General features: G+C 34.1%; 2 protein-coding genes across 4 annotated transcripts; one reads left to right on the forward strand and one right to left on the reverse strand.

Annotated features, from left to right (window-relative positions):
* Positions 1–27,680: 27,680 nt before the first annotated feature.
* LOC139482711 (uncharacterized) lies at positions 27,681–109,989 on the reverse strand. 3 transcript variants are annotated; one of them, XM_071266779.1, is made up of 18 exons: positions 109,846–109,989; positions 103,711–103,859; positions 102,138–102,161; positions 101,428–101,511; positions 94,319–94,417; positions 93,323–93,424; positions 82,965–83,054; positions 76,766–76,826; positions 68,280–68,378; positions 66,927–67,016; positions 48,719–48,976; positions 46,534–46,998; positions 34,003–34,160; positions 32,376–33,608; positions 31,427–31,504; positions 30,114–30,194; positions 28,605–29,085; positions 27,681–28,052 (listed from the first exon to the last, which is right to left on the reverse strand). In XM_071266779.1, exons 3-18 carry the CDS (start codon positions 102,153–102,155, stop codon positions 28,021–28,023), a joined length of 3,429 nt encoding a protein of 1,142 aa, XP_071122880.1. In that variant the 5' UTR covers positions 102,156–102,161; positions 103,711–103,859; positions 109,846–109,989; the 3' UTR covers positions 27,681–28,020. The 3 variants fall into 3 exon arrangements, with proteins under 3 accessions (XP_071122880.1, XP_071122879.1, XP_071122881.1); XM_071266778.1 differs by having other exon boundaries at positions 103,694–103,859; XM_071266780.1 differs by lacking the exons at positions 66,927–67,016; positions 68,280–68,378; positions 102,138–102,161; positions 103,711–103,859; positions 109,846–109,989 and adding an exon at positions 96,022–96,116 and having other exon boundaries at positions 101,419–101,511.
* A 6,290-nt stretch (positions 109,990–116,279) lies between these two features.
* LOC139529660 (uncharacterized) lies at positions 116,280–117,872 on the forward strand. Its single transcript, XM_071325513.1, has 2 exons — positions 116,280–116,555; positions 117,197–117,872. Exons 1-2 carry the CDS (start codon positions 116,292–116,294, stop codon positions 117,791–117,793), a joined length of 861 nt encoding a protein of 286 aa, XP_071181614.1. The 5' UTR covers positions 116,280–116,291; the 3' UTR covers positions 117,794–117,872.
* Positions 117,873–144,179: the final 26,307 nt, after the last annotated feature.

The raw sequence follows: 144,179 nt of genomic DNA on the forward strand, positions 1-144,179 counted from the left end.
GGTCCCAAGACTAGTATATTTCGAAAATACTCCTCCATAACATGATATATCTGTTCAATTACACCGAATAGATGTTGATTGAAACTCTGTACAGGGGAAGGGAATTTTCCATTTTTACTAGTAATGTGTCATCCATAAACAAGTTTATGCATAATTTTGAAGGATAAGTAGAGACTATCAAAGTACCGCGGGAATTATACATGTACTAACACGCGTTTGCACTGTCTTTATTTTTAACACATCATATCCGAATAATGTTGGCGGGAAGAGGCACGCGAGGGACAAAAGAATATTCATAATGACAAATTCACGGCATAGAGGGGAATTTGGGGCATATGCACTGGCAGTGGTAAAACACAGGCACATTCGTTTTAAATGAGGAAAAAGATTTGAATATGCGAAAAATGCACTGGCTGACAGCCAATCAGAATTCAGCATTCTTACATAAGGTGTAATTATATACAGTTCAAACTTACAGCTGTCATATAGGAATCTACTTTTTTCATATTATAAATTCATTTAAAATAATGGAACTTTTTGGAAAGTGTGTGTCCTCCAGATTTTACTGCAAACACAATTATGATGGGGGATTGTCTTTATGAATAATTATCTCAGCATGAAATATATGTGCTTGTATTATCATCATTATGTAATTATATCGAATTATTTTATTCAACTGCATTGCATTGCATTTGCAACAGAATGCATCAGTCACAAGCAATCTGAAACATCTCACTAAGAAAAAAAGAAAAATAATTGAAACACAAACGAATACAAGAAATTGTTACCAAATACAGCACGGCCAATCTACAAAAAAAGAGACTACAATCAGACCGCATAATTTCTGTTATTGTTGTACATTTAGTTAGACCTTGATAACATGTTTTATATACAAGATAAGTATTACGTGACAAAATTATAAGTTGAATGTTGACTCATCATAAGAGAAAGATGAAGGGTGTAAATATAAACGATTTGAACTTGACATCATCTGTAGGTTACACGTGGAAACATTATTTCCTCTTCATTAGCTTGGTTTGAACTTATTCGTTGTATTAATCAATGCTTTCAATTTTGAGTGAAGTATACATTAACTATGTAACGGGTGTAACGGGTGGGGGCAAATATGTACAAGTTTTTATTTTGTTAATTAAATGTAATAATAGAACTCACTCAATGAGATAGACACACCATGTTTCGAAATCTTAAAAAAGCAAGGGTTACATATCATTTTCATTAGTAAGTCGTGTTTGGATATCTTTATTTAGGGGTATTGAATTACTTCTACATTTTGGAGTCAGAGGGATTAAACGTCTGTTCATTTGTTCGACTTGATTTTTATCTCCTTGCATAGCGGCATTAAATTGTTGTTGTTTTTTTTTTTTATTAATTTCGCGAGTTTGCAGGTATTTTTCTTGACATTGATATGTTATATTGATAAATTAACAGTTTACCAAATTTAGAATTTTTGGAGTTCTAAGGCTTTTCTACCTCAGGCATAGATTACCTTAGCTGTATTTGGCAAATCGATATCCAGAAATAAACCATTTTTTAATTTATAAAAAAGAAGTTGTGGTATGATTGCCAATGAGGCAATTGTCAACAAGATACCAAAATGACACAGACATTAACAACTATAGATAACCGTTCGGCCTTCAACAATGAGCAAAGCCCATACCGCATAATAAGCTATAAAAGGCCCTAATAAGACAATGTAAAACAATTCAAACGAGAAAACTTACGGCCTTATTTATACCAAATAAAATGAACGAAATACAATTATGTAACACAAACAAACGACAACCACTTAATTACAGGCTCCTGGCTTGGGACAGACACATACATAAATAATGTTGCGAGGTTAAACATGCTAGCCGGATCCCAACCATCCCTTAACCTGGGACAGTGGTATAACAGAACAACATAAGAAACGAACTATGAAAATCAGTTGAAAGGGCTTAACTCATCAGATGAACAAAAATACAAGTGGACGTGGTCGGGTACTTATAATCCCGACATAAAAAGACACAATGAACAGATCGGAGAGTACTTGCAGTTATCTGACAGCTAGTTCAAAGCCACTAACAACTAATTAAAAAATCAGGCATCTAAGACTAAACTATCAATCCGTACACATCCAACATCCAATGGATTAAGTGAAAAGACGTCAGAAACAGCCAGAGAAAAACATTACCTTGTGCGTTGTCTTCGATTCCAATGTATCGTACATTCATGTAAGCTATTTAATGGGACGCAATATGAGGCAGTAAGTATGTATCATTTCCCCATGACATAATAGATATTGACCATTTATGTTAGTGAAAAGTAAGGTTGACAGTGCTTTTTGTTACTGAAAGACATTTGCCCGCCTAGTCTTTAAGCTAAAATAACTTTTGGCTAAATCTGTGAATTCTGACCGTTAAATATTTAACATATTCTGGATGCATATTTAAATATACTTATTCATTGCGGGTGTTAGAAGGGTTAATTTTACCTAAGACTTTGCATTTAACGTGTATATGCCAAATCAAAGCTAGGAATCGCATAAGGTGTAACATCATTAATTCGGACCCTGCCAGAAAGCACTCACCAGAAAGTAGGACATGTTTAACACAAAATAGTTCCTACGCATGAGTGTAACATTCAAAATATGTAGAATATTTAGGTATTATTGGTAACAAATAAAAGCTGAATGACTGGTGATAATTGGAAAACTCTTTTTGACTTATAACTTTGAATATTAAGAAAAACTACACCAAATTTTAAAAAGAGGATACATTTTGCTTGTTTGTTAGATCTGAAGTACCTGTTGTGGTACATCCGAAGTTCCGGGAACCAGTTCTTTCTTATATGCCATATAATGTTTGTTGATTTTTTCAGTACAAGACACCATAAAGTGTTGCTTTGACATGCAATGATTACCACTTTATTTGAACTTAAAACGAAAAAGCTGCGCCTGCTTGAAGTTGAGGAATATAACAGAGAAAGCAATGGGGCCATGAATTAGTGGTGTACTTCCATACAGGTTGTATAAATGTATCAAAACGTTGTCGAAATAATTTCTGTAGAAAGTAAAATATCGAAAATACCGAACTCGGAGAAAACGTCAAATCTGAAAGTCCTTAATCAAATTGAAAAATTCAAAGCTAAACCACATTAAATGAATGGAAAACAACTGTCATATTGCTGACTTGGAACAGACATTTCCAAATGTGGAAAATGGTGTATTAAACCTAAGTTAATAATTAGTTAAACCTGTCACTTGTATGACATTAATGTTCTCCCTTTGAAAACATAACATTTAAGCATATACATGTAAAAGTCTTGAGTTCAAAAACAAATGAAAACAACACATTATAAATGTCATGCGCACGAAGCACTTCTCTGGATTTACCTTCACCAACAACGATCAAAGCCGAATATATGAAAGGCAAGGATCAGGATCAAAAACTTTGAAGAGCAATAAACATTGTAAAAAAAAGTTCAATGAAATGTTTTAGTGAAATGCTTTTTGAATATCTAATAACATATTTCACAATTATCTGTATGCATCTTAATAAAGCTGCGTGTTTAATGTTAGGAAAACATATTTAAACATGAGTCTGTTGCTTATGTACGGAGCCATGTTGGTCTCACACAGATTATACAGTTTCTTTTAAAGTCCTGCGCTGAAGATGTGTAAATTCTAGCGATGGAGATGTAAAGTCGAGCGCTAGAGATGTAAAGTCTAGCGATGGAGATGTAAAGTCCAGCGCTGAAGATGTAAAGTCTAGCGCTGAAGATGTAAAGTCCAGCGCTGGAGATCTAAAGTCTAGCGCTGGAGATGTAAAGCCAAGCGCTAAAGATGTAAAGTCTAGCACTTGGGATGTAAAGTCTAGCGCTGGAGATGTTGCTCAAGTTAAAACTTGCAAATGTCCTCCATAGGAACTTCCCAAACCAAAAATGATATTTGATCTTCGTGAACACAACAACAATAAAACAAATCCTCTTTTAATTCAGCAACACTATGCTGAAATTAAAGCTGATTATCTAGATTTTTCAACTGTCTATACTGATGGATCATAAGATGGTGACATAGTTGCATCTGCTGCTGTCTTCAGGGACAGAGCCGCAACTCTTCGTTTGCCATCTGATGCATCCATCCTTACTGCAGAAGCAGAAGCAATAATTCTGGCGTTGAAATTTATTGCTTCTTCAGATAAATCAAAATTTATTATATGTTCTGATTCACTTTCAGGCATACAAGCTATACAAAATACTAAAAATAAAAACCCAACAATTCTCAAAATTTTATATGTAATGAGGAATTTAAAAATTCTTCTGAAAGAAATAATATTTCTATGGGTTCCGAGCCATGTTGGAATCCTTGGAAACACAGCTGTAGACATTGAGGCAAAGAATGCCCTGGGTGACCCTTTATCTAACTGTGATATACCATATTATACTGATTTTAAATCTAATATTAGAGAATGTTTTTAATATATTGAAAAATAATGGAGTATAATAATTGTATGTGCAGAGAAGATCAGTGTGTTATTTCTAGATGTCGTATTGGTCATACTAGAATAACACACGAGTATCTTTTAAAAAATGAAGATGAACCACAATGTGTACCTTGCAACTGCAAGTATACTATTAAACATGTTTTAATTAATTGTATTGACTTTGCTGGTATTCGTAAGAAGCATTTCAATGTCAATAATACTTGAAACAACAGAGAGAGGAACACAAGATTATTTACTATTTTACGCACTACAGATCCGAAAAAAAATGAACTTAACGAATAAGCCAAAGTGGAGAATTGAAATTAATATAAAGTGCGTCAAAAGATCACCTATGTCGTTAAATATGTTAAAGTGAGCTGACATAGAATATACAATATATAGTACCTCTTTTTGAGTAATTTTAGTATTCAAAAAATAAAGCTTACTTACCTTCTATGGCTATCACATCTACATGGTGCTGGTTTAGAATTATATATTTGGCGTTTTAGTTTATAACCGCATAGTAAATAGAAGAGCAGGAAGCAAACAGTTATTCAGAACGAGGTAATGGTCAAGTGCTCTTCTATCAATATAACATACTATTCAAGTCATTTAAGTGTAATAAATAACCTCATTGACCAAACATGATATAGTACATACAGGATTACAAAAAGATTTTTCAACAAACATTACAGCTCAAAAAATATGAGAAATAAAAACTTGTTAAATGTCTAGTGTCCGATATATTAGTATTTGTTAGGTTTAACTGTTGTAATATCACTATATTATCTTGGTGTCATTGTCAGCATATGTTATGTCTAACGGTCTCAATATCGGTGTTGTCGTCGGCATATGTTATGTCTAGTTGTAACAATGTCGGTGTCATCATCAGAATATTGTAGCAGCTCAAGGGGAAAATGGCAGAAACATATACACCGAAACCTCTGATACAGATCTGCTTAAAATCTATAGCGAATTTGAAGTGTATTCCAATTACTGTCTTCCAACAACTCATATGCATCAGTTTCAAAAATTGTACTTAATTTTAGACATATGTATATATACTTTATAACAACAACCTAACAGTGGCATATATTTGAGATCAAAATTTAGTTAAGCTCAAGTCCAATAAAAAGAACTTGCAAATTTATTAATAATAACTACACCTTTAGTGATTTTCAAGACTGTTGCCTATGGTATCTTTTAAAAGGTTGATTCAATACTATATAAATACTCATAAAGAGTTAAACAATAACTACTATTATGTTATCACGTTTGTTGAGAATATGAGCAGATATGGACAACAAATAATGAAATACAATTGACCTCACAGAACAAAATATTGGATATTCATATATTAAAAGTACATGTGACCTCATACTTATTATAGTGGATGTAATTCAAATGAATATATACGATAGGTAGAACTAAAAGAGTTATTTTTTGTTTAAACAGTGTAATAGCTAACACTGAAATAACACCATAACTTGATTATTACAAGGTTTATAGTTGATTCCCTCGGTTTTATTTTTTAACCTGATTTTTTTTTCTCTCAATCGATTTATGACTTTCGAACCTCGGTATACTTCTATGCCTTTATTTACTAATTGGTAGTTCAATGATTTAGTGAAAGTTTTAATAATATGAGTTTTAGAAGAGACTTTGTATAAGTTTCGTCTCACTTAAAACGTATATCTCATCTTTGGTCAAACTGACCTTGACAATTAAAGTGAACAATACTACTGGGTTTTTATATTAGATAACACTCCGCTAATCTACAAAAAATACCACTCAGGTAATATAAAAAAATAACGTTAAGCCAATCTACAAAATGACCCATCGAGTATTATGTGACATAACTTTTGGCCAAACTATCGGCCAATCTTAAATATAACGTTAAGCCAATCTACAAAATGACCCATCGAGTATTATATAAATTACCTCTAGGCCACTCTCTCGGTCCATCATGAAATGATTTCACGGTTCATTGAATATAAAACTGTGATAGTTTGAAATAAGTACTCTTAGATTAAACTTCAAACTTAGTACAAATTGCAATTTAGAGCTGATTTCACGGTTCACTGAACATGAACATAGGATAGAGTTACTGTCGCAAGTAATGTAGGAAGGAAAAATGGTACGGAAGTACATTTATACGGTTTTTCATAAATAAATATTTTTTTAGATGTACAAAACTTTTATGATAGGATGTTTAACTTTCATGGTGCATATCATCTATCATTGTAAAATTTCTTTATCTTAATTTAACCCAAATACAAATATATCTGACACTCTGCAAGTAAATCGAAACATTTTTACCCTTGGTTAATTTGAATAGAATAGTATTTTCCCTGGCACATAATTTGTCGAAATACATCCCTTTATATTACTAGACCTTTGCTTGAGAATTATTTCCCAAGTCATCTAAAATTGCTTGCTTAAATGTTTAACTTATGATATACATTTTAAAATATAGTAATCTACTCCTGGATTGTCCGTAAAAACGGCTAATATAATCCCGGGTTTTATTAATTCAATGAAACGGGTATCGTCGCTGCTTGGGATTAGTCTTTTAATTACCTCCATGTCATGCACATGTTTATATGGACGAAAAGTTCCGGCTTCACTAATTACTTTCATCACGACAGTTATAACATGGATAGCAGGACAAATCGCGTAGAAATTAGCGTTTTCCGGATTTTTCGACGTTTTCAGACGTTTGGACAAATTGGCTACCGTTTTGTAATGTGTGGAAGCATTTTATTCCTTTAAGACCCAAATATGTAGTTAATACGAACAGAATTTTGGCATTTTGTACTCTTCGTGCATCTAACTTTTGTTTTGATCAATTATAAATAACTTATTGTAATATCAGTTAAAAAATACGCGTTAACTGCTTTGAAAAATGAAATATCAACTTGGACAAAATGGCTACCGCTTGAAAAATGACTCTGTAGAGAAGATTTTATAGAATCTGCAATATTTTTACTCACGAAAAATGAGGCAAATATTTGTACTTTAGGTAATTGTTATCATTGTCCTATTCTCTTTATTCATTTTCTGCTATATAAACTTATAAAATTCACTTTCAGTCGTTGAGTTAACGAAAAACGTCGTAGGACATTTTTCTTATTCCAGCTTAATATGCAGCCATTGAGTCAAATGAAATTTGGCAAAATAACGGTTTAACACCACAAAGAACCGACACATGTCGTTGCTCCTGTCAAGTTTCAGGAAGATCAGAGAATAAGAAATAGGTTCACTATACATAAGAGTTCAAACAGTTTTTCATAAATGTAACGTTGGATATCCGTTTTTTTTCACAAAGCTTTGTTATTTTAATCCTTAAATATACTAGATATTACTCAGTATATGATCAAGATCTATAAAAACATAACTTAAACATATATTTAATTTGTTTTAATAGTCACTGTGGTTCGTGTTTGCTAATTTTTTTATTTTATTTTGCGAAGATTCTGTTTTAAATCCTAGGGGTTGTATGAACAGCGTGCGTGACGATTTTGCTATTTAGTTCAATACAACATTTTTCATTGAATATAAAACTGTGATTTATAACATGTTCTTGGATTAATTTGCATTTCTCATAAGTGCAGATTGAAACCACACTTTTTTATTCGTAGAATCATCAAATTTGGCAATAATGTACCTCTGGGTATATAATTCAAAAACAATTTTGATGTGGCTCGCCTGGTTCGGCAACTGGATTGAAAACAGTGACAAAATCCTGTAGGATGTTTTTTTCTCCCATAGGATATTTAAAAATCCTACAGGATTTTTGGAAATCCTATAGGATAAAGTCACAATCCCGTAGGATATTTTTAATATCGTATGGGGTATATAAATCATATCGGATTTATTTATCCTATAGGAAAATTTATATGGGATAAAATCAATATCCTACGGGATTTACAATCCTGTAGGATTTTCAAAAAAAGCGTTAAATCCGATAGGATTTTTTTTTATCCTATAGGATTATCATGAACGACATTTTGTCAGAAACAAATGTCTCTTAGGATAATTTTTTCTCCTATAGGGAAATTAAATTTGTCCTGTGGGATGTTTTTTCTCCATTGGGATATTTTTTTCTCCTCCCGAATTTTTTTCTCTCCCTTAGGAGAAATTTTGTCCGGTAGGATATTTTGTTCGCCCTTTGGATAAACTTTGTCCTATAGGATTATGTTTTCTCCCATAGGATTAAATTTGGATACGTTTTGTCATCTAAGACGGATTTGTCAGTTTTGTTGGTATTTTACAAATGTTAACAATACGATTTTTAATGCAAATAATGTGTGTGGTCCAGACTTAGGAGCATCACAAATCGAAAGGAAAGATATTAAGACATTAAAAGCTGTTTAGCTTGTATTGTTGCATAGCCGTCTCATATATATCATAGCGATTCCAACATGATTTCCTCGTATCAAATTATTATTTGTTCATTCTGATGGTGAATCGTACTAAACAAAATGAATGACAGTTCAATATCATATAAAATTTTCGTTAATCCAAGGGCTTTTTTGGTGATTTCCGTTTCAATCATGTATGAATATTTTTGGTTGATATTTACTAGACGTTCAGTGGCAAATATTTCATGCTTCTTATTGACGATTTTGAAAAAATACCATACCAAAACAGGTTAAACTTTTCATCCACACAAAATATATATAAGTGCCTGCTTGGATATTTTTAATGATGGGTAATATTAAATTAGCTCCTTACTTTTTTTTTATACATGGGATGGTTTTTTGGCTTGATAGGGTGTATAGGAATCTCTCTATAATAAAAAAAAATGAATGTTAATTGTCTGCGTTGTTGGGTTGTTGTCTCATCAATATTTACTCTTATATCCTTTTTTCGAACCCAAAGGGTAGACTTGATTACAGAAATATTGTCCACTCTTGACCTGTCATAATCGACTGTTAGTCTTGATGAAAACGTTAAGCTTAATATTTATTCTGATAATATGTTTGGCTTAAAAAGTATCATATGACAGGAGATATTTCAACCTGAAGATGAGCATCTGGAGAGATATGACTTAAAATGCAGTAGACAGTCCATGCACGCAGGGAGAAGAAAACGTATTGCTTTGCTGAATATTTAATACAAGATATGCCAAAAGAGAAGAAAATATAAGCTTTTGCTTATTATGACTGTTTTAGCCACATACGTTGATGACACAGTGCTTTGCTCCCACCATCCGTATGGTCTGAAACCGTCTATCTACCGCAAGACGTACAAGTAATAGAGCAGAAGCATTCCACGGGGAATTATTATGAACTGTTTTATATAAAAAAGAAGATGTGGTATGATTGCCAATGAGACAACTATCCACAAAAGACCAAAATGACACAGACATTAACAACTATAGGTCACCGTTATGCATTTCATCCTTCAATGTTTGTCTTTTTTGACAATAAAGTGAAGTAACGAGCTACTTTATACATCAGATTAGGAAGTACTCATGCTGCAGCAGTAAGAAGAACGTATGTTTTAGAAAAGGAAACATTTGCCGTGTAAACTGCCGGTGTCCTATAGCCATTCTTCCCCCATGCCAAATTTTCCGGTGGGTAAGACTGGATCGATCCAATATTCCCCCCCCCCCCCATGATCCCGCTTTTCCCCCTCGCGTTATGGGGGGAAAACCAGGACCAGGCCAATTTTTCCCCCGTAGGAGCGTGAGAAGCTAAATTTTCCGCCTTGTAAAATAACGTCGGCGACGTCATGGTAAGACTTTTTCATGAAACAAAAGAATAGTAACTTTTCTTATATCAGTTTATAGTTACCAAAGCTTCATCGTATGATTATACATTTGATAGGTATTAATAGAGATATATATGTTATATTTATACACACGAAACACATTCTGATGTGATGATCACATCATTCTCTTTCGTGGACCCTTGTTACCATTGAGTAAATGAAAACAATTACTTTCACGACTTATGGTCAATTAGTAGATTTTTCCCAGGACAGACGTCTATGTATGGTGAAATGACTTCACATGATATATCATGCAAAGTATAAAGTATTAATAAGTATAAAAGAACTAAAAAAAAAAAAAACACGGATAGAGAGGAATACTCGTCGACTTAAAGCTTTCATTCAGGAGAAGAAGTCCAATACGGATGAAACTTCATTAAACTTAGAGGAGATATGAACACCCGCTTTGGCCAGCACTGAAGACGTGGAAGTACAGGGACTAACCACATTATACAAGATCTACAAAAAAAAACACCTGCCCTACAGGTGCATATATAGGGTCGAACACTTTCCAGCACTAATGATACAAACTCGACGTGGTATTAAGTAATTAAAGGCCACTGGGACCGTACGGCATTTCACAACGAGAAACCCTCATATAGTCGGCCTTAAAATGCCCCTACCATAAAAATGTGAAAAAAAAATCCAAAAAAAATAACGGACTTATTTATAACAAAATAATTTACGAAAAACATATGACCGACATGAAACGTCAACAACCACTGTACTACAAGTTCCAGGCTTTGGAATGGCACATAACAAACGTGGCGTCATTAAACTCAACCCTCCTCCAACACAATACGGGACAGCACAACGCAAAAAAATACTGTAAAATATCATCTGCAATAGACTTCACTAAATTGTTAGTACGGTGCACAATAATCACTTACATAAAAAAAAAAACAATAGACACAAAGCACCGAAATGAAAGTAAAATTGATGCGCTGTTTACACTGAAAGTTATTTCAAAGCCAGTGTAAATGTTCTCTAGTCGGACTAGTGGACATAGACAGAATGGTAAACATGTAAACAGACTGGTGAATATGTAGACAGACTTGTGGACATATAGACAGACAGTTAAATATGTAAAAAGACTAGGAGACACATAGAAAGACAGACTAGTTGACACATAGACAGACTTGTGGACATATAGACAGACAGTTGAAAACGTAAAAAGACTAGGGGACACATAGAAAACTGTTGAATAGAAAGACAGACTAGTTGACACATAGACAGACTGATAAACCTGCAGAAAGACTTGTGTAAATTTGAATGAACAACACATTTGTATACAAATAATATAATTCTATCACTGTTCGGTTTAATTTCCAGACATGCATATAAATATAGTGAACTCTATATTATGGGGGGAAAGATTGGCATGGGGGAAAAGTTACTATATGTATACGTATTGTCAACTTTCCGCAGGGGAAGAATGACAATGATCCAAAATTTCCCCGGGGGAAACATTAGCTCATGCCAGTCTTTCCCCCGGGGAAAAAACTAGCATGGGGGAAAAATGTCTATAACACCGGTTCCAAGTCCGAATAAAAGTGTAGGGAAGTCATTTCCTTCTAATTTGCGCAATCCTATGTTTTATTTTTGGCGCAAATGATACCATGTAATTTTAAAACAGGTGGCGCAAACGTAGCATTGGAGAAAAAAAGTTATGGCGCAAAAGGACGCATTTTTGGCGCAAACGGATCTCTCCCCAGGAAATGTTATATGGGACAAGAATGAGTTTTAATGGCGCAATATATTTTTTAAACAAAACTTGCATGACTTTTTTGTGTAAGCTGTTTTATAATGCTCAATTCTATCATGAGTTTCAGAAAAAGGGGGAAGAAAAACAATTATGCAAAAAAAAAACCAGTCTAACTTGCGAAGTTTTCTTTGGTATTCAATATTACAAAAATAGTAATTCTTTTGTAGATTTAGAACTTATAGAACACAATAAAAAAAAAGTGTTTTGAAATTGGTAGATGGAAAAATAATCAGAGAGAATGTTTTAATTATTATACTTTATGTAAAACTAGGTAAAATTGAGGACGAGTTTCATTATAAAGTTGAAACAAAACGAAAAGTTTATTTAACGTTTTTGTAAATAGCTTCTCAAATATTGAATTGATTTTATCAAAACAAAAAGTATATAAAGATTAAATTTTCGAATGCATACATGTACCTTTAACATGTCTTAGGTATACTATGTATGTCCCCATTGTACCCAGGAAGTCCTGTGTTTTTTTGGTTTTTTTTTGACGTACCGATCCTCAATATCTGACACACATTGACAAGAAAGATCATTTATGATATAAGCTGGAAAAAGTTCATAATTTTAGAATAAAGCGGAGCATCGCAATTGCGTTAAGATAAATTAATATTTAATTTTCTCGGGCCACTCAAATAAAACGTTTAAATTTACTATAAGATATTGTTTTTCAATTCTATCTCAAATGTAGATATAGAGTTGACACTGACATTGTTTGTATCAGGTTTATTCCATTCATGAACTATAGAAGGAATAAACGATTCAGGGAAAGCCTGCAAAATGAAGCCACAATTCATGACTATATATATTTATCATATGTTTAGTAGTAAATACAGTAGTTTTGCATATATGTGAAAAATAGCCTGCTGTTTAATCCATATCACGCAACTTTGATGCGCACCCTTTATCGCATACCCTTTATCACACCCCTCGTTTTTTTTTGTTTTTTTTTTCTTTAACATGAAGTCAGTTTTTATTTATGTAAGCTTGAGAAAAATTTTCCTCAAAATAGGTCCAATAGAACGGTCATTCGGGAGTGACGTAATTTATTGAATGACGTCATTGTTTGGTATGTGACGTAACGAACGTCAAGTTTTCATATTTTTTGGCACACTACTGCTAAGTTCACACGTAATTCGAATTCGATTCGCATTAACTAATTCGAATTAGTTTAATTCGCATTAGAAACGTTTTACGTCCTAACGTCAATTCTAATTCGAATTGGAATGCGCGTCAAATTCGCTTTACTGTCCTTGAATCAGCTAATTCGAATCAATTCGAATTAAAAAAGAAGAGTGTGTGAACGCGATTAGCGAATTCGATTCGCATTCGATTCGAATTCAATTCGAATTAAAGGTACGTGTGAACGAGGCATAAATGCAACTATAAAAAATACAAAACACACAACAAAATACAATAATAAACAAAATATTTTCAAAACAACAGCACGCAATTGTAAGGTAACCCAGGTGCTTCGGATAAGTAATTGAGAAGATCTTTTTAGGCTTTTGAAGCAAGACAAACATAGAACTAAAGATAACCCAGTGCTATGGATCAGAAAACAGTTCATATAACATAATACTCTCCTGTTGAAATATATGATAAAGCGTTTAACATGACAAAATCCGTATCACATGCCGTATCACCCTCGACCAATATCATCCCTCGGGCCTAAAAGCCCTTGGGCTGAAATTGGTGTCTCGGGATGATACGACATATGATACTGATTTTGCCAACTAAATTTTCAACGAAACCCCGTCAGTGCCAATGCTTTTTTTATTGTCTTTACGATTACGCAAAAACAGCGACGTCATAGTACAAGTATAATAGCGCCAAAAAGTTTTTAACTGAAAATGGCGGGAATAATAAACCTTTTTTAATAAAAGTCTATTTTCTTTCATCTATTACCGATTTTTGATTCCGCAGTTAAAATATTTCGACAAGTTACGTTTTATAAAATATTCTGTTTCCAGTTCTAGCAAGGACTAGCAGTGGAAAATGTTAGTAAAGATTTGCAAATTTTATGAAAATTGTTAAAAAATGACTATAAAGGGCAATAACTCCTTAGGGGGTCAATTGACCATTTTGGTCATGTTGAAATATTTTTAGGTCTTACTTTGCTGTACATTATTGCAGTTTACAGTTTATCTCTATCTATAATAATATTCAAGATAATAACGAAAAACGGCAAAATTTCCTTCAAATTACCAATTCAGGGGCAGCAACCTAACAATGGGTTGTCCGATTCATCTATAAATTTCAGGGCGGATAGATCTTGACCTGATCAAAAAATTTACCCATTGTCCGATTTGCTCTAAATGCTTTGGTTTTTGAGATATAAGCCAAAAACTGCATTTTACCCCTATGTTCTATTTTTAACCATGGCGGTCATCTTGGTTGGTTGGCCAGATCACCGGACATATTTTTAAACTAGATACCCCAATGATGATTGTGGCCAAGTTTGGTTTAATTTAGCCCAGTAGTTTCAGAGGAGAAGATTTTTGTAAAAGTTAATGACGACGGACGACGACGATGACGGACGCCGGGCGCCAAGTGATGAGAAATCTCTCTTGGCCCTTCGGGCCAGGTGAGCTTAAACGGCATGTAGTACTAAATTGAAGTCAAATATACTTTCGTGATATATGTATCTGACTTGCTAAAAGAACAAATTACAAAAAGGAAAATTTGGGTTAAAAATGGATAATAAATAAAAGTTTTGGTTGGATAGTACATTTAAGTTTTATATTTTCACCGCAAACTGGATGCATTTTGTTTTAACATTAAAGTTCTTTATTGTCAATACAGTTCTTTCATGGTTTTACAGACAAAAACACATCAGTATGAATAAGAATGCAATGATAGTTGTTGTTATTTAGTCACGTTGATGGGATATCGATACAATGTCTTGGTTTTCCCATCCTATCGGACTATATTTTTTAATAAGTGGTACCATTGGTTTGTAACTTTACTGGCGATGAACTCCGTCGATCGAATATCATTACTAGCTATTGTTTGGTGTCATTGATTAAATCTTTGTGTCAATAATGAAACGTGACTCTGGTCTTTGATGTTAAAATGTTAACATCTTCTCGTCCCTTTTCACACATAAAAATGTCGTTTTCAGAGGGCAAAAAATATAGCGAGTTCAACATTTCGTGACTGGACTAGACGGATTAAGAAAAAATAATACCGCTCAACTGTATCAAGGATTTGATATTTATAAATATGTGCAACTTAACTTTTTTGTCAAGATGTATTTCCCGCCAAGATTTCATTTGGCATCCAACTTAACGTTGAAGTTAGTTTTTCAGACTATTATTAAAAAAAATAACTTCCGTAAGTTTCAGTTTGTGATCAATTTCCAGTAAAATGTTAAAAAAAACTCATCATAGATACCAGCAGCCAGATTAGTTAAGCAAGAATAGAGACAAGTGCATTTAAAAACACAAAATCAGGAATAGATAAATACATTTAGATATATTAATTTTATTTCATATAGAGGACCCTTCATAGGCTTAGTCAGTATATTAATTTTTATATCAAACAATTACAATAGACAATACACAAGAATAGAAAAAAAAACAAAAAAAACATGAACTATGAATTGAGTGAATAAGATATGGAGTCACGTAAACCATTATGTTTTGTGTTTATTGACCATGCACCAGAAGCAGCGTCATATCCATTATAAAAATAGTTTTTGAGTCAAGTACTTTCTTGTGGCTGATGCATCTGAACAAATAGTATTGGTGTTCATATGCAGGAGTTACCAAGGGCAGATGCTTAAAGGATCAAATGATAAAGATGATTTCCAATTGATCTCGAGAACACGATCACCAGGTATTAATTGATACAGGAGATTGACGATTGATCTAGAGGACAAAAAGTCAAGCTAACAATAAATTGTCTGAAAATGGTGATTTCCGATTGATCCCTAAAACATGATAACCAAGCATTGTCTGATAATAGTGATTTCTGATTGATCTCGAGAACATAATAATCAGATATTGTCTGATAACTGTTATTTTCAATTGATCCCAAGCACATGATGACCAGACATTGCCTTATACTGGTTAATTCTAATTGCATACTTTGGCAATTGTTATATTATAGTTCGTTTCAGCGTGTGTTACATTTTAGTGTTGTTTTTGTTGTGTCGTAGTTCTCCTGTTATAATTGATGTGTTTCCTTCAGTTTAAGTTTGTAACCCCGGATTGGTTTATTATCTCAATTAATTTATGACTTTCGAACAGCGGTATACTACTGTTGCCTTTATTTAACTCAATATTCGGACAATGTCTGAAAAAGTCGATTGCTTTTTCTTCTGCAAACAACAACGAACATCCTTTGAAAAACTAACACAGTTCACTATATCCATGGTAATGTAAAAAGAGGTCCAACCGATTAAAAGTATCTGTGTAATATCATATGTGTTATCATAAACTTACACTCTTTCAAAAGGTTAACACGCACACATTGCAATAGATTTGTCTCTTTATGGTTTATTGCTTGTTTTCATTTTGGTAAAACCAAAAAAAAAAAAAAAAAATGCCAAATATTTCAAGCAATACATTGAATTATTAAGACTATCTAACAACTACCTATATTTATTAAATTTTCCTTTTATTATGAATGAAATAAGACGGTGGATATATGTAAAACAAATCTGAGATAAACACATAACAAAACAATATTCCAGCCATAAAGGGGTGCCTAGATAATAAAGCTGTGAATATATATATAGCATCAACACCTGATGCCCTTATGGACAAATATTTCTTATATCTTTCTCATGAAAAACAAAGAGAAAATGCTTTCCTGTTCTGTCTTATGTTTCTCACGGCTCTATACAAGTTTTCTTGATTTCACTGTAAGATTACAGTGGAGATCACTTCTAACCTCTCATTAGAACTGTCAGAATATTCTGTCCTAGAACTGTCAGAATAGTCTGTCCTAGAACTGTCAGAATAGTCTGTCCTTGAACTGTCAGTCTGTCCTAGAACTGTCAGAATAGTCTGTCCTAGAACTGTCAGAATAGTCTGTCCTAGAACTGTCAGAATAGTCTGTCATAGAACTGTCAGAATAGTCTGTCATAGAACTGTCAGAATATTCTGTCATAGAACTGTTCTAATCTGTCCTAGAACAGTTCTAAGTAGAACTGTCAGGTAGAACTGACTAAATCAGTTCTAGGTAGAACTGACTAAATCAGTTCTAGGTAGAACTGTCAGGATCAGTTCTAGGGTAGAACTGTCTAAATCAGTTCTAGGGTAGAACTGTCCAAATCACTTCTTACCGTAGAACTGTCAGCAGAACTGACTAAATCAGTCAGGACTGTAGAACAGTTCTAAATGACGTCACTGCAGTAATAGCACATTTTCTATATTTTTTACTGATCAAACGATTTTTATTACGTTACATATAAAAATATCGAAGTGAATAGAAGGTTATCCAACTCATCAGAGAAATATTTTTATAAGATTGCATACGGAAACATCATTGTTTACGTTTCTTCGTTCCCCGTTTTTAACAGTCTCTTCCTAAATAAAACTCTGCATTTAATTCATGAAATTTTAATCGTAATTTACCTTGTTTGCCTTGGACTTTACAACGTTCTTACTAACTTGGCTATCTGTCAACCTAACCTGTAGCCCTGAGAACCCATGGAACGAAGAACTAACACATCTATGAGCTAACAGGTACTGTGTAAATTGTCCTTGCGCTTGAATTCTAAATACCTGCACCCTTTATCTGTTTGTAACTTTAAGGAACCATATCTGACATTCGAAAGTTGTAGTCATGGCCTATGTATTAACACTTCACATAGTCATACTATCAATACTATTCCATAAATTGTACAACAAACCTGTACAAATGAACACACCAGCTGACTTATAGATTCTTTTGGTAATATGCATAGCATATCATCAGTGTACTGTACAAACCACAGAACTATCACAGATAAATCATATCAAAGGTACATCAAACAATCAAACACATATCTTTGTTTTCTAGTACTTGCACTACCAGGAGACACTGAAATAAACCCAGGCCCCAGAACACCTAGGTGGCCCTGCGGAACATATGGAAAAGCGGTCACATGGAAACAAAAAGCACTCTGTTGCGATTCATGTGATGTTTGGTATCATGCAAACTGTCAAGGCATGACATCTAATGTATATCAATGTATGGATTCATCAAATATATCTTGGGCAAAAAGTACAAGCATCTCAAAATATCAATTCAAACAGATATGAGAAGATCCTACTGGAAACTACATCGAGAACATGATATTTGATCTCCCAGTAAACGAACCAGATAATCCCATATTTAAAAGACAACCTAAAAACTTGTACAGCTATATCAAAAACATGAACAAGAGTGCACACGCTGAAATGTCTCGCCTTCTATATTAATCATTGATATTATGTTGATAGTCCTAAGTATAAAGTTAATAACAACTGTCACATAAACTTAACATGAACCAAGATAACTAAACAAAGACCAATGAACCTTGAAAATGAGGTCAAGGTCAGATGAACCATGCCAGGCAGACATGTACAGCTAACAATGCTTCTATACAACATATATAGTTGACCTTTTACTTATAGTTTAAGAAAAATAGACCAAAGCACAAAAGCTTAACACAGTGCAATGAACCGTGTAAATGAGGTCACGGTCAAATAAAACCTGCGCGACTGACATAAAGATCATAAAATATTTCCATACACCAAATATAGTTGACCTATATCATATAGTATTAGATAAAAAGACCAAAACTCAAAAACTTAACATTGACCACTGAACCATGAAAATGAGGTCGAGGTCACATGAGATCTGCCCGCTAGACATGTAAACCTTACAATCATTCCATACAACAAATATAGTAGACCTATTGCATATAATATGAGAAAAACAGACCAAAACACAAAAATTTAACTATAACCACTGAACCATGAAAATGAGGTCAAGGTCAGATGACACCTGCCAGTTTGACATGTACACCTTACAGTCCTTCCATACACCGAATAAACTAGCCCTATTGCTTATAGTATCTGAGATATGGACTTGACCACCAAAACTTAACCTTGTTCACTGATCCCTGAAATGAGGTCGAGGTCAAGTGAAAACTGTCTGACAGACATTAGGACCTTGCAAGGTACGCACTTATGAAATATAGTTATCCTTTTACTTATAATAAGAGAGAATTCAAAATTACAAAAAAATTGAACTTTTTTTTCAAGTGGTCATTGAACCATGAAAATGAGGTCAAGGACATTGGACATGTGACTGACGGAAACTTCGTAACATGAGGCATCTATATACAAAGTATGAAGCATCCAGGTCTTCCACCTTCTAAAATATAAAGCTTTTAAGAAGTTGGCTAACTCCGCCGCCGCCGCCGCCGCCGGATCACTATCCCTATGTCGAGCTTTCTGCAACAAAAGTTGCAGGCTCGACAAAAATGACAGTTCAGGTCTTGCAGCATTAAGAAAAGATGGCATACTAACTGATAACACCGAAGAAAAGGCCAATTTGCTAAACAATCAATTTCAGGAGGCATTCTCAACAGAAACATCCAGTGAAACAATACCTGACATGGGAATTTCTAACCATCCAAAAATGAACACCATACAAATTTCAGAGAAAGGCATACAAAAACTGCTAGGAAAGATTAACCCACACAAGGCCACAGGGCAAGATTGCATATATGGGCGTGTGCTTAAAGAACTAAGTACTGACATCGCGCCCATAATAACATTAATATTTGAAAAAAACGGAAAAAATCCTACTGACTGGAAGCATGCCAACGTCTGCCCAGTATTCAAAAAGGGAGATAAACACATCCCTATTAACTACAGGCCTATATCCCTAACATGCATCCTATGTAAGATCATGGAGCAGGTATTAGCAATTAACATCATGGCACATCTAGAAAATAACAACATTCTATACGATCTACAACATGGGTTTCGCTTCTAAAGATCTTGCGAAACCCAGTTAGTGTCATTTATACAAGAACTGGCAAAATACAGCAATGACAACATCCAAATTGACGTAATTGTGATGGACTTTGCCAAAGCATTTGACAAAGTCCCTCACAAAAGACTACTTCATAAACTCAAACACTATGGTGTAGACAACCAAACATTGAACTGGATAGAAGACTTTCTTTCACTTCGCACACAAACGGTATTACTGGAAGGCACCAAATCTGAACAAATACATGTCACTTCAGGGGTACCTCACGGAACAGTACTTGGTCCTATCTTATTCATGGTGTACATAAACGATCTGAATGATTATATAAAACATGGCACTCTTAGACTTTTTGCAGATGATAGCATCATATAAAAAACCATTAAAAATAAAGATGACTCAAAAAAAATACAAGAAGACCTAACAGCAGCAGCAAAGTGGGAAGAGGACTGGCTCATGTCTTTCCATCCGGACAAGTGTTCAGTCCTCCAAGTAACAACAAAGAAAACACCTCTCCCATATGACTACATCTTACATGGGCACACTTTGCAACAAGAGACATCTACTAAATATCTTGGCTTAACAAGACAAACTGATTTAAAATTTAACAAACACATAAATAACACCACAGCAAATGCAACAAAAACAACTGAATTTTATCAAAAGAAACCTTAAAGTCAGCTAGCAGTCAGTTAAAGAAAGGCCTATATCTCACTTGTGAGACCAAAGCTAGAGTATAGTAGCTGCATCTTGGACCCACATACAAAATCTAAAAAAATTACATATAGAAATGGTCCAAAGACGTGCAGCCAGGCATATATGTAATCGATATCATAACACCAGCTCTGTGACAAACATGCTTAACCATCTTAACTGGCAAATTCTTGAACTTAGAAGAATAAGAACAAGGCTTATATGTTTCTTTAAAATTATACACCACCAGGTAGCAATATACCCCATGAACCTGTTAATACCATCAGACAGTGGAACAAGACAATACACTCACAGTCACTCATTCAGGCACATACAGACAAAAAAAGACTCATATACATTTTCATTCTATCCTAGGACAATCGTCCATTGGAACCTTTTACCATTTACTGCTGTCCAATGCACCACAGTTGAAGCATTCAGAGAACAGATTCCTATATCTGTTCTCAACCAATACTACACCATTTAATGTAACACCTTGTAAATAGTTTTATCTTATATGTACAGTGAAAATCAAAAACAAGTTATTATTTCCTTATTAATTTTTTTTAATGTAAATATAAAATTGTAAATTTTACCCACGCATGCACGACACATAGTCATCAATATTATGATGGAGTGCGGAAACTAAAAGAAGAAGAAGAAGATTTACATTCATTTAAGATTCTGTTTTGACAAATGTTCAAACGAAAATTGTACAGTGGATGAATTATGGGATATTAATGAAAAAAGTGTTGTACAACGTAAAAAAACTACATTTGCACCATCTCGTCAATTTAGCCAGACTTATCCATAACGATTATAAATGATATTTGGGAGTCTACAACTCAGAAAAATATACTGGATCTGAACATGAATGAAACATTTGACCCTGGACGTTCGGCTACAAACAAAATCATGCTTTTTTCTTTGCCTTCTTCAAATTATATTAACAGTATACTATTCCAAGAAGAGAACTTCCCATACATGTACTTTTCATTTTATTTTTAAAATAAAGTATATGAATCAGTCATGTGAGTGTTGGATGATGCCATTAAATAGTTTTGTTTAAAAAAAAAACCATCACAAACTACTGACTTAGACATGTTAAAAAGTCACTTTAGCATGTTTAATGACGGTTCATTATTATTACACCTTGTCGCTATTTGTCTGCCATTACTGGATATCACACAGGTTCCCGTAAAATTTTGACGTCATAAAACAAAATATCTAACGCCACAATGGAAAAGTCATTGTTGTATGCTTCAAAAGTTCAAGAGGCCGGGTCAGCGATAAGGTGTATTGTGTTTCAAAGTTGGTGTCATTTTATCATACGATCCGTCCTCACATAGAAATAATACTGGTTTACCATGTTTACGATGAGGCCATATACATGTATATTTACATGATAAAGTGTAAATAAGTTCAGTTTTGGTTGATGCGGTCAAATAATTTTGTTAAAACAACTTTCACTCAGTCTGATATATCGAAACCACTGAAATTTGTTTACAATTCAATATTTTGAATAAACTAGAGGCTCTAAAGAGCCTGTGTCGCTCACCTTGTTATATGTGAATATTAAACAAAGGACACAGATGAATCCATGACAAAATTGTGTTTTGGTGATGGCGACGTGTTTGTAGATCTTACTTTACTGAACATTCTTGCTGCTGACAATTATCTCTATCTATAATGATTGGCCCAGTAGTTTCAGTGGAAAATGTTAGTAGAATTTACAAAGTTTATGAAAATTGTTAAAAATTGACTATAAAGGACAATAACTCCTTAGGGGGTAAATTGACCATTTCAATCATGTTGACTTATTTGTAAATCTTACTTTGCTGAACATTATTGCTGTTTACAGTTTATCTCTATCTATAATAATATTCAAGATAATAACCAAAAACAGCAAAATGTCCTTAAAATTACAAATTCAGGGGCAGCAACCCAACAACAGGTTATCCAATTCATCTGAAAATTTCAGGGCAAATAGATTTTTGACCTGATTAACAAATTTTCCCCATGTCAGATTTTTGAGTTATAAGCCAAAAACTGCATTTTACCCCTATGTTCTATTTTTAGCCGTGGCAGCCATATTGGTTGGATGGCCAGGTCACCGGACAACACATTTTTAAAACTAGATACCCCACAAATGATTGTGGCCAAGTTTGGATTAATTTGGCCCAGTAGTTTCAGAGGAGAAGATTTTTGTAAAATATTACTAAGATTTACGAAAAATTGTTAAAAATTGACTATAAAGGGAAATAACTCTTAAAGGGGTCAACTGACCATTTTGGTTATGTTAACTTATTTGTAAATCTTACTTTGCTGAACATTATTGCTGTTTACAGTTTATCTCTATCTATAATAATATTCAAGATAATAACCAAAAACTGTAAAATTTCCTTAAAATTACCCATTCAGGGGCAGCAACCCAACAACAGGTTATCCGATTCATCTGAAAATTTAAGGGCAGATAGATCTTGACCTGATCAACAATTTTACCCCCATGTTAGATTTGCTCTAAATGCTTTGGTTTTTTAGTTATAAGCCAAAAACCACATTTTACCCCTTTGTTGTATTTTTAGCCATGGTGGCCATCTTGGTTGGTTGACCTGGTCACCGGACACATTTTTAAAACAAGATACCCCAATGATGATTGTGGCCAAGTTTGGTTTAATTTGGCCCAGCAGTTTCAGAGGAGAAGATTTTTGTAAAAGATTACTAAGATTTACGTAAAATGGTTAAAAAATTGACTATATTATAAAGGGCAATAACTCCTAAAGGGGTCAACTGACCATTTCAGTCATTTGACTTATTTGTAAATCTTACTTTGCTGAACATTATCGCTGTTTACAGTTTATCTCTATCTATAATAATATTCAAGATAATAACCAAAAACTGTAAAATTTCCTTAAAATTATCAATTCAGGGGCAGCAACCGCACAACGGGTTGTCCGATTCATCTGAAAATTTCAGGGCAGATAGATCTTGACCTCTTGAACAATTTAACCCCTGTCAGATTTGCTTTAAATGCTTTGGTTTTTGAGTTAAAGGCCAAAAACCACATTTTACCCCTATGTTCTATTTTTAGCCATGGCGGCCATCTTGGTTGGTCGACCGGGTCACCGGACACATTTTTTAAACTACATACCCCAATGATGATTGTAGCATTTTGGTTAAATTTGGCCCAGTAGTTTCAGAGGAGAAGATTTTTGTAAAAGTTAACGACGACGGACGCCGGACGCCGGACGCCAAGTGATAGGAAAAGCTCACTTGGCCCTTCGGGCCAGGTGAGCTAAAAAAGGACTTGAATGACTTGCTGATATTCTAAGTTGATGTGGAAATTTTTTTGTAACCAATGTGTTCCAATATTCATTGATATTGCTGTCATTTGAATTATACAATCCATCGTAATATGTATTACTATAAGTGATTTAGTATGCAGCTATATACATGTATATGTTGTGTACAAGTTATCATTTTGTACAAATTATAATTTGTACACATTTTGTACAAATTATAATTTGTATTTTGACTTTGTACAAATTGTAATTTGTACAAAAAGTGCTTGTACAAATTACAATTTGTACAAAAACGGGCACAAAATCACTTATAACTTGTACAATAATTTATCATATGGATTTTTGTGAAAAAAGCATTGATACACATTATTGAATTGCTATTAAATGACCTCACAGTACATCTAAGTTACAAAATTCAAAAGCAGTTCTTTATCATTCGTTTAAGCAGGTGATGTAGTGATATATGGAATCGGGTATTGCACAACATTTTTTGACTCTCAAATCGATGACAACCTGTTTTACAGGCAAATTTAAACTGCTTAGACAAATAAATATCCCAGAAAGAAAGCGAGATTAAACCCACGATTTGGTTAGGAATATGACTTGGCTAAAGTCAGGAATATGTCAGTTGTTTTGTGTCGTATTTTATCTTTTTTTTTCAACAAGGTTCTTTGTTTTATTGATATCTATGACTGTGCATAAAACTTAACGGAAATCAGTTGAGGCAATACAAACTTTAAAAACACAATACAACGTATGCAGAACAGACAGACGGACTTTTATTTTTATAAGAAAACTAGTTGGTGTAGTATTATAAAATCATCAGACCCAATGGCATTGAACCATTTATCTTTTCACAAACAAAATTGAAGTGAAATAAGTCATGTAATTCCAATCTTTTTATGTTCCAATTACAAATCATCTCTTGTTTAAAGAAATCTTTGATTGTTTCCTTGGACTTTTTGAAATAACGAATAAGTGACAACAAATCTTTCGAGATCATTTTCACGATCTTTCACGATCCATAATATCAAATTTTACAAATATACTCGTTTTTGCAAAGTTTCTGAATTTAAAAAAAAAATCTAAATAGCGACAAGAACTAATTATAAAGTACTATTGAATGATACTTTTTTTCTAAAGGAATAGTGGTTTATGTTTTAAAAATTTGAAAAAATCGTATTTGTATACCTTTTTCTCTCAAAAATTTCGAAAATCTATCTGCCTTTTGTAGTTGTTTGAAAACGGTATATTTTGTTAATAAGGTTTAATGTGTGGTCAGTAAATTACAATTCTATCCTGTGAATCAATGCATTTTTCACCAAAATTCATATTTAAAAATGTTGTACAAGTTATAAGTGAATTTTTGTCAAATTTTGTACAAATTGTAATTTGTACAGGCACTTTTTGTACAAATTATAATTTGTACAAAGGCAAAATACAAATTATAATTTGTACAATATTTTTGTACAAATTATAATTTGTACAAAATGATAACTTGTACACAACATATATATTAAGATTTACATAACAAAGTGTAATTATGGTCAGTTTTAGTTGATGCTGTCACATATGGTCAGTTTTGGTTGATGCTGTCAAATAGGGTCAGTTTTGGTTGATGCGGACAAATAATTTTGTTATATTCATGAGTCTGAGATATCAAAACTACTGAAATTAGTTTACGATTCAAAATGTTTATGAAAAAGAAGACATGCTGGTACTATAAACTGATGTGAGCATGATTTTATTTTCCAATATTGCTTTCATTTATCATGTTTATATTAAACAATCCATCCTGATATAAGAATATAGGTGATTTACTTTGCGGCTATTAAGATTGACATCATGTACATAATAAAGTGCAAATATGGTCAGTTTTGGTTGATGCGGACAAATTATTTTGTTATACCAGTCAGTCTGAGGTATGAAAACTACTGATATTTGTCTATGATGCAATATTTTTAATAAAAAGAGGACATATGCTGGCATTCTAAATTGATGCAAATGAAATTAGGTAGCATTGTGTTCCAATATTTCTATCATTTGTATTTTCATGATTTTACAATCCATCCTTACATAAAAATATGACAGATTTACTATGCGACTATAAGAGTTACATAAAAAAGAGCAAACATGGTCAGTTTTGGTTGATGCGGTCAAATATGGTCAGTTTTGGTTGATGCTGTCAAATATGGTCAGTTTTGATTGATGCAGACAATTTTGTTACATGATACTGTCAGTCTGAGGTATGAAAACTACTGATATTTGTTTCTGATGCGATATTTTGAATAAAAATAGGAAATGCTGGCACTCTCAATTGATGCGACAAAAACAAAATGTGGTCATTGATTTCCAATATTGTAGTTATTTATTTACTACAGTCCCTCTTTACCTAAAATTATAACTGAATTACTATGCAGCTATTAGATTTACATAAAAAAGCAAATATGGTAAGTTTTGGTTGATGTGGTCAAAAGATTTTATTATAGACTCAGTCTGAAGTATGAAAACTACTGATATTTGTTTATGATTCAATATTTTGAATAAAAGTAGGACATGCTCATTGGCAGATCAAGGGGGGGGGGGGGGGGTGGGTCAGTAGTTGGAACCCCCTTTTTTGACGATCAATGCATTTGAATGGGAACATATAGTTGGACCCCCCTTTTTAAAATGGCTGGATCTGCCCCTGCATGCTGGCACTATAAATTGATGCGAACAAAATTGTTTTCCAATATTGCTGTAACTTGTATAGTACAGTCCCTCTTGACCTAAAATTAAAACTGAAGTACCGTGTGCAGCTATATAGATTTGCAGAAAGAAAGAGCAAATAATGTCAGTTTAGATTTATGTGGTCAAAGGATTTTTGTTAAACAGGTCCGTCCGAGGTATGAAAACTATGTAAACAGATATTACATTTGGTTAATGAGGTCAGATATTTTTGTTATGTGATAACGAGCCATCCTGACTCCCAGAATCACAAATGCAAAACAATTCAAATAATAACCCTCCCCCCCCCATAATAACGGCCTAATTTATGTACGAAAAATGAAAGAAAAACAAATATTTTATGTTACACATCAATAAAAGAAAATCACTGAATTACGGGCTCCTGACTTGGAACAGGCATATACATGCAGAATATGGCGGGGTTAAACATGTTCTCTTGCCGATTATAAATCTGAAATAAAACCGGCAAAATAGTAAAACTCTATATGATATTAATCGCTATTTTGCCGAAGCCTTTATATCAAGAAAAATATTTCTTAAAACTTATAAATCAATTCTAGCCGTAGAATTTATAAATCAATTTTAGCCGTAGAATTTATAAATTAATTCTGGCCGTAGAATTTATAAATCAATTCTAGCCGTAGAATTTGAAATCAATCAGTCTTACCGTAGAACTGTTCTAGAAGTAGAGCTGACCAAAGATTTGGACAGTTCTAGCTAGAACTGTCTAAAACTGTTCTAGGGTAGAACTGTCAGGATCAGTTCTAGCTAAAACTGTCCAAATCAGTTCTAGGTAGAACTGACCAAATCAGTTCTAGCTAGAAACCTAGAATTGACTAAAAGGTGTCAGGCTGACAGTTCTACATACTGTTCTAGAACAGTTCTCCTGACAGATTCTGACAGAATTTATGAGAGGTTAGAACTGATATCCACTGTACTTATAGATACAAGTTTATAAAGTTTCACACATATTTATTAAAGTATTAAATAGCGATTATATGAGTAGTTTGTTATAAGCAATATTAATATTACAGTATTTACTGCATGTGAATATTTTTGAAAAAAAACAGTAATTATACAGTCACATATTGGTCAAATCTTTAACATAAGTCCAATATTTTCCACTTGGTTCACATTCTTCATCTTGCTGTCTATAGTTTTATGAATAGATAGTTTCAACCTGAATTTGACAGATTTATGTTTCTATTATAGATGATCGACTTCAAATATGTTACTTTGGTAGACTGTGTTCTTCTTATGATATGTTTCTCTATTGTGGTTGAACTTTGATTTAGTGCTCAATTTCAACTTCAATCGTCATCCCTAAAATAAAATTATAAGCTACCAATTGAACGATTGTTGTTATTTAATGTCCAGTGTCATTTGTATAATGCACATTTAATGATTAGGACAAGAATAATTTACCAAAGTGCAATTGGTATGTCATTTAATAGGTGCTCCATTTTTTACTGTCGGTTTAAAGAAGACTAAACATGATAATATTTATATTCCTGAGTTACCCTTGTTATAACTGTTTCAAATTATACTTCAAATATTTATCAATGGCAAAATCAGTAGGCGAAGTTAGAATGACTACTCATATCAGGTAAGTGAACGCATAAAATATATCGCAACAGGGTCTTAGCAAATCTCAACTTTAATAAATTGTTAAGTCTGCATACACTTATATTTTAATACAAACAAGTCTTCATTTACCCTTATTCTTTTACAAACAAGTCTAGTAATGGTCATTGTCATTTCTAGGAAATCACGAAAATAGCCCAGATTATATTAATGAATATTAAACATTACATTACAGGAAAAACGAAAAAGGCTAAGAAATACAAAAAAAAAACCGGTTAAAAACATATGTACCTGATATTTCATTTTCAATTGATTTCACTTCCTCTTTAGAAATAGATTTAGCCAGAATGTCCTTCAGACGATCTGTATACAGCTTTGTTGGTGTGTTATGTCGATCAAATCTTTTTAAAAGGTCACTTGATATATTACTTAATTCATTGAAACGCATTTCGTCAAGTTTAAATAGCGGACAATGTTGTAATTCGTTTCTCGTAAGTCTTATGCGCTCAATATCATCTCCAATAGCTATGTCCGTATTCTTAAAATCTTGCCAATACCCTCCCCATGGCCCATGAGGATATTGTCGGTGGTTTGAATTACTTGGAACATGTTTATTAAGTTTCCTGTGTTCACTGTATAAGTATGTTATATCGCAATCACACCTTGGACGTAGATGTGGTTTATCTGGTTTTAATAGATCATATAAAACATCAGCAAAAATATTCAATGCTATCATTCCCATCTTTGTAAAATTAATTTCCTCTTCTGTGAACTGGAAAGAATATAAGAGTTAAGAATTGTGATGTAAAACACGAACAAGATAATCTACAATAAAACTTCACATAACTTTTGGTTGAATCAATTGACAGTTAACTTGGTCAAGTACTCACAGAAGTTTTAGCAAGAAAACAAAAACATAAACAGTTTATATAAATCAGTAAAACTAAGGAGCTGGCACCAAAGCCGAAACTAACTTTTACTCAATTGGAGAAATCTGTGATTGCAGTTTCAAAATAATTATTGACAAAATCTTGCCGATAATATTTCAGAAATAGTTTGTTTTGGTATCAATGATAAGGAAACAGTGTCAAATTTATGTTTTTTTTTCTTACATAGGAAAACCATAATAATTAAACACATGTATCATTTATTGATATTTTTTAGCATCTGGTCTAACAATTCAAAACATTCATGATAATATAATTGCTTCAACTTAACTAACAGCAGTATGATGACTATCAAAGGTTCCACAAAGGCAAATGTTGAAGAGAAAATAATGCCATTATTTAATGAGAAAAAGGATTTGTGTTGATGAAAAAAAAAGTAAAATCACAAAAATACTTAACTCCGAGGAAAATTCAATCGTAAAGTCCATAATCAAATGGCAAAATCAAATGACAAAACATATCAAAAACGAATGGACAACAACTGTAATATTCCTGATTTGGTACAGGCATTTTCAAATGTAGAAAATGGTGGATTGAACCTGGTTTTATAGACATGTAAGAATTCAACAATTCTATTTCAAGCGTTTGAATTTACATTCTTAAATTAATTCACATTAATTTTTGTGGAAGTCAACATTTGTTCAACTTTAACCATCGATAAAAGAACACTTACATTTTATTTTTTAACAATGTTTTTCTTCTTTTATATATCATGTATATATCTAGTCATCATGGTCATTGTTCAATCTTTAATTTACTATGATATTGAATGGAAAAATGAACTTCTCCTGTTTTATCATTTCGATTTTTAGGAAATGAATATAGCACGAAAATACAAGGTGGTGTTACATACCTCTGCCGAAATGGCTGTTCCCGTTGCCCTTTCATTGACATTCGAAAACACTCTCTCACCAGCTTGGACACGGACACGTACCTCAAAATAAAAACAAGTATGTCATTCATTTTCAATAGAAAACAGTTGGTAATATTCATGAAAAGTTTACACAGACAATTTGTCCATGTAGGTGGCACCTATTCTTTTATTTTATTTTGATAAAGATAGGTTGAATAATCGACATAGCCAAGATTGCAAGTATGTCTTAAGATAAAGATAGGTTGAATAATCGACATAGCCAATCATGCAAGTATGTCTTAAGATAAAGATAGGTTGAATAATCGACATAGCCAAGCATGCAAGTATGTCTTAAGATAAAGATAGGTTGAATAATCGACATAGCCAAGCATGCAAGTATGTCTTAAGATAAAGATAGGTTGAATAATCGACATAGCCAAGCATGCAAGTATGTCTTAAGATAAAGATAGGTTGAATAATCGACATAGCCAAGCATGCAAGTATGTCTTAAGATAAAGATAGGTTGAATAATCGACATAGCCAAGCATGCAAGTATGTCTTAAGATAAAGATAGGTTGAATAATCAACATAGCCAAGCATGCAAGTATGTCTTAAGATAAAGATAGGTAGAATAATCGACATAGCCAAGCATGCAAGTATGTCTTAACTCATTGGCTATGTATGCATATTAGTAAAACAAGTTAGATTTCTCTTCAGAGATGAGTTACCTCATAAAACTGGAAATTAGTGTACAATTTGGAGTTTAGTATGGGGTTCATTATCACTGAACCAGTATATATTTGTTTAGGGGCCAGTTGAAGGACGTCTCCGGGTGCGAGAATTTCTCGTTGCATTGAAGACCTGTTGGTGACCTTCTGCTGTTGTCTGCTCTATGGTCGGGTTGTTGTCTCTTTGGCACATTCCCCATTTCCATCCCAATTTTATTCCTATAAGTTTCATACAACTCAAGGAAATGTTTGGTTTTTTTTTACATTCAGGGACGAAGGTAAAAGGCGCAAAATCATAGAAATAGCCTACTCGGTCAGTAATTTTAAAATGCTAAAATGTGTAAAATGCTCAGTTAAGAGTATCATGATTTTATAACATGAATTGTCTCAATAGTTTGCATTTTGATGGAATGAACTATTACAAAGCATATAGTGTCAATCCAAAGACAATTGCTCGATTTGATGAATGCATGATATTTTCTCAAGAATTTGTTTCAAGTAAAATAAGTAATTGACATTGCACTTTATGTAATACTTACTACTAGTTATACAAATATGCTCTACAATAAAATAATAGATTGTTACCTTGGTGGATTGAACTGTAGTTTGGGTTTGACTTGAGCTTTCGATTTGAAGATTAGATCTAGGAACATTTTCAGAACTCTGTGACAATACAAAATAATTTTTAAACAAAAGTTAATAACCACTATCGGTTGACCACTACTACCTTATATTCAATTAAACATCACTCTACTTAAATCTATGAATTATTAATGAAAATACTCATAAATTTTATGTGGTGAGAGCAAAGCTTTAACCCAATATAGAATTTACTTAACCCATATATATATCGAAATCTAACATGACGTCCATTATACGCTTTGAGTACACACCCCTGGTAAAATATGAATATATTGTTCGGGCGGTTCCGATTGTACTCCCACGTCATATGTTTTTTTGTGTGACATGCAAGTAATTAAGCTATCATTTAAAATCACAATAACCTATCTAAATACGTTATTGTAATAGTTAAAGCATGCCACTAGTTCCATTTGCTCTGTTGTTTAACGTCTTAATTGTGCGTTATGGGAATGGCATTTTTTCCTTCACCGAGAGCGCCTCCATCAAAATGAATGGCCATATTCCTCTTATTAGAATAGAAATAATTCATGGGGGCTTGCTTTTATACTGACTTTACCACGGGTTTGCCCTTTATGCTGATATTTCACTCTCACTGTAAAATATTCAGCATAAAGAGCCAATTAACCCGTGGTAAAATTAGTATAAATTCAAGCCCCAAGAATTATTTCTTCAATAACAAACAGTAACACACTGACCTGTTAAAGTGCAAATAATATTTTTATCACTCAATAACTATAACTTAAGTACCGAGGAGAAAAGCAAGGAAAACTTTCATAGGATATAGGTAGATTGAAGGACTGAAAGATGGTAACCAGTGTACAATATAATTACACATTTTCTATATAGAATACATATATATAACATGTAAAATATGAATAAATCTTTAACTTACATCAGATGTTTTATGTTGTAGATCTAACCATTCACCAGTGAAGGTGTGTATAGTAGTACATGTCTTACAATAATATATGTTTTCCTGATCTTCACTTAAATCAAATGATCCTGTCACACACTCTGGTTTTGTTTGGCCACATTCCCACTTCAACTCAAATCTTACATTGGACATCTTGAATCTTGTACTTATTAACTTGCTTATTTCCTCTGTCACAAAGTCTGCAATGTATTTGAACAAACCTCTTTCAACAGTGACTTGCTTCCCAAACTGCCAAATCTGAATTTGAATAATATTTGGACCTTTCATAATAAGTAATTTTCTCAATTTTGTCGTTTTCTGTAACTCAAAGACAGCTGAGCTTCTGAAAAGAGTAATTTGTCTTTTCTGTTCCTTAGTGACAACTTCTGCAACGTTATATTTCCTGCACAGTGACGCAATTAAATGATTCATTAAATGAGGTGGTAGAAACCTAAACATATAACATAACCAGGTAGACTTAGTACATATGTTTTCCGTCACATTAAACATTTTATATATATCACATTCGGGTTCTGATTTAATCATACAAGGTAGATAATAGAGAGGTTTGTCATCACCAGAATCTCTTTGAGTTTCAGATGTGTTAGGACGTATAATGATATCAAATTTCTCCATTACATTCAGGATATGATCCTTGTGTTTGGAAAAAATGCTTTCACTTTTTCTAAATATGTCGTCTAAAACCTCGCTATGCAATTTGCCTCTACTATACAATTCTTTCCATTTGTTTTCATTTCTTATACTAATAGCACTAAATTTTTTGGCTGTGACAATACATCTAAAAACATCAGACAACCACTGTGTGTCTAAAATAATATAAGAAGGAAGATCATTGAAATAAACTAAGGCTCTGATCTCATGGTGAAATTCCAGGAACAATTTTAGTTCTTCATCATTAAGTGGCTGAGGTGTATCAATAGCAATATTCTGAATTTCTTGAAAGGAAATAATAGGTAACACCTTCTTCTTTTCTTGAAGTCGTTTTTCAAGCTGAATAAATTTTAAAGGATAATCTGTATTCCATGTTCTCATTGTTCTTGCTAAACGTAGGATGTTTTCTCGTATTTGCTGGAATACACTGGGATCATCTTCTGTATTGGAAATGAAGTATGTTTGCCTGATATGTCCTAGTTCATCGTCTGAGATATTTTCTGCATACTTTGAAATATTTTCGCTGCATGCATCATCAATCTAAAAAAAATAAAGATAATCCTCTTATCTTTGTACATGCATGATGGGTTTATTGTACTATATCATATTTCAGAAATTGTTGAAAGATCTTTTGTAAACTATTAAAATGGATTGCTTTTCCTATAAACACTTTTAACCTTACAATGTGATAAAGCTTGCATTTATATATTGTCAAAATATGTCATATGTGTTGGTCTGGTGAAACAGTAAAACAGGTATCTGTACAAATAAACACTTAGCTGTATGGGCTTTTCTCATTGTTGAAGGCCGTGCAGTGATCTATAGTTGTTAATTTCTGTGTCATTTGGTCTCTTTTGGAGAGTTGTCTCATTGGCAAACATACCACATCTTTTTTTTTATAAAAACATCTGACAACATTTGTAATTTCCAATACCTCTTCTACATCACAGATCAAGGCATCTTTCCAAGTGCCAACAATAACTATCGGTGGATCAAGATCATCTGATTTTCTCTTGTTGACATCAGATTTATTTCTGTCCTCTTCCAATCTACTGTAACAGTGTATTGAATCCATCCATAATTGGAATAAATCTACAAAGAAATGTGTATAACATGTATAGAGAATGCATATCATCATTCATTTAAGAAATGACTGTAATATTTTTTTCTGTTTGTGAAGAAATAACATAAAAAATTTGGTGCACACTGAATAATGTGCGTAGCGGGTTATTTAACAGTGTGCACCACATTTTTTATGTTATTTTGAATAGACAGAAAAAATATTACAGTCATTTCTAATAATTTAATTCTAAATTCCATTTTAAACCGTAGAAAACCTTGAAAAAACGTTGATGACGTCACGGTCACATGACTAAATTAAGTCTATGGTCTGATAACAAAATAACGTCAGCCAATCAGAAGACGAGTTACCAGCAGATACAGTTTGTACCAGCAATGGAGGAACGAATTCACAAAAAAATAGTTATTACAAGATAACAAGTTGTCTGGCTCAAAAAAAACATTTTATTTTCGGATTTTATAATGGACTGTGTCAATCATTTTCTTCTATTAATTGATTATTCACCTTTTTATTTACTGTTTCTATTTACAAATGTAACTGTATCATCAAAATCATTGCCAAAGAAATTGTTTCAGATGTAATTTAAATGCATTGTTATATCATGGGAAGGAGGATTTCTTATCGTCGAGTTGCAAGTTGCGAGTTAAGATAGTCGAGTTGCGAGTTACAAAAGTCGAGTTGCGAGTTACAAAAGTCGAGTTGCGAGTTACGAAAGTCGAGTTGCGAGTTAAGAAAGCCGAGTTGCGAGTTAAGAAAGTCGAGTTGCAAGTTACAAAAGTCGAGTTACGAGTTAAGAAAGTCGAGTTGCGAGTTACAAAAGTCGAGCTGCGAGTTAAGAAAGTCGAGATGCGAGTTAAGAAAGTCGAGTTGCGAGTTACGAAAGTCGAGTTGCGAGTTAAAAAAGTTGAGTTGCGAGTTACAAAAGTCGAGTTGCGAGTTACAAACGTTGAGTTGCGAGTTACAAAAGTCTAGTTGCGAGTTACGAAAGTCGAGTTGCGAGTTACAAAAATATTTTTGAGGATTATAATAATAATAATAATATCTTTATTTAAAGAGAGTGACTCATTTGGATTAAACCAATTTTCAATAAGGCTCTCTACATGCATACAATGTTAACAATATGAATAAAAAATAATTAATCTACTGTTACACACATGTAAACAATAGGCGTATATAAAGTAATATAACAACAACAACAAAAACAACTATGGTATACATTGTGGCAATTAAGGATTGATTCACATTTGATAAAAAAGCATGCGTGTGTTAGTAATAAATTTGTCCTGGTAAAATATGTCTGGGTGGACAAATATTGCTAGTATAAAGAGTCCATGGTTACAGAATTTACTAGTATATTTAGTCTGATGTTAGTAATTATATATATGTCCCCAGACTAATTTTCCTAGGTAATCATGTCCTATAAAATCCTATAATAAATTTAATTACATTTAAACCATGGAAATATAGATGTTATGTTTTAGTAATGTTTAAGAGTTGCAAAGTTATATTTTTGATAAGATGTATGTCCCCAGACTAATTTTCCTATGGAATCAGGTCCATGTCATTAATAGTCTTAGGTTAAAATGTCAAGGCCCTTAATTTTAAAAGGTGAATATGAATGTAATATGTTTTGATATTGTTAAAGACAAAACGAAAGAGTTGTGTATCAATCTGTTTAAGAAAATTTGTTTCCACACTAATTTTCCTAGGAAATCATGTCCATGTCATAAACAATTCTAGGTTTAAATAGCCAAGCCCTTAGTTTTAAAGGTAACTATAAGTGTAATATGTTTTAATATTGTTAAATAGTTGTGTATCAATTTTTTAAATAAATTTTATGTCCCCAGACTAATTTTCCTAGGAAATCACACCCCCCCCCCGCCACATTATGTATTTATGTGCCTGTCCTAAGTCAGGAGCCTGTAATTCAGTGGTGGTCGTCTGTTCATGTGTTACATATTTGTTTTTCGTTCCATTTTTTTTTATGTAAATAAGACCGTTAGTTTTCTCGTTTGATTTGTTTTACATTGCCTTTCGGGGTCTTTTATAGCTGACTATGGGGTATGGTCTTTGCTCAATTATGAAGGCCGTACGGTGACCTATAGTTGTTAATTTCTGTGTCATTTTGGTTTCTTGTGGACAGTTGTCTCATTGACAATCATACCACATCTTCTTTTTCATATAATACGAATAACGTCGTTTATTTAGACCAAACTTATGATGACACTGAACAATATTGAAAGCAAATGGCAAATGGCACGCAATAAATCGGGCCTTCTTTATATACTAGCAGTTCGGATTCAAACATATGAGTAACACACGACTGTTGTGCGACAGTCGTTCGACAGTGGCACAACAGTGACACAACCGTAACACGCATATTTCCATGACATGAAAATCTGAAAAATAGACCCAACAACTCACGATTGTCGTACGACAGTCACACGACTTTCACAAGACTCACTTGCGACAAACCCACGACAGTATAATTACAATTCTTTGTTCCTGTACTGTACCCATCGTGGAACCATCGTAGACATGTCGTAGCTGATGTGACCTCTCGAAATATTTTTTTGACATTTGATTTTGCACGACAACTTTTTTATTGATCTTCCACGACAAAAAATCGCACGATCTGTTGTGATCGGGGCTTTACATTTCGAACATCTCTATGGACGTCATGGCAGTATGGCTGTTACGTCCTGCATCGGGTGTTATTACCATAGTATCATTCTTAGTTTCCCGAATATGGAACAAATCCAAGTTGAATTCTTAGAAAACTAACGGAAACCGTTTTACTAATTTATTCATAATTGACAATCAAACGTGTGAACACTATATAATTTTAAACCTAAGTGACTCAGTTACCCAATACCCAGGAGGAATACTTTAAAAAAAATCTTATTCACGATGTAGCACTAAACATTTTAAATTTTCCAATTAAACCTTACCTGTAAAATGGCGCAAATGTAGTTTTTACAATAGTATCTTTGATGGCTACATGTATAGACCAAAGAATAAAATCGGGGAATGAGTCAAAGAGACAGCAACCCAACCAAAATATGCAATTCAACCGAAGGCCATTTGGTCCTCAACACAGCGAGAAATCACACACCTAGAGGGAGCCCCAAGCAGGCCCCGAAACACATTGTTATATATCGTTAGATCAAGAATATTTACGCCATTCTATGCTCCTAAATATAAAGATGAACCAAAATAAAAAAAATATACAAGAGCAACAAAGGCTAAAGGTTCATGACTTAGGTCAGACACAAAAATGCAGCGGGTTTAAACTTGTTTTATGCACACACATCATTTCCCCTGTATCTCTAGCCAATGTAGACATATATAATTTTAACGTCCACAATTTTTAGTGTCACTGCCAAAAAATAAATTTTGCGGTCCCTAACAATTATTGCCAGGCTCGGCAACTCGACTTTCGTAACTTGCAACTCGACTTTCGTAACTCGCAGTTCGACTTTCTTAACTTGCAACTCGACTTTCGTAACTCGCAACTCAACTTTCTTAACTCGCAACTCGACTTTCGTAACTCGCAACTCGACTTTCTTAACTCGCAACTCGACTTTCTTAACTCGCAACTCGACTCTTTTTAACTCGCAACTCGACTTTTTTTAACTCGCAACTCGACTTTCGTTAACTTGCAACTCGACTTTCGTAACTTGCAACTCGACTTTCTTAACTCGCAACTCGACTTTCGTAACTCGCAACTCGACTTCCTTAACTCGAAACTCGACTTTCGTACCTCGCAACTCGACTTTTGTAACTTGCAACTCGATACTCGCAACTCGATACTCGACAACAAGTGAATCTCCATGGGAAGCAAGTTATGTATACTGTCTCTATTTGAAAATGTCTTAATTCTGTTTGAGCTTGTCTTACTAATTTTGTGCGTATGAGGTGCTTTTCTAGATAAACATGATTAACCTTCATAAGGAATGCTCAAATTCAAAGATTCGAAAGCCAAATGTATAAGACCTCAACACGTTCAGAGCTGTATAACCAAAAGGCATATACTAATTAGAAAATTTCATCTAAAGTCAACTTAGACTGATGGAATTGGAACCTTAATTATCTCTTAATTTATCAAAATAGAGGAAATTCTCAGTCAGCCCTTCAATTCACACACAAAAAACAAATCCCAGTTTTATGGTTTTTCAGCACTCGAAATTATTTAATTCGTAAATAAGTCATGAATTGGAGGTTTAATACCTTACTCTGAGAAAACCTAATAAGCAATGGCATTTGTTGGTAAAAGGTTTTATTTTACCTTGACCTAATTTTCAAGTTTGTTTCTAAGAAACTATAAGCAACAAATCAACTATATTTTGTGTATCCAATGATTGTAAGGTGCATATGTATTTTGGTTTAGTTTATCTGACTTTGGCTTCATGTTCTTTAATTATGTTGAGTTATTGTGATAGTAAAACTATATATTCAGATATTTAGGACTATCAACATAAAATCAATAAACATGCGAGACATTTCAGCGTGTTCACTCTTGTTATATCTGTTGTGTATCCCCTTCCTGTTTGCTAACAGTTTATCATTTTACAACACTCATTGTACAATGAAATTTGTAAAAGTTTTCTTGGCTTTTTTTAAGGGAATGATAATTTATATTTGGTGTGCAGCTTCAGTATGTTGAGTTTTAAAATATTTCCATACAACAAATACAGTTGACATATTGCATATAGTATTAGACATTTGCGGAAACTCTCATACACCTACGATTGGGATTACAATTACACTTACAGGTAGCATTTAAATCATGAGTCATCTCAAAGTGAAAACATATAATGCTGTTCCAAAACTACATCCAACTCGTACGACTTTTTTTCAATTTTTGAACATTTGGGTTTTACAAATTGTATCTAGGATATGTTGTTATCAAGGTTGTGCTTAATTTAAAGGTACGGACAGAGACCGGAGTATGATAGAATGGTAAAATATAAAAAAAAACAATTGTCATTGCCTAGGTTGGGACAACTAGAAATTTATTTCAGCAAGACTTAGTGTTAGGAAAGGGCGATCAACTAAGAAGCACAACGACATTATTAAATGTGTATAAAATTGAGAAAGGAAATGGTAAATGTGTCAAAGCGACAATAACCCGACCACAGAGCAGACAACAGCCGAAGGCCACCAACGGGTCTTCAATGTAGCGAGAATTCCCGCACCCATAGGTGTCCTTCAGCTGGCCCCTAAAAAACGTATACTAGTACAGTGATAATGGACGTCATACTAAACTCCGAATTATACACAAGAAAAGAAAATTAAAAACGCTACAAGACTAACAAAGGCCAGAGGCTCCTGACTTAGGACAGGCGCAAAATTGCGGCGGGGTTAAACATGTTTATGGGATCTCAACCCTCCCCCTGTACCTCTAGCTAATGTAGAAAATAAACGAATAACAATAGGCACATTAAAATGCATATATAGTTACATTTTCTTTTTTTTAAGAACATGATGGTTAGTTTATGTACATTGTAGGTGTGAAGAAGATATTAATGATTCTTTATTTTATCATTGTACGTGCTCTTTATTTTTATTTTATGAATTAGACCCACTCTTTAATTTTTCTACCGTTTTGGAACTAAAAAAAAAATACCACGAAAAAATAACACCCAGTGGTGGACCCAGGGTGAGGGTTCCGGTGGTTGGAACCCATCCTTTTTTTGGACGACAAATGCATTTAAATGGGGGTATAAGGTTAATACTCCTCTGAACACTAGGTTCTTGAAAATGGCTGGATCCGCCCTTGACACCGTTATCAATGAATATTTTTAAGTAGAATATATAATTCAAAATGTTCAGAGCTATGTTCAAATGTAAACCAGGTGCTCCGCAGGGCGCAGCTTTATACGACTGCAGAGGTCGAACCCTGAACAGTTGGCAAGTATGGACAAAACATTCAAGCGTGATACAGCTCTGAATTTGGATTGTGATCAAATTTTTGACATTACATGTTTTTTTTTACACAAAACAAATGTCAAGATTTTACAAATCAATTAAAGATTTCTTCTTCAAACTTATTTAAATCTAAAATTAAATAGTTGACACAGCATAGGTTTCTGACACAGAATGAATGTGGTCTAATGAACTTAAAAAATTTTTTTTGCCTTTGAGCAATTCACTATGCTGTTGAATATCAATCCTCTCAAAAAAATGTTTGAAGAAATTTTCTTTTTGTTTATGAAATCTGAAATGAGAAAAATTTAACCCCCCCCCCCATTTTTTTTCTCACATCCCCCTTTCCCTTTGTTATCACTGAATAGTAAAGATTGTTTTAATTTATCAGTTGGTAGTAAAAGTGAATATACATTAATTGTGTATTGTATAAAACAATGATTTAAGTTGATTCAACTACTATTCTGGACAAAGAAAGATAACTCCAATCAATTGAAAATTTCTTGCTATTGCACAATATTGTGCAATTAGATATTTCTTGCTATTGCGCAATACTGTGCAATTGAAAATATTTGCTATTGCTAAATACTGTGCAATTGAAGATTTCTTGCTATTGCGTAATACTGTGCAATTGAAAATTTCTTGCTATTGCACAATACTGTGCAATTGAAGATTTCTTGCTATTGCTGAATACTGTGCAATTGAAAATTTCTTGCTATTGCACAATACTTAATATGATAATTTTGGATCCTGATTTGAACCAACTTGAAAACTGGGCCCATAATCAAAAATCTAAGTACATGATTAAATTCAGCATATCAAAAAAGCCAAAGAATTCAATTTTTATTAAAATCAAACTTAGTTTATTTTTGGACCCTTTGGTATTTAATGTAGACCAATTTGAAAACAGGACTAAAAATTAAGAATCTACATACACAGTTAGATTTGGCATATCAAAGAACCCCAATTATTCAATTTTTGATGAAATCAAACAAAGTTTAATTTTGGACCCCGATTTGGACCAACTTAAAAACTGGGCTAATAATCAAAAATCTAAGTACATTTTTAGATTCAGCATATCAAAGAACCCCAAGGATTCAATTTTTGTTAAAATCAAACTATGTTTAATTTTGGACCCTTTGGACCTTAATGTAGACCAATTGGAAAACGGGACCAAAAATTAAGAATCTACATATACAGTTAGATCCGGCATATCAAAGAACCCCAATTACTCAATTTTTGATGAAATCATACAAAGTTCAATTTTGGACCCTTTGGGCCCTTTATTCCTAAAAACCTGTTGGGACCAACACTCCCAAAATCAAACCCAACCTTCTTTTTATGGTCATAAACCTTGTGTTTAAATTTCAAAGATTTCTATTTACTTATACTAAAGTTATGGTGCTAAAACCAAGAATAATGCTTACTTGGGCCCCTAATTCCTAAACTGTTCAGACCTTAACTCATAAAATCAATCCCAACCTTCCTTTTGAAGTCATAAACCTTGTGTCAAAATTTCATAGATTTCTATTCACTTAAACTAAAGTTATAGTGCGAAAACCAAGAAAATGCTTTTTTGGGCCCTTTTTGGCCCCTAATTCCTAAAGTTTTGGGACCAAAACTCCCAAAATCAATCCCAACCTTCCGTTTGTGGTTATAAACCTTGTGTTTAAATTTCATAGATTTCTATTCACTTTTACTAGTTAGAGTGCGAAAACTAAAAGTATTCGGACGACGACGACGACGCCAACGTGATAGCAATATACGACGAAAAATTTTAATTTTTTGCGGTCGTATAAAAACATATATCATTGCCTTCCATCAAGCTAAGAGAATATTGACGATTTTTTTTTCTAGAGTGAGTCTTGAAAATGAAAAATAACCAAACAGCAAGTTGTTCCACGGTAGATGTAGAAATCACCTTCACGCTTCGACGCTATTAATTATAACGATTTGTAAATGAGTCCCCTCAATGGAGCAAAAAAAAACTTTTATAAAATTTACCCAAGGTAGTTTTGAGGGATGAACGGACAGACGGGCCAATAGAGACGAGTGGTTACTAAACCTGTCATAGCTTTTAAACGACACAGGAAAAAAGACTGCAAGGTCTTGCGTTGTTTGTTTTTTTGGAGTACAATTTTTTATAGATATCTTGTGATCATTTTAGTATACGATGTAGATAATTCTTTTCCATATTAACAAGCGTGGCTCTAGATTTTTGACACATTATAAAGTAAAGGTTGATCACGCCAATTAAAAAAAATACACAAATTTATTGGAATTTCTTGCGACATCTAATACAGCGATTCGAATGCATTGTAGGTTGTAACCATATGCGTATGTCGTCGAAAAGACCAATTTACAATAAAAAAAAATCATTTGGTTTTACTATATATCTCTATTATTTATATATTTACTTTGAGATGACCCTTTGTTTTCGTCAAATGTAATCGTAAGTCTAAAGTGTAATCCTAGGTATAGACGTAGTTTCTGCAAATGTCTAATATAAAACTAGAGGCCCTCAAGAGCCTGTATCGCTCACCTGATTCTATTTGGGTTTTTAAAATTATATAAACAAATTTGGCTAAAAGTAACAATACTTGGACAGCACCTCATAAGGAAAGGAACATTCATGCTATGTTTGATTTCATTCAATTCAGTGGATCTTTAGAAGAAGACATTTGTATGTATTTCCCATAGGGTCCTATGTTAAACTAAGTCCCCCACTGGCAGCCACCTTGAATGATGGATCGGCTACAAAGTAACAACACTTGGTCGACATCTCATAAGGAACATTTATGCTATGTTTGGTTTCATTCCATTCAGTGGTTCTCTATATGAAGAAACTTGTATGTATTTCCCATAGGGTCTTATGTTAAGTCCTTAAATGGTGGCCATCTTGGACGTTGGATCGGCTACAAAGTAACAACACTTGGTCAGCACCTCATAAGAAACATTCATGCTATGTTTTGTTTTATTCCATTCAGTGGTTCTCTAAAAGAAGTCATTTGTGCAATTGAAAATATTTGCTATTTCACAATACTGTGCAACTGAAGATTTCTTGCTATTGCACAATACTGTGCAATTGAAATTTCTTGCTATTGCACAAAACTGTGCAATTGCAGATTTCTTGCTATTGCTGAATACTGTGCAATTGAAATTTTCTTGCTATTGCACAATACTTAATATAATAATTTTGGATCCTGATTTGAACCAACTTGAAAATTGGGCCCATAATCAAAAATCTAAGTACATGTTTAGATTCAGCATATCAAAAAAGCCCAAGAATTCAATTTTTGTTAAAATCAAACTTAGTTTAATTTTGGACCCTTCGGACTTGAAGGTAGACCAATTTGAAAACGGGACCAAAAATTAAGAATCTACATACACAGCTAGATTTGGCATATCAAAGAACCCCAATTATTCAATTTTTGATGAAATCAAACAAAGTTTAATTTTTTACCCCGATTTGGACCAACTTGAAAACTGGGCCAATAATCAAAAATATAAGTAAATTTTTAGATTCAGCATATTGGAGAACCCCAAGGATTCAATTTTTGTTAAAATCAAACTAAGTTTAATTCTGGACCTTAATGTAGACCAATTTGAAAGCGGGACCAAAAATTAAGATTCTACATACACAGTTAGATTTGGCATATATATCAAAGAACCCCAATTATTCAATTTTTGATGAAATCAAACACAGTTCAATTTTGGACCCTTTGGGCCCCTTATTCCTAAACTGTTGGGACCCAAACTCCCAAAATCAAACCCAACCTTCCTTTTATGGTCATAAACCTTGTGTTTAAATTTCATAGATTTCTATTTACTTATACTAAAGTTAAGGTATGAAAACCAAGAATAATGCTTATTTGGGCCCCTTTTTTGGCCCCTAATTCCTAAACTGTTGGAACCAAAACTCCCAAAATCAATCCCAACCTTCCTTTTGTGGTCATTAACCTTGTGTTAAAATTTCATAGATTTCTATTTACTTAAACTAAAGTTAGTATAGTGCGAAAACTTAGAAAATGCTTATTTGGGCCCTTTTTGGCCCCTAATTCCTAAAATGTTGGAACCAAACCTCCCAAAATCAATCCCAACCTTACTTTTGTGGTCATAAACCTTGTATTAAAATTTCATAGATTTCTATTCACTTTTATTAAAGTTAGAGTGCAAAAACTAAAAGTATTCGGACAACGACGACGCAGACGCCAACGTGATACCAATATACGACCAAAAAATGTTTAATTTTTGCGGTCGTATAAAAATGCAACACAAGGGACATTGAAAAGTTCAGTTCTTTGATTAGCTTCTTTTTTATTTACTCAGGTCACAAGAGAACTGGAGACCTTGAGAGGCAGGAAAAGAACAGACCAGGGAATCACAGATCCATATCAGATAATAAAATTAAGTCGAAAATTTAAAGTTTGAATTTTATGTTATTGAAACTATTAATTTAATTACAAACTTCCTGAGAATTTGGATTTTGTTTATTATTGAATAGAGGCTAAGGGTATTTGACCATAATCAATGTGCTTACACATTGATTTTTATTCAACTTTAAGAACTTCTTTTTAGGTTTTTAGGGGATTATCTGTTGTATAAGTTACAAAGTTTTGTATGGATATCCACATTTTGAATCATTCTGAATGTTTTCCGAATATATATCTGAATCCTTCTGAATGTTGTTTGAATCCATCTGAATGTTATCTGGATATTTCTGAATGTGTCTGCTTATTTCTTAATCCTTCTGATTAAAATCAGATTTTTCTGAATTCATTCTGAATATTGCCTTAATTTATTCTTACATAATTCTGATTTTTGTCTGAATGTTCATATGAAAATTCTGAATTGTTCTTTAAAAGTCCGAAATCCAGTAAAAATTCAGACATTTGTGTAAATGTACATTATTTTAGCCATTCAGACATTATTCAGAAAAAATTCAGAAAAATTAAGAATACTTGTCAGACAGAATTCAGACACGTTTTTTTCATGAGGGCAGATGGACGGACGGAAAGCGTTGCATTTGGGACAATAAACACTAAACCTAATTCAGATTAGGTACCCGATAAACCTAGTATGTTGTCATTGGAGTAAATATGAAGACAAAACTGAAAACCATAAGTCATTTGTGTAGAAGATTTAGATTTTCCAGTTTTTCTACCTTATGGAAAATATAGTTTAGTTTAAACATATTTATTTATAGTGGATTGCGAAACAAGTTTTGCAACTTATATTAATCCCTTTCCACTTTGCGGGTGCGAGTGCTGCCTTGTAGCGGCATTAGCCTATTCTTTTTCGAAATCTACAAGGGTGTCTTTAACGTGCAAGATATATGGCTCTCTCTTAACACGGGTCAGCCATTTATCGTCCCCTTCCGACGGACTATCATCGTTTCCTCAAGACCATACTTGCAAATGGTGTCAAGGGAGACCTGAAAATTGAGTTCCTAAAATTTTCATCCCGAACGGGAATCGAACTAGGAACCTTTGTGTTAGTAGTCCGATGCACTAACCACTACACCACGGCTCTCACGGAAGATAAAGAACCGCAGACCAATAGCATACACATAAGACAGATGTTTGACTACTAAATCTGTCCTTTTAACAAAAGCTTTAATTAGATCTTAGATATAAAAATTGGTATGACTGCCAATGAGACAACTCTCCATCCAAGTCACATTTTATAAAAGGAAACCATTAAAGGTCAAAGTACGGTCTTCAACACGGAGCCTTGGCTCACACCGCACAGCAAGCTATAAAGGGCTCCAAATATTACAAGTGTAAAACCAACGTTCTAATCTATGTAAAAAACGAGAAATAAGAAATGCTTATGAACCACATCAACAAACGACAACTACTGAATATCAGATACCTGAATTAGGACAGGTGCAAACAAGCGCAGCGGTTTTACACGTTTTAATTGTACCAAAACTTCACTCTGATCTGATCTGAAACAATAGTGTAACATCACAACATAGAAAAACACACTATAAATTATCAATAGAAATGACTTAACTCAATCAAAAGACATGTTAACACAAGTGAACATACACTGGACAAACAAATTTAATCTATGAAACAATGCAACTACAAAATCAAAAAAACAAACTAATGGATGAATAATTAAATTAACAGTTATGAAATGTTAAACAATTTCAGAAAAAAAACAAAATCTGTTTGTATTAGGTTTTGGATTTTCAAAATTTTGGCATCAAGTATCACTGAAGAGACATTCGTTGTTGAAGAAATGCATATCTGGAATTGCAATGGTACAATGAATTTATTAATTGACTAATTGCTTCACATATTTTTCTCTGTATTCATGGTACTCTGTACTCATGGTACTTGAAGAAATAATGGGCATATATAGTTCTTGACAACAACTTGCATCTTAAGCTTAGTAAAAATAAAATGAAATGTTAAATATTTCTATTCTCACTATATAAAATGTTACCTTTTGCATTTTTGTCGTCAGCCTCATTGAGTTTTGTAACAACAAGATAAATTGCATCTGGTGACAAAAAGGTTTGATGTGTGTGATAAAATTCTTCATCTCCTGCAAAATCCCATAACAACAATGTGGCATACTCTTCTTTGTCATGTAAATCAACATTAGATTTAAGCATGGTTTCAATATCCTTTTTAGCTTCTTCTATTGATTGATTTGGCTGCTGATTGGTTACTGGAGGTTTAATTGTAGATTCAGTGGATACTTGAGGTTTCACTGTAGATTCACTGTATACTGGAGATATTTCAGACTGCCCCGATACTGTCTCTGATACCTCACTACGTTTGTACAGAATGGTTTTGGGGGTGTTGTCCGTCACAGCGTCATGTGTTTCGTCTTCTACTGACTTTTCAATTGTTCCTTTGTATTGTTTCAATAGTCTTGCGTGAATTTCAGCTTCTTCATTGGTTCCTATCATTTGAAAATTACAATCATATGGAAGAAATGTAGATAAATGTTGAGTAAGATCATGTTATAAAATCAGCAATAAAAATACAACATCAATTTTTTTTTCCAATCATTAATTCTAAAAATATACACATGAAGAGTTATCAAAATTGAAAAATGGAGTTTCTTTGGTTGGTTGGAATATTGAAATAGCAGTTTTTGGGGTTCAATGAAAACCCACAAAACTTGATGCATAAATTTCATATATAGATTCTGGGAGTTCCGAATTAATACAGTTGACGTGGATTTCGTAGCTTATCCTGCTCTCACATGTGAAGACATTGATTTAAAAAAGTGATATGAATGCCAGGCTATACACAAAAGGATGACGTTGTAAACAATTACAACTCACTGTTTGCCTTCAAAATTATATAAAAACCACATCGTCTCATTATGATTCAAGTTTAAATTTTTAATGCAATATTATCATTCTTAATGGAGGCTTATTGTTGGGGAATATCAATTAAATATTATCATCAATAGTAGTTTGAAACTTTATTAAGCAAACTATTGACAATAAGATTTTTTTTTTTAATTTAAATTCATATATACAGAGATACATGTAGATATTAAAAATGGTTTCAACTGAAATACTGGATATTTGAGGATGCTGAGTGTATGGAAAGTATGTATGTAAATTTTCCATCGTGTATTGCATTTATTTATTAAGTCTAAAATGGTTTTAATTTTATATATATATATATTACGATTTTTCACGTTTTTATTTTTTAGACGTACATATCATGAACATTGCTGCTGGAAAAAAAGTGGCTGCTATCTTGATTGGCAGCTAAAAGTGGCTGCACCTGAGTCTGGTTCAAAATAATTGTATAATAATACATAGAATAGTTATCAAAGGTACCAGGATTATAGTTTAGTACGCCAGACGCGCGTTTCGTCTACATAAGACTCATCAGTGACGCTCAAATCAAAATATTTATAAAGCCAAACAAGTACAAAGTTGAAGAGCATTGAGTTCCAAAATTCAAAAAAGTTGTGCCAAATACGGCTAAGATAATCTATACCTGGGATAAGAACATTCTTAGTTTTTTGAAAATTAAAAGTTTTGTAAACAGGAAATTTATAAAAATGACCACATTATTGATATTCATGTCAACACAGAAGTGTTGACTACTGGGCTGGTGATACCCTCGGGGACGAAACAAATAGTGTTATAACTATTCCTTATTTCTGTGCGTCATATCCTAGATCAAAAAAATGTATGTACATCATCTTTTAATTTCAACTTGTATAAGAATGACATTCTTTCCAATAACTAAACATGCTGATCGCATGAACAATCAAACTCTGTTCGATGTCAAATTATTCGTTTCATGCATATGGATCCAAATGAGGTGGACTTATTGTCTGGACAACAAAGTTACAACAAAGGCATATGTTTTTTGTGTTCACAATTTCTAATACTGTGTAAAAGCTAATAACATTAATGGTAGAACTTTACTGTACGAGATATGCATTCCTACCATAAATGTCTCTTCATCTAATTTACTATTTAAAAAAATTCTTGACCTGGATTCATCATATTCATTGAAATCTAGCCTTTAATCAGATCTTTACCAATAATATTGCTGAAAAATAAGTGATTTAAAATAAAAAAACCAAAATTATTATAAACATTTTCCTATGAACAGGAAACAAAATATGTTAAGCATACACATCATACCATCTAATTTATTCCACACGCCATCATCAGACATTGCCTTGCATTTTATTGTGCGGATTTCTATTCCATTTGTACTGGTAACATCTGTAATATCTTCACCAAACAATTTTTTAATCAATGAAGTCTTTCCAGCACCCTTTTTTCCAACAATTACTAAACGTATGTCTCTCTTTTTCTCAGATCCTGACTGAAGTAATTTAAGGTACAATTCAACAGATCTTTTGTCTGTCATTAATTTTATTTCAGTTGGAACTTCATCTACAAAGTCAAAGATATGTTTGTGAAAAAGAACATTATCTTTCCCAATTGTATTATGATATAAGTGTTATAGTATGCATATCTGTCATTATTTGCAAATATAAAATATTTAGATGTTTTCAAATTAAGATGGTTAAACCAATAGTTAAGTGCTGTTTTAAACAGGTAATCATTTTTTGTATCTTTATGTGCCTCTTAAATGCCAAAATTTTAAAACGGTTTTCCATTTTACAGTGAAAATTTCAGGCAATTCATAATAATATATATAAAAAACTGCATTCCCAAATATACTTCATAATTTATAATCTTAAGCATGTTAAGGTGAGATACCACTTTTCATTTCACCCAATTAGTCTTTGTTAAATTTGCACTTTTAAAAAACAAATGTGCAAAATTTATCTTTTTTTCAAATAAACATGATAAAGAAATACTTGACATGCGTTAAGTTTTATCCTCTCCAGTACTATAGACGAAATTTCAAATAACATTTCATTGCATATAAGAAAATAACCATCACTGGAAATTAACCAATAAAATGTTCACCTCTGTTTTACCCGTGTACAACATGTACAAGCTTTAGTAACCAATTGTGTTACTTCAAGTTTCTAAAATATTCTATAGAAACACCCAAAAAAAAATGGTGCTTTGAAACACCCAAGATATATGTGTATGACCCAGAATTCTTTTAATGCAATGACATGTTGTATAAAGCATCTACAACTGTTAAATCCGTATGCAACCGGATGTGACGTACTATGGATTGGTGGTATTACGCCAAAAATACACTAATGAAGCATCATCGACATGTGTTAAAAGAGATTTTGCTTTTTAACTAGTGATTATATCCATCTTAAATTTTCGGTGATTGATTCATTGGTTAATCATTGTTAATTGGTGTTTAACGCCAATTTCAACACTATTGTCATAGGGTGAAACTTGCACATTTATTTCTTATCTAGGATCAGTACTTAATTGCCCACATTCATTTTCTATGCTCAAGCGTGTTAAGTATTTGTAGATTTATTGTTTTCATGAACTTTAGGAGACTGTCTGATTGGCCGTTAAAATTATTGTATGATGCAGCTGTGTTTTAACTGTAATCGTTTCTAATTAGACGCCGTATAATTCATGTCTCTGTTTGTTTATATTCTGTCCTTATACTTGTGTGATCTAGAGATAAATGACGATTTACTGTGTGAGAAAGTCATGAAAGTAGCCAGGGCCTTGGCAATAATAAAACTTAGTGAATGTTGAGATTCGACAGGATTGAAGATAGTTAGTGATTATAGATAGAGAATGGGCGTGTCTTTATATTACATGTAACAATGTAATGTAATGAAAGTGTATATATATATGAACTTGTACATAATAAATATGTATGTATGAACCTGAGTTTTTAAAGCCAGTGCCTTAGAAGAGCTCTGTGACATTATGGTGGCCAGCAACCGGATTTATTTTGGATTTTAATTGAACATTTTGGACTTTAACTGTTAACTCTGCAATATGCTACCAAAAGGACGACTAAGAAGAAATATATCGGAAGATAGGAATGCAACAATAACTTTTTGGAAGAAAACATCAAAGATCTGAAAAAAAATGAAAATGTTGGCAATGCAGAGAGGAAGAGGTCGTTTTGGAAAATTTTGAGAATAGTTTTCAACAATTGAGAAGACAAAGAAGAGGACGTGATTTTGAAAGTAAAAAAAATCTACGCGAATCAGACAGTAGGCCGATTTGGAACTTCTATATGAAAGTTGGACACATGGAGAGAATATTTGATGAAGAATTCTTCATATATGTCGAGAAACTAGAAGTTGCTTCCTTAAAAGGAGGGAAGGCAGAATAAAACGAAATGAATCCTTAAGTTTTTGAATGTGGAAATTTCGGAAATTTGTCTATCGTGACGTCTTTTCTGAATGATGTCGAATTTACTACTGAATATATTTTTTTGGAAATTCGTCTGTCGCAGCGTCTGTTCTGAATGAAGCTTATGTCAGATGTTGTAAAGGAAAAGGAAATGAATCCTTCTAAAGTATGTGGAAATATAAATTTGGAAATTCGTCTGTCGCGACGTCTGTTCTGAATGAAGGTTATTTCAGATGATGAAAATGAAAATGAGGTAATAGAATGTTTGTCGTCATGGGGCTCCAAGACAGTTAAACACTTTCGATCAAGCCGTATGAAATAAATTTGTAAAATTATAGAACAGCATACCATCCTGAAACAGATGGTTTATTGGAATGTTTAACGGAACATTAACCGCAATGTTATCAAATGGATGTTAGTGGACACTAGCTTGATTGGGACACATTTATTACTTTTGGATTGATCACTTACTTCGTTGTACGAAAGTATACAAGAGAATCTGTTGTTCCGAACATTTATCAAATTGAAAATAGTGACAATACAATGGTGAAATTTTAAGATACAATGCGATCACGAAATGAGTCTAAGAGGTTAGAAAAACATTATTTTATTCCGTTTGAGAATGGTGAGACCCAGTGGGTAAAAGAGGATGCTATGAAAGATTTTGCAATTATAAAAGACTTTCATATTTCAAATGAGAACAATGCATAGACTGTGAATTTGTTTAAATGTGTTAAAAAAAAAAATATAATATTGTGTATGTATATATATACCATGTATGAGTAAGAGTGTGTTTGTGTGTCGGGACGCCACAGTTAATAGGGGAGGTATGTCATAGGGTGAAACTTGCACATTTATTTCTTATCTAAGATCAGTATTTAATTGCCCACATTAATTTGCTATGCTGAAGCATGTTAAGTATTTGTAGATTTATTGTTTTCATGAACTTAATTCTCCTTAATAATGAATTACATTCAACAAAAAATGTTACAGGCAAATTATAAGAGCTAGCCAAGGACATGTAGCAAGTCCTTAAATCTCAGATATAGCCATATACCAACAAATAAATAAAATTCTAAATATCTTTCCACACAAAAACAAAATATTATTTCATAAGCGTACGCAAGATGATGGATATATTTTATTTCAAGGTACTAAGGGAGAAGTTAAACTTCTTTTCGAAATAGCAAACACAAACCACAACCTACTGCAATTTACTTATGAAATTGACAAAGTTTGAAATTTCTAGACTTAGAAACGTATAAAGGACAGAGATTTCAAACAGAAAAATATCTTAGATATTAAATGTTTCACAAAACCAACTGAAAAATTCCAATATCTACACCAAAATTCTAACCACGCTAAAAGCTGTTTTAAATCCTTTATTAAAGGTGAAGGAATAAGAATTCTTAGAAATACCTCTGATCCTGACAATTTTAATGAAAGAATACACAAATTTACAGAAAAATTAATACAAAGAGGTTACAAAATCGCTTTTGTAAATAAAATATAAAGAAATATTTCCCATACAGATCGAAGGAATAAACAAATTAACAAACAAAGAAACAAGCATAAACAAAAACACAGATAACTATAATATATCTTTCATAACACAATACATGCAATGCTAATGCGGAAAATTTACAAACCATTATAAGAAAACATTGGCATTTAATTCAAGACAACCCACAGTTCAAAAATCTCTTTGATAAAAAACCTACAATAGCATTCAAAAGAAACAGGAACATTGGGGAAATTGTTAAGAAACACTTGAAATAAATCAATGTCTCCCAATATAAATTAATTAGACAGTTACAATAAAACCAAAGGAAGGTGGGCTGACAATGACAAATGCATATTGAAACGTATCTTAAACTAAATCTAAAAACCAAAACCAGCGATCCATATATACGATGATAAAACGAACAATAATAAATAAAAGGTACAATATTAAATAAAATGTACAAAATAATAAACAAATAAAGATTTAGAGAATAAACTAGAGGCTCTAAAGAGCCTGTGTCGCTCACCTTGGTCTATGTGCATATTAAACAAAGGACACAGATGGATTCATGACAAAATTGTGTTTTGCTGATAGTGATGTGTTTGTAGATCTTACTTTACTGAACATTCTTGGTACTTAGAATTTTCTCTATCTATAATAAACTTGGACCTTTAGATACAGTGAAAAATATTTTGTAAAAATTTACAAAAATTTACCAAATTAGTGAAAATTGTTAAAAATTGAATAAAATGGGCAACAACTCCTTAAGGGGTCAACTGACGATTTTGGTCATGTTGACTTATTTCTAGATCTTACTTAGCTGAACATTATTGCTGTTTACAAGTTATCTCTATCTATAACAATATTCAAGATAATAACCAAAAACAGCAAAATTTCCTTAAAATTACTAATTCAGGGGCAGCAACCCAACAACAGGTTATCCGATTTATCTGAAAATGTCAGGGCAGATAGATCGTGACCTGTTACATAATTTTACCCCTTGTCAGATTTGCTCTAAATGCTTTGGTTTTTGAGTTATAAGCCCAAAACTGCATTTTACCCCTATGTTCTATTTTTAGCCATGGCGGCCATCTTGGATAGTTGGCCGGGTCACCGGACACATTTTTAAACAAGATACCCCAATGATGATTTTGGCCAAGTTTGGTGTAATTTGGCCAAGTAGTTTCAGAGGAGAAGATGTAAAAGATTACTAAGATTTACGAAAAATGGTTAAAAATTTACTATTAAGGGCAATAACTCCTAAAGGGGTCAACTGACCATTTCGGTCATGTTGACTTATTTGTAAATCTTTTTTTGCTGAACATTATTGCTGTTTACAGTTTATCTCTATCTATAATAATATTCAAGATAATAACCAAAAACAGCAAAATTTCATTAAAATTACTTATTCTGGGGCAGCAACCCAAAACCGGGTTGTCCAATTCATCTGAAAATTTCAGGGCAGGTAGATCTTGACCTGATAAACTAATTTATCTCTGTCAGATTTACTCTAAATGCTTTGGTTTTTTAGTTATAAGCCAAAAACTGCATTTTACCCAAGGTTCTATTTTTAGCCATGGCGGCCATCTTGATTGGATGGCTGGGTCGCTGGACACATTTTTCAAACTACATACCCCAAAGATGGTTGTGGCCAAGTTTGGATTGATTTCGCCAAGTAGTTTCAGAGGAGAAGATTTTTGTAAAAGATCACTAAGATTAACGAAAAATGGTTAAAAATTGACTATAAAGGGCAATAACTCCTAAAGGGGTCAACTGACCATTTCGGTCATTTTGACTTATTTGTAAATATTACTTTGCTGAACATTATTGCTGTTTACAGTTTATCTCTATCTATAATAATATTCAAGATAATAACCAAAAACAGCAAAATTTCCTTAAAATTACTAATTCAGGGGCAGCAACCCAACAACAGGTTATCCGATTTATCTGAAAATTTCAGGGCAGATAGATCTTGACCTGATAAACAATATTACCCCATGTCAGATTTGCTCTAAATGCTTTGGTTTTTGAGTTATAAGCCAAAAACTGCATTTTACCCCTATGTTCTATTTTTAGCCATGGCGGCCATCTTGGATGGTTGGCCGGGTCACCGGACACATTTTTTAAACTAGATACCCCAATGATGATTTTGGCCAAGTTTGGTGTAATTTGGCCCAGTAGTTTCAGAGGAGAAGATTTTTGTAAAAGTTAACGACGCCGGACGACGACGGACGACAGACGACGGACGACAGACGACGGACGACGGACGACGGACGCCAAGTGATGGGAAAAGCTCACTTGGCCCTTTGGGCCAGGTGAGCTAAAAAACAAAACGGACGACCTCTGAAGAGAGTTACCTGGAATATAATTCAGAAAGAACTCGAAACATTGTACACGTAGCACGTAATCAATGTAAGGTCGGAAATGTGATCCATATTATAAAAGGGTGGATATTGGATCAATATACCTATAATGTATACTAGTGTTATGAAAAGCTTGTTATTTTGAAACTGAGTAGCAAACGTCCTTAATCAAACCAAGAGTATTTTAAACTAGAGGCTCTAAAGAGCCTGTGTCGCTCACCTTGGTCTATGTGAATATTAAACAAAGGACGCAGATGGATTCATCACAACATTGTGTTTTGATGATGGTGATGTGTTTGTACATCTTACTTTACTGAACAATCTTGCTGCTTACAATTATCTCTATCTATAATTAACTTGGCCCAGTAGTTTCAGAAGAGAAGATTTTTGTAAAACATTACTAAGATTTACGAAAAATGGTAAAAAATTGACTATAAAGGGCAATAACTCCTAAACGGGTCAACTGATCATTTCGATCCTGTTGACTTATTAGTAAATCATACTTTGCTGAACATTGTTGCTGTTTACAGTTTATCTCTATCTATAATAATATTGAAGATAATAACCAAAAACAGTAAAATTTCCTTAAAATTACCAATTGAGGGGCAGCAACCCAACAATGGGTTGTCTGATTCATTTGAAAATTTCTGGGCAGATAGATCTTTACCTGATGAACAATTTAACACCTGTCAGATTTGCTTTAAATGCTTTGGTTTTTGAGTTATAAGCCAAAAACTGTATTTTACCCCTTTGTTCTAATTTCAGCCATGGCGGCCATCTTGGTTGGTTGGGCGGGTCACCGGACACAGTTTTTAAACTAAATACCCCAATGATGATTGTGGCCAAGTTTAGTTTAATTTGGCCCAGCAGTTTCAGAGGAGAAGATTTTTGTAAAACATAACTAAGATTTACGAAAAATGGTTAAAAATTGACTATAAAGGGCAATAACTCCTAAAGGGGTCAACTGACCATTTCAATCCTTTTGACTTATTTGTAAATCTGACTTTGCTGAACATTATTGATGTTTACAGTTTATCTCTATCTATAATAATATTCAAGATAATAACCAAAAACAGTAAAATTTCCTTAAAATTACCAATTCAGGGGCAGCAACCCAACAACAGATTGTCCGATTCATCTGAAAATTCCAGGGCAGATAGATCTTTACCTGATTAACAATTTTACCCCCATGTCAGATTTGCTCCAAATGCTTTGGTTTTTGAGTTATAAGCCAAAAACTGCATTTTACCCCTATGTTCTATTTTTAGCCATGGCGCCCATCTTGGTTGGTTGGCCGGGTCACCGGACACATTTTTTAAACTAGATACCCCAATGATGATTGTGGCCATGTTTGGTTTGATTTGGCCCAGTAGTTTCAGAGGAGAAAATTTTTGTAAAAGTTAACAACGACAGACGACGACGGACGCAAAGTGATGGGAAAAGCTCACTTGGCCCTTCGGACCAGGTAAGCTAAAAAATGAGTTTATAGTGTTGCAGTATCATTAATATCTTTGTTATATTGACAACTGGACATTGCAATCTTGCATTTTTATCATTAATCAGAGGAATAAATCTTGAGTCATATAATTTAAATAGAACAATTAAATCTGGCAGATTCCATGTAAGAAATGGAAATGTCTCTCAAAATGAATAAATAAATAAAAATAATAATTATTGTTATTTTAAAGATAATCTGTGAATGTTTTGATGAATAATGATGTTAGATGAAATTATAAAAATAATTTTTTGATATGATTGTTTCTGTTTAAAGTAGAAATGATTAAAACAAGTTGAAAAAATGCAAAAATTTTGACAGAATTAACTCCCATTTTTTTTACACAATGTTTATGTATCGCAATGCTTTATGTTGACACTTGTATACATGTATTTACTGGTGTAGTCTGGTTATTCAAACATCCCTGTTCCCAAATCTGTTACTTTTTTTAGTCAAAAACATCTGTGATATATATTTTTTTTCACTTTCAAATATCTTGCTTTATAGCTCAGTGTCTGTTAATAAATCTTATGTCAGGAGCATTGCTATAAAAACTTTCAAAATCATTGTTGGTTCCAATATATGCCAGTTAAAACTGTAAATCATGCTGTGCATAAGAAAAACACATGTTGATTCTTTCATTTAACTTTAATCAAGCAATAGTTTAAACGTATATGTTTCCTACATAAGATCTGTCAAACTTGTTTTCTTATGTCTGAAACATTTGAATGTGCTTACAGTTAAAGTTATTTGACCTGAGGTGAAATCTTGTTAGATGTTAAGCTGCAGTATTTTCCAGGAGTTTTAAAAATGACTTTCAACTAGGATTTGATTTCCAATGTCAGTCAAAAAAATCAAATATATATTGTCTGTCAAAATATCTTATGTATAAAAAATCTTATGTCAGAATCAAGTCTGTCAAAATCTTATGTCAAAAACTCAATTTGTCTGTCAAATCTTCTGTCAGAAATAATAAAGTCTGTCAAATCTTATGTCAGAAATAATAAAGTCTGTATAATCTTATGTCAGAAAAAATAAAGTCTGTCAGATCTTATATCAGAAATCATAAAGTCTGTCAAATCTTATGTCAGAAACAATAAAGTCTGTCAAATCTTATGTCAGAAACATAACATTTAAGGATTTGTTTATTTAAAAAGGATGATGCTCATAATTTTTTTTTGGGTCAAATTGTCTTTATCTTTATTAGTAAAGCATGTATTCATAAACAGAAGTTCATTGCTTATGATTTTTGCCTAACATGCTTATGGGAGTTGTTTCCCTTTCTTATATGGAATCTGCCATCTGCTTGTATGGTTGAAACTGTGAGACAAGCTAGTCAGGTTTTAAATCACCATCTTTTCATCAGCAGAACAACTGCAGGCCTAATGAAGCTAGTTTGTCGTCTCATTGTAAATATTTTATATATTTATACACCAAATAGTGTTCAAATTACATAGTTAGGCAAACTTTAATCGTATGTGTCATTGTATTAATCTATGTCCTAACTAATCATTGATCAACTTTGAGGTTGTAAGTTAGAATCCTGCACATGGAAGGTGCTCTCAACACTGATCTCAATTGACTAGGACTGTCAGTTTTCCTATCAAAGGTCGGCGGTTCTCTCTGGGTACTATTGCTTCCTACAACAATAAACATTGACCACCAGGTGAATGGCACATAAGTGCTAAAAGTGGTGTTAAACACCAATCAATCAATACTTGTCACTACACGAAAAGGCAGATTTACAACAATTTGGACAGTCATGTAAATGTTTGACAAATGTTACTACTTTTCTGCAAGATATATTTGCGGACCTGCTAATGTATATGTAAATGTATTATTCCTTTGACATTATTTAGGAGGTAGTCAAAGATATGCTAAAGATAATTATTTTATTTCCATAGCTTTAGTCATTCTCCAAAGATATGTAAAGATAGGCCATATATTTACATGCACTTTCCAAGATAGGATATATATGCAAAGTTTAAAATTTGCATAACTGATTTACAGTGGTGTGGGCAGTTTTGAGAGACCGCGGTTTATAAAACATTTACAACCAATGTAAATGCTGACACATGTTTGTGTTATATTTGCAAACGCTTGTCGATATCATTAATGTATGTAAAAAATGTATTTTATTTACTAATACTTTCCAGTATTATAGTTATTTTGATAAATATTGATATTTGCAACACATCTTTACAGACGTATGCAAAGCTTTGAGAGACCGCGGTTTATAAAACATTTACAACCAATGTAAATGCTGTCAAATGTTTGTGTAATATTTGCAGATGTTTGTCGATATCGTTCATGTATGTAAAGAAATGTATTTTATTTACTAATACTTTCCAGTAATATAGTTATTTTGATAAATTTTGATATTTGCAACACATCTTTACAGACGTATGCAAAGTTTTCAGAGACCGCGGTTTATAAAACATTTACAACCAATGTAAATGCTGTCAAATGTTTGTGTAATATTTGCCAACGTTTGTTGATATCGTGCATGAATGTAAAGAAATGAATTTTATTTACTAATACTTTCCAGTATTATACATTTGTAGTTATTTTGATAAATATTGATATTTGAAACACATCTTTACAGACGTATGCAAAGTTTTGAGAGACCGCCGTTTATATAACATTTACAACCAATATAAATGCTGTCAAGTGTTTATGTAATATTTGCAAACGTTTGTCGATATCGTTGCTATATGTAAAGAAATGTTTTTTATCAACTCCCAAAAAAATAGAAAGGGTCTTATATATTATAAGACTTTTTGGAGCAAATTTTACGTATTGATGGTTTCAGAGACCGTGAAAATATTTGTATTGATTAAGCAGATAATGTTTTTCCCGAATTCAAACCAGAACTTTTTGAAGTTATGATATTAAAAGTGGCAGGGTGCTTTTTCAATGTCGGACCGATGATATTTTTTTTCTATTTGAATGGTTAAGAAAATCTTCAACGCTGTTCTCCAGAACCAAGGAAACTATTTATAACTCTAAAGAGGATTTTTTAAGATCTTGCTGGTATAAAAAAAACACAAATGCTTTAAAAAAAAGTACTTATTTTTTCTTACAGCAGGGTTTACAATTCGATATGCTTGTTTGTATCAGAACGGAAACTTTAACTTATACGACGTTTGTAACAGTAAATTGATACTTTTTTTTAAAGCTTAAAGAGACATAATGAATGGGTTGATGGATTGATTTGTGGAAACGACCAGCTGCAAATGCTACATCAATCTCAGTTGTGGGGAGAAATGCACTAGTATAATAACACTGTACTAAATTGTAAGCAGCATTACTTTTTGTACTTCAAAATACGAAAAAAAACTCGATGTAATTCAATGGCATCATAATTATTAGAATGAACTCTAAACCAGAATAAATAATCTAATGATCATATCGATCAAAGCGGTACTTTTTCTCAACCCAAGCTTAAGTACCAATATTGGTGTGGACTTGGAAAAAGTTAGTTTAGTTTATGCTTATTTGTGATCTTTTCTCATTTAAATCAAGAGAATAATTGAATAACTATTTTGTTAAATAAAACTTAAGCCAAGGCGTGTGTTTCCAATGTTATACATTCGTATGATTTGAAAATACACGAGTATGCACGTACATGTACATGTATTTTAATAGAATGGTTATGATTACAATGGAAAATGACTAATAATAAAAATAAAGAAATAGTATCAAGTATCCCTCAATAGGTTGTAAATATGTCACTTGTGTGTAAATGAATGAATTTTCCCGACTGTGATATGGTCCATCTTTTAGCACTACAGGGTTCCTTAAAAGGAAAACCGTATATGTTAATTTCAAAATTGATCTAATAACGCTAATTGGGTATAATAAAATCCAGACGTTCTAAAGAGATTTTAAAATAATATAAACATGTACAAAGCATGTCAATTATACGCTAGCCAAGAATATGGCAGATAAAGACATCGGGATTATTTCTATAAATAAACATGCAGTTTGTATTCATGAAAATAAGTTAAACTTTGAAAAAGGAAAACAATTTAAAAGTTTACATGCTAGAAAATTAAAGAAGAAATTAAAACAGTAGCATTGTATCTTAATTCTGTTGAGGATAAACACCATTTCATATTTAAAAGTAGAATTCACACGTTTACAAGCTTATTAACTAGAAATATGTTGAAATTATATACAGTATAAGTATTTGTAAAAAAAAAACATGCATTCTCGTTTCCCCGCTTCTGATATACAGCAGAATTCATAAATTTGATGCAAAGCAAATGATTTAACCTTTAAATTGGATATATAATCTCTGTATTTCGTGTTTCAACAAGAATAAAAATGACCAACATTAATGGGAAAAAAATACATCAATTTCCATAATCTTCCTTCTACTATATTAATCTGATTATGTATATATGAAAATATGAAAATATTTATTCAATTCAGAATAGTAATAGAAAATCGTTGTCCTTTTTGTTTTCCAATCTTGACTTTATCCTATTTAAAGATATAATGGTCTCAAGAAATATTTCCATGCAGTACATGTATTTGTTCCAATCGAGGCTTCAAATTTTTAAAACATTTTCTTATCAAGATTTATAACATTTAATTATTTCAAATTTATAAAATTTTGTTGCTGAATGGTGTAAATTTTAATCGCCGATATCGAAATCTACCTCTAATTTTACTCATCTGCATTAAGTACAAGTAGGGACTTCCCTTTAAGCACCGACGCTTGGTGCTTTCCGCAGATAAGTTATATTAAATATCCTTTGTGAGATAATATTTGTTATTTGCAGTATACCTCATAGTCAAATGTGCAAGTGCTTAACTTGGTTTTTTTTGGCATTTTCTTTATATTTTCTCCCCACAAACTACTCATGTCTCTTGTTTGTCTTTTCAAAGTGAAAATACACTTACCGGGTGCACTTGAGTCACTGATGTCAACAATAATCATAATAATACATTGCTACTTTTATTTTATTATTTTTATAACACTTCTTACATATATTTTATTGTCAGTGTTCTGCATATGTTATTGTTTATAATATTATTGTCTGTATGCTATATGCCCTCTTGGGGCCCTAATTTGGTAAATAAAAATATTATATTCTATTCTATTCTATATTATAAGTATATAATTGACCAATGTGGACCTTATTTTCGCAATTCCATAGATTGCTTTATGTACATGTAGTTTACAACACTAGACTTTGTTAGTCTTGTATTATTTTAATTTTAGTTTCTTGTGTACAATTTAGAAATTAGTATGGCGTTCATTATCACTGAACTAGTATATACATGTATTTGTTTAGGGGCCAGCTGAAGGACGCCTCCGAGTGCGGAAATTTCTCGCAACATTGAAGACCTGTTGGTGACATTCTGCTGTTGGTTTTTTTATGGTCAGGTTGTTGTCTCTTTGACACATTTCCCATTTCCATTTTCCATTTTAAATATCTTTTTCATTCCGATGTAACTCGATTAAAAGTAAAAGTGTGTTAAAAAATTTAGAAATCGGGAGAAATGCCATTCGGTATCGTGTTTCTTGATATTAGTACACAGTTGTGCAAAGCTCTGATTCCTTTCAAGGATTTGGCTATACTTTTTGGACCTTTTGGATTATAGCTCTTCATCTTTTATATAAGCTTTGGTTTCAAATATTTTGGCCACGAGCAACACTCAATACATGTGTTGTCGAAATGCGCATCTGGTGCAAGAAAATTGGTACCGTTAATTTTATTTGGAATACGAAGAAAAATTGCCCACTTGCAGGGGAACACGAAACTGCAATGAAAATGAAAAAAAAATAAAGAATAGAAAGAGAAAAAGATAGGCTAACAGTTTTTAAAAGAAATAAAGAATAGTGGGCCTCTAGAATATGAAGAATAGAGAATAGCATGCAAAATTTGTATAGAATACAGAAAACTATGGCGTAAATAATATTAAGAATTAAAGAACACCCACCGATCCCTCCTCGAGACCCTCTTTTATCATATATATTTTACTTTTGATCCTTCTCGGAACGCTCGGTTATTTTTTTAATTTGATCTACTTGAATCGTTTTTGAATTATCATAGCAAACGATGAGTGTCAACATTTTTTTTTACTGAAAAATTGTAATAGTGGTCAGGGGCATCCCAATATTTATCTTAGTTGATGAAAATAGCAACTTCAGTTTTTTTCGAGCGCATAACTTGTCCTAACAAACTAGACCCTAATAAGTTGATGCATCACAGGAAAGCAGTATTTTACAGACCCCCCCCCCCATAAAAAAAAACGAACAAAAAACAACATCCCCCACACACACAAAATTACAATAAAAAAAACGCTATTGCTAGTACAAATGTATCTGGACAATGACATGCGATCCCCAATGCTAGTAAATACGGGTCTAGTACTAGTCCATAACTTGTGTGCATTGTTTAGTTGATACACTCGTGAAATGAGTGTGCGTCTCTTGCCAAAAGCAATTCACGTCAACATTTCTTTTTACATTTGAGTCCCATTATATTTTTGTAGCATTCTTTACAATGATTATTAATTTATGAATTAACACTTTGAATAGTTATTTGAATATATAGGCATTTGCATTAATAGATTCTGCCAGATATGCAACTTCCATAATTAACTAATTAAAAATTATAGTAATTAAATTCTACAGGTCACGCTTGGTACCGAAAGGACTAAAACTTCAATGGATAAGCCTACCCGGCCACGTCCACTTGTATTTTTTCTATCTGATGAGTTAAGCCTTTTTCAACTGATTTTTATAGTTCGTTCTTATGTTATACTGTTATACCACTGTCCCAGGTCAGGGGAGGGTTGAGATCTCGCTAACATGTTTAACCGCGCCACATTATGTATGTATGTGCCTGTAATTCAGTGATTGTCGTTTGCTTATGTGTTACATATTTGTTTTTCGTTCATTTTTTTTTTTACATAAATAGGGCCGTTAGTTTTCTCTTTTAAATTGTTTTATATTGTCTTATCGGGGCCCTTTTATAGCTGACTATGCGGTATGGGCTTTGCTCATTGTTGAAGGTCGTACGGTGACCTATAGTTGTTAGTGTTTGTGTCATTTTGGTCTTTTGTGGATAGTTGTCTCATTGGCAATCATACCACATCTTCTTTTTTTATATTTAAATTGAAGTTCAACCTGAATAGGTATTACAACATCGTTAACGGAGAAGTTGTATGTAAAAAAAAAGATGTTGTATGATAGCCAATGGGACGAATACTTTTTATCCACCAGGTACCGAAGCATGATGCGAGTTAAAGATTGTAAAATCAGAAATGTGCCTTGATATATTCACAGAGGCTTGTCACTTGTTTGTTTATCTTTTTATTGGAAAATATTCTTTAATATTTCAACTTATTTAGAGTTTTAAACATTTATCAATGCGATTTGAATATAACGATAGTTCATGTATTTTGCCCCTCTGTCCCTTTTCCCGCCTGAATGGAAAGCAAGTACAATTCAATTCAATTCAATTCAATTCAATTCAAAGTTTTATTGCCATATAAACTTTACAGTTTGTGACATAATGTAACAACAACAAAAACAAATAAATACAATAACTAAGTAACTCAATATATATACACAAATTCAGGTAAATATTAAAGGGTCCCCTGTCCTCAGTTCCATTGACTTTTTTATAAAGGATCCTAGTTTATTCACTTGTGTTGGTGTTGATGGGTTAAGTATATATATAACTGTGTCATTGTCAGTGAGATTAGCAAATGAATTACTTTGTCTGTTAATGCAATGATACATGTGTCCGACTCCACTGTTAAAGTACAAATGATACATGTAGTTATTTTACGACTTTGCGTAAAATATTTCTAAGAACGAAAAGAAGTGCAAGATATTCCATTGTTCAAACACGAATCATATAACTGTAATTTCCGCTAAAACTATAAGTCTAGACTTCGCCTTGCTGTACAGGGTACAATTGCCTTTTACTTTTAAAGATATGTTTTCCATGTTTTTTTTATAAGATAGGTCTTTGTACCTTCTGTTTGAGTAAGTTACATGTACTTGTTTTGTGACTGTCATTTGTTTTTTGTGTTGTGTGTATAGTATATTTTGTGTAGACCCATAAGTTTATGAGATGCTGATCCAAGCCTAAAAAATGTTTTTATAACATTTCTTTTGTTTGAAATTTGCCAGAGAGAGTCAAAAGATTGAAGAGTAATTATAATATGTATTTGTCGTTTACACATCTTCTTGAATTATGTTAAAACAAAATGACTTTGTCACATCAATTCTTGTTATTTCAATTAAAAAAGTGTGCAAAGTATATGTTAAATGTAATTATTGACCAAAAAATCAAAAAAATTAAAAATTAAAACTTATTTGATCATGACAGACAAAATACGATTCCTGTCAAAGTACATATGAAAGCTGTAAAATTTTAGGATAGAATAGGCGATAAATGAGATATCGAATGACTGATAGTTAAATAACTTATTTTAGTTTTGCGTATTTAAAAACAACACAATCAAATTACAACGGGAGCATTGTTTTAGGACAATGTATAATGTAATTAATCATACAGATATGATAATTGTTTGTGCCTTATATTGATGGATATTGATACTAGCAGTGGTCTTCTATTGATCTTTTCGGACCAGATCTTTCTGTAAAAGGTGATAATTGTCACATTTCACTACTGATAAACCCTGTTGATCGGAGGAAGGGCGACATCTCGTCGATGGAATGATATTATCTATCGACTTTGTTTGATTTCATTGGTAAATTGTGTGTCATTTATGACACGTGACTCGCTGGTTCTTTGTTTGTAATGTTTAACGTTCATCCTCACACACAATACAGTTTTTGCAGACAGAGCTTCATGTAGCACACGGAGTTCAACATCTCGTGACTGGACTAAACGGATAAGGAAAACAAATATTACAAAAGTTAAATATTCGTCAATAGATTTAACGTTTTTAAGTAGTTGTGCAAACTAGCCGATTCTTAAAAAAACATTCTCTCAAGATGTGTTTTGTGTTAAATATTATGAAGGAATATTTCTATTTCAGAAACTTGGACTTTTTATAAAAACTTGATAAATCGATCGATAACCTTTCGAATGGTACCGATTTAAATTTGATACTGAGGCCGTATATCTAGTATTGTTATAACCCGAATAATGTCAGTCGTTATATTCCGCTGATCTCTGTCTTATCTCCGATTGCTACGATAGGCTATAGGCCGCTAGAGGGCGCATAATTATTCGAGTTACATGTAGTATTGTTAAGGCTTAATATGTATATAGTTTATATACTCTGCAGTAACATATATAATACATATTGTAGTATTATATGTCTCTTTAAAAATATATATATATGTTTTATAAACAGAGTGAATTATGACTCGTGCAATTCCAGAAGTTTCAAAGCGATACTCGAGGAAACGATCGTTCTATGCGAATGAACCATCCTAACTTACGCGAGTTACAAGATTTTGATGGATAAAGAAATTTACGCAGTACATCAAACAGAGCTCGAGAAGAGATCAAGAACCGATCATGTAGATCCGACTTTTTTTTTTTTTTATTAAAACGAAATTATTAAAATACATGTATAATAAATGATATTACCAATATGCCAACACCAATCCCAAATCAGCTATATTTGTCAATATAATCTGCATCTTTCAAATATATCAGCAAATTAAAAGCAAATATATCTATTTACCATACATTTCTAGCTGTCTGAAATATCTTTCTTTATCATTTCTTTGCATATGTATTCAAATTTACATATGCCCAATATATTTACACATACATTTCTAGCTGTCTGAAATATCTTTCTTTATCATTTATTTGCATATGTATTCAAAGTTTCATATGCCCAATATATTTACACATGTCATTGATATTATCATTTGACCACATTTCTCAGTTAAACAAATTGTCTACAAATCTATGTATTTACCATACATTTCGGAATATGTTCAAAGGCTTTTGATATGTTTTGATTTGACATACATTTCAGCCGACAATAAAGACTAACAAAATTATTTCTTTACAATACATTTGACAGGTCTCTGCAGATTAAAGGAAATGATGCTTTACGCCCCTCTATAAAGTTCTCGTTTTGAATTGGTTTACATACCAGGAAAATGTAGATGCACCTTACACTTTATAACCCCTATAAAATCATTTGAATGATGATACTTTGATACCTGGACAAAGAAACACATTTGCGAATAGATTTACGTCATAGAAAAATACATGACAAAGATTTCCATTTGCAGAGGTATACAAATACATAAGTTTGAAAAAGTTTTGCGACGGTCATAAATATAAATAAATTCTAAACTTCAAAATGGTTTGATTAGGTGTTTATATATTTTATAAACCGTGGTCTCTCATAACCGCCCATAGGAGGTATAGTACAAGAAATATTGATATTTACAGCATGTAAAGACAAGATAAACTAAATGCAGCGGTTTATAAATATATGTAAATGTCGGTCTCTGAAAACATTTACATAACATTTGCATACCTCTTCAAATCCGGGATTTCGTGTAGTGTGTTTGTATAGTTTTTTTAAAACTTGATTTAAGGGTGCCTCCTTGAGAATAGTTATGCCAAAGTGGAGACTATACAGTCAACTTCAGTTACAATTGTCTTAGGATATTAATTAATTATTATAGTCTCATATCTTTCAAATGTATGTTAATGTTACATTAATACAATATATATATCATAAGTTAGTAACCTGAACTTCTATCAATCTGTTTAACAGCTTCTCTTGTTGTCAATCCTATTAATGCATCCAGTATATCATTTATACTAAAGTGAAGATGGTCTGAAATTATCAATAAATTCTTTATTAGATTCCTCACTTAAGTTCTATCTTCTAACATCTTGTACCTGCAAGATACCCTATAGCTAGCTCTAACTTTTGAACGAAAATTGCCATGTATTCATCAATTAATCATAAGCTAAGTCTTCAAAACTTATTAAAGAGTTTGTTCTGGAGTTGAGCTGTGACACCACCTTCCAAGGTAAGGGGATAGCTGAGTGCTCATAAACATGTTTTACCCACCATATTTTAATTATACCAAAGTAGTGAAATTGTAATCCAGAACTTTGTAGTTTTGTTGTTTTTGGTCTGTCATTTATGTTTTTTATTGTTTTGTTCTTAATCTGGTCCTTAAAACTGTTTCACATTTTTTCATGGTGGGGCTTTAAATATCTGAATATCAGGTGCAAGTTTTGCTCATGTGGAAGGCCATATGATGACCTACAGTTGCTTGGTTTTTCGCCTGTGGTGAATGGTTGTCTCATTGGCAATCATAACACATTTCTTTATTTTATTCAAATGGTGGAGCAAACAAGTCATTATAAAGCTTGGTATCAACACAAAAGGAGCTTGGGTTAATGGCTGTTAAGAAAAATGAAACAACAAATGTGATATAAAGATGGATTCAAACATGAAAAGATAGCAATATATAAAAATAAGGAGATGCGGCATGATTGCTGAAGATACAGCTACATGTATCCATCAAAGTCCAAATTTAGTATATGATGTTCTTTCTACCAATTGACATATCTGAACAATTTGCTCTATTAATTGATTGGTCTTTAATATTCTGAGGCCAACATGACTGATACAAGCATTATTTGAGATACAGTAAAAAGTTTTTATATATCATTCTTCCCTTGGTTGACAAATATTCATTGATTTAGAGGGTAAAAATAGAGTTCAAACAGAGATAAAATGTTTCTCTGAAAATTTATCAATATCTATTTACTGTGGATTGATTTATATTCGTTGGATACCAATTTTCGTGGATTTTGTGGGAACAGAAGAACCACAGATATAAATGCTAAATGAATAACAAATTTTTGAAAGGAATGTATGCAGTCTTTACCAAAACCACGAAATTAAATATCCAAGGAATATGCATGTTTTCCTCAATCCACGAAAAATTGGTACCCACAAAAATAAATGAATCCAAAGTATCTCTTATCTTTCATGTCTTTGTCTTAATATTGGTGCTTTTTTCAACATGTTCAATAGATTTATAATTTACTATAGTGTCTTAAAAGTAGCATGTATACAAACCTGGTCTTCTTTGTCTCAGCAGCGTCAGGGCATCTCTTACTTGATTCTGTGTATATCCCATATCAAGAGATTGTTGTACAGCTGTTATTAATAAATCATCTGTCCAAGTATAAAAGACAGATTCAATACAACATACAGTGAGGGCCTGGGGTTAAATTATATAATAGAAGACTTTCTAATTCGATGCATTTCTGTCTATCTTTGGTTTTAGTGAACATCATTTGTTTGTTTAGGGGCATCACGTCTGTTGAGTGATTGGTTTGAAAAATATGATGCTATAATGCACAAATAATTCTGCAAATTGAATTCTCATAATTGAAAATCAGCAGCACTGTTATAAGGAAATTGCGATTAAGTACTTATGAAACAAACATTATTTCTAGTTTATCCTGCAAAATGACAACCACTATTATAAAACACTTGATGAACATTAAAAGATCAGGGATACAGGCCATCCCCTCTATCTGGTGAATTATTTCTTAAAGCACTCATGATTGATAAAAAATTTTCGGTGAAGGACATCACTCAAAAGTGGTATATTGTCACTTATTTACTGACATATTGTACAGGTCAAATATTTTGAAGGTAGAGTTATCTCCCTTTGTCATTCATATTTTTTTAAAACTTATATTAGTATATAATGAACATCATATTTTCTTCAATTTCTCTTGACAGAGTGATTGATTGTCTGTCTTAAAAAGATGTATTTAATATCCACAAAAGTATTTTCATTCACAATGAAAATCTTCATTGTCTGTTACTTTTCAAATTATTGACTTCAGTTATCTCTGTGCACAGAAAATTCTTCTTTTTTTTTCATGAGATTTTTTATCAGATTAAAAAATATGTTACCATAACAGAACTAGAGGCTCTCAAGAGCCTGTGTCGCTCACCTGTTAATGTGTTTACTGATGTCGGCCATCTTCGTTGGTAGGCGGGGTCATTAGACACTTTAAAAAAAAAAGATACCCTAGTATTATGATTGTGGCAAAGTTTGGTTAAATTTGGCCAAGTAGTTTTAGAAATGATTTTTATACAAGTTACAAAAATGACGAAAAGTTGTTCAATATTGACTATAAAGGGCAATAACTCCTTAAGGGGTCCTCTAACAATTTTGATCATGCTGACTTATTTGTAGATCTTACTTTGCTGAACATTATTGCTGTTTACAGTTTATCTCTATCTATAATAGTATTCAAGATAATAACCAAAAACTGCAAAATTTCCTTAAAATCACAAATTTTAAGGCAGCAACCCGACAACAGGTTGTCCGATTCAATTGAAAATTTGTGAGGGGATATATCTTATTCTGATGGACATTAAAATCTTGAAAGATTTGCCCTAAATGTATTAGTTTCAAAGATATAAAGCAAAAACTGCATTTCACCACTATGTTCTAATTTTAGCCATGTCGGCCATTTTGTTTGGTAGGCTGGGTCATCGGACACATTTTATAAACTATAAACCACAATGATAATTGTGGCCAAGTTTGGTTAAATTTGGTAAAGTAGTTTCAGAGAAGAAGATTTTTAGAAAAGTAACAAAAAATGACGAAATGTTGTTAATAATTGACTATAAAGGGCAATAACTTCTTATGGGGTTGACTGACTATTTTGGTCATTTGACTTATTTGTAGGTCTTACTTTGCTGAACATTATTGCAGTTTACAGTTTATCTCTATCTATAATAGTATTCAAGATAATAACCAAATAGAGGCTCTAAAGAGCCTGTGTCGCTCACCTTGGTATATGTGAATTAAACAAAGGAAGCAGACAGTTCATGACAAAATTGTGTTAAGTTGATTGTGATGTGTTTGTACATCTTACTTTACTGAAAATTCTTGCTGCTTACAATTAACTCTATCTATAATGAACTTGTCCGTGTAGTTTCAGTGGAAAATGTTAGTAAAAATTTACAAATTTTATGAAAATTGTTAAAAATTGATTATAAAGGACAATAACTTCTTATGGGGGCAATTGAACATTTTGGTCATTCTGACTTATTTTTGAGTCTTAAATTGCTGTACATTATTGCTGTTTACAGTTTATCTCTATCTTTAATAATATTCAAGATAATAACCCAAAACAGCAAAATTTCCTTAAAATTACCAATTTAGGGGCAGCACTCTAACAACTAGTTGTCCCATTCATCTTAAAATTTCAGGGCAGATAGATCTTGACCATATAAACAATTTTACCACTTGTCAGATTTGCTCTAAATGCTTTGGTTTTTGAGTAATAACCAAATACTGCATTTAACCTCCATGTTCTATTTTAAGCCGTGGCAGCCATCTTGGTTGATTGGCCGGGTCAAAAAACACAACTTTTAAACAAGATACATCAATGATGATTGTGGCCAAGTTTGGATTAATTTGGCCCGGTAGTTTCAGAGGAGAAGATTTTTGTAAAAGATCATGGATATTTACGAAAAATTGTTAAAAATTGACTATAAAGGGCAATAACTCCTAAAGGGGTCAACTGACCATTTTGGTCATGTTGACTTATTTGTAAATCTTACTTTGCTGAACATTATTGCTGTTTACAGTTTATCTCCATCTATAATAATATTCAAGATAATAACCAAAAACAGTAAAATTTCCTTAAAATTACCAATTTAGGGACAGCAACCCAACAATGGGTTGTCTGATTGATCTAAAAAGTTCAGGGCAGATAGATCTTCACCTGATAAACAATTTTACCCCATGTCAGATTTGCTCTAAATGCTTTGGTTTTTGAGTTATAAGCCAAAAACTGCATTTTACCCCTATGTTCTATTTTTAGCCATGGCGGCCATCTTGGTAGGTTTGACGGGTCACGCCACACGTTTCTTAAACTACATACCCCAAGGATGATTGTGGCCAAGTTTGGTAGAATTTGGCCAAGTAGTTTCAGAGGAAAAGATTTTTGTAAAAGTTTACGGACGACGGACGACGGACGCCAAGTGATGAGAAAAGCTCACTTGACCTTTCAGGTCAGGTGAGCTAAAAAGTAAAAGCACGATATGAGAATAAAAAAACTGACATTCATCTGACGTACAGTAACTATGCAACGACAGTTACACACAATTTTGAAAACCAAAGTGAAGATTTGTTCAATCAATTCGAATATTGCATAAATGTTTTGTTGCATTTAATTAATGCATTGTCATTCTCTAAACAGACAGATCTAGAGAGGCATACAAGTGAACAGAAAGACGGACAAGGATGTATCATAACACATCTCGACTATGCAGGGCAAATAAAAAAAAACAACAAAAACAAGCATTCTGAGAAAACTGAATGTCAATGCATAGACCACTATTGGTTAAAAAATCATTTAACTGGGAAATAATGCTAACTGAATTGGTAATGTTTGATGTTTTCCAAATTAAATAAATGCTCCACAGGACTGCATAGGTCTAACTCTGAAATTGGGGCAAGTATATACACAACATTCAATTTTGGCAGGGCTCTAAATTCAAATGTTGATTACACATTTGACACAGCATACAGTCTACAGTCGTGGTGGACATTTCGACGTGCTCACAGTGAGCATTGGAATTGGGTGGACATATTTTGTCTATGCCCACCAATGGGTCCATTTGTTCGCTTTGGAGATTCCATATATCGTCAAGTTATTGGAATTCCAATGGGGACTTACGGTGCACCACTTGTTGCGGACCTGTTTTGTACTGTTATGAGTTACAATTTATGACTAAAATGAGCAAATACCCATCTGATGCAAAAATTTAACAATACTTTTAGATATTTGGATGATATATTGGCCCTCAATCATGTCAATAATGCCGACTTCAGTATGTATACTAAAGAAATTTATCCTGTTGAACTTACTTTGAATAAAGCTAAAAATAACAATGACCACTGCCCTTTCCTCGATCTTGATATCTATATCAATAACGGGAAGCTTAATATTGATTCACTTATAGGGTCTTTGCATCAGAATTAAACACATTTATTATAAAACCAGTTGTTGGCATGACACGGGTTATGTTCTTCTCATATATTTTATGATGGTATAATACTAAACCCCTAACGGGAGGGAATTTTCTTGATATTCAAATGATGAAGACATAATCTTTCAATAAGTTTAATTGAGGTCTGGAGCTGGCATGTCAGTAACTGCTAGTAGTCTTTTGTTATTTTTGTATTATTGTCATTTTGTTTATTTTCTTTTGTTACATCTTCTAACATCGGACTCGGACTTCTCTAAAACTGAATTTTACTGTGCGTACTATTGTGCGTTTGTTGTTTCTACATTGGCTAGATTTATAAGGGAGGGTTGAGATCTCAAAAAACATGTGTCATATTTCCTATAAAGTCACTGTGGTCTTATTCTTATGATAAAGGAGATGTGAGATATACAGCAATGCCTTGTGACATATTTCCTTTAAAGTCACTGTGGTCTTATTCCTATAATACAGGAGATGTGTGATATACAGCAATGCCTTGTGACATATTTCCTTTAAAGTCACCGTGGTCTTATTCTTCTGATAAAGGAGATGTGTGATATACAGCAATGCCTTGTGACATATTTCCTATAAAGTCACAGTGGTCTTATTATTATGATAAAGGAGATGCATGTGTGATATACAGCATTACCTTGTGACATATTTCCTATAAAGTCACATTGGTCTTATTCTTATGATACAGGAGATGTGTGATATACAGCAATGACTTGTGACATATTTCCTATAAAGACACCGTGGTCTTATTCTTATGATACAGGAGATGTGTGTTATACAGCAATGCCTTGTGACATATTTCCTATAAAGACATCGTGGTCTTATTCTTATGATAAAGGAGATGTGTGTTATACAGCAATGCCTTGTGACATATTACCTATAGAGTCACCATGGTCTTATTCTTATGATACAAGAGATGTGTGATATACAGCAAGACCTTTTGGCATATTTCCAATAAAGTCACACTGGTCTTATTCTTATGATACAGGAGATGTGTGATATAAAGCAATGCCTTGTGACATATTTCCTATCAAGCCACAGTGGGCTTATAGCCATAATTAGAAGTTTGCTGCCAGCGATCTCTCTGTCATCAAAACAATAAATTAGTATGTTAATGTTTTAATCTGTCAGAGTGTTGATATGTTGAAATGTCAACTTGTTCATGTTTGCGTATGTTAATGTGTTGATCTGTTTATGAGTTGATACGTCAATGTGTTGCTGTTTGAGTATGTCAATGTGTTGCTGTTTGAGTCTGTCAATGTGCTAATTTGTAAGTGTGTCAATATGGCAATGTGTTGATATATGTATCTGTTAATGTGTTGAAATTTCAGTTTGTCGATATGTCTGTGTTAATGAATGCATCTGTTTGAGTCTGTTAATGTGTTGACATGTCAGTGTGTCAATATGTTAATGTGTTAATGTAGGAGTCGGTTAATATGTCTATTTATTATACAGTACTTCACGTTAAAATGCCATATTTTGATTGGCCAATACCAGGGTGTTAATTTACTTTATCACATGACTGAGTGGGGGACAATTGTTTTGAATGCCACCCTCTCGTCCAGACCAATCAAAAATCAATTATTTAAAAGACAATGAATTGAATTTACATCAAGTTATTAAAGACAATGCTTAAGTTCTATTTTTTGGCTTAGATTCTATTATTTAACTGTAAAAAAAAGGGTGATAGATTGGTACCCATCGAAAAAGTATTGTCAACCTTGGCTTTGCAGCGGTTGACAATGTTTTCTTGGGGTACCAATCTGCTCTATCACCCTCTCAGCTATGTTTTATGTATATACTGTCAGTGTTTCGATATGCCAATGTGTTAAATCTGTTTGAGTGTCTACTTGTCTATGTGTTGATCTGTCAGTGTGATGATGTAGAAGTCTGTTAATGTGTTGATCTGTCAGTGTGATGATGTAGAAGTATGTTTATATGTTGATCTGTCAGTGTGATGATGTAAAAGTCTGTTAATGTGTTGATCTGTCAGTGTGATGATGTATAAGTCTGTTAATGTGTTGATCTGTCAGTGTTATGATGTACAAGTCTGTTAATGTGTTGATCTGTCAGTGTTATGATGTACAAGTCTGTTAATGTGTTGATCTGTCAGTGTAATGATGTATACATCTGTTAATGTGTTGATATGTCAGCGTGATGATGTAGAAGTCTGTTAATGTGTTGATCTGTCAGTGTGATGATGTAGAAGTCTGTTAATCTGTTGATCTGTCAGTATGATGATGTAGAAGTCTGTTGATGTGTTGATCTGTCAGTGTGATGATGTAAAAGTTTGTTGATATGTTGATCTCTCAGTGTGATGATGTAAAAGTTTGTTGATATGTTGATCTCTCAGTGTGATGATGTAAAAGTATGTTAATGTGTTGATCTGTCAGTGTGATGATGTATAAATCTGTTAATGTGTTGATCTGTCAGTGTGATGATGTAGAAGTCTGTTAATGTGTTGTTCTGTCAGTGTGATGATGTAGAAGTCTGTTAATGTGTTGATCTGTCAGTGTGATGATGTAGAAGTCTGTTAATGTGTTGATCTGTCAGTGTTATGATGTAGAAGTCTGTTAATGTGTTGATCTGTCAGTGTGATGATGTAGAAGTATGTTAATGTGTTAATCTGTCAGTGTGATGATGTAGAAGTCTGTTAATGTGTTGATCTGTCAGTGTGATGATGTAGAAGTCTGTTAATGTGTTGATCTGTCAGTGTGATGATGTAGAAGTCTGTTAATGTGTTGATCAGTCAGTGTGATGATGTAGAAGTCTGTTAATGTGTTGATCTGTCAGTGGTATGATGTAGAAGTCTGTTAATGTTTTGATCTGTCAGTGATATGATGTTTCAGTCTATTAATGTGTTAATCTGTCAGTGTTAAAATATGTCAATGTGTTGATATATGAATCTGTTAATGTGTTGAAATGTCAATTTGACAATATGTTTATGTGTTGATGAATCCATCTGTTAATGTGTTGATGTATGAGCCTGTTTATGTGTCGATATGTCAATGTGTTGATGTATAAATCTGGTAATGTGTTGCCTTTTACAACTAATTTTTATAGTTCGTTCTTATGTTGTACCGTAACACAACTGTCCAAGGTTAGGGGAGGTTTGGGACCCCGCTTACATGTTTAACCCTGCCATATGCTGTATGTATGTGCCTGTCCAAAGTCAGGATCCTGTAATTCAGTGGTTGTCGTTTGTTGATGTGTTACATATTTGTTTTTCGTTCATTTTTTTGTACAATTTTAGGCTGTTAGTTTTCTCGTTTGAATTGAATTACATTTGTCACTTCAGGGCCTTTTATAGCTGACTATGCGGGATGGGCTTTGCTTATTGTTGAAGGTTGTACAGTGATCTATAGTTGTTAATTTCTGTGTCATTTGGTCTCTTATGAAGAGTTGTCTCATTGGCAATCATACCACATCTTGTTTTTTATATGAACTGTCAGTGTGTCAACATGGCAATGTATCAATATATTAGTCTGCTTTTGTGTTGATCTGTCAATTTGTCGATATGTCAATGTGTAGATCTCTCAATGTGTCAATGTGTAAAAAGCTTTAGAATTGTCAATGTATCAATATGTCAGTTTGTTAATGTGTCAACTAGTCATTGTGTCGATATGTCTATGCGTCAATGTTTGAATTTGATTCTCTTTTGATACCTCAATTTTGATATGATGATCTGCCAATTGATTAATATGTCGATTTGTTAATAGGTCAATTGGTCATTGTGTCTATCCTTCTATAGGTCAACTGGTCAAGGTGTCTATCCGTCTATAGGTCAACTGGTCAATGAGTCTATCCGTCTATAGGTCAACTGGTCAATGTGTCTATCCGTCTATAGGTCAACTGGTCAATGTGTCTATCCGTCTATAGGTCAACTGGTCAATGTGTCTATCCGTCTATAGGTCAACTGGTCAATGTGTCTATCCGTCTATAGGTCAACTGGTCAATGTGTCTATCCGTCTATAGGTCAATGTATTAATATGCAAAAAACTACTTATTCTGTAAAATCCAGTTGAGCCGATGGCTGGATTTGGTTGTCAACTGAACAGGTTGAGAATGCTATATAAATCGGGTGAGAATGAATTTAAGGTTATTGTGATCTGTAATCAACAGGTTCAGGAGAGAATAAATCGGATGAGAATGAGAGAAGCTTATTTTTAAGTTAATATGATCTGTAATCAATCAATCTGCATCAATAGCCTACGTACTTTTCCTATTATTTTTTTATTTTTTATTTTAACATTATATGCAGATATCAAGGTTTCCATATATTAGAAATAAGTAACAATTATCATTCCAGTTTCCATATATTAGAAATAAGAAACTATACATCATTCCAGCCAGTATAAATAATAATTAACATTAGATGATTGCCTTGTGTGATGAACCAGTAGGAATGATAGTACCGTCATTGTAATTATATATATAAGCATGCGCAGACATCAAGGTTTCCATATATTAGAAATAAGTAATTTATATTTCAGCCAGAATCTGAATAATTAAAATTAGATGATTACCTCCAACTACCTGTGATTGGGCGTCAGGAGTAACTTCTGGGGAGGTCTTTGACATGACAGTCTACAAAAGAAAAACATGTAATAAACTATAATGCCTTATGTGAAAACTTGTCAAATAGCTTCATTGAAGGCTGTAATATGACCTATCGTTTTTAAATTATGTGTAATTTGGCGATTAGGATCATCAATCTGTAATAAACTATCATGCCTCATGTGAAAACTTGTCAAATAGCTTCATTGAAGGACGTAGAGTGACCTATCGTTTTTAAATTCTGTGTAATTTGGCGATTGAGATCATCAATCTGTAATAAACTATCATGCCTCATGTGAAAACTTGTCAAATAGCTTCATTGAAGGACATAGAGTGACCTATCGTTGTTAAATTCTGTGTAGTTTGGTGATTGGGATCATCAATCTGTAATAAACTAACATGCCTCATGTGAAAACGTGTCAAATAGCTTCATTGAAGGACATAGAGTGACCTATCGTTTTTAAATTATGTGTAATTTGGCGATTGGGATCATCAATCTGTAATAAACTAACATGCCTCATGAGAAAACTTGGCAAATAGCTTCATTGAAGGACATAGAGTGACCTATCGTTTTTAAATTATGTGTAATTTGGCGATTGGGATCATCAATCTGTAATAAACTAACATGCCTCATGTGAAAACTTGGCAAATAGCTTCATTGAAGGACATAGATTGACCTATCGTTTTTAAATTATGTGTAATTTGGCGATTAGGATCATCAATTTGTAATAAACTATCATGCCTCATGTGAAAACTTGTCAAATAGCTTCATTGAAGGACATAGAGTGACCTATCGTTTTTAAATTATGTGTAATTTGGCGATTAGGATCATCAATTTGTAATAAACTATCATGCCTCATGTGAAAACTTGTCAAATAGCTTCATTGAAGGACATAGATTGACCTATCGTTTTTAAATTATGTGTAATTTGGTGATTGGGATCATCAATCTCTAATAAACTATCATGCCTCATGTGAAAACTTGACAAATAGCTTCATTGAAGGAAGAAGAGTGACCTATCGTTTTTAAATTATGTGTAATTTGGTGATTGGGATCATCAATCTGTAATAAACTATCATGATTCATGTCTGAAAAGTTGTCAAATAGCTTCATTGAAGGACATAGAGTGACCTATCGTTTTTAAATTATGTGTAATTTGGCGATTAGGATCATCAATTTGTAATAAACTATCATGCCTCATGTGAAAAGTTGTCAAATAGCTTCATTGAAGGACATAGAGTGACCTATCGTTTTTAAATTATGTGTAATTTGGCGATTAGGATCATCAATTTGTAATAAACTATCATGCCTCATGTGAAAAGTTGTCAAATATTTCACTGAAAGACATAGAGTGACCTATCATTTTTAAATTATGTGTAATTTGGCGATTAGGATCATCAATCTGAAATAAACTATCATGACTCATGTCTGAAAACTTGGCAAATAGCTTCATTGAAGGCCGTAATATGACAACTTTTACTAAATTTTTGTAATGTCCTGACCTTTTTCAGATAATTTATATTTTTTTTTTGGATTTCTTTCAGGAGCAGCTATTGCCAAGTTCAGAAACAGTAGTGTTATCAACCATAATCATAATGGAGAAAATGCATAATTTCTTAAAGTATGTGTTATTATATTTGTTTTTATTTCTCCCATTGTTTAATTGCAAATAAAAGCACAAATTCAGCTTTTAGGCTGTTTTCTTATTTTTGTGATTCCATGTTTATTGATTCAAAGGTATCAGATCACCAATTCAAAATTCCAAACTATTCCAACATTTTTTTTCAATTTTCACAGCTTTCTAAATTTTTCACAAAAGTATAACTTCACAAAAAGGTGTATAATGAATCGTACATGTATCATCTTTCTACCTGCCAATTCTAATTCATGTTTAATGTCTTGTAGTAACATACCAACGGACAAAGGTAACTACTAAACATAGCCCCTGTTTTTTTCTGGAAATCTTAAATAAATATAGTATGGGGCGCATTAGTCCTCAATCTTTAACTCATAAGCATGATAAGCAAGTAAATTATGTCTAAAAATGATTTAAATATATTTCTCCTTCAACAAAAGTTTTATTTCTGCAAATTGTTTGGTTAGTTTAAGTAAAAAATAACATCAAGAGCGCTATATATTTTTTTGGAAAGGACTACTTTTATATACTGTGAAAGTACTTTAATTTGTGGGTATCAATTATCGTGGTTTCATCAACATTTACATGTTCATGGGTTTTTTAATTCGTGGATTTTAGTTTTCTAATAATAATAAAATTGACCCAGGGCGCAGCTTTATACGACCGCAGAGGGTGAACCCTGAATGGTTGGGGCAAGTATGGACACAACATTCAAGCTGGATTCAGCTCTAAATTGTGATTAAATAGTTGACACAGCATAGGTTTCTGACACAGAATGAATGTGGTCTAATGATTCAGCTCTAAATTTAGATTGTGATTAAATAGTTGAAACAGCATAGGTTTCTAACACAGAATGAATGTGGTCTAATGATTCAGATCTAAATTTGGATTGTGATTAAATAGTTGATACAGCATAGGTTTCTGACACAGAATGAATGTGGTCTAATGATTCAGCTCTAAATTTAGATTGTGATTAAAGAGTTGACACAGCATAGGCTTTCTGACACAGAACGAATGTGGTCTAATGATTCAGCTCAAAATTTAGATTGTGATTAAAGAGTGGACACAGCATAGGTTTCTGACACAGAATGAATGTGGTCTAATGATTCAGCTCTAAATTTGGATTGTGATTAAAGAGTTGACACAGCATAGGTTTCTGACACAGAATGAATGTGGTCTAATGAACTTAAAATGTTTTGTTTGCCTTTGAGCAATTCACTATGCTGTTGAATATTAATCCTCTCAAAAAAATGTTTGAAGAAATTTTTTTCTTTTTTTAAGAAATCTGAAATGAGAAAAATTGAACCCCACCCCCAGTTTTTTTTCACACCCTCCTTTCCCTTATTCCAAAACTGATCTCAATTCAAATTTCTAATGGAGTTTGCAACAATAACTACTCATTTAAATACATCATAAAATATTAAAATGTAAAAAAAGTGAAAGTGCTTATTATCACTGAATGGTAAAGATTGTTTTAATTTATCAGTTGGTAGCTAGTAAAGTGAATATACATTGTATATTGTGTAAAACAATGATTTAATTTGATTGAACTTCTATTCTGGACAAAGAAAGGTAACTCCAATTGAAAATATCTTGCTATTGCGCAATATTGTGCAATTATATATTTCTTGCTATTGCGCAATGCTGTGCAATTGAAAATACTTGCTATTGCACAATACTGTGCAATTGAAGATTTCTTGCTATTGCACAATACTGTGCAATTGAAAATTTCTTGTTATTGCACAAGACTGTGCAATTGGAAATTTATTGCTATTGCTGAATACTGTGCAATTGAAAATTTCTTGCTATTGCACAATACTGAATATAATTTTGGATCCTGATTTGGACCAACTTGAAAACTTGGCCCATAATCAAAAATCTAAGTACATGTTTAGATTCAGCATATCAAAGAACCCCAAGAATTCAATTTTTGTTAAAATCAAACTTAGTTTAATTTTGGACCCTTTGGACCTTTATGTAGACCAATTTGAAAACCGGAGCAAAAATTAAGAATCTACCTACACAGTTAGATTTGGCATATGTCAAAGAACCCCAATTATTCAATTTTTGATGACATCAAACAAAGTTTAATTTTGGACCCCGATTTTGACCGACTTGAAAACTGGGCCAATAATTAAAAATCTACTGTAAGTACATTTTAGATTCAGCATATTAAAGAACCCCAAGGATTCATTTTTTGTTAAAATCAAACTTAGTTTAATTTTGGACCCTTTGGACCTTTATGTAGACCAATTTGAAAACCGGACCAAAAATTAAGAATCTACATATACGGTTAGATTCGGCATATCAAAGAACCCCAATTATTCAATTTTTGATGAAATCATACAAAGTTTAATTTTGGACCCTTTGGGCCCATTATTCCTAAACTGTTGGGACCAAAACTCCCAAAATCAATCCAAACCTTCCTTTTATGGTCATCAACCTTGTGTTAATTTTATAGATTTCTATTTACTTATACTAAAATTATGGTGCAAAAACAAAGAAAAATGCTTATTTGGGCACCTTTTCGGCCCTGTTTTCCTAAACTGTTGGGACCTCAACTCCCAAAATCAATTCCAATCTTCCTTTTGTGGTCATAAACCTTGTGTTTCAGTTTCATTGATTTCTATTTACTTATACTAAAGTTACTGTGCGAAAACCAAGAATAATGTTTTGTTGGGCCCTTTTTGGCCACTAATTCCTAAACTGTTGGAACCAAACCTCCCAAAATCAATCCCAACTTTCCTTTTGTGGTCATAAACCTTGTGTCAAAATTTCATAGATTTCTATTCACTTAAACTAAAGTTGTAGTGCGAAAACCAAGAAAATGCTTATTTAGGCCCTTTTTGGACCCTAATTCCTAAACTGTTGGGACCAAAACTCCAAAAATCAATCCCAACCTTCCTTTTATAGTCATAAACCTTGTGTCAAAATTACATAGATTTCTATTTACTTATACTTAAGTTATAGTAGGAAACCCCAATGTCTTCGGATGACAACGACGTCAACTCCAAGGTGATACCAACATAAGACCAAAAAATTTTCAATTTTTGCCGTCGTATAAAAATTAAAGTTATTTGAAACGAAGGTTACAAATTGTCTAGATTGAAGGAAATTGCAAAGTAAACATTGACCGTGTAAATCGTAGTGATCACTCATTAGCCCAAGATAGAGTGATCAAAAGATTATAGACCATTGAAGGTGTCACAAAAGGAAAACAGTTACATATACAAATGCTATAAATGTATCTTGAATTGTAAAATAATTCTTATCAAAAGCAAAGCCCAGCATAAAATCATTATTTCTCATATGTACGAGAATTATGAGATATAAAATGAACACTTTATCATAGCATATTAATACCGGAAATCTGACTTTCATCAATCCAAATATTTTTTTATGAGAATTAAAAGATCAAAATTTGTACAGTTTAGGTTTTTAAAGATTAAATGGGACTACTCCTGCCTGCAGTTGTAGTTCATAGTGCATTTGCCCAGTGACTACTATTATAGATCATTATGGTATTCTCAGATTTGGTGATATTCAATATATTCTCTAGATCATATTAGTAATCAAACCTACATGTGGATCTTTCATTGTCTTGATTTGGACAACAATTGTTTTATTTCATTGGACACTTAAATTTGTGGATAAAGTCATCCACGAAAACCACGAAAATTGGTTCCCCACGAATAAAAGTACTTTCACAGTAGAACATTACATTCTAAATTGGGGTGAATGGATTGGTGGACTGACATCTTTACCACATGTTAAATTGGAATGAATGGATTGGTGGTCTGACATCTTTACCACATGTTTAATTGGAATGAATGGATTGGTGGTCTGACATCTTTATCACATGTTTAATCCCCAGAGTAATTGTTTATCCTTCTATGCCATATCACACGCGAGTAAAATTTACCGCACACTGCCTATTTAACATGTTTAATGATGATGGGATTTATTTGTTTTTGTATTTAATTTAAAAATTTAATTGCAGGAAAGTTAACGTTACTGAGTTTACTCATTTCATAGAGGTTTTATCTATGTGGGTAGCTTTGTTTACCCGCTACATACTGAAAGCTTTAAAATCTATACACAGGTTGACAGCATACTAAATATTTTGTTAAGATGTGCTTTTTGTTTTAGTATATGATTATTACATATTTGCATCAACATGTAAATCAACTTTTCCACACAGAGATACACATTATGTATACATAAAAGGAGATGATGTGATGTATATACCTAGGAAATAGCAAGCTGATGACACAAAAAATAAGAGACATCCAACAGATGAGACACTCATTTCAAACATTTGTCTTTCGCATATGCCAACATCTGTATTAGGCAACAAGCTTGGAATTGTCAACTTACCAGGTACATTGTTAACTGACAACAAATACTACAATGACATTGAAAACAACAGGCAACCGTTTTATTGTAACTTCAATGTATAAAGTCTGTTGTGTCTCTAACAATCTGTCAACATATTTGTAAATATCTCTTATTAACTAAGACAGAATATTTACCTTTAGGAAGTCCATCACTTCTTTCTTCTTTCTTTTTCTCTCTTTAGAATCATCGCTTTCTATTGTTGCCATATCATAAGGAGTCTTACCCTGAAATACAATCAAAAACTCTTTTATCAATCATACAAATATATACATCTTCTTTAAATAATAGGCAATTGTTGTACTAATTTTACCTATACAATACTTGACATAAAACCAGTCAACCAAAATAAACAACAAATATGAAGTGACATAATAAAGAGATACATGAACAAATAATTGAGATTTTACTTTTAAAGAACATGAATAAAGTAGACATCATTGAAATGGGAGCCATCTCTGTGGGCCCAGCTGTAAATAATGTGTGGTAAAAAATTTGTATCTTTACCATAGGACATGGAGTTGTCAACTGCAACCAAAGTTTTTGACCTTGACCTTTAACCTAGGAAGTTGTACATACATTATGACACATTCTCTGGTGTTGGTTAATATACATGTCAAGTATAAACCTTGAAATCATAACTGTTCTCAAGATATAGAGAAAACACAATCTTGACCATAGGACATGGGGTTGTCAACTGAAACCAAGTTTTTGACCTTGACCCTTGACCTAGGAAGTTGTACAAACATTATGACACACCCTCTGGTGTTGGTTAATATACATGTCAAGTAAAAAGTATGAAATTATAACGGTTTGCTAGATATATAGTGGACACAATTTGTTACGGACAGACGGACGGACAGATAGACTTATCACTATAGGGTGGCCCGTCACTAGGCGGGGCCCTAATTAGTGTAGTATGTAAATTAATACATTAAAACCAAATATACTGAAATAATAAAGTTATATTTATTATAATTCAACCATCTGGTTTACATAAAATTTTGCCTGTCTCGTTAACTTATAATGAGGGTATTATTATTCTACATGTTCTAGTACGTGCATTATTGACAACCACTATGACACATGTTACTGTGGAGTGTCATTATTCTTGCTTTATGTCCGATTCACATGGACCATGAGAGTATTTTTATTCTAGTACTTGCTTTATTGACAACCACTATGCTACATGAGCAACAGGCTGATGTATGTTTATATTGTGGAGTGTCATTATTCATATGAGTAAAAGGCTAACATATGTTACTGCGGAAAGTCATTCTTGGTCTTTAGTGTTCGATTCACATAAACAAAGAGAGCATAATTATGGAAGGTGTGTTTGTAATGTATGATTGGTGGAAGATGTGTTTGTAATGTATGATTGGTGGAAGGTGTGTTTGTAATGTATGATTGGTGGAAGGTGTGTTTGTAATGTATGATTGGTTGAAGGTGTGTTTTTAATGTATGATGAGTGGAAGTTGTGTTTGTAATGTATGATTGGTGGGAGGTATGTTTGTAATGTATAATTGGTGGAAGATGTGTTTGTAATGTATGATTGGTGGAAGGTGTGGTTGTAATGTATGATTGGTGGAAGGTGTGTTTGTAATGTATGATTGCTGGAAGGTGTGTTTGTAATGTATGATTGGTGGAAGGTGTGTTGGTAGTGTGATTGGTGGAGGTGTGTTGGTAGTGTATGATTGGTGGGAGGTGTGTTTGTAATGTATGATTGGTGGAAGGTGTGTTTGTAATGTATGATTGGTGGAAGGTGTGTTGGTAGTGTGATTGGTGGAGGTGTGTTGGTAGTGTATGATTGGTGGGAGGTGTGTTTGTAATGTATGATTGGTGGAAGTGTGTTTGTAATGTATGATTGGTGGAAGGTGTGGTTGTAATGTATGATTGGTGGAAGGTGTGTTTGTAATGTATGATTGCTGGAAGGTGTGTTTGTAATGTATGATTGGTGGAAGGTGTGTTGGAGGTGTGATTGGTGGAGGTGTGTTGGTAGTGTATGATTGGTGGGAGGTGTGTTTGTAATGTATGATTGGTGGAAGTGTGTTTGTAATGTATGATTGGTGGAAGATGTGTTTGTAATGTATGATTGGTGGGAGGTGTGTTTGTAATGTATGATTGGTGGGAGGTATGTTTGTAATGTATGATTGGTGGAAGGTGTGTTTGTAATGTATGATTAATAATAATAATAATAATAAATTCTTTATTTAAAGAGGGTAACTCAATTAGAAATAGTCTAATTTTCATTGAGGCCCTCAAACAAAATACATGCATACAGTTAACATTCATACATTCATACATTAATTTACAATATATATTACTAGTATATACACAATTCAATCATTGAAATATACAAAGGGTAATAAATGACAATATTTGATATAGTTTTGTTAAAGGAAAACAAATTAGTTGACTTGCATATAATTTTCAAGAAAATGATTATAACTATGTTTCTTGAATAATTCCACATTAGGACATTTTTTTATTTCGAGTGGTAAATTATTCCATACTTTGGTTGCAGAATAATGAAAAGATTTTTTATAAAAATTTGTATTTGGTCTTGGAACAAAAATATCATTATTAGAGACAGATCGTAAGTTGTGGCGTTGCACATCATCAATATTTAGTATTGCTAAGTAATCAGGTGTTAGCCCATTTACAATTTTATACATTAGAATTGATTGTTGGTATTTTATTCTTTTGGTAAAAGATAGCCATTTTAAAGAAGAAAACATGAAATTAGATGGAATAGAAATATCGCATTCCAGTATAATTCTTGCTACTCTTTTTTGAAGTTTTATGATTCTATCTGAATCTTTTTGTAATAAATTTCCCCAAACTGAACTACAATAGTCTATATATGGTAGAATATATGCATTATAAAATAGTTGCCTTGTGTGTATTGGCAAATAGACTTTAATTTTATATAAAAGTGATACTTTAGATGATATAATTTTACATATACGATCAACATGATCTTCCCAGCTTAAATTTTCATCAATGTCTATTCCAAGTAATTTGAAAGAATGGACATTCTCAATACATGTTTCGTTGACGGTAATACATAATTCTGATAGTTGTTTAAGTTTTTGTTTTGAACCCAATTTCATACACTTAGTTTTTTGTGCATTGATTTTCATACTGTTATTGTTACACCAAGATTGTATAGCATTTAAATCATTTTGCAATATGCTGTTTATTTTTTCAATGTTTTTATCATGAAAATGCAATGTTGAATCATCAGCATATAAATCCATATTGGATTGTTTAACATGAAGTGGTAAATCATTTATATATATTAAAAATAACAGCGGACCTAAAATAGAACCTTGAGGCACTCCATACTTTACAAACGATTTATCAGATTTAATGTTAGCGTATTGGACTTCTTGTTGTCTGTCAGACATTTGTAATGTATGATTGGTGGGAGGTGTGTTTGTAATGTATGATTGGTGGGAGGTGTGTTTGTAATGTATGATTGGTGGAAGGTGTGTTGGTAGTATATGATTGGAAGGTGTGTTTGTAATGTATTATTGATGGAAGTTATGTTGGTAGTATATGATTGGAAGGTGTGTTTGTAATGTATTATTGATGGAAGTTATGTTGGTAGTATATGATTGGTGAAAGTTGTGTTGGTAATGTATGATTGATGGAAGATGTGTTTGTAATGTATGATTGGTGGAAGTTGTGTTTGTAATGTATGATTGGTGGGAGGTGTGTTTGTAATGTATGATTGGTGGAAGGTTTGTTTGCAATGTATGATTGGTGGGAGGTGTGTTTGTAATGTATGATTGGTGGAAGATGTGTTTGTAATGTATGATTGGTGGGAGGTGTGTTTGTAATGTATGATTGGTGGGAGGTGTGTTTGTAATGTATGATTGGTGGAAGGTGTGTTTGTAATGTATGATTGGTGGAAGGTGTGTTTGTAATGTATGATTGATGGAAGTTATGTTGGTAGTAAATGATTGGTGAAAGTTGTGTTTGTAATGTATGATTGGTGGAAGATGTGTTTGTAATGTATGATTGGTGGAAGGTATGTTTGCAATGTATGATTTGTGGGAGGTGTGTTTGTAATGTATGATTGGTGGAAGATGTGTTTGTAATGTATGATTGGTGGAAGGTGTGTTTGTAATGTATGAGTGGTGGAAGATGTGTTGGTAGTGTATGATTGGTGGAAGATGTGTTTGTTATGTAGGATTGGTGGAAGGTGTGTTTGTAATGTATGATTGGTGGAAGATGTGTTTGTAATGTATTATTGGTGGGAGGTGTTTGTAATGTATGATTGGTGGAAGATGTGTTTGTAATGTATGAGTGGTGGAAGATGTGTTTGTAATGTATGATTGGTGGAAGGTGTGTTTGTAATGTATGATCGGTGGGAGGTGTGTTTGTAATGTATGATCGGGGGAAGGTGTGTTTGTACTGTATGATTGGTGGAAGGTGTGTTGGTAGTGTATGATTGATAGTGTGTGATTGGTGGAAGATCTGGTTGTAGTGTATGATTGGTGGAATGTGTGTTTGTAGTGATTGCTAGGTGATCATTGTATTGACATGCTTTGATTGGTTATCCCTTTGTTGACATTGTTTGAATTATGGTTTATCAGTGATGATGTTTGTCATTTTGTTAACATTTGATTGGTGATCAGTGTGTTGACATCATATCAAGTGTGTTTTTTGGGTTTGTATGATTAATGTTTGTAAATCAAGCGACTGTACCATGTTAAATACTTTGATTATTTGTCCATGTTGATTGGTGATTTAAAGTATGGTGTGTGGGTTGGTTTGATTAATGTTTGTAAATCAAGTGACTACACCATGTTAAATACTTTGATTATTTGTCCGTGTTGATTGATGATTTAAAGTGTGGTCTGTGGGTTGGTATGATTAATGTTTGTAAATCAAGTACTACACCATGTTAAATACTTTGATTATGTGTTTGTGTTGATTGGTGATTTAAAGTGTGGTCTGTGGGTTGGTTTGATAAATGTTTGTAAATCAAGTGACTACACCATGTTAAGACTTTGATTGTGTGTTAAGATTTGATTGGTGATTTAAAGTGTGGTCTGTGGGTTGGTCTGATTAATGTTTGTAAATCAAGTGACTACACCATGTTAAATACTTTGATTATTTGTCTGTGTGTAAAGATTTGATTGGTGATTTAAAGTGTGGTCTGTGGGTTGGTATGAGTAATGTTTGTAAATCAAGTGACTTCACCATGTTAAATACTTTGATTATTTGTCTGTGTTGATTGGTGATTTATAGTGTGGTCTGTTGGTTCGTATGAGTAATGTTTGTAAATCAAGTGACTACACCATGTTAAATACTTTGATTATTTGTCTGTGTTGATTGGTGATTTAAAGTGTGGTCTGTGGGTTGGTCTGATTAATGTTTGTAAATCAAGTGACTACACCATGTTAAATACTTTGATTATGTGTCCGTGTTGATTGGTGATTTAAAGTGTGGTCTGTGGGTTGGTATGATTAATGTTTGTAAATCAAGTGACTACACCATGTTAAATACTTTGATTATTTGTTTGTGTTGATTGGTGATTTAAAGTGTGGTCTGTGGGTTGGTATGAGTAATGTTTGTAAATCAAGTGACTACACCATGTTAAATACTTTGATTATTTGTCTGTGTGTAAAGATTTGATTGGTGATTTAAAGTGTGGTCTGTGGGTTGGTTTGATTAATGTTTGTAAATCAATTGACTGCACCATGTTAAATACTTTGATTATGTGTTTGTGTTGATTGGTGATTTAAAGTGTGGTCTGTGGGTTGGTTTGATAAATGTTTGTAAATCAAGTGACTACACCATGTTAAGACTTTGATTGTGTGTTAAGATTTGATTGGTGATTTAAAGTGTGGTCTGTGGGTTGGTCTGATTAATGTTTGTAAATCAAGTGACTACACCATGTTAAATACTTTGATTATTTGTCTGTGTGTAAAGATTTGATTGGTGATTTAAAGTGTGGTCTGTGGGTTGGTATGAGTAATGTTTGTAAATCAAGTGACTTCACCATGTTAAATACTTTGATTATTTGTCTGTGTTGATTGGTGATTTATAGTGTGGTCTGTTGGTTCGTATGAGTAATGTTTGTAAATCAAGTGACTACACCATGTTAAATACTTTGATTATTTGTCTGTGTTGATTGGTGATTTAAAGTGTGGTCTGTGGGTTGGTCTGATTAATGTTTGTAAATCAAGTGACTACACCATGTTAAATACTGTGATTATGTGTCCGTGTTGATTGGTGATTTAAAGTGTGGTCTGTGGGTTGGTATGATTAATGTTTGTAAATCAAGTGACTACACCATGTTAAATACTTTGATTATTTGTTTGTGTTGATTGGTGATTTAAAGTGTGGTCTGTGGGTTGGTATGAGTAATGTTTGTAAATCAAGTGACTACACCATGTTAAATACTTTGATTATTTGTCTGTGTGTAAAGATTTGATTGGTGATTTAAAGTGTGGTCTGTGGGTTGGTTTGATTAATGTTTGTAAATCAATTGACTGCACCATGTTAAATACTTTGATTATGTGTTTGTGTTGATTGGTGATTTAAAGTGTGGTCTGTGGGTTGGTTTGATAAATGTTTGTAAATCAAGTGACTACACCATGTTAAGACTTTGATTGTGTGTTAAGATTTGATTGGTGATTTAAAGTGTGGTCTGTGGGTTGGTCTGATTAATGTTTGTAAATCAAGTGACTACACCATGTTAAATACTTTGATTATTTGTCTGTGTGTAAAGATTTGATTGGTGATTTAAAGTGTGGTCTGTGGGTTGGTATGAGTAATGTTTGTAAATCAAGTGACTTCACCATGTTAAATACTTTGATTATTTGTCTGTGTTGATTGGTGATTTATAGTGTGGTCTGTTGGTTCGTATGAGTAATGTTTGTAAATCAAGTGACTACACCATGTTAAATACTTTGATTATTTGTCTGTGTTGATTGGTGATTTAAAGTGTGGTCTGTGGGTTGGTCTGATTAATGTTTGTAAATCAAGTGACTACACCATGTTAAATACTGTGATTATGTGTCCGTGTTGATTGGTGATTTAAAGTGTGGTCTGTGGGTTGGTATGATTAATGTTTGTAAATCAAGTGACTACACCATGTTAAATACTTTGATTATTTGTTTGTGTTGATTGGTGATTTAAAGTGTGGTCTGTGGGTTGGTATGAGTAATGTTTGTAAATCAAGTGACTACACCATGTTAAATACTTTGATTATTTGTCTGTGTGTAAAGATTTGATTGGTGATTTAAAGTGTGGTCTGTGGGTTGGTTTGATTAATGTTTGTAAATCAATTGACTGCACCATGTTAAATACTTTGATTATTTGTCTGTGTGTAAAGATTTGATTGGTTATTTAAAGTGTGGTCTGTGGGTTGGTATGAGTAATGTTTGTAAATCAAGTGACTACACCGTGTTAAATACTTTGATTATTTGTCTGTGTGTAAAGATTTGATTGGTTATTTAAAGTGTGGTCTGTGGGTTGGTATGAGTAATGTTTGTAAATCAAGTGACTACACCATGTTAAATACTTTGATTATTTGTCCATGTTGATTGGTGATTTAAAGTGTGGTCTGTTGGTTGGTATGATTAATGTTTGTAAATCAAGTGACTACACCATGTTAAATACTTTGATTATTTGTTTGTGTTGATTGGTGATTTAAAGTGTGGTCTGTGGGTTGGTATGATTAATGTTTGTAAATCAAGTGACTACACCATGTTAAATACTTTGATTATTTGTCCGTGTTGATTGGTGATTTAAAGTGTGGTCTGTGGGTTGGTATGATTTATGTTTGTAAATCTAGTGACTACACTATGTTAAATACTTTGATTATTTGTCTGTGTTGATTGGTGATTTAAAGTGTGGTCTGTGGGTTGGTATGATTAATGTTTGTAAATCAAGTGACTACACCATGTTAAATACTTTGATACTTTGTCCGTGTTGATTGGTGATTTAAAGTGTGGTCTGTGGGTTGGTATGATTAATGTTTGTAAATCAAGTGACTACATCATGTTAAATACTTTGATTATGTGTCCGTGTTGATTGGTGATTTAAAGTGTGGTCTGTGGGTTGGTATGATTAATGTTTGTAAATCAAGTGACTACATAATGTTAAATACTTTGATTATGTGTCCGTGTTGATTGGTGATTTAAAGTGTGGTCTGTGGGTTGGTATGATTAATGTTTGTAAATCAAGTGACTACACCATGTTAAATACTTTGATTATTTGTCCGTGTTGATTGGTGATTTAAAGTGTGATTTGTGGGTTGGTATGATTAATGTTTGTAAATCAAGTGACTAAACCATGTTAAATACTTTGATTATGTGTCTGTGTTGATTGGTGATTTAAAGTGTGGTCTGTAGGTTGGTTTGATTAATGTTTGTAAATCAAGTGACTACACCATGTTAAATACTTTGATTATGTGTCTGTGTTGATTGGTGATTTAAAGTGTGGTCTGTGGGTTGGTATGAGTAATGTTTGTAAATCAAGTGACTACACCATGTTAAATACTTTGATTATTTGTCTGTGTGTAAAGATTTGATTGGTTATTTAAAGTGTGGTCTGTGGGTTGGTATGAGTAATGTTTGTAAATCAAGTGACTACACCATGTTAAATACTTTGATTATTTGTCCATGTTGATTGGTGATTTAAAGTGTGGTCTGTTGGTTGGTATGATTAATGTTTGTAAATCAAGTGACTACACCATGTTAAATACTTTGATTATTTGTTTGTGTTGATTGGTGATTTAAAGTGTGGTCTGTGGGTTGGTATGATTAATGTTTGTAAATCAAGTGACTACACCATGTTAAATACTTTGATTATTTGTCCGTGTTGATTGGTGATTTAAAGTGTGGTCTGTGGGTTGGTATGATTAATGTTTGTAAATCTAGTGACTACACTATGTTAAATACTTTGATTATTTGTCTGTGTTGATTGGTGATTTAAAGTGTGGTCTGTGGGTTGGTATGATTAATGTTTGTAAATCAAGTGACTACACCATGTTAAATACTTTGATACTTTGTCCGTGTTGATTGGTGATTTAAAGTGTGGTCTGTGGGTTGGTATGATTAATGTTTGTAAATCAAGTGACTACATCATGTTAAATACTTTGATTATGTGTCCGTGTTGATTGGTGATTTAAAGTGTGGTCTGTGGGTTGGTATGATTAATGTTTGTAAATCAAGTGACTACATCATGTTAAATACTTTGATTATGTGTCCGTGTTGATTGGTGATTTAAAGTGTGGTCTGTGGGTTGGTATGATTAATGTTTGTAAATCAAGTGACTACACCATGTTAAATACTTTGATTATTTGTCCGTGTTGATTGGTGATTTAAAGTGTGATTTGTGGGTTGGTATGATTAATGTTTGTAAATCAAGTGACTAAACCATGTTAAATACTTTGATTATGTGTCTGTGTTGATTGGTGATTTAAAGTGTGGTCTGTAGGTTGGTTTGATTAATGTTTGTAAATCAAGTGACTACACCATGTTAAATACTTTGATTATGTGTCTGTGTTGATTGATGATTTAAAGTGTGGTCTGTGGGTTTGTATGATTAATGTTTGTAAATCAAGTGACTACACCATGTTAAATACTTTGATAATTTGTCCGTGTTGATTGGTGATTTAAAGTGTGGTCTGTGGGTTGGTATGATTAATGTTTGTAAATCAAGTGACTACACCATGTTAAATACTTTGATTATTTGTCAGTTTGTTAAGATTTGATTGGTGATTTAAAGTGTGGTCTGTGGGTTGGTATGATTAATGTTTGTAAATCAAGTGACTACACCATGTTAAATACTTTGATTATTTGTCCATGTTGATTGGTGATTTAAAGTGTGGTCTGTGGGTCGGTTTTATTAATGTTTGTAATTCTAGTGACTACACCATGTTAAATACTTTGATTGGTTGTCCATGTTGATTGGTGATTTAAAGTGTGGTCTGTGGGTTGGTATGATTAATGTTTGTAAATCAAGTGACTACACCATGTTAAATACTTTGATTTTTTGTCTGTGTTGATTGGTGATTTAAAGTGTGGTCTGTTGGTTGGTATGATTAATAAATCAAGTGACTACACCATGTTAAATACTTTGATTATTTGTCCATGTTGATTGGTGATTTAAAGTGTGGTCTGTGGGTCGGTTTTATTAATGTTTGTAATTCTAGTGACTACACCATGTTAAATACTTTGATTATTTGTCTGTGTTGATTGGTGATTTAAAGCGCGGTCTGTGGGTTGGTATGATTAATGTTTGTAAATCAAGTGACTACACCATGTTAAATACTTTGATTATTTGTCTGTGTTGATTGGTGATTTAAAGTGCGGTCTGTGGGTTGGTTTGATTAATGTTTGTAAATCAAGTGACTACACCATGTTAAATACTTGGTTCACATAAATTCAAGTGAAATTTTGTTCTATATATCAATTTAAAATGTATACATTTTTTGTTAAGAAAGATCGCGAATAAAAATGAATGTTACCTGTTCTGATTTCACCCAAGGACTGCATCCTTGGTCTAATAACCATTTTGTTACATCAATATGTCCATTCTCAGCAGCAGAATGTAAAGCTGTTTGTCCAAACTATAACAATATAAAAATATAAACATGTTAATGGTGTGTGATAATAAATCAAGAGAGGTGTCAAACAATTTATCTAAATGTAAGAAATATAACATTGGCTAAGAAAATATCCAATTATACTTGTGTATAAACTGATAAATGGTAGATTAAGATTATAAACTAAATATATATTTTCTGATTCAGTTCTACAAAACATGAAAAAATAATAGCAAACCCCATTTAATATAAGTCTAACAAGTTCTTGTTGTCCATTTAACATGTTTGGTTAACAACATGATTTTATGTTGATTCTGTCATGTCTGTAGAATAATCAAAGTTAAAAAAAAAAAAAAATTTCAAGAAACCTTGAAATGAGTTATATTTTCTGATTCAGTGCAAAGAGACAAGAAAAATAAGACCCCACTTTATATAATTCTCTCAAATATTAGGTCTCCATTAAATCTGTCTGATTAACAATGATTCAGTAGAATAATCAAAGTGAAAAAAAAAACTTTTTTTCAAGAAACATAAAAACAAGTTATATTTTCTGATTCAGTACGAGACAAGAAAAATAATACCCCACTTTATATAATTCAATTTCTGTCAAGTATTTGTTATTTTTAAAAGATGTTTTACATTAGATCTGTAGAATTAACATTATCTGACTAACACAACTTGTTCTCATCAACTTCTCATTAAAATCAGATGTTTACAAAATAATTTTTTGTCAGGAAACAAAATAAAACCTTTACTATCTGATTCAGTTCTGTGTTACGAATAAAATGAGACTCCACTTTATAAAATTCTAACAAATATTTGTTGTCCATTAAACCTGTCTGATTAACAACATGATTTTGTGTAGATTCTGTATAAAGTGATGTTTGGTCAGAGTAAGGTCATTATATCTATTATTACCAGGTCTGTGGCCTCTAACTGACTGCCCTGACTGACAAGGTACATCACTACCTCCAGGTGTCCTCCCCCAGCCGCCCACATTAATGGTGTCTGTCCATACTGTAATATCAACATATAACAGACATCAAAACTTGTGTCATAAACTGGACAATGTTGTGTAATAAATATAAACAAAATATATATCACATGAATCAGTGGTCAAAACTGAATAAAATGACCAGTCACACTTGTATTTATATTCTACATAAACAACAAATAAACAACATGTTTTATTGTGAGATGTCAGAACTTCCATCAGAACTGTCAGGTTAAAAAATAATTTTTTTCTAGAAACATAAAAACGAGTTATATTTTCTGATTCAGTACGAAGAGACAAGAAAAATAAGACCCCACTTTTAAAAAAAACTTTTATCAAGAAACATAAACAATATTTATATCAATGGACTCAGCTGGACAAGACAATTAAAATGAGACCCCACTTTATATAATTCTAACAAATATTTGTTGTCCATTAAACCTGCCTGATTAACAATGATTCAGCAGAATGATCAAAGTTAAAAAAAAACTTTTTTTCAAGAAACATTGAAACGAGTTATATTTTTTGATTCAGTACGAAAAGACAAGAAAAATAAGATCCCACTTTATATAATTCTGTCAAGTATTTGTTATTTTTAAAAGATGTTTTACATTAGATCTGTAGAATTAACATAATCTGACTAAAGATGTTAACACAACTTGTTCTCATCAACTTCTTATTAAAATCAGATGTTTACAAAATAATTTTTCGTCAGGAAACAAAATAAAACCTTTCCTATCTGATTCAGTTCTGTGTTACGAATAAAATGAGACCCCACTTTATATAATTCTAACAAATATTTGTTGTCCATTAAACCTGTCTGATTAACAACATGATTTTGTGTAGATTCTGTATAAAGTGATGTTTGTTCAGAGTAAGGTCATTATATCTATCATTACCGAGTCTGTGGCCTCTAACTGACTGCCCTGACTAATTAGGTACATCACTACCTCCAGGCGTCCTCCCATAGCCGCCCACATTAATGGTGTCCTTCCCCACTGTAATATCAACATATAACAGACATCAAAACTTGTGTCATAAACTGGACAATATTGTGTAATAAATATAAACAAAATATATATCACATGAATCAGTGGTCAAAACTCAATAAAATGACCAGTCACACTTGTATTTATATTCTACATAAACAACAAAAAAACAACATGTTTTATTGTGAGATGTCAGAACTTCCATCAGAACTGTCAGGTTAAAAAAAAACTTTTTTCAAGAAACATTAAAACAAGTTATATTTTCTGATTCAGTACGAAGAGACAAGAAAAATAAGACCCCACTTTATATAATTCTGTCAAGTATTTGTTATTTTTAAAAGATGTTTTACATTAGATCTGTAGAATTAACATTATCTGACTAAAGATGTTAACACAACTTGATCTCATCAACTTCTCATTAAAATCAAATGTTTACAAAATAATTTTTCGTTAGGAAACAAAATAAAACCTTAACTAACTGATTCTGTTCTGTGTTACGAATAAAATGAGACCCCACTTTATATAATTCTAACAAATATTTGTTGTCCATTAAATCTGTCTGATTAACAACATGATTTTGTGTAGATTCTGTATAAAGTTGTGTTTGGTCAAAGTAAGGTCATTATATCTATCATTACGTAAGTGGATGTGGCCTCTAACTGACTTCCGTGACTGACAAGGTACATCACTACCTCCAGCTGTCCGTACCGAGCCGCCAACATTAATGGTGTCTCTACCCACTGTAATATCAACATATAACAGACATCAAAACTTGTGTCATAAACTGGACAATGTTGTGTAATAAATATATAAACAAAATATATATCACATGAATCAGTGGTCAAAACTGAATAAAATGACCAGTCACACTTGTATTTATATTCTACATAAACAACAAATAAACAACATGTTTTATTGTGGGATGTCAGAACTTCCATCAGAACTGTCAGGTTAAAAAAAAAAACTTTTATCAAGAAACATCAACAATATTTATATCAATGGACTCAGCTGGACAAGACAATTAAAATGAGACCCCACTTTATATAATTCTAACAAATATTTGTTGTCCATTAAATCTGTCTGATTAACAATGATTTTAAAAGAATGATCAAAGTGAGAAAATTTTTTTTTTTTTCAAGAAACATTAAAACGAGTTATATTTTCTGATTCAGTACAAAGAGATAAGAAAATTGAGACCCCACTTTATATAATTCTGTCAAGTATTTGTTATTTTTAAAAGATGTTTTACATTAAATCTGTAGAATTAACATAATCTGACTAAAGATGTTAACACAACTTGTTCTCAGGCCGAGAAAAAAAAGATCCGTGTTTCCGGTAACCCGACCGACCCTGTTTTTTAGCCCCGACCCTAACTTTTTTATTGGATCTTCCAAAAAAAAAAAAAAAAAAAAATTATCAACCGACCCTGTTTTTGACACAGGCTTCTGATAGATGACATAATATTTTTTCTCTCTTGCTTCCTCTTGCATAGAAAGCCAGTAAAACATTTTATTAATGTCAAAAGGTATTCCAAATAGGTTAAAATCCAAGAAATTTGCACAGCAGGTGCTCAAAAACATTGCAAATGGCACACTTCCGGTTTTTGAAACTAATTACGGATCCGGACTTGGAAAAAACATGATAATTTTCCGGATTTCATTTACGATGTCAAAAAAAAAAAAAAAAAAAAAAAAAAAGAATTCCGACCTACCGACCCTATTTTTCAAAATGATGTTACCGGAAACACATATCTTTTTTTTTAGGCCTCATCAACTTCTCATTAAAATCAGATGTTAACAAAATAATTTTTCATCAGGAAACAAGATAAAACCTTTACTATTTGATTCAGTTCTGTGTTACGAATAAAATTAGACCCCACTTTATATAATTCTGTCAAGTTTTTGTTGTTCTTTTTTTTTTTTAAATCTGTCTGATTTTAAAACAATGATGATCAAAGTTAAAAAAAAATAATTTCAATAAAAATAAAAACAAATTATATTTTCTGATTCAGAATAATGAGACAGGAAAAATGAGATCCCACTTTATATAATTCTAACAAATATTTGTTGTCCATTAAACCTGTCTGATTAACAGTATTTTGTGTTGATTCAGATTAATGATCAAAGCTTAAAAAGTATTCAGTTGTATTACATGTAAAATGTTTGTGTGATGTATAACAGAACTTTGCTTCATATGTGCTGTTGCTTATTATGGTAATATAGCAATGGTGTATGCTGTCTTTGAGCTGGCATGTCAGTTAACTGCTAGTAGTCTGTTGTTATTTATGTATTATTGTCATTTTGTTTATTTTCTTTGGTTACATCTTCTGACATCAGACTCAGACTTCTCTTGAACTGAATTTTAATGTGCGTATTGTTATGCGTTTACTTTTCTACATTGGGTAGAGGTATAGGGGGAGGGTTGAGATCTCACAAACATGTTTAACCCCGCCGCATTTTTGCGCCTGTCCCAAGTCAGTCGCCTCTGGCCTTTGTTAGTTTTGTATCATTTTAATTTTAGTTTCTTGTGTACAATTTGGAAATTAGTATGGCGTTCATTATCACTGAACTAGTATATATTTGTTTAGGGGCCAGTTGAAGGACGCCTCCGGGTGCGGGAATTTCTCGCTACATTGAAGACCTGTTGGTGACCTTCTGCTGTTGTTTTTTTCTATGGTCGGGTTGTTGTCTCTTTGGCACATTCCCCATTTCCATTCTCAATTTTATTGTTTGTATTTTTTGTTTGCATTGCCTGTAAATGTGATATGTCACTTGTTTGTGAGCATTGTAAGAGTGTCATTGCTATGTCACATGTTGGTGTTGAGTATGTGTACGTCATATTGGTGTTGAGTATAAGAGTGCCATTGCTATGTCACATGTCGGTGTTGAGTATATGAGTGTCATTGCTATGTCACATTTTGGTGTTAAGTATACAAGTGTCATTGCTATGTCACATTTTGGTGTTGAGTATAAGAGTGTCATGGCTAGGTCACATGTTTGTGTTGAGTATATGAGTGTCATGGCTAGGTCATATGTTTGTGTTGAGTATATGAGTGTCATGGCTAGGTCATATGTTTGTGTTGAGTATATGAGTGTCATGGCTAGGTCATATGTTTGTGTTGAGTATATGAGTGTCATGGCTAGGTCATATGTTTGTGTTGAGTAAAAGTCTTTCATTGCTAGGTCACATGATGATATTGAGTATAAGATTGTTCTGCCTAAGTCACATGTTGGTGTTGAGTATAAGAGAGTCATTGCTATTTCAGATGCTGGTGTTCAGTCTATGAATATCATGGCTATGCCACATATTTGTGTTGAGTTAAAGAGTGTCACAGCTTTGCCACCTGTTTGTGGTGAGTTAAAGCATGTCATTGCAATGTCACATGTTTGGTGTTGAGTATAATAGTGGCATTGCTATGTCACATGTTGGTGCTGACTATACTAGTGTCATTGCTATGTCACATGTTGGTGTTGAGTATAATAGTGCCATTGTAATGTCACATGTTGGTGCTGAGTATAAGAGTGTCATTGCTATGTCACATTTTGGTGTTGAGTAAAAAGAGTGTCAGTTATATTTGTCACTTGATGGTGTTGAGTAAAGAGTGTCAAAGCTTTGTCATATTATTGTGTTGAGATTAAGTGTGATTGTTATGTCACATGATGGACCTGATATGGACTATCACTGCTATGATAGAAACAATTGTTTTGAAGTGGTTACTTTACAATCATTTTAGCTACACACTTGTTTAAAGCATAGTGTTACGTCTAAACTGGGTTTTTTAACGATGATCCAGGAAACAATACTGTTTCGAAGAAATATATTCATAAAAAAGAAAATTCTCTGATTTTAGTCTTTTTCCTTCGAATAGAATTTATTGGATATAAATCCTGTGTTCCCAGAAGTCTAAATTGATGATTTCATGATCTATATTGCAATTTTACAATATCTTTTTAATTGAAAATTGATATGTCATGTATTTTGAATTACAATAGACAACACTCAGCAAACTGATTTTTATTTTGTTAAATAAAAGGAATATTTTGACCGAAGAAGGGGAACATGTTTAGACCATTAGAAACAATATCTGTCTAGCCGTTACACTGACAAGGCACACAGACAGGGGATCTCTCATTGGAGTGGTAAAATGTCATGTTCAGTACAGGAATGGTAAATGCATGTTGTATAATAAGGGGTAACAGGTCATATTCAGTACAGGGGTGGTAAATGAACGTTGTATAATCAGATGTCACATGTCATTATCAGTACAAGAGTGGTAAATGCATGTTGATTGATCAGGTGTCACGTCATGTTCAGTACAGGAGTGGTATATGAATGCTGCACATGTCATGTTCAGTACAGTGGTGGTAAATGAATGTTGTATGATCAGGTGTCACATGTCATGTTCAGTACAGGAGTAGTATATGCATGTTTTAGGATCAGGTGCCGAATGTAATGTTCAGTACAGAAATGATAAATGAATGTTGTATGATCAGGTGTCATGTGTCATGTGTCATGTTCAGTACTGGAGTGATAAATGAATGTTGTATGTTGTAGTGTCACATGTAATGTTCAGTATAGAAATGATAAATAATTGTTGTATGATCAGGTGTCACATGTCATGTTCAGTACAGGAGTGGTTAATGAATGTGTATGATGTTGTGCCACTACAGGGGTAGTAGATGGATGCTGTATGATCAGGTGCCACATGTCATGTTCAATACAGGAGTAGTAGATGAATTTTGTATGAGCAGGTGTCAAATGTCATGTTCAGTACAGGAGTAGTAGATGAATGTTGTATGATCAGGTGCCACATGTCATGTTCAGTACAGGAGTAGTAGATGAATGTTGTATGATCAGGTGCCACATGTCATGTTCAGTACAGGAGTAGTAGATGAATGTTGTATGATCAGGTGTTACATGTCATGTTTAGTACAAGAATGGTAAATGAATGTTGTATGATCAGGTGTCACATGTCATGTTCAGTACAGGAGTGGTAAATGAATGTTGTATGATCAGGTGTCACATGTCATGTTCAGTACAGGAGTGGTAAATGAATGTTGTACAATGTCATGTCACATGTCATGTTCAGTACAGGAGTAGTAGATGAATGTTGTATGATCAGGTGTCACATGTCATGTTCAGTACAGGAGTGGTAAATTAATGTTTTATGATCAGGTGTCAAATGTCATGTTCAGTACTGGAGTGGTAAATTAATGTTTTATGATCAGGTGTCACTACTGGAGTGGTAAATGCATATTGCTTGCTCAGGTTAATTTACTGCGTAGTTCCAATAGTTTTTCAGTAAGACGCTACCAAAATCCATAAATCTATAGCTAGCGAAGTCTCGTGGAATCCGAGATTTTATTGATTTTATACTGAAAAGCCTAATATCAGATTCATTTCCAGCTAGATATACAGTTCCCAGGCAGAAAACAGGGAAAGTGCATGTGACGTATAATGAAATTAATTACAATTTTCCAGCACTAATCTAACTATGAAGTTATGGGACAGCAACCCAATGAAATAAAAGTGTTATTACATATTTCATGTTTGTTCTTGTTGTTTTGTGTAATGTTGTAGGAACTGTTGTCTTTTTAGTATTTCTGTTTTATGCCAAGTTATTCTCCTTATACTTTTGTAATGTGACTGTCTCCTTAGTATTCTATCCACTATTTGATAGGTGTGGTATACATCAATGATTTGTTAATACATTTCTAATATTGTGTGTAAAAACAGGAGTTACTTTACTATTGTTAATACAGAAACATGTAATGACTAATATTCTAAAAACAACTGTTTGATTGGTTTTACATTAGTATTTTTGGGGCCCTTTATAGCTTGTTGTTCGGTGTGAGCCAAGGCTCTGTGATGAAGGTCGTACCTTGACCTATAGTGGTTTACTTTTATAAATTGTGACCTGGATGGAGAGTTGTCTCATTGGCACTCATACCACATCTTTCTATATCTAGTGATTTATCTGGTTCATCTTGTGTGTACTGTAAGTAAATACCTTTATATGATTTAAATATTTCTACTTCACTTACACTTTTATATTCCAAATTAGCTCCATTTTGTAAAGATAATTCCACATCTTTAAGATTTCCCTCCTCAGCAGCTCTACAAAGTTTCTGTAAGTAAAACAAAGCTTAAGCATTTCTCTCCTGCACATAATAATGTATGATAAATGTATTAATTCAAATTAAGTAAGTAAGTTAGTATATTGGTAATTATAGTGACATGTGTGTTACAATGAACATATTTTAATTAACAAATTCACAAACTACTTTTTATAGTTTGATTTATTCTACTTATTATGTCCACTTTTACAGTTTACTTTTCAAATGCAGTGACAACAACTGATCAAGACAGTAAAATTGCTGTTTGTAATTTCAGAGTTTTTGGAGAAAACACAAAAACTGTTGACGCTGTATAATGTATCAGGTTAACTCCTTGAAATTTTTTCCATTACAATTCTTATAACTCTTGTCATTTTGATTTTCTTTTATTTTCCCTCTATGAATCTCGCTGACCATCATCCCTTACAGCCTCTATTATGACAAGAACTACCTATTGTATTTATTGTGAACTTGTTCTCGTCCTGAATATGCATGAAATATTTGCCACTGGACGTTAAGCAACCAACAATCAAGCAATCCCTATATGAATACAATGAACTACACACATGTAGCTTTCTGTACAGTTTAAAGACAAAAATAGGTCACATGACTATCGAAATTTAAGAAGAAAATCTTACCTTATCCCAATCTTCCATTATATCCTGCAAAAAAAGAAAAAAACACATTTTTAAATATATATATTAGTTTATAATTCTAATATTTTAACCATTGATTTAGGTCATAATTTTTCTCCACTGTGTAAAGGTTAATGTATCCATCATCTGCAAAGAAGTAAAGGGTTAACAAGGCATACCGACAAAAGTTTACTTAAGACAGTTGATTTTATTATCTCCCCTTTAACATGTAAACTTTAGTTTACCATAAACAATATCTGTCCAGTTGTTACAACAACAAGGTACAAAAATTACCGGACATATAGACAGTATATTGAAGTAAGTTGATTTGATTATCTCCCCTTTAACATGTTAGACTACCAGAAATACTATCTGTCCAGCTGTTTCACTGACAATGTCCTACATGGACATATAGACAGTATATTGAAGCAAGTTGATTTGATTATCTCCCGTTTAACATGTTAGACCACCAGACACAATATCTGTCCAGCTGTTTCACTGACAAAGTACATGGACATATAGACAGTATATTGAAGTAAGTTAATTTGATTATCTCCCCTTTAACATGTTTAGACCACCGGACACAATATCTGTCCAGCTGTTACACTGACAAGGTACATGGTCAAAAGGACAGTATATAGAAGTAAATTGATTTGATTATCTCCCCTTTAACATGTTAGACCACCAGAAATAATATCTGTCCAGCTGTTACACTGACAAGGTACATAGTCAAACGGACAGTATATAGAAGTAAATTAATTTGATTATCTCCCCTTTAACATGTTAGACCATCACAAACATATCTGTCCAGCTGTTGCACTGACAAGGCACATGGACATACAGACAGTATATTGAAGTAAGTTGATTTGATTATCTCCCCTTGAACATGTTAGACCACCAGAAACAATATCTGTCCAACTGTTACACAGACAAGGCACATGGTCAAATGGACAGTATATAGAAATGATTTTTGGCTGTTGTTATTTTGTTATGAGCCCATATATACATAATTTAGTCATGTGACCGTGACGTCATCAACGTTTTTTCATGGTTTTCTACCGTTTAAAATGGAATTCAGAATTAAATTATAAGAAATGACTGTGATATTTTTTCTGTCTATTTGAAATAACATAAAAAATGTGGTGTACACTGTTAAATAACCCACTACGCACGTTAATATTCAGTGTGCACCAAATTTTTAATGTTATTTCTTCATGGACAGAAAAAATATTACAGTTTTTCCTTAATAAAATTAATTTGATTATCTCCCCTCTAACATGTTAGACCAGAAACAATATCTGTCTAGCTGTTAGTCACTGACAAGGCACACAGACAGTAAATGGACAGTATATTGATGAGAGTTAATTTGATTATCTCCCCTTTAGCAAGTTTGATCACCGGAAATAATGTCTGTTTAGCTGTTGCAATGACAATGTTTTTATTCTTTGGCTCATGCCATCAAAGCTAATAAGATTTTATATAGTACTTATAAAAAGACTTGATGTAGTGAATGTCCAAAAAGAGACACTTACACCTATACATCAGAAATATATATATACCGAGTATGATTAAATACCCAAAGTCCCAAACAGAAGTCTGTTGGTTCTAGTCCTGAAACTGTTAACAACTACAAATTATCCTTCATAAAACTCCATTTCTAACTTCAGCTTATTTCAAAGGGTGTCATCATGGCATTAATACCAGCTGCCACAGGTCAATAACAATCTGCAAATAAACGTTAACATCAAATTTAAATCATGTAAAAATAATAGATATCGTCATATGATGCTGGATAAGCCAATCAAATTAAATCAGTTTTTGTATTACGTTTTTCGTATCTTACTCCTTGCAGTGTGATAAGATATATCTCTTAAATAGATAACAGGTCACAACTATAAGAAAATCATTTTTATTTGATATTTCTTCCATTCCTATGGTTGAAAAAATGATAATGCTACGGATTGCACATATTATTCAGCAAATTAAATTCTTATAAATGATAATCAGCACTGTTGTTGTATGGGAATTGTAATCAGGTACTTAAGGAACAAATATTATTTCTAGTTAATCCTGGATAATGACGATTACAGATGCTTGATGAACTTTAATAGAACTAGAATACAGGCGATCCCCCTCTATCTGGTAAATGACATCACAAAGGCACAAAATAAACGTTCATAGAACTAGAATACAGGCGATCCCCTTTATCTGGTAAATGACATCACAAAGGCACAAAACGAACGTTAATAGAAATAGAATATATCTCCTTTAAATATCTGGTAAATGACATCACAAAGGCACAAAACGAACTTTAATAGAACTAGAATATAGGCGATCTCCTTTAAATATCTGGTAAATGACATCACTAAGGCACAAAACAAACTTTAATAGAACAAGAATACAGACGATCCCCTTAAATATCTGGTAAACATGGTAAATGACATCACAAAGGCACAAAACGAACTTTAATAGAACTAGAATATAGGCGATCCCCTTTATCTGGTAAATGACATCACAAAGGCACAAACTAAACTTTAATAGAGCTAGAATACAGGCGATCCCCTCTATCTGGTAAATGACATCACAAAGGCACAAAACGAACTTTAATAGAACTAGAATACAGGCGATCCCCCTCTATCTGGTAAATGACGTCACAAAGGCACAAAACAAACTTTAATAGAACTAGAATACAGGCGATCCCCTTTATCTGGTAAATGACGTCACAAAGGCACAAAACAAACTTTAATAGAACTAGAATATAGGCGATCCCCTCTATCTGGTAAATGAGATCACAAAGGCACAAAACGAACTTTAATAGAACTAGAATACAGGCGATCCCCCTCTATCTGGTAAATGACATCACAAAGGCACAAAACGGACTTTAATAGAACTAGAATACAGGCGATCCCTTTTATCTGGTAAATGACATCACAAAGGCACGAAACGAACTTTAATAGAACTAGAATACAGGCGATCCCATTTATCTGGTAAATGACGTCACAAAGGCAAAAAACGAACTTTAATAGAACTAGAATATAGGCGATCCCCTCTATCTGGTAAATGACATCACAAAGGCACAAAACGGACTTTAATAGAACTAGAATACAGGCGATCCCCTTTATCTGGTAAATGACATCACAAAGGCACAAAACGATCTTTAATAGAACTAGAATACAGGCGATCCCATTTATCTGGTACATTTTTTGTAAATGACATCACAAAGGCACAAAACGAACTTTAATAGAACTAGAATATAGGCGATCACCTTTATCTGGTAAATGACATCACAAAGGCACAAAATAAACTTTAATAGAGCTAGAATACAGGCGATCCCCTCTATCTGGTAAATGACATCACAAAGGCACAAAACGAACTTTAATAGAACTAGAATACAGGCGATCCCCCTCTATCTGGTAAATGACATCACAAAGGCACAAAACAAACTTTAATAGAACTAGAATACAGGCGATCCCCTTTATCTGGTAAATGACATCACAAAGGCACAAAACGGACTTTAATAGAACTAGAATACAGGCGATCCCCTTTATCTGGTAAATGACATCACAAAGGCACAAAACGAACTTTAAAAGAACTAGAATACAGGAGATCCCCTTTATCTGGTAAATGACATCACAAAGGCACAAAACGAACTTAAATAAAACTAGAACACAGGCGATCCCATTTATCTGGTAAATGACACCACAAAGGCACAAAACGAACTTTAATAGAACTAGGATACAGGCAATCCCCTTTATCTGATAAATGACATCACAAAAAGCACAAAACGAACTTTAATAGAACTAGAATACATGCGATCCCCTTTATCTGGTAAATGACATCACAAAGGTACAAAACGAACTTTAATAGAACTAGAATACAGGCGATCCCCTTTATCTGGTAAATGACATCACAAAGGCACAAAACGAACTTTAATAGAACTAGAATACATGCGATCCCCTTTATCTGGTAAATGACATCACAAAGGCACAAAACGAACTTTAATAGAACTAGAATACAGGCAATCCCCTTTATCTGGTAAATGACATCACAAAGGCACAAAACGAACTTTAATAGAACTAGAATACAGGCGATCCCCTTTATCTGATAAATGACATGACAAAGGCACAAAACGAACTTTAATAGAACTAGAATACAGGCGATCCCCTTTATCTGGTAAATGACATCACAAAGGCACAAAACGAACTTTAATAGAACTAGAATACAGGCAATATCCTTTATCTGGTAAATGACATCACAAAGGCACAAACGAACTTTTCTGGTTAAGGAGACTCGCGGGTATAAGATTTTCAGAAAAAAAATGAACATTAATTTTTCATTACAAATTTTATTTATTACCTTAAGTAGTAGTTACTTTATCATATGGTACAAAAATCATTCCAAAACATCAATTTGTGTTGGCCCCAGCGGACTTTTAAAATGTAGATATCATTGAAAAAGCTAATTATCTCCCTTTGTTTCAAAAATGCCATTTTTTGGCATTAAATTTGAAATATCTTATTTAACTCATCGGTGACCTAGATTTTTTATTGTTGTTTTCGAATAAGCTGTTTATAAACTAAATAATTGTAAAATTTTAGTGATTTCTTAATTTAGTTCTTTTTTTATTTCGATATTACCGCTAACTCTCCTTAATATTAGTTCAACAGAAAAAAAAGGACATGAACAAAAAAGTATGCTTCTTTCGAAGGCACATTGTGAGCGTAAATGAACAGTGACCCCATTTTTTTATTTCATTTTTCTATTTAGTGTAAGATAAAGTTCATTTATAGAAAAATATAGACAAATCCTATATTAAATAAAAACAATTATTTAGACCCGCGAGCCCCCTTAAACTGGTCTATTGCATTTACTTTTTAAATTCAACTTTAACTTATGAATTTTACAATTCTTATTAGATTTCATTTTACTTCAAATACTTTTCTTTTTGATTTCTTTTGCAAACTATATGTAACACTAATAGTTACATTTAATTTTTTGAACCTTACATTTGAATTTCTATTCGTTTTTCAGTTCAGTTGACTATGTTTTACGTGTCGATTGTTGTACATTTGTAAACAAATCGTTGCTTTTTATTTGATGTACATCTTTGTTCAGGCATGGGCCTCGGTGGCCAAGTGGTCTAAGTAGTTCTACTACTGACAATCACTAGACAGTAAAACACTGAGGTTGTGAGTTCAAACCACGCTCGTGCAGGTGCACTCGACTCCAATCTTAATTGACTAGGATTGTCAGTTTTCCTATCGAAGGTTGGTGGTTTTCTCTGGGCACTCTGACAGGCTTCCTCCACCTATAATAAACAGCGCATCATATGCCTGTCATGTTTTCTAGGAATAAAGTTAAATAACTTCTCAATGTCATATCAGAAATTCATGAAAAATTAAAGGGAGGTTATTTTAATAGATATAAACCAGGCACCAAAGTTTAATAAAAAATAATCAAAGCACAAAGGTATTGTCCAACCAGATGCTCTGCAGGGTGCAGTTTTATACGACCGCAGAGGTCAACCCTGAACAGTTGGGGCAAACTTGTATGGACACAACATTTAAGCTTGATACAGCTCTGAATTTGGATTGTGATTAAATAGTTGACACAATGTGATTAAATAGTTGACACAACATAGGTTTCTGACACCATGGACACAGAATGAATGTGGTCTAAGAACTTAAACTTAAAAATTTTAGATTGGACATTTACCTTTTATGGTCCAATATCCAAAATCTAAATACATGGTTAGACTGAGCATATCATAGAACTCCAAGAATTAAATTTTTTATGAATTCAAATAAAGTTCAATTTTAGACCCTTTAGACCTCAATGTGGACCTATTTGATAACCGGGCCCAAATATTAATCAAAGAGCAGATTGCTCTGAGGGATACGATTGCCATTGTTTCATTGACACATGTATACATGTAGCTGGATAATATTATATTCAAAACTAATTCAACTGCACATGTAAAATGTAATTTATGTAATTTTAATAGTTACAAAATAGCCAATCCCAGATAAAAGTGTATTAACAATGTACTTAGGCCTATTGTGTTTTATTTTTGTACTATCAATTTAAAGTTAACTTTCCACAGCAGTCACTGAGACTCGGAGTGAGAAAAAGTATTTCATTTCGTATCTTATCACCTATATTTTTCCTATGTTAGTTCTTGGAGGAGCTTTATTCCTAACTTTTTAAATATTTAATTTCCTTTGGGTCAGTGATCATGACTCCTTCCGTACACATTTCTCGGTTTAAATTGCTATCATTTTTAATAGAATACCACGTTTATCGACAGAACGAGCTAATATTTGACATGCTCTTTTTGATTCAGAATTCACGGAAGTTACTTCCGGAAGGGAGACAACTCGACACAATAATATGGAAGACTCCATTTCGCCTAAAGGGGTGTACTAGTAACAACTTTAAGATGTGGACTACATTTATTTTAATCTAAATGATGCATATGATTTAAAATTATGCAACAACAATAACCTTCAATAGCAGACATACATAGAAAAGATCCATGCAATGAATTATAAGTTAACTAATTGAGCGGGAAATCCAGAGCAACCATTCAATTTAATACCCCTTGAAGTCAAGAAAACTATACGCATGCGCATAATTATTAAAACAAACCCTGGAGCAAGAACGTATATTAAATGTTAATTAAACGACCTAGATGATTATCTATTTCTTTATGGAAGTACAATCTCAAATATCAGTTTCATAACTGTAACATATAAGAAAAACTCCACTTCAGTTCTTATATATGACAGAAATAGATTTATCAGAATTCAGAGAACTCTCGCATTTTTATCAAAATGGGGAATTCCCTCTGACGTGTGTCTAAATTTATAAAAACACTAAATATAAATACTGCTTAATTCTGATTTTCCGTGTTGTTAAAAACATGCATATAAGTCAAGGGAATTATCAAACATGCAGATTATGAAAAGAACATTACAGGAAAATTGTTTAAGATCAATCCCTTTGTCTGATTGTACCTTTAAAAGCAAGACAATCATAAGAATCTGTGATGTTCCCTAATGTTAAGAAACTAGAGGCTCTCAAGAGCCTGTGTCGCTCACCTTGGTCTATGTGCACAGATAAATTTATGACAAAATTGTGTTTTGGTGATCATGATGTGTTTGTAGATCTTACTTTACTGGACATTCATGAATTTGGACCAGTAATTACAGTGGAAAATATTAATTCATCTAAAATTCAAATACAAATTGGGTGCAAACATGTAGGGTGGTAACAAAGTTAGGGGGGGGGACATGCGAGGTGCAAAAGTGTATTGGATGCGAATGGACCTGATACCGGTAGGGTTAGGGCAAACAAACATATTCTTTTAAATGGCCTGAATGTTGTATAAAGCAAACTAAAATAATCAAAAAGAAGGCTCCTATATATATATATACATTTTAAGAAGAAAGCAGGTTTTCTGTCTCAGAAGAGGATCAAATTAATCAGAAGACATAAACCATACAAAATATAAGTGCAATTAAAGTAAATTATATTGGATGAACTTGGTTTTAAATAAAACTCCCTAAGCAAACATTTCTCTAGCAAAGTGTCTATATAAATTTGTAAGATTTGGAAATAACGCGACATGGCGCTGATCAGCTGAACGAGCACCTGCTAGAATAGAGCGGTAAACTTGTTCAATTTCGGAAATTTTTTCTTACTTTAATACTCGGACTGTAGATTTTATGGTACCATGTAACAAATAAATTATAAGATATGTCGCACTTCTAAGGACAAAACTTGTTAAAACGATATTGTTTTGGCTTTATTTACACTTGGCTGCCATCTTGAAATATTTAGATATCACCAAGGCGACTACGTCACTACAGTCGGATTATCGCCCCTGATTTTCTAACTTTATAAGCGATTTTATAAATAGTAAAATAGATGTATTATATGTCTCTGATCTTAAGAAGTACAAATGTCTGAAGTGCACGAATCTGATCATGGGCACATCACTACATGTGACTAAAAATCTGTCAAATGCATAAAATTCTCATAAAAATAAAGATTTCTTGAATTTACAAAATACTTTTAGTTATTGTTAAACTATCTAGTGACTAGTAATTGCTGAAAGAACATGACTGCTTCAGCTCACTGAATTAATTTCCACACCAAAAATACCATTTAAATTCCAACCAAGTCAATAAACCATGAATGACTTGAGGTTTGGGCAAACAAAATTTTAAACATTAAATAAACATAAAACATATATGATGATGTACCTTAATTATCAAATGACATATGAATAATAATTTATAACAATACATATTAGACAAGCAAGATTTAATTCGCAGCAGGTCAAGTTTACGAGCTTATTCCATCTACGCCAGTGACTTACAACCTTACGACTTTTCACATTGCGCCAGAGGGTTGCATCCTGTTCTGCAAATTATGCTTTGTTTAAACCATAATGAATTTGTTTCACCAAAAGCTAAAAGATTCCAAAATATTGTTTTTAAAGCTGATTTTTAAATTTTCCAATATCATCTGTCATTTGAAAAGATTTAATATTCAATGGCCTTACCTTTAAATAAGGATGTACTTAGATGAAGTTTTGGAATTTGTGTCAGATGTTTGGATTGTTTTTCCATATGATAAAAGGTGAAATATGTTACTCAATAACACCAATTTATCCTTTATTTATACCTAAATAGCTGAAGGGCTATTTGCCAAAGTTTAAGCAGATTTTTTAGTTTCTTTCTTTTAAATCGAGACCCAAATAATACCAATGAAAATATATTAAGTTAAAATATAAAAATAAAAGTCTGAGTTAGCCTTTTCCCGCCATATTTTATAAATTAAATATCTCGAAAAGGAGCTGCATGACCTATCAATATTTTTAGCTAATTTTTATCCTTTACTAATACGCTTCCAGCTTTTAGTACAATTTTAAATATTCTTATTTATTCAATTTCACCTAAGTACACCCTTACGAAAAATATGGTAATCAGTTATTGAACAATATTAGGGTGCATATTAATAATAGCAGAGCAAATTGTCATTATACTGTCAGAATGTGGCACCATATTCATTGACATCTTTCCAAACAAAATACGGAAATTTTTCAGTCGCTCCATTTCTCTTTCTACATGAATTCGTACATGAGCTATATTTCGGCTTCTTTCCACTTCAAAGGCACTAAGCTGGTCTTTCCCCTTAACACACGATGGTATGATTAATTCCGCCCCCCTTGGTGCCCATTCATCTCTAATAAGAAAACCACGGTCTGCTAGTACGACATCTCCATGGTTTATAAAGTCAAGATATCCTGATTTAAGTGAAATTATCTTATCTGAAGTCCGCCCCCCAAATGCACGTGAAACAAAAGAAATACTACCACACGGAACAATACTGACTAAAAATTTAATTGTTTTGTGGTGTTTATAATTACTGTAAGTACATGATCTAGAGTAAAATTTGATGGAGTCTCTATATAAACTTCTGTGCAATCTATAACTGAAACACATCTTGGAAAGGCCTCCTTGAAGCAGTCTGGTCGAGAGCGTAAAATGTCATCTTTATTTGGCCAATGAATCAACCACTTCAATTTGTGTGCTAATTGAGGGATGACACTGTCAATTAAATTGGTAACCAAACTAAGGGAAACTCCAAAACGAAACGAAATATCGGTATGGGGGGAATTTAAACGTAATTTCATTAAAACCAAAAGAAGGATATCTGCAGAACTCAAAATATTAGAAGAAGGTATATATTTACTGAAAGGGGAAAAAAATAAATAAATTATGTTTTCTTAAATTTTAATTGAATGTTAATGAGGGGTTAAAGAGAAAATATCCCTTTGTCTAGTTAATTTTGTTTGTTCTACATATTATTTCATAGTTTAAATTTTCCTAAATGTAGCATCAAAGAAAAAAACAAACAAAAAAGGAAAAAAAGAGTAAATATTAAATGTGAAAATTCTCCATCTGAGAAAAATTTGAGTTACTTCCCTTTGCCCAATAAATTTTATAGATCTATATCTTGCTTTACACCAGAAATTGATTTTGAAATGAAAACAAATTTGTCGATTGGTAGTTGGAATATTCAGGGCCTGGGAGGTAAATTAGAAGATGACTATTTTTTATCTAGTCTTAAATATGACATAAATATTTTAATGGAAACTTGGAAGGGTGCTGATTCTAGTACAAACATTGTAAATTTTAATTATGTACAGAAATCTAGAAAAAAGAAATTAAGATCCAAAAGATACAGTGGAGGTATAATTGTATATTATAAATCTACCTTACATAAAGGTATATCTGAAGTTTTAAATGTAACAAAATCTGACAACAGGCTATGGTTAAAGCTTGATAAATTTTTCTTTGGTTTAAAAAAAGATATATATGTGTGTGCATGTTATATTCCACCATTGTCATCTACATACTTTAATGATGACTTTATATTACTTGAAAATGAAATCTCAAAGCTGTCATCCAAAGGTAATATTCTTATTATTGGAGATCTTAACGCTAGAGTCAGTAATCATTTAGATTTTATTTCTGATGAAAATAATATTCATGATGATCTTTTAAATTTATTGCCAGATGACTATCTGGGTGATTCACATATATATAGAAATTCTTTAGACAAAGTATTAAATCCTCATGGAAAACAACTCATTGATCTATGTATTGCCTCCAGGCTCAGAAAACTGAATGGTAGATTTGTAGGAGATCTTTTTGGTAATGTAACTTGTTATAAGCATAATGGTTCAAGCACTGTTGACTATGCCTTGTCTGACATGGATTTGATGTCCTCTATCGAATATTTTTATATTGGCGAACCAACATATTTGTCAGATCATGTCCCTATATCTGTTATACTGAAATGTAATATATGTCACACAGAACATAAAAGTCATAAATACTTTACTCAGATAGGAGTGAAATATAGATGGGAGAATACATCAAGAGACAAAATGATTGAAGTACTAGGGGAAAATTTTATTAAACAACAAATTAGAGATTTTGAAGACTCACAGTTTGAACAAACTTTTTCAGGAATTGACAAGGCAACTTCTGATATAAAAAATATTTTTGAGAGCCTAGCAAATAAATCATGTAAAATTGTAAGATATAAAAAAGTTAAACAAAAAATACTAAACAGAAAACCATGGGTTGACCATGAAGTACGTGATCTTAAAAAAACTATTAAAGCAAAAGGAGCTAAACTGAGACGAGAATCATTTAATTTAGAGCTAAAATGTAATTTTTTTACACATGCTAAAAAACTTAAAAAATTAGTAAAGAGAAAGAAAATTATATTTAAAAAGAGCTTATATGAAACATTAACAAATTTGCAAGAAAATGACCCAAAAAATATTGGGAACTCCTTAAAAAATTAAAAAATGAAGACACTAAACAGGATCATTGTTCAAATATTAAATTAAATAACTATGAAGAACATTTTCAAAATCTTGGTAAAGCTGAAAAATATGATAACTCTTTTAAAGAAAAAGTTAAAAAAGATTTAAATATGCTTGAGAGTACTTTAGAACATAATATTTGTACTGATAGTCCATTTTCAATATCAGAAGTAAAGAACTGTATAAAAGAATTAAAATCAGGGAAAAGTGCTGGACCTGACTTAATATCTAATGAAATTATAAAATATAGTAGCATTGTTACAGTTACAGCCATAGTTAAACTTTTTAATCTTATTTTATCATCTGGTATTTACCCCACCAGCTGGATGAAAGCTTTTATTGTTTTAATCTAAGTCTGGAGATAAAGAAGACATATGTAACTATAGAGGCATTTCTATTTTAAACTGTCTAGCAAAATTATATAGCTCTATTTTGAATAAAAGACTAGTAAAGCATTATGAAAATAAGTTCTCCAGTCATCAATTTGGATTTTGTTCAAATCACAGAACATCTGATAGCATATTTATTTTAAAAACTCTTGTCACCAAATATTTGAAAAAAAATAAGAAAAAGCTGTTTGCTTGTTTTGTAGATTTGCGTGGTGCTTTTGACTCTGTTTGGCATAATGGCCTGTTGTATAAATTGATAAATGATGGTGTTGGTGTGAAATTTTATACTACTTTGAAAAATATGTATAGTTTATCCCAGTCTGCACTGAAGATTGGCAATGAACACTCTTTGTTTTTTCCAATAATTAGAGGTGTAAGACAAGGGGACAGTTTAAGTCCTACTTTGTTTAATTGTTATATAAATGATTTACATTCAATTTTTGATGTAAATTGTAACCCTCCAGTTCTTGATACTTCAAGTATCCAAACACTCAGCTATGCAGATGATTTAGTGTTACTGTCTGAGACACACCATGGGCTTCAAAACGCATTAGATAAACTAAATAAATATTGCACTAAATGGCAGTTGAGTGTTAATACAAACAAGACTAAAATTCTAGTTTTTTTTAGAATATTTATAAACAATCCCCACCCCTCTTGTTCAATAATAAATTTTTGACTGAAGTTAAGGACTTTAAATTTCTAGGGAATATTATTAACTATAGGGGAAATTTTACAAAAACTACTGAAGAGCTGTCTAAAAAAGGCATTAAAGTTTTATTTTTATTGAGAAAATATATGTTCAATTTTAATTTTGTTCCCACTAATTTGTCATGTAAATTATTTGATACTCTTATAAGACCTATTTTGACATACAACTCTGAAATTTGGTTTATGGATAATTTTCAGTCAGCTTTTAGGGCATCTAATAGAGCTGCAGTAAATAATACATTTTGTGATACTCTTGCATTAGCAGAAAAATATCCCTTTGAGAAGGTTCATTCAAAATTTTGTAAAGCAGTATTAGGACTGAAAAAGACAGCCACTAACATTAGGTGCTAGATCAGAATTAGGTAGATTTACTTTGGACTCCTATATAAAAACTCAAACACTCATGTATTTTTATAGAATAAATTGTAATGATATTAATCCCCTGGTTAAAAAATCTCTACAAACAAACATAAATTTACATTCAGAAGGAATTTATTCTTGGTACTCATTTGCAGATAAAATTTTTAAAGAGATGAAATTAAACCCAGAAAACTACTCTAATAATAATGTACCTTTTAAACAATCAAAAAACATGTTAAAATGTAATATAAAAAAGTGTGTTTCAGAGGAATATGAAAAAAATACTTTAATTAAACTTTCAAAAATGGATTCCTCATCCAAACTTTGTCTTTATGGGAAATTAAAAAATAATTGTCAGTCTGAGGAATATTTAAATTGCAATAATTTTATACATAGGCAGTTACTCTCAAAATTTAGACTAAGTGATCATTCCCTAGTCATTGAATTAGGAAGGTACAGAAACATTCCAAGAGCACAAAGATTATGTAAAAAATGTGAAGTCCTAGATGATGAATTTCATTTCTTTTTGTATTGTGACATTAACTTATCTTTGCGTTCTAATCTTTTTGCTTATCTAAAAGACTATGTACCATTATTTCAACATCTTGATGCATTCAATAAACTTAAACACATTCTAAACCCCATCCCTGAACTTGTTTGTCATATTGGAGTCTTCATAAAACAGTCTTTAGAACTGAGGGAGTCAGACCCGTGTCAGGCAAGGTTATGATGGTGTTTTTTACATACATTTATAATTGAACTCTAATGTTCTATTATTCTATATATTGTATTGTATTATTTTGTATTTCATTGTATTACATTGTATTTCACTGTATTGCATTGTATAGTATAAAATTATTGTTTGATTGTATTGCTTGACCCTCATGGGTGTAATTTTGCAATAAAGATTATATAATAAACAATGGCATGCGGGATGTTCCAATTTACAGGTATAATATACCATATGTATCAATGATAAGCTAATTTGTGTCTTACATACAAGATGTTAAAAATCAATAACGCCGAGCTCACCTGTTAATTAATGCTAAATTATGCAGAGATGCAATACATTTTTAATTAGAAACAGTTAAAACTTTCCCACATTCCCATTTTATTTATTTTAACACCAAAGGAATACTTTTACGACCTATAGACTACTGCTCTGCGAGAAAAAAAAGGAAGGAACAGTTTTGCTGTTGCGTATCAGAGGAGGGACGACACTTTGCACACGGCACGCATAAACGGATTATATTATCGATCACCGGAAGTTTACGGTTCATTAACAAAATGGAAGTCGAAGTGGTCACATCAAAAAGCGTCTGTTTAAATTCTTCAAATATATGGCTTTTCTGCATAGAAAAAGATAAATACAGTGTGTCAATGAGAGACTGTCCATCTGTGCAAGTAAATGCACGGGTTGCTCATATCAGTCCAGCAGATAAACCATTGATAAGACGACGAGTGTTGATGGCGGATAGCAGTTGTCTGACGTCGTTGTACAACCAACCTCCACCACAGTTACTGCTCATCACTAACTCATGTGATTTTAAGGTATTATTTTGTTACTATCTATGTTTATTTATAAATCGTTTTGACCCTGATATACAAAACGTCTTTCAATGCCTCGACGGCATGAATTAATTTAATGAAAGGACCGAGTTGGGAAGTCAACATTGAACTTAATTTTTATTAAATTATATAGAGCCATCAATTTATTGTACATATCGTTTTTGCAAGTAACATTGTACTCCTATTGATAGAGTTTCAGGGTAATAGCAAGTTTGTTGTTCCTGAGATACCAACCAGTAGTCATTAATTGTTTTAATACACAGACATGACGGACCAAATCATTTTCAAAAGACCACATACAATAGAAAAAACACACTAATAGTAACATTAAACACGCACATGATGAACTATTTTTGTTTTTGCCCGTGTCATTGTTGTACACAGCCATGTCAAAAACGGGGGGTCCAATTATAAGTCCTCATTTAAATGCATTGATCATCCAAGAAAAAGGGGGTTAAAACTCCCTCTGGATCCGCCACTGATATAGTTCTTAGGTTTTAGTTATTTAATGTCTTGGTTATTAATTATATACTAAAACCATATCGAGTTATGATACGATAGAATATTTATATCAATGAGACAATATAAAGCAACTATTATATGAAATTTTAATTTTGTTTCAGTTCAACAAAGATGCAGTTTCTAAAGTTTTCAGTGATGGGACAGATTCATTGGCTGTGCTTATTTGGTCCTTTGTTATGATTCCTGGAGCTCAGCTGAGATCCCAACCAGACCATTGCAATGCAGTCGACCTGCCAGGAATGCCAGTGTGTGATTATGAAGATTTAAACTGTTCATGTGTACGCGGAACAAGTATTTTCTCAACAACTTCAACAGATCAACAAGATCAGAGTAAAAGTATGTGTATGCCTGTAGCTGTCAACATGGACGATAAAGTTAAAGTAGACACTGTTCAGTACACAGTTACAATACCAATCAAAGGTTCAACATATGGTGAGGAGTACCAGAACAATCTAAAATTTGCACGTACCTCCATTAGATTGAAAAAAGAAGTTTTAGTTGAACTGTCACGTGAGACAGATAACCCAAAAGACAAAAACGCAATTATAATCAAGGCAAACATTGATGGTCAGCTACACCCCCTAGGTTATGTAGGACTTCAGCATATCCCCAAGGTTGCAGCAGCAATGAAGAAAAATGAACTAGTGAAAACTACAGTTAAACATGTTACCTCATGGTTTGTGAAAAACATTAATTAATGAAAGAAAGTTAAGAGGTTCTCTGTTGCTATGTAAGACGGGCAAGTGGCTATCAGATGCACAGGACAATATGTACAACTCTGAGTTCTGATCAACTGTACTGTATGTCATGTATATGGGACATTTCTAAATGTTCATGAAATATCTCTTGTCTTGCTCAAGATGATCAATGTTTATATATATATATATCTGGTTGCGTATGAAAATTTGCGGCAACGCTTCATAATGACAAACTGCATTACCAAACAACGATTTAGTATCTAAAAAAAGTATTTGACAAAAAAAATGAATAACATCGTATATAAAAAGACACAATCAATCCCAATCGTAAGTCATGTATATTTTTCTTGTCTGTTATTTCAAACTTCGTCGGTGACGAACTTGATTGAACAAAATGGCGTCAATGTGAAATATAAACATGGGATTTTGAAAAATCATAGCAAATTCGTTTTTATCACCATTTTTATAAAACCAACACTATTTGATAGAAAAAAGATTAAGCTTTTAAATTGTATGTCAATGTTATATATATTTCAAGTAGTTATTTAACTCATACCAAAATACAAAGTGTCGATGTATTTGTTGACGCACAACTTAAAATTTTCAACATGTTTCGAAATAAAAAAAATTACATAGTACCAATTATATTTAGCATTCGTAATTTATACCAAACTGTAGGAAAATATTTCTTCTTTAAAGTGATATCTCCTTTTCTCACTTCGTTTTTTCTACTTTTCAATATTATAAAGAAATCGTAGTGCACTCCCAGATTGATAGACATATTTTGACGGACTAATGAAACTCAAAACTGAAATTTCGAAAAATCGTAGAAAATTCAGAAAAGTAACAAGAAACTTTAAAAAGAACTTAACGATAGCATAAGGTTTCAGCTTCACAATGATATCAACTGTTTTGTTTTGCACTTTGTAGTTGTCGAGTGTTTAGAAAAAAATCAAAACATAGTATATTTTGTTCTGTAATCCGGATGAAACGCACTCAATTTTTAAGACAGAGGTCTATTTCAATAAGAATTTTCTCAATAAAATATTACAAACATATGTTCCATGAGGCATTAAAATGATACCTAAGGCCGTAACTTTTTCACAGAACAGAAGTTTATTCTTTATTTTGGGTTTCTCTCTCCTTAATATCTTCCCAAACAAGATGACCCCGTGAATTTTAAAGACCTATCTATATGACAGGAAATGGACCTCCGTCATGATTCTTAATATTATTCGTCATACTTCCGTCGAGACAGACATGGTTTATAGCTCTGCGGGTGCTCTGCGGGTATCCCGATTGATCTCGAGCCGCGTTTCCATTCCTTTTAAATATACAATTCCTTGGTTGAATACACACGCAGAAAGTTTTACTCCACGCATAGAAACTACTCAACCCGTTCATACTATAAACTCTTCATATACAGAACATCAGAACAATTCAAATTACCGTTTGTCAGATTTTCGCCCATCCTTTAGCTCAACTAGTGAATACAACAAACTACCCAAGTTGAATCTCCCTACTTTCGATGGAGATATACTTCAATGGTAATCATTTTGGGACTCATTTGAAAGCCGTGCATACGAACCCAACCTTAAGCAACGTCCAAAAATTCAATTATTTGAAATCGTTTACTTCACGATGAAGCTCTAAAATCAGTGACAGGTTTTGCGCTCACTAATGCAAACTATGAAAAGACAATTTCCCTATTACAAGAAAGATATGGTCAGCAACATAAAATTACACAGAGGTATATGCAGGAACTTATTGATATTACGTCGCCTAGGTACACACTTTTCAACCTCCGACATTTTTATGACAACATTGAAATTTACATAAGAGGTTTAGAATCACTAGGACAAACTGATGAATCATACGGAGCGCTGTTAGTGCCAATAATATTGAACAAACTACCAGGGGAAATTCGAAAAAAAACTTGCAAGAGAATTTGTGTCCACAAACATACGCTTGGCAGACTTACGAAAAGGCATATTTAATGAAATAAATATCATGGAAGCCGGTAACTCAACAGACAGTCATGAAAATCCTACCGCTACTGCAGCATTTTTGACGAACACAATACCGCGAAATCGACAATCAAGTCACAGCCACCAAAATAAGAATCACCAAAACACTAACTTCAAATCTAAACAGTGCGATTATTGTCACGAATCACACGCCTCGGTAAACTGTACCAAAGTTGTTGAATATCAAGACCGGATATCAATAGTCGAAAGAGATCGCTTATGTTTCAACTGTTTAGGACATCACAATTTGGTTGATTGTAAGTCAATCAAATCATGCAGAAAGTGTGACAAGCGTCATCACACAAGTTTATGTAAAGAGAATACACATAATGATTATCTAGACAGTGTAAACGTAAGTACCATACAACACAACGCGAAGGAACCGGAAACAATTTCACATTCACAGGCAAACACAAATGTTTTGCTCAAAACTGCAATTAATCCTGTAAGATCGGGACGACACTGTTCAGATGCCAACATTCTTTTTGATGAAGGAGCACAGAGATCGTTCATCACAAAAGACCTAGCCGCTAAATTACAGTTATCAATAACTGGCACAGAGACTTTAAACTTATCCGGATTTGGGGACAGTGCAGAAAGTACAACAATTTGATACTTAAAAACTAGTATTATTTATTCGCTAACAGATGAAGGACAATTGCCAATCAGAGTATTGATCGTACCTGAAATCGCCGTACCGCTCAAAACGTACATCCGTAAAGCCGCAAAATTGCCGTATTTATCAGGAATAGAACTCGCTCATCCAGTTACCGCGAATGATAATTTTCACATCTCAGTACTCGTAGGAGCTGACTACTATTGGTCAGTTGTAGAAAACCATGTCATTAGAGGCGAGGGACCTACTGCCATGAAATCAAGAATTGGATATTTATTATCAGGACCACTTCACGGTACACCAAGCTACAATAACCAGCAAACAGCTACAATGAATGTAAGGATATCACAAAAGACAGAAGAGTGCAACCCGGAGAAGTTACTGAAGAAAGAATCATTTGGTATTGAACATATTGACGAGAGGACAGGGCGGAAGAAAGTATTTCAAGTATTAGATTCATATCAGAAAACATGTATAAGTAACCATGACAACAGACATTTCGATACTTTATCCCGGAAAGATGATCACACACCTTCACCAGTGAACAAAGAGATTTCAAAATGGAGAAAAGAAAATGTTATTAAAAGACTTAAAAAGGAACCGCACTTATTATATCCGCTAGAACTGACAACTTAAGAATATGTAGGACCATGATGAAGTACTGCCCGCCAGACGAGCGAAGACCGATGCAAAGGAAAAGATAAAGATGTGAACCAAATGAGACTATCGTATAATTTTATGGACTGTTAACTGTTCGTGCTTTATTACAGAAATAATTTTATTTTATTCGTGCTCATGATCAAAGACAGTTAAAGCTATTCAAAGTTTTTAGAGACAGTAATTCAAAGTGAAATTTTTCATAATTTATTTTCATTTTATTGTAATTAAATTCATTTGCGGGCCCCCAGAATGTTAAGAATTGCACATGAGGTGTTCCCGCTACCGCTCTCCATGTACACGACGTCACCGTTGTTGTGACGTGAGCTTTTCAGAGTTCAATACATGTATCATTGCATGCAGACGTTCTTATTTACTAAGCCTTAATTTGTGTCCGATACAACCACTTTACGTAGCACTAGCCTAGGGTAGTATGAATATTCATGAGTTTTATAAAGCAACGCGAGATACGAGATCGCGTCATTGGCGCGATAATATTATCTGAGAGAACTATCAGCGGTAAACAAAACAAAAAAATGTTCAAAAGCTCCCAAGATGACGGGCTGATATCACTGGAACAGAGACGATATGAAAATTAGATAATAATTGCTTTGAATACTGAATTAGCTTTAGATATTGTACAGAGACGGCATATATTATAGGCATTCAAAAAAAAGGGGGGAGTTTCACACAACGAAATCTGGCTATGCATTGAGCCATTCGAGGGCTACTCTTTTTGTTAATATGAAAATATACAGAAGAGCCATATTAAACCAGCGACAGTAACTATGCGGAAAAGGGCGGGGGTGGGGGTGCTGCTCCAGTCCTGGTCAATCTTCCACATCCATTTGAAAAAACTAAACCTTAGCCTAACTCAGTAACTGATTAGACCAATAAATATGATGTCTAGAAAGGCTTTTTTGTCATAATTATCTAGACTACTACTACTTTTGATCTCACCATAAACATATGGCCAATTTGGCAAAGGGGATGGGGGCTAGGGTGCTTGTTTCATCTTGTGCACAGTTACATGCTAAAAAAAATAAGTATAAAGACATCTGGCTGGTGGAAACCAGACAGTCTGACACCCCATTCATATACATTTATTGTACATTTATTTTTGTATGTAAGAATCTATATGTATATTTAGCTGCCTACTTAAATTCTTTTATTGTTCTGATGTGTTTTTATTTCTTTTAATCTGAAATACAAAAAGAGTGAAAAACCTCTGACACTTGTGAAGACAGGAAGTATCTCTATTAATAATTTAAATACTTATATACATGCTCTTAAAACAAAAATTTACAAATGATATATTTTCTTCAAAGTAAGCTTTTTGTTTAGTTTTAAGTAAAAACTAGGAGTAAAGGAATTCTGATCATGACAATTTAAAAAAAAAATCAATCTAATGTCAATTATATTAATATCACTAGTCCACTTAACCATGTTAATACAAAAAGGTAAAGTGCAAGGAGTACATGCATGTATTTATTTTTCTGCATTTTTTTTTCAGCCACTGCTGTACCTTTCCAGTTACTTATTATGTGTTGTGTATTTATTTACAATGGACTATAACACTTTTAAGTGACTGGACAGGTTGATTATATTCATCTGTAGAAAAAGAAACTGGAGAGATTGGTAATAGTTTAAGACAGCTGCAATTGAAGGTACACACATTCAGGTGGTCATATAAGCCTTAAAAGTCATATTAATAGCCCAGTCTATAGGGGTCATCAGACATCAGTTATATCAAAAGCCTAGGGTAGTGTTCAATTATAAGGAATCACCAGTTATCAAAATAGATAATGGTCTAGGGTAGTCAATTATCTGAAATGATTAGTTAACAAGGCCATGTCACTAGCGTAGGGTAGTGCCCATTATTCAGGAATCACTAGTTACATAGTCATATCACTAGCCTAGGGTAGCGGTCAATTATCAGGAATCACCAGTGAACAAAGCCATATCACTAGTCTAGGGTAGTGGTCAATTATCAGGAATCACCAGTAAACAGTCATGTCACTAGCCTAGGGAAGTGGTCAATTATAAGGAATCACCAGTGAACAAAGCCATGCCACTAGCCTAGGGTAGTGCCCAATTATCTTGAATGATCAGTTAACAAAGTCCTGTCTCTAGCCTAGGGTAGTGGTCAATTATCTGGAGTGATCAGTAAAAAAAAATCATGTCACTAGCCAAGGGAAGTGGTCAATTATCTGGAGAGATCAGTTAGCAAAATCATGTCACTAGCCTAGGGTAGTGGTCAATTATCTGGAGTGATCAGTTAACAAAATCATATCACTAGCCTAGGGAAGTTGTCAATTATCTGGAGTGATTAGTTTACAGTCATGTCACTAGCCTATAGGAGTGGTCAATTATCAGGAATCACCAGTTAACAAAGCAATGTCACTAGCCTAGGGTAGTGGTCAATTATCAGGAATCACCAGTTAACAAAGTCTTATCAATAGCTTAGGGTTGTGGTCAATTATCAGGAATCACCAATGAACAAAGCCATGTCACTAGACTAAGGCTATTATCAATATACCAATGGGCCTATGGTAGTGGTCAATTATCTGGAACTACCAGTGAACAAAGTCATGTCATTAGCCAAAGGTAGAGGTAAATTATCAGGAATCACCAGTTAACAAAGTCATATCACTAGCCTAGGGAAGTGGTCAATTATCAGGAATCACCAGTTAACAAAACCATGTCACTAGCCTAGGGTAGTGCCCAATTATCAGGGATCACCAGTTAACAAAGGCATGTCACTAGCTTAAGGTAATGGTCAATTATCTGGAATGACCAGTTAACAAAGCCATGTCACTAGCCTAGGGTAGTGGTTAATTATAAGGAATCACCAATTAACAAAGTCATATCACTAGCCTAGTGTAGCGGTCAATTATCAGGAATCACCTATTAACAAAGTCATATCACTACTGACTAGCCTAGGGTAGAGGTCAATTATCAAGAATCACCAATTAACAAATTCATATCACTAGCCTAGGGTAGTGCCCAATTATCAGGAATCACCAATTAACAAAGTCATGTTACTAGCCTAGGGTAGTGGTCAATTATCTGGAATGACGGTTAACAAAGCCATGTCACTAGCCTAGGGAAGTGGTCAATTATCAGGAATCACCAATTAACAAAGTCATGTCACTAGCCTAGGGTAGTGCCCAATTATCAGGAATCACCAGTTAACAAAAACATGTCAGTAGCCTAGGGTAGTGCCCAATTATCAGGGATCATCAGTTACAAAGCCATGTCACTAGCCTAGGGTAGTGGTCAATTATCTGGAATGACCAGTAAAAAAAGCCATGTCACTAGCCTAGGTAAGTGGTCAATTATCAGGAATGACCAGTTAACAAAGCCATGTCACTAGCCTAGGGAAGTGGTCAATTATCAGGGATCACCAATTAACAAAGTCATGTCACTAGCCTAGGGTAGTGCCCAATTATCAGGAATCACCAGTTAACAAAGCCATGTCACTAGCCTAGGGAAGTGGTCAATTATCAAGAATCACCAATTAACAGGGATCATCAGTTACAAAGCCATGTCACTAGCCTAGGGTAGTGGTCAATTATTTTGAATGATCAGTTAACAAAGCCATGTCACTAGCCTAGGGAAGTGGTCAATTATCAAGAATCACCAATTAACAAAGTCATGTCACTGGCCTAAGGTAGTGCCAAATGATCAGGAATCACCAGTTAACAAAACCATGTCACTAGCCTAGGGTAGTGCCCGATTATCAGGGATCATCAGTTACAAAGCCATGTCACTGGCCTAGGGTAGTGGTCAATTATCTGGAATGACCAGTTAACAAAGCCATGTCACTAGCCTAGGTAAGTGGTCAATTATCAGGAATCACCAATTAACAAAGTCATGTCACTAGCCTAGGGTAGTGGTCAATTATCAGGAATCACCAATTAACAAAGTCATGCCACTGGCCTCAGGTAGTGCCAAATGATCAGGAATCACCAGTTAACAAAACCATGTCACTAGCCTAGGGTAGTGCCCGATTATCAGGAATCATCAGTTAAAAAGCCATGTCACTAGCCTAGGGTAGTGGTCAATTATCTGGAATGACCAGTTTACAAAGCCATGTCACAAGCCTAGGGTAGTGCCGAATTATCAGGAATCCCCAATTAACAAATCATGTCACTAGCCTAGGGAAGTTCCCAATTATCAGGAATCACCAGTTAACAAAACCATGTCACTGGCCTAGGGTAGAGGTCAATTATAAGGAATCACCAATTAACAAAGTCATATCACTAGCCTAGGGTAGTGCCCAATTATCAGGAATCACCAATTAACAAAGTCATGTCACTAGCCTAGGGTAGTAGTCAATTATCTGGAATGACCGATTAACAAAGTCATGTCACTAGCCTAGGGTAGTGCTCAATTATCAGGAATCACCAGTTAACAAAAACATGTCACTAGCCTAGGGTAGTGCCCAATTATCAGGGATCATCAGTTACAAAGCCATGTCACTAGCCTAGGGTAGTGGTCAATTATCAGGAATGACCAGTTAACAAAGCCATGTCACTAGCCTAGGTAAGTGGTCAATTATCAGGGATCACCAATTAACAAAGTCATGTCACTAGCCTAGGGTAGTGCCCAATTATCAGGAATCACCAGTTAACAAAACCATGTCACTAGCCTAGGGTAGTGCCCAATTATCAGGGATCATCAGTTACAAAGCCATGTCACTAGCCTAGGGTAGTGGTCAATTATCTTGAATGACCAGTTAACAAAGCCATGTCACTAGCCTAGGGAAGTGGTCAATTATCAAGAATCACCAATTAACAGGGATCATCAGTTACAAAGCCATGTCACTAGCCTAGGGTAGTGGTCAATTATTTTGAATGATCAGTTAACAAAGCCATGTCACTAGCCTAGGGAAGTGGTCAATTATCAAGAATCACCAATTAACAAAGTCATGTCACTGGCCTAAGGTAGTTCCAAATGATCAGGAATCACCAGTTAACAAAACCATGTCATTAGCCTAGGGTAGTGCCCGATTATCAGGGATCATCAGTTACAAAGCCATGTCACTGGCCTAGGGTAGTGGTCAATTATCTGGAATGACCAGTTAACAAAGCCATGTCACTAGCCTAGGTAAGTGGTCAATTATCAGGAATCACCAATTAACAAAGTCATGTCACTAGCCTAGGGTAGTGGTCAATTATCAGGAATCACCAATTAACAAAGTCATGCCACTGGCCTCAGGTAGTGCCAAATGATCAGGAATCACCAGTTAACAAAACCATGTCACTAGCCTAGGGTAGTGCCCGATTATCAGGAATCATCAGTTAAAAAGCCATGTCACTAGCCTAGGGTAGTGGTCAATTATCTGGAATGACCAGTTTACAAAGCCATGTCACTAGCCTAGGGTAGTGCCGAATTATCAGGAATCCCCAATTAACAAATCATGTCACCAGCCTAGGGAAGTTCCCAATTATCAGGAATCACCAGTTAACAAAACCATGTCACTGGCCTAGGGTAGAGGTCAATTATCAGGAATCACCAATTAACAAAGTCATATCACTAGCCTAGGGTAGTGCCCAATTATCAGGAATCACCAATTAACAAAGTCATGTCACTAGCCTAGGGTAGTAGTCAATTATCTGGAATGACCGATTAACAAAGTCATGTCACTAGCCTAGGGTAGTGCTCAATTATCAGGAATCACCAGTTAACAAAAACATGTCACTAGCCTAGGGTAGTGCCCAATTATCAGGGATCATCAGTTACAAAGCCATGTCACTAGCCTAGGGTAGTGGTCAATTATCTGGAATGACCAGTTAACAAAGCCATGTCACTAGCCTAGGTAAGTGGTCAATTATTAGGAATGACCAGTTAACAAAGCCATGTCACTTGCCTAGGGAAGTGGTCAATTTTCAGGAATCACCAATTAACAAAGTCATGTCACTAGCCTAGGGTAGTGCCCAATTATCAGGAATCACCAGTTAACAAAACCATGTCACTAGCCTAGGGTAGTGCCCAATTATCAGGGATCATCAGTTACAAAGCCTTGTCACTAGCCTAGGGTAGTGGTCAATTATCTTGAATGACCAGTTCACAAAGCCATGTCACTAGCCTAGGAAAGTGGTCAATTATCAAGAATCACCAATTAACAGGGATTATCAGTTACAAAGCCATGTCACTAGCCTAGGGTAGTGGTCAATTATCTTGAATGACCAGTTAACAAAGCCATGTCACTAGCCTAGGGAAGTGGTCAATTATCAAGAATCACCAATTAACAAAGTCATGTCACTGGCCTAAGGTAGTGCCAAATGATCAGGAATCACCAGTTAACAAAACCATGTCACTAGCCTAGAGTAGTGCCCGATTATCAGGGATCATCAGTTACAAAGCCATGTCACTGGCCTAGGGTAGTGGTCAATTATCTGGAATGACCGGTTAACAAAGCCATGTCACTAGCCTAGGTAAGTGGTCAATTATCAGGAATCACCAATTAACAAAGTCATGTCACTAGCCTAGGGTAGTGGTCAATTATCAGGAATCACCAATTAACAAAGTCATGTCACTGGCCTAAGGTAGTGCCAAATGATCAGGAATCACCAGTTAACAAAACCATGTCACTAGCCTAGGGTAGTGCCCGATTATCAGGAATCATCAGTTAAAAAGTCATGTCACTAGCTTAGGGTAGTGCCCAATTATCAGGAATCACCGGTTAACAAAACCATGTCACTAGCCTAGGGTAGTGCCCAATTATCAGGGATCATCAGTTACAAAGCCATGTCACTAGCCTAGGGTAGTGGTCAATTATCTTGAATGACCAGTTAACAAAGCCATGTCACTAGCCTAGGGAAGCGGTCAATTATCAAGAATCACCAATGAACAGGGATCATCAGTTACAAAGCCATGTCACTAGCCTAGGGTAGTGGTCAATTATCTTGAATGACCAGTTAACAAAGCCATGTCACTAGCCTAGGGAAGTGGTCAATTATCAAGAATCACCAATTAACAAAGTCATGTCACTAGCCTAGGGAAGTGGTCAATTATCAAGAATCACCAATTAACAAAGTCACGTCACTGGCCTAAGGTAGTGCCAAATGATCAGGAATCACCAGTTAACAAAACAATGTTACTAGCCCAGGGTAGTGCCCGATTATCAGGGATCATCAGTTACAAAGCCATGTCACTGGCCTAGGGTAGTTGTCAATTATCTGGAATGACCAGTTAACAAAGCCATGTCACTAGCCTAGGTAAGTGGTCAATTATCAGGAATCACCAATTAACAAAGTCATGTCACTAGCCTAGGGTAGTGGTCAATTATCAGGAATCACCAATTAACAAAGTCATGCCACTGGCCTAAGGTAGTGCCAAATGATCAGGAATCACCAGTTAACAAAACCATGTCACTAGCCTAGGGTAGTGCCCGATTATCAAGAATCATCAGTTAAAAAGTCATGTCACTAGCCTAGGGTAGTGCCCAATTATCAGGAATCACCGGTTAACAAAACCATGTCACTAGCCTAGGGTAGTGCCCAATTATCAGGGATCATCAGTTACAAAGCCTTGTCACTAGCCTAGGGTAGTGGTCAATTATCTTGAATGACCAGTTAACAAAGCCATGTCACTAGCCTAGGAAAGTGGTCAATTATCAAGAATTACCAATTAACAGGGATCATCAGTTACAAAGCCATGTCACTAGCCTAGGGTAGTGGTCAATTATCTTGAATGACCAGTTAACAAAGCCATGTCACTAGCCTAGGGAAGTGGTCAATTATCAAGAATCACCAATTAACAAAGTCATGTCACTGGCCTAAGGTAGTGCCAAATGATCAGGAATCACCAGTTAACAAAACCATGTCACTAGCCTAGGGTAGTGCCCGATTATCAGGGATCATCAGTTACAAAGCCATGTCACTGGCCTAGGGTAGTGGTCAATTATCAGGAATCACCAATTAACAAAGTCATGTCACTAGCCTAGGGTAGTGGTCAATTATCAGGAATCACCAATTAAGAAAGTCATGCCACTGGCCTGAGGTAGTGCCAAATGATCAGGAATCACCAGTTAACAAAACCATGCCACTGGCCTAAGGTAGTGCCAAATGATCAGGAATCACCAGTTAACAAAACCATGTCACTAGCCTAGGGTAGTGCCCGATTATCAGGAATCATCAGTTAACAAAACCATGTCACTAGCCTAGGGTAGAGGTCAATTATCAGGAATCACCAATTAACAAAGTCATATCACTAGCCTAGGGTAGTGCCCGATTATCAAGAATCATCAGTTAAAAAGTCATGTCACTAGCGTAGGGTAGTGCCCAATTATCAGGAATCACCGGTTAACAAAACCATGTCACTAGCCTAGGGTAGTGCCCAATTATCAGGGATCATCAGTTACAAAGCTATGTCACTAGCCTAGAGCTAGGGTAGTGGTCAATTATCTGGAATGACCAGTTAACAAAGCCATGTCACTAGCCTAGGTAAGTGGTCAATTATCAGGAATCACCAATTAACAAAGCCATGTCACTAGCCTAGGGTAGTGCCCAATTATCAGGAATCCCCAATTAGCAAATCATGTCACTAGCCTAGGGAAGTTCCCAATTATCAGGAATCACCAGTTAACAAAACCATGTCACTAGCCTATGGTAGAGGTCAATTATCAGGAATCACCAGTTAACAAAACCATATCACTATTCTAGGGTAGTGCCCAATTATCAGGAATCACCAATTAACAAAGTCATGTCACTAGCCTAGGGTAGTGGTCAATTATCTGGAATGACCGGTTAACAAAGCCATGTTACTAGCCTAGGGAAGTGGTCAATTATCAGGAATCACCAATTAACAAAGTCATGTCACTAGCCTAGGGTAGTGCCCAATTATCAGGAATGACCAGTTAACAAAACCATGTCACTAGCCTAGGGTAGTGTCCAATTATCAGAGATCATCAGTTACAAAGCCATGTCACTAGCCTAGGGTAGTGGTCAATTATCTGGAATGACCAGTTAACAAAGCCATGTCACTAGCCTAGGGTAGTGGTCAATTATCTGGAATGACCGTTTAACAAAGCCATGTCACTAGCCTAGGGAAGTGGTCAATTATCAGGAATCACCAATTAACAAAGTCATGTCACTAGCCTAGGGTAGTGCCCAATTATCAGGAATCACCAGTTAACAAAAACATGTCAATAGCCTAGGGTAGTGCGCAATTATCAGAGATCATCAGTTACAAAGCCATGTCACTAGCCTAGGGTAGTGGTCAATTATCTGGAATGACCAGTTAACAAAGCCATGTCATTAGCCTAGGTAAGTGGTCAATTATCTGGAATGACCAGTTAACAAAGCCATGTCACTAGCCTAGGTAAGTGGTCAATTATCAGGAATCACCAATTAACAAAGTCATGTCACTAGCCTAGGGTAGTGGTCAATTATCAGGAATCACAAATTAACAAAGTCATGTCACTGGCCTAAGGTAGTGCCAAATGATCAGGAATCACCAGTTAACAAAACCATGTCACTAGCCTAGGGTAGTGCCCGATTATCAGGAATCATCAGTTAAAAAGTCATGTCACTAGCCTAGGGTAGTGCCCAATTATCAGGAATCACCGGTTAACAAAACCATGTCACTAGCCTAGGGTAGTGCCCAATTATCAGGGATCATCAGTTACAAAGCCATGTCACTAGCCTAGGGTAGTGGTCAATTAGCAAGAATCACCAATTAACAGGGATCATCAGTTACAAAGCCATGTCACTAGCCTAGGGTAGTGGTCAATTATCTTGAATGACCAGTTAACAAAGCCATGTCACTAGCATAGGGAAGTGGTCAATTATCAAGAATCACCAATTAACAAAGTCATGTCACTGGCCTAAGGTAGTGCCAAATGATCAGGAATCACCAGTTAACAAAACCATGTCACTAGCCTAGGGTAGTGCCCGATTATCAGGGATCATCAGTTACAAAGCCATGTCACTAGCCTATAGCTAGGGTAATGGTCAATTATCTGGAATGACCAGTTAACAAAGCCATGTCACTAGCCTAGGGAAGTGGTCAATTATCAGGAATCACCAATTAACAAAGTCATGTCACTAGCCTAGGGAAGTGCCCAATTATCAGGAATCACCAGTTAACAAAAACATGCCAATAGCCTAGGTTAGTGCCCAATTATCAGGGATCATCAGTTACAAAGCCATGTCACAAGCCTAGGGTAGTGGTCAATTATCTGGAATGACCAGTTAACAAAGCCATGTCATTAGCCTAGGTAAGTGGTCAATTATCTGGAATGACCAGTTAACAAAGCCATGTCACTAGCCTAGGTAAGTGGTCAATTATCAGGAATCACCAATTAACAAAGCCATGTCACTAGCCTAGGGTAGTGCCCAATTATCAGGAATCCCCAATTAACAAATCATGTCACTAGCCTAGGGAAGTTCCCAATTATCAGGAATCACCAGTTAACAAAACCATGTCACTAGCCTAGGGTAGAGGTCAATTATCAGGAATCACCAGTTAACAAAACCATATCACTATTCTAGGGTAGTGCCCAATTATCAGGAATCACCAATTAACAAAGTCATGTCACTAGCCTAGGGTAGTGGTCAATTATCTGGAATGACCGGTTAACAAAGCCATGTTACTAGCCTAGGGAAGTGGTCAATTATCAGGAATCACCAATTAACAAAGTCATGTCACTAGCCTAGGGTAGTGCCCAATTATCAGGAATGACCAGTTAACAAAACCATGTCACTAGCCTAGGGTAGTGTCCAATTATCAGAGATCATCAGTTACAAAGCCATGTCACTAGCCTAGGGTAGTGGTCAATTATCTGGAATGACCAGTTAACAAAGCCATGTCACTAGCCTAGGGTAGTGGTCAATTATCTGGAATGACCGTTTAACAAAGCCATGTCACTAGCCTAGGGAAGTGGTCAATTATCAGGAATCACCAATTAACAAAGTCATGTCACTAGCCTAGGGTAGTGCCCAATTATCAGGAATCACCAGTTAACAAAAACATGTCAATAGCCTAGGGTAGTGCCCAATTATCAGGGATCATCAGTTACAAAGCCATGTCACTAGCCTAGGGTAGTGGTCAATTATCTGGAATGACCAGTTAACAAAGCCATGTCATTAGCCTAGGTAAGTGGTCAATTATCAGGAATGACCAGTTAACAAAGCCATGTCACTAGCCTAGTGAAGTGGTCAATTATCAGGGATCACCAATTAACAAAGTCATGTCACTAACCTAGGGTAGTGCCCAATTATCAGGAATGACCAGTTAACAAAACCATGTCACTAGCCTAGGGTAGTGCCCAATTATCAGAGATCATCAGTTACAAAGCTATGTCACTAGCCTAGGGTAGTGGTCAATTATCTTGAATGACCAGTTAACAAAACCATGTCACTAGCGTAGGGAGGTGGTCAATTATCAAGAATCACCAATTATCAGGGATCACCAATTAACAAAGCCATGTCACTAGCCTAGTGAAGTTGTCAATTATCAGGGATCACCAATTAACAAAGTCATGTCACTAGCCTAGGGTAGTGCCCAATTATCAGGAATCACCAGTTAACAAAACCATGTCACTAGTCTAGGGTAGTGCCCAATTATCAGGGATCATCAGTTACAAAGCCATGTCACTTGCCTAGGGTAGTGGTCAATTATCTTGAATGACCAGTTAACAAAGCCATGTCACTAGCCTAGGGAAGTGGTCAATTATCAAGAATCACCAATTAACAGGGATCATCAGTTACAAAGCCATGTCACTAGCCTAGGGTAGTGGTCAATTATCTTGAATGACCAGTTAACAAAGCCATGTCACTAGCCTAGGGAAGTGGTCAATTATCAAGAATCACCAATTAACAAAGTCATGTCACTGGCCTAAGGTAGTGCCAAATGATCAGGAATCACCAGTTAACAAAACCATGTCACTAGCCTAGGGTAGTGCCCGATTATCAGGGATCATCAGTTACAAAGCCATGTCACTGGCCTAGGGAAGTCGTCAATTATCTGGAATGACCAGTTAACATGCCTCTGCTGGTGGACTATTAGTCCCCGAGGGTAAATCCAGCACAGTAGCCAGTACTTCGGTACTGGCATGAAAATACGGATGTATTGTGTTATTAAAATTTGCTGTTACAAAATATTAGAAATTATTATAAATTAAGGAATGTATCTCCCTCATGCAAAGCTCTGATTCCTTTCACGGATTTGGCTATACTTTTTGGACCTTTTGGATTATAGCTCTTTATCTTTTATATAAGCTTTGGATTGCAAATATTTTGGCCACGAGCATCACTGAAGAGACATGTATTGTCGAAATGCGCATCTGGTGCAAGAAAATTGGTACCGTTGATGTTATTACTACCACTGGGTCGATGCCTCTGCTGGTGGACTATTAGTCCCCGAGGGTATCACCAGCCCAGTAGCCAGTACGTCGGTACTGGCATGAAAATACGGATGTATTGTGTTATTAAAATTTGCTGTTACAAAATATTGGAAATTATTATAAATTAAGGAATGTATCTCCCTCATGCAAAGCTCTGATTCCTTTCACGGATTTGGCTATACTTTTTGGACCTTTTGGATTATAGCTCTTTATCTTTTATATAAGCTTTGGATTGCAAATATTTTGGCCACGAGCATCACTGAAGAGACATGTATTGTCGAAATGCGCATCTGGTGCAAGAAAATTGGTACCGTTAATTTTATTACTACCACTGGGTCGATGCCTCTGCTGGTGGACTATTAGGCCCCGAGGGTATCACCAGCCCAGTAGCCAGTACTTCGGTACTGGCATGAAAATACGGATGTATTGTGTTATTAAAATTTGCTGTTACAAAATATTAGAAATTATTATAAATTAAGGAATGTATCTCCCTCATGCAAAGCTCTGATTCCTTTCACGGATTTGGCTATACTTTTTGGACCTTTTAGATTATAGCTCTTCATCTTTTATATAAGCTTTGGATTGCAAATATTTTGGCCACGAGCATCACTGAAGAGACATGTATTGTCGAAATGCGCATCTGGTGCAAGAAAATTGGTACCGTTAATTTTATTAACAAAGCCATGTCACTAGCCTAGGTAAGTGGTCAATTAACAGGAATCATCAATTAACAAAGTCATGTCACTAGCCTAGGGTAGTGGTCAATTATCAGGAATCACCAATTAACAAAGTCATGCCACTGGCCTAAGGTAGTGCCAAATGATCAGGAATCACCAGTTAACAAAACCATGTCACTAGCCTAGGGTAGTGCCCAATTATCAGGGATCATCAGTTACAAAGCCATGTCACTAGCATAGGGTAGTGGTCAATTATCTTGAATGACCAGTTAACAAAGCCATGTCACTAGCCTAGGGAAGTGGTCAATTATCAAAAATCACCAATTAACAGGGATCATCAGTTACAAAGCCATGTCACTAGCCTAGGGTAGTGGTCAATTATCTTGAATGACCAGTTAACAAAGCCATGTCACTAGCCTAGGGAAGTGGTCAATTATCAAGAATCACCAATTAACAAAGTCATGTCACTGGCCTAAGGTAGTGCCAAATGATCAGGAATCACCAGTTAACAAAACCATGTCACTAGCCTAGGGTAGTGCCCGATTATCAGGGATCATCAGTTACAAAGCCATGTCACTAGCCTAGGGTAGTGGTCAATTATCTGGAATGACCAGTTAACAAAGCCATGTCACTAGCCTAGGTAAGTGGTCAATTATCAGGAATCACCAATTAACAAAGCCATGTCACTAGCCTAGGGTAGTGCCAAATTATCAGGAATCCCCAATTAACAAATCATGTCACTAGCCTAGGGAAGTGTCCAATTATCAGAGATCATCAGTTACAAAGCCATGTCACTAGCCTAGGGTAGTGGTCAATTATCTGGAATGACCAGTTAATAAAGCCATGTCACTAGCCTAGGGTAGTGGTCAATTATCTGGAATGACCGGTTAACAAAGCCATGTCACTAGCCTAGGGAAGTGGTCAATTATGAGGAATCACCAATTAACAAAGTCATGTCACTAGCCTAGGGTAGTGCCCAATTATCAGGAATCACCAGTTAACAAAAACATGTCAATAGCCTAGGGTAGTGCCCAATTATCAGGGATCATCAGTTACAAAGCCATGTCACAAGCCTAGGGTAGTGGTCAATTATCTGGAATGACCAGTTAACAAAGCCATGTCATTAGCCTAGGTAAGTGGTCAATTATCAGGAATGACCAGTTAACAAAGCCATGTCACTAGCCTAGGGTAGTGCCCAATTATCAGGAAACACCAGTTAACAAAACCATGTCACTAGCCTAGGGTAGTGCCCAATTATCAGGGATCATCAGTTACAAAGCCATGTCACTAGCCTAGGGTAGTGGTCAATTATCTTGAATGACCAGTTAACAAAGCCATGTCAATAGCCTAGGGAGGTGGTCAATTATCAAGAATCACCAATTAACAGGGATCATCAGTTACAAAGCCATGTCACTAGCCTAGGGTAGTGGTCAATCATCTTGAATGACCAGTTAACAAAGCCATGTCACTAGCCTAGGGAAGTGGTCAATTATCAAGAATCACCAATTAACAAGGTCATGTCACTGGCCTAAGGTAGTGCCAAATGATCAGGAATCACCAGTTAACAAAGCCATGTTACTAGCCTAGGGTAGTGCCCAATTATCAGGAATCCCCAATTAACAAATCATGTCAGTAGCCTAGGGAAGTTCCCAATTATCAGGAATCACCAGTTAACAAAACCATGTCACTAGCCTAGGTAAGTGGTCAATTATCTGGAATGACCAGTTAACAAAGCCATGTCACTAGCCTAGGGAAGTGGTCAATTATCAAGAATTACCAATTAACAAAGTCATGTCACTGGCCTAAGGTAGTGCCAAATGATCAGGAATCACCAGTTAACAAAACCATGTCACTAGCCTAGGGTAGTGCCCGATTATCAGGATTCATCAGTTACAAAGCCATGTCACTAGCCTAGGGTAGTGGTCAATTATCTGGAATGACCAGTTAACAAAGCCATGTCACTAGCCTAAGTAAGTGGTCAATTATCAGGAATCACCAATTAACAAAGCCATGTCACTAGCCTAGGGTAGTGCCCAATTATCAGGAATCCCCAATTAACAAAGCATGTCACTAGCCTAGGGAAGGGTCCAATTATCAGAGATCATCAGTTACAAAGCCATGTCACTAGCCTAGGGTAGTGGTCAATTATCTGGAATGACCAGTTAACAAAGCCATGTCACTAGCCTAGGGTAGTGGTCAATTATCTGGAATGACCGGTTAACAAAGCCATGTCACTAGCCTAGGGAAGTGGTCAATTATGAGGAATCACCAATTAACAAAGTCATGTCACTAGCCTAGGGTAGTGCCCAATTATCAGGAATCACCAGTTAACAAAAACATGTCAATAGCCTAGGGTAGTGCCCAATTATCAGGGATCATCAGTTACAAAGCCATGTCACTAGCCTAGGGTAGTGGTCAATTATCTGGAATGACCAGTTAACAAAGCCATGTCATTAGCCTAGGTAAGTTGTCAATTATCAGGAATGACCAGTTAACAAAGCCATGTCACTAGCCTAGGGTAGTGCCCAATTATCAGGAAACACCAGTTAACAAAACCATGTCACTAGCCTAGGGTAGTGCCCAATTATCAGGGATCATCAGTTACAAAGCCATGTCACTAGCCTAGGGTAGTGGTCAATTATCTTGAATGACCAGTTAACAAAGCCATGTCACTAGCCTAGGGAGGTGGTCAATTATCAAGAATCACCAATTAACAGGGATCATCAGTTACGAAGCCATGTCACTAGCCTAGGGTATTGGCAATCATCTTGAATGACCAGTTAACAAAGCCATGTCACTAGCCTAGGGAAGTGGTCAATTATCAAGAATCACCAATTAACAAGGTCATGTCACTGGCCTAAGGTAGTGCCAAATGATCAGGAATCACCAGTTAACAAAGCCATGTCACTAGCCTAGGGTAGTGCCCAATTATCAGGAATCCCCAATTAACAAATCATGTCAGTAGCCTAGGGAAGTTCCCAATTATCAGGAATCACCAGTTAACAAAACCATGTCACTAGCCTAGGGTAGAGGTCAATTATCAGGAATCACCAGTTAACAAAACCATATCACTAGCCTAGGGTAGTGCCCAATTATCAGGAATCACCAATTAACAAAGTCATGTCACTAGCCTAGGGTAGTGGTCAATTATCTGGAATGACCGGTTAACAAAGCCATGTTACTAGCCTAGGGAAGTGGTCAATTATCAGGAATCACCAATTAACAAAGTCATGTCACTAGCCTAGGGTAGTTCCCAATTATCAGGAATCACCAGTTAACAAAAACATGTCAATAGCCTAGGGTAGTGCCCAATTATCAGGGATCATCAGTTACAAAGTCATGTCACTAGCCTAGGGTAGTGGTCAATTGTCTGGAATGACCAGTTAACAAAGCCATGTCACTAGCCTAGGTAAGTGGTCAATTATCAGGAATGACCAGTTAACAAAGCCATGTCACTAGCCTAGGGAAGTGGTCAATTATCAGGGATCACCAATTAACAAAGTCATGTCACTAGCCTAGGGTAGTGCCCAATTATCAGGAATCACCAGTTAACAAAACCATGTCACTAGCCTAGGGTAGTGCCCAATTATCAGGGATCATCAGTTACAAAGCCATGTCACTAGCCTAGGGTAGTGGTCAATTATCTTGAATGACCAGTTAACAAAGCCATGTCACTAGCCTAGGGAGGTGGTCAATTATCAAGAATCACCAATTAACAGGGATCATCAGTTACAAAGCCATGTCACTAGCCTAGGGTAGTGGTCAATTATCTTGAATGACCAGTTAACAAAGCCATGTCACTAGCCTAGGGAAGTGGTCAATTATCAAGAATCACCAATTAACAAAGTCATGTCACTGGCCTAAGGTAGTGCCAAATGATCAGGAATCACCAGTTAACAAAACCATGTCACTAGCCTAGGGTAGTGCCCGATTATCAGGGAGCATCAGTTACAAAGCCATGTCACTAGCCTAGGGTAGTGGTCAATTGTCTTGAATGACCAGTTAACAAAGCCATATCACTAGCCTAGGGAAGTGGTCAATTATCAAGAATCACCAATTAACAAAGCCATGTCACTGGCCTAGGGTAGTGGTCAATTATCTGGAATGACCTGTTAACAAAGCCATGTCACTAGCCTAGGTAAGTGGTCAATTATCAGGAATCACCAATTAACAAAGTGATGTCACTAGCCTAGGGTAGTGGTCAATTATCAGGAATCACCAATTAACAAAGTCATGTCACTGGCCTAAGGTAGTGCCAAATGATCAGGAATCACCAGTTAACAAAACCATGTCACTAGCCTAGGGTAGTGCCCGATTATCAGGGAGCATCAGTTACAAAGGCATGTCACTAGCCTAGGGTAGTGGTCAATTATCTTGAATAACCAGTTAACAAAGCCATGTCACTAGCCTAGGGAAGTGGTCAATTATCAAGAATCACCAATTAACAAAGTCATGTCACTGGCCTAAGGTAGTGCCAAATGATCAGGAATCATCAGTTAACAAAACCATGTCACTAGCCTAGGGTAGTGCCCGATTATCAGGGATCATCAGTTACAAAGCCATGTCACTTGCCTAGGGTAGTGGTCAATTATCTGGAATGACCAGTTAACAAAGCCATGTCACTAGCCTAGGTAAGTGGTCAATTATCAGGAATCACCAATTAACAAAGCCATGTCACTAGCCTAGGGTAGTGCCCAATTATCAGGAATCCCCAATTAACAAAGCATGTCACTAGCCTAGGGAAGTGTCCAATTATCAGAGATCATCAGTTACAAAGCCATGTCACTAGCCTAGGGTAGTGGTCAATTATCTGGAATGACCAGTTAACAAAGCCATGTCACTAGCCTAGGGTAGTGGTCAATTATCTGGAATGACCGGTTAACAAAGCCATGTCACTAGCCTAGGGAAGTGGTCAATTATGAGGAATCACCAATTAACAAAGTCATGTCACTAGCCTAGGGTAGTGCCCAATTATCAGGAATCACCAGTTAACAAAAACATGTCAATAGCCTAGGGTAGTGCCCAATTATCAGGGATCATCAGTTACAAAGCCATGTCACTAGCCTAGGGTAGTGGTCAATTATCTGGAATGACCAGTTAACAAAGCCATGTCATTAGCCTAGGTAAGTTGTCAATTATCAGGAATGACCAGTTAACAAAGCCATGTCACTAGCCTAGGTAAGTGGTCAATTATCAGGAATCACCAATTAACAAAGCCATGTCACTAGCCTAGGGTAGTGCCCAATTATCAGGAATCCCCAATTAACAAAGCATGTCACTAGCCTAGGGAAGTGTCCAATTATCAGAGATCATCAGTTACAAAGCCATGTCACTAGCCTAGGGTAGTGGTCAATTATCTGGAATGACCAGTTAACAAAGCCATGTCACTAGCCTAGGGTAGTGGTCAATTATCTGGAATGACCGGTTAACAAAGCCATGTCACTAGCCTAGGGAAGTGGTCAATTATGAGGAATCACCAATTAACAAAGTCATGTCACTAGCCTAGGGTAGTGCCCAATTATCAGGAATCACCAGTTAACAAAAACATGTCAATAGCCTAGGGTAGTGCCCAATTATCAGGGATCATCAGTTACAAAGCCATGTCACTAGCCTAGGGTAGTGGTCAATTATCTGGAATGACCAGTTAACAAAGCCATGTCATTAGCCTAGGTAAGTTGTCAATTATCAGGAATGACCAGTTAACAAAGCCATGTCACTAGCCTAGGGTAGTGCCCAATTATCAGGAAACACCAGTTAACAAAACCATGTCACTAGCCTAGGGTAGTGCCCAATTATCAGGGATCATCAGTTACAAAGCCATGTCACTAGCCTAGGGTAGTGGTCAATTATCTTGAATGACCAGTTAACAAAGCCATGTCACTAGCCTAGGGAGGTGGTCAATTATCAAGAATCACCAATTAACAGGGATCATCAGTTACAAAGCCATGTCACTAGCCTAGGGTAGTGGTCAATCATCTTGAATGACCAGTTAACAAAGCCATTTCACTAGCCTAGGGAAGTGGTCAATTATCAAGAATCACCAATTAACAAGGTCATGTCACTGGCCTAAGGTAGTGCCAAATGATCAGGAATCACCAGTTAACAAAGCCATGTCACTAGCCTAGGGTAGTGCCCAATTATCAGGAATCCCCAATTAACAAATCATGTCAGTAGCCTAGGGAAGTTCCCAATGATCAGGAATCACCAGTTAACAAAACCATGTCACTAGCCTAGGGTAGAGGTCAATTATCAGGAATCACCAGTTAACAAAACCATATCACTAGCCTAGGGTAGTGCCCAATTATCAGGAATCACCAATTAACAAAGTCATGTCACTAGCCTAGGGTAGTGGTCAATTATCTGGAATGACCGGTTAACAAAGCTATGTTACTAGCCTAGGGAAGTGGTCAATTATCAGGAATCACCAATTAACAAAGTCATGTCACTAGCCTAGGGTAGTGCCCAATTATCAGGAATCACCAGTTAACAAAAACATGTCAATAGCCTAGGGTAGTGCCCAATTATCAGGGATCATCAGTTACAAAGCCATGTCACTAGCCTAGGGTAGTGGTCAATTGTCTGGAATGACCAGTTAACAAAGCCATGTCACTAGCCTAGGTAAGTGGTCAATTATCAGGAATGACCAGTTAACAAAGCCATGTCACTAGCCTAGGGAAGTGGTCAATTATCAGGGATCACCAATTAACAAAGTCATGTCACTAGCCTAGGGTAGTGCCCAATTATCAGGAATCACCAGTTAACAAAACCATGTCACTAGCCTAGGGTAGTGCCCAATTAGCAGGGATCATCAGTTACAAAGCCATGTCACTAGCCTAGGGTAGTGGTCAATTATCTTGAATGACCAGTTAACAAAGCCATGTCACTAGCCTAGGGAGGTGGTCAATTATCAAGAATCACCAATTAACAGGGATCATCAGTTACAAAGCCATGTCACTAGCCTAGGGTAGTGGTCAATTATCTTGAATGACCAGTTAACAAAGCCATGTCACTAGCCTAGGGAAGTGGTCAATTATCAAGAATCACCAATTAACAAAGTCATGTCACTGGCCTAAGGTAGTGCCAAATGATCAGGAATCACCAGTTAACAAAACCATGTCACTAGCCTAGGGTAGTGCCCGATTATCAGGGAGCATCAGTTACAAAGCCATGTCACTAGCCTAGGGTAGTGGTCAATTATCTTGAATGACCAGTTAACAAAGCCATATCACTAGCCTAGGGAAGTGGTCAATTATCAAGAATCACCAATTAACAAAGCCATGTCACTGGCCTAGGGTAGTGGTCAATTATCTGGAATGACCAGTTAACAAAGCCATGTCACTAGCCTAGGTAAGTGGTCAATTATCAGGAATCACCAATTAACAAAGTGATGTCACTAGCCTAGGGTAGTGGTCAATTATCAGGAATCACCAATTAACAAAGTCATGCCACTGGCCTAAGGTAGTGCCAAATGATCAGGAATCACCAGTTAACAAAACCATGTCACTAGCCTAGGGTAGTGTCCGATTATCAGTAATCATCAGTTAAAAAGCCATGTCACTAGTCTAGGGTAGTGGTCAATTATCTGGAATGACCAGTTAACAAAGCCATGTCACTAGCCTAGGGTAGTGCCGAATTATCAAGAATCCCCAATTAACAAATCATGTCACTAGCCTAGGGAAGTTCCCAATTATCAGGAATCACCAGTTAACAAAACCATGTCATTAGCCTAGGGTAGAGGTCAATTTTCAGAAATCACCAATTAACAAAGTCATATCACTAGCCTAGGGTAGTGCCCAATTATCAGGAATCACCAATTAACAAAGTCATGTCACTAGCCTAGGGTAGTGGTCAATTATCTGGAATGACCGGTTAACAAAGCCATGTCACTAGCCTAGGGTAGTGCCCAATTATCAGGGATCATCAGTTACAAAGCCATGTCACTAGCCTAGGGTAGTGGTCAATTATCTGGAATGACCAGTTAACAAAGCCATGTCACTAGCCTAGGTAAGTGGTCAATTATTAGGAATGACTAGTTAACAAAGCCATGTCACTAGCCTAGGGTAGTGGTCAATTATCAGGAATCACCAATTAACAAAGTCTTGTCACTAGCCTAGGGTAGTGCCCAATTATCAGGAATCACCAGTTAACAAAAACATGTCACTAGCCTAGGGTAGTGCCCGATTATCAGGGATCATCAGTTACAAAGCGATGTCACTAGCCTAGGGTAGTGGTCAATTATCTGGAATGACCAGTAAACAAAGCCATGTCACTAGCCTAGGGTAGTGTCAAATGATCAGGAATCACCAGTTAACAAAACCATGTCACTAGCCTAGGGTAGTGCCCAATTATCAGGGATCATCAGTTACAAAGCCATGTCACTAGCCTAGGGTAGTGGTCAATTATCTGGAATGACCAGTTAACAAAGCCATGTCACTAGCCTAGGTAAGTGGTCAATTATCTGGAATGACTAGTTAACAAAGCCATGTCACTAGCCTAGGGAAGTGGTCAATTATCAAGAATTACCAATTAACAAAGTCATGTCACTGGCCTAAGGTAGTGCCAAATGATCAGGAATCACCAGTTAACAAAACCAAGTCACTAGCCTAGGGTAGTGCCCGATTATCAGGGATCATCAGTTACAAAGCCATGTCACTAGCCTAGGGTAGTGGTCAATTATCTGGAATGACCAGTTAACAAAGCCATGTCACTAGCTTAGGTAAGTGGTCAATTATCAGGAATCACCAATTAACAAAGCCATGTCACTAGCCTAGGGTAGTGCCCAATTATCAGGAATCACCAGTTAACAAAACCATGTCACTAGCTTAGGGTAGAGGTCAAATATCAGGAATCAACAGTTAACAAAACCATATCACTAGCCTAGGGTAGTGCCCAATTATCAGGAATCACCAATTAACAAAGTCATGTCACTAGCCTAGGGTAGTGGTCAATTATCTAGAATGACCGGTTAACAAAGCCATGTTACTAGCCTAGGGAAGTGGTCAATTATCAGGAATCACAAATTAACAAAGTCATGTCACTAGCCTAAGGTAGAGCCCAATTATCAGGAATCACCAGTTAACAAAACCATGTCACTAGCCTAGGGTAGTGCCCAATTATCAGAGATCATCAGTTACAAAGCCATGTCACTAGCCTAGGGTAGTAGTCAATTATCTGGAATGAACAGTTAACAAAGCCATGTCACTAGCCTAGGTAAGTGGTCAATTATCAGGAATGACCAGTTAACAAAGCCATGTCACTAGCCTAGGGAAGTGGTCAATTATCAGGAATCACCAATTAACAAAGTCATGTCACTAGCCTAGGTTAGTGCCCAATTATCAGGAATCACCAGTTAACAAAACCATGTCACTAGCCTAGGGTAGTACCAGATTATCAGGGATCATCAGTTAAAAAGCAATGTCACTAGCCTAGGGTAGTGGTCAATTATCTGGAATGACCAGTTAACAAAGCCATGTCACTAGCCTAGGGAAGTGGTCAATTATCAGGAATCACCAATTAACAAAGTCATGTCACTAGCCTAGGGTAGTGGTCAATTATCAGGAATCACCAATTAACAAATTCATGTCACTGGCCTAAGGTAGTGCCAAATGATCAGGAATCACCAGTTAACTAAACCATGTCACTAGCCTAGGGTAGTGGCCGATTATTAGGGATCATCAGTTACAAAGCCATGTCACTAGCCTATTGTAGTGGTCAATTATCTGGAATGACCAGTTAACAAAGCCATGTCACTAGCCTAGAGAAGTGGTCAATTATCAGGAATCACCAATTAACAAAGTCATGTCACTAGCCTAGGGTAGTGATCAATTATCAGGAATCACCAATTAACAAAGTCATGCCACTGGCCTAAGGTAGTGCCAAATGATCAGGAATCACCCGTTAATAAAACCATGTCACTAGCCTAGGGTAGTGCCCGATTATCAGGGATCATCAGTTAAAAAGCCATGTCACTAGCCTAGGGTAGTGGTCAATTATCTGGAATGACCAGTTAACAAAGCCATGTCACTAGCCTAGGGAAGTGGTTAATTATCAGGAA

The sequence above is a fragment of the Mytilus edulis genome, chromosome 7 (genome assembly GCF_963676685.1).
Source record: "Mytilus edulis chromosome 7, xbMytEdul2.2, whole genome shotgun sequence".
Lineage (NCBI taxonomy): Eukaryota > Metazoa > Mollusca > Bivalvia > Mytilida > Mytilidae > Mytilus > Mytilus edulis.

Excerpts from the sequence above, each read along its gene's own strand:
- LOC139482711 (XM_071266779.1), bottom strand. Across the intron at positions 30,195-31,426 it reads CTACAGTTCAATCCACCAAG|GTACGTGTCCGTGTCCAAGC; the intron begins GTAACAATCTAT and ends TTTTATTTTGAG. Across the intron at positions 28,053-28,604 it reads AATTGAAAATGAAATATCAG|GGATGACGATTGAAGTTGAA; the intron begins GTACATATGTTT and ends ATTTTATTTTAG.
- LOC139529660 (XM_071325513.1), top strand. The coding sequence starts at position 116,292 with ATGGAAGTCGAAGTGGTCACATCAAAAAGCGTCTGTTTAAATTCTTCA. Across the intron at positions 116,556-117,196 it reads CTAACTCATGTGATTTTAAG|TTCAACAAAGATGCAGTTTC; the intron begins GTATTATTTTGT and ends ATTTTGTTTCAG.